Below are 130,270 nucleotides of genomic sequence, written 5' to 3' on the forward strand. Positions count from 1 at the left end.
ACCCTGGCCCATTTGCAGGGTAAAAAAAAATGGGTTGCAAACACACCCTGGCATGCTGAAAATCAGACATGACCCTTTTTGTGGAAATTACTGTGCATTGCAGATGTGTTGTCTTAGTGCATTTGGATGCCATTCAAAATGAATGGTACAGCATTATATGTAACATGCATTGCCACTCAGTGCAGTAACATTTGGTACCACAAAACAGAAGTGTAATTGGGCTATTAGGCAAAGCACACACTCTTGCCACACCCTCTGCAGGCCATGCAGATTCATGCACAAAATATGGTCAGTTAACCACTTGCTTACAGGGCACTTAAACCCCCCTCCTATCCAGACCAATTTTCAGCTTTCAGCGCAGTGCCACCACACATCAGTGCCCATCACTGCCACCCATCAGTGCCCATCACTGCCGCCTATCAGTGCCCATCACTGCCGCCTCATCAGCGTACATCAATGAAGGAGAAAAATTACCCGTTTTTACATTTTTTATAACAAAATATAAAAAAATAAAAGAAAATTTTTTTAAAAATTCAGGTTTTTACATTTTTTTAACAAAAAGTAAAAACTGCAGAGGTGATCAAATACCACCAAAATAAAGCTCTATTTGTGGTGAAAAAAAGATTAAAATTTCATTTGGGTACAGTGTTGTATGACCGCGCAATTGTCATTCAAAGTGCAGGACGCGCAGGGAGCGTGCACAGGGGAGGCCGTCATATGACGGCCTCCTGGGAATTCAGGTCCGCGCTGTGGCAGTCATTCGGCCATAGCGCGGATGTGTAGTGGTTAAAGAGAAAGCAGTTTTGCCTATTTTTTCCTTTTTTTTTTTCTTTTTTTTTGTTAAAGGAGGAGTACAGTCAGATCGTTTTACACTCCTGTGACCTGTTTTCAGCAGACAGTGGGCCGAAGCCCGCTGTTGGCTGATGTCACAGAGCTGGTCCAGGCTCATTTTAAAATGATGAAAGGCTCTGGATGTGGCTGGGTGTCACTGTGTGTGTGTGTGGGGGGGGGATGGGGGTTTTAGGAGGGGTTTGGAGAGCCCTCTAGGAGGTTGGAAGACACTGTGGGACACTATTGGAAGTGGGGCACTATGGAGGGCTGGAAGCTTTGCAGAAAGTGTGGGGGCACTGTGAATGGTCTTCCTTAATGCAAGGCAAATTAATGTGAAAACACATATGCGTTAAAGTACCAGAAAGTAGTAAATGATCCCTTAGGTCCCTTTCATACACCTGTTCCCATCAAGCCCACCTGTCAGTTTTTCACCTGATTGTACCCTCCATTCATCTCCTCTACCCCTGATCCGATTTGGTCTGCTAAAAAACAAACAGAAAGGGATCTGTTCTCCATGTAGGTGGATTGTATCTGAGGGCAGTTTCACCTGCCCCTCTGTTCCAGGAGCTCTTTACCACCGACCGTGTGGTGATAAAGACATTGCCAATGACCGTGTAGAGGCAAAGTTCCTTCACAGTTCTCCCTGGGCCTCCTCCTGTGATCAGTACCCCCCCCCCCCAAGATGGGGGTGTCCTCCTGCTGCTGCCTAGCATTCCATTCCTCACTTCACCCAGCTGACATCTCCCCCCAGTGGCATATCACCTCAGCTTATATAGGAGGTCCGCCCCCTGCCAATGCCAATTGGGGATTGGTCAGGGCTCCCACATGAGCTGCCTGCCACTCCAGTTCCAGGCCCAGCCCCTCTTCCAGAATCTTCTCTCTGGAAGCATTGGAGGCACCCCAGAACTAGAGCACAGGTGGTCACACCCACTGCTACTCTGACCACTCCCAGCCCCCAGATCAAAACAGACAGGCCTAGCTTGCAGCATAGGCAGGCCTGCCTAAATTTGCCTGTGCTGACAATCCCTAGCAAAACCCATTACTAGCACCTACCTATTGGTAGAGGGTGCTACATTCACCTCCCACCAAAAATCACAGCTGTCCTCAGCTGTGGAAAATAATTTCCCAAAAATTCCCCCTGGGCCCAGGAGTACAGTCATCCCATATAAATTTGGTTGGATGGGGGAAAGGGTGAAACTTGGATGGGGTTTTTGTGTAAAAGTACAAAAATATAGTGTATACACTCATATTTACATTGTACATTTTACACACACATCCTAATATACAGGTCCCTGTAGCTACATCCTTACAAGTGGAGGCAGAGCACTACTCCCTGGGGAGGAATACTCTGCCTACCACAGGTCTTCATCTGTTCCCACGGTGGAGATGGACAGCCGTCACATCCCTGTGTTCCTAAGAGAAGACAAAACATACACACAGTCTATCTATACAGCTGTCTACACAGAATTCACCAGGTAGAGGGGGTTATCATCCTCTACTTGGTGAATAAGATTACACTTTTTTTTTTTAAAGTATAAACCTTCTGGTTGCTCCTAGGTGGAGGGGCCCCTCCCGAAAGTCAGGTAGCAGGAAGGTTTAACAGGGACAGTGCACCCTGGTGTCCATGACAACTTGTCCTCCTATCAGGCACCCTGGGTGGCGGGCAAAAGCTGTCCCTGTAAAAATCTGAAAGTGTCATTGAAGATGACCACCCAGGCCCTGCCCTGTCCTTGCAGTCCTGGTGGCTGGCCCCATGTGGGCTGCACATCACAGCAGTCCTTCCTACACATAGAACCGGGAATCCGGCAATCTCCTTCAGCTATCGCCCTCTCCTCTGACCGAGACCGAATGGCTCCTGGTTAGCCGACCCACCTTTACAACCAGGACCCGGTCTTTGTGGACTGCACGACCCAAGCTCCTCTTGTTTGATGTCCTTGAACTGGTCCCAGGCATCACTTTCTGGTACCCGGAGTGGCTGGGGAACATGCAAAAAGTCCCAAACCATGTCATCCTCCTATTGTCCCCGTGAGGCCTCTATGATGTCCATGGTCTGGGCTGGGACATAACGATAATCTAAGCCCCACTCCAAGGCGACCCTCCTTTGCACTTCCCGCTGAAAACGTGAGAGCTGGGGTAGCTCTTTAAGCTTTCCTGTTCCCGGCAGGACGCAGGCACCTGGGGCCTTGATAACCCATTGCCTGTAAGTGGGTGCCCTGGTCTGGGTAGTGGATGGCTGATTAGTGAAGATTCTGCTGGCTTGCACTGGGGTCCATGCTGGGGATTGTGGTTCCTCCACTGTATTAGATGAGGCATCAACAGATGGGGAATCTCCGGTCTCCCTCTCCTCCTCACTGGAGCCCTCCTCAGGGAGAGACCAGGAAAATAGCTTCTCAACTGACCCGAACCTCTCCAGCACTCTGGGTAAACCCCAGTCTATGACCCAGCCCTCGTTCACCTCATCTAGCTCACCCAAAGGTACTCCCTCCTGCAGCATGGGCTGCCTCCGGATGGGCACAGCAAGGGTCTTACTTGGAGCCGGCTCTTCAGGGATATCCACCGGAGGCTGCACACTAACTCCTGCAGCCTCCGGGCCCCTGGCCAGGCCACGGGTCTCCACAGCAGTCTCTTTTCTCCATATGTCCCGGAACTCTGGGGTGGACGCACGTGTTGGTTGCTCTCCTCCATCACTAGCAAGTAATCCTTGGCCCTCTTCGGCCTTCTGACTGTTGGGCTGCAGCGTGCATAGTCCTGTGAGGGAGTGGAGGTTGTAGTACCTTGACTCCTGCTGCACTGGCCCTAAGCGGGTTAGTGGCTCCCCACAGTGACTGCACCGGGCCCAGGCAGTTACTCCGATCGTCGGTAGATGAGACCTGGGACACAGCATGCATAGCCGCTCCACTCCTCCGATAACTCCCAAAGCGAGTCCTCCACAAAGTTCCAATCGGATGCCAGTGTCAATTAGCACCCGGTCCTGCAGTTCAGGCAGTCGCTGAACAGCGGCCATCCTCCAATCACCCTCCGCCATCTTCCTCCACTTCGTGTTTGGCGACAGACACGAGGTGGAGGTTCTTTTTACTGGTGGAGGTGGAGGTTCTTTTTACTGTCCTCCTGCTGCTGCCTAGCATTCCATTCCTCACTTCACCCAGCTGACATCTCCCCCCAATGACATATCACTTCAGCTTATATAGGAGGCCTGCCCCCTGCCAATACCAATTGGGGATTGGTCAGGGCTCCCACATGAGCTGTCTGCCACTCCAGTTCCAGGCCCAGCCCCTCTTCCAGAATCTTCTCTCTGGAAGCAGGGGAGGAGCCCCAGAACTAGAGCACAGGTGGACACACCCACTGCTACTCTGACCACTCCCAGCCCCCAGATCAAAACAAACAGGCCTAGCTTGCAGCATAGGCCTGCCTAAATTTGCCTGTGCTGACAATCCCTAGCAAAACCCATTACTAGCACCTACCTATTGGTAGAGGGTGCTACATATATGTGTATGTCTGACATGTCTTCTATACCTATAGTGTCATGGAATGTCCAGGGGGTGAATGACCCATTGAAGGGAAGCATGATTTCTTACAGGAGACCCACCTGGGTGGGGAAAGCTTATCACTCCACTCACTCCGCCTTTTCACGTGGGGGGGAGTGTACTGATACATAAGGCACTGGCCTATCAAGAGCTGGATTCTCTCATTGATGCCTCAGGCAGATTTGTTTTTTCTGTATTGTAAGCTGTATACAATTACCTTAATTCTAGCTTTCGTATATATATATATATATATATATATATATATATATATATATATATATATATATATATATATATATATACACACACACACACACACACACACACACCCCCCCCCCGTTTTCCCGAGAGGTGCTGCAGTTGCTCTTGTCATACCTGCCGAACAAACCTGACACTCCAGTATTGATCATGGGGGATTTTAACTGCTATTTAGATCCCAGATTGTATAGACACCCCCCATGTCACCCCCTAAGGGAGTCCGGGGTACTGCTCTTAGTCGCTTGCTGGCGGAGGTGGGATGGACTAACCTATGGAGAATTTGCAACCCAGACAACAAACAATTCTCACGTTTCTCCAAAACCCATGGTTCTTTGTCATGTATCGACTTATGCGTTGGCACCACAAACATGGTCAATTATACCTCCAAGGTAGATATTTCCCACGGGACTATCTGATCATTCCCCCTTAGCTTTATGGCTGATCACCCAGCCTCCCAATTCTTTACTCCGGACCCCCTGGAAGCTTAACGCCTTTTGGCCCAAACTATTTACTTCACAGGAACGGATAACCTCCCAGATTGAAGACTTCTTCCTGTCACACCCTCAGTACACCAACACCTTGCAGAAATGGAAGACCTTCAAAGCATACCCTAGGGGTGTATTTATCACAGAAGTACAAATTGTTAAACAGAACTCCTCTGCTCTGCTGGAGCAGGTAGGGGACAAGGTGAGACAGCTGGAATTGACCTATGTGACTGACCCAACTGATTCCGCAAGGGAGGCATGGATGTCAGCCCAAGATTCATTGGACCGCCTGAGATCCTCCGCTGCAGAGCGTAAACAATTTTTTACAAAGCTTGCAGGGGGAGAAGACGGGCTGTCTACTTGCCAAAATTGCTCGATCCCAACAACAGTCCCAAGCCATAGGTGCTATCCCTGCCTCCAGTGGTAGGGTGGTTAATTCTCCCGAGGACATTATATACGAGCTGGCCTCCTTCACTGTAGACCTATACGGGTCAAGGGAGGCCTACTCAGATGGGGACCTAGCTAATTATATGGCCACTATTGACTTACCCTTTTTATCTGCTAAGGCTAAACAACAACTAGATGCCCCGTTAACACTAGAAGAATTACAGGTGGCGGCCTGTTCTTTCCCTACCTGCAAAGCGCCCAGGGAGGACAGCCTCCCTATGAATGTGTACACTCAATTTGGCGAACAACTGCTGCCAAAGTTGTTGGAGGTATTCAATGCATCTCTCGAGGAAGGTCGACTCCTGCCTCTATGACCAGAACCAATGTGATTTTGCTGCTTAAGCCCGGGAAGGATACAGTTGACCCCGGCTCCTACAGACCTATTTCACTGCTTCAGAGAGATGTAAAAATCCTTGCTAAGGTCCTGGCGCTTCGGGTCAATGGGATAGTGGGCTCCATTGTCCATTCTGATCAGGCTGGCTTTATGTCCACGGCTACCAATCTTAGGAGACTCTTCCTTAACATGCAACTGCGGACAGATAATAGGGGTCACAGGGCTCTTCTCTCTCTCAACGCCAACAGGGCGTTTGACAGTGTCAGCTGGCGGTATCTGTGGACAGTGCTATCCAAGTTTGGCTTCGGGGACCAGTTTATTGCATGGGTCAAGTTGCTATATGCTTCCCCACAGGCGACTATTAGGGTGGTGGACAGGATGTCACCTGCTTTTGCTCTGGGCAGGGGAACATGGCAGGGCTGCCCGCTGTCTCCCCTGCTCTTTGCAATTGCTATAGAACCATTAGCAGCCTTGGTGAGGGCCAGCACCCAAGTTTATCAGTTTCAGTATGGTGCTGGCAAAAATCATGTTGTATAACATGATGCTCTTCTTGGGAGACACCAACCACTCATTAACGGGTATCATGTCCATACATACATGTCCTGATTCTTGTCCTATCCCTGTAGTTACCAACTTCAAGTACCTAGGAATACAGATTTCGCCCTGACTCACGGAATATTGCTCTTTAACCGCTTTCCGACCAGCCGCCGTCATTATACTGCGGCAGGTCGGCACGATCCTGCGAACCGTCGTAACTATACGTCGGCTAGCAGGATCGGAATAGCAGGCACGCGCACGCGCCCACTGCACAGCGGGGGTGCCAATGCTCGTGGCCGACAGTCGCGATGACCGTCGGCCACGAGTGATCGTGAGCACGAGGGACAGAACACGGAGGTGTGTGTGTAAACACACAAATCTGTGTTTTGTTCTGAGAGGAATGACAGATCGTATGTTCCTATTAGCTAGGAACCACGATCTGTCACTTCCTCTAGTCAGTCTACTCCCCCTTCAGTTAGAATCACCTCCCAGGGAACACAATTAATCCCTTGATCGCCCCCTAGTGTCAACCCCTTCACTACCAGTGACATTTTTACAGTAATCAATTCATTTTTATAGCACTGATCGGTGTATAAATGACAATTGTCCCAAAAATGTGTCAAAATTGTTCGATGTGTCCGCCATAATGTTGCAGTCATAATAAAAATTGCAGATTGCCGCCATTACTAGTAAAAAAAAAAAAAAAAAATTATAAAAATGCTATAAATCTTTCCCCTATTTTGTAGACGTTATAACTTTTGCGCAAACCAATCAATATACGCTTATTGCGTTTTTTTTAATCAAAAATATGTAGAAGAATACATATCGGCCTAAACTGAGAAAAAATTAGCTTTTAAAAAAAAAAAAAAACGGGGATGTTTGTTAAAGGAAAAAGTACAAAATATTGGGGTTTTTTTTCAAAATTGTCGCACTTTTTTTGTTTATAGCGCAAAAACTAAAAAACGCAGAGGCGATCAAATACCACCAAAAGAAAGCTCTATTTGTGGGAAAAAAAGGATGTCAATTTTGTTTGGGTGCAACGTCGCATGACCGCGCAATTGTCAGTTGAAGCAACGCAGTGCCGAATCGCAAAAAATGGCCCGGTCATTCTGCAGCCAAATCTTCCGGGGCTGAAGTGATTAAATGTGCATCCCCTACTGTCCCAGTAGTAGCAGTTGCAGCACTTTAAGGACAGTGGAGGCTTGGCGGTACCCAACCCTTGGTTGTACTATATAGCTGTCCAGATGCAACATCTGGTTGGCTCTATGTCCCAGGATCCGGTGGGCTCATCGACTCAGCTGATGCTTTTCGCCTCAGGAGCTGAGACCATCCTGATGGGTCTTGAGGCGCAATTGTTCCTTAAATCCAATAAACAGACACCAATACTCACACTACTCCAAAAAATTTGGAACAAGGGCAGACAACTGCAGGGGGTGCTGGGATTCACGGATTTTAGTCCAATATGAGGTAATCTCTCATATGTGGAATTAGCTAAGTTGCAGCAGGGGCCCAGGTGGCACACCTTTGGTGTGACTCTGCTATCTTACATATTTAGCAGTGGTAAACTGCTGTCCTTCCTTGAACTACAAGCCTGATTTAAACTTCCCACCGCTATGTTCTACTCTTACCTCCAGCTCTGACATGCTGTTGATGCACAGGGGGCTGCAGGAGGGTGGGCACTGTCACCCACTCCTATTTTTGACGTGCTGCAGTGTAGCACTGAAACTAAGGGGATCATATCTCAGTGTTACCAAATGCTACTCACACATCACTTAGGGACATACCCCAATAGGGCAGTGTCTTTATGGGAGAAAGACCTGGGGCAACTTACGGGAGATTAGTGGGAGGAGGCCCTGCAGTCCATATCTATCTGTTCTCTGAATGTGGCACAAAAAGTTTCCCAAATCTATATTAAACTGAAAGTACACTACACCCCACCAAAAATCCATAAAATGGACAGATTGGTGGATCCTCTGTGTTGTCGGTGCCGACAACACAATGGGGATCTCATGCATCTCCTATGTCGCTTCCCAAAGCCCCACCACTATTGGAGCGAGGTGGTTGGGACACTCAATCGGGTGTTCCAAACAAAGGTACCTTTAGACCCAATATGCTGTATATTAGGGGTTCTGGAGGACGTGATCCCTGAGGAACTGCTAAGGATTGCATTCTCTAGTCTAGGGCACTATTTCAGGCCAGGAAACTTATTCTAATGGGCTGGAAATCAAACTCGCCACCCACTATCACCTCCAGGATAACAACCTTATCATGGAACGGTATATCTACCAACACAGGGGATGCCCGGGCAGGTTTAAAGGCTATGGTCACGTTGGCTAGACACACACTGGACTAAGTCCCAGGGAATTGGCGCTGTCTCGACTTCTACAGTGTCCATCAGGGTGATTAGGCTATATATTTGATGCATGTATGAAGGGACCTATGTTCATGAGGGGGCAATGTGGAAGTGTGGAAGTGTATGCTATGTCTTGATCGATAGCTACTGCAACGTTAATCTGAATATCTAACTGTCATTATTCAAAAGTTATGCCTTGTGCATTGGAAGTTATTTAATATGTTCAATAAAAACCTTTTTGATTAAAAAAAGTCCCCAGCCAACCTGCTTCATGGATTTATTGTTGGTGGATGAATTAGTGAAGACCTGCCTATGTTTTGATTGAACTTTGATTTCGAGGAAGACCGTTTTGTAAAATTATAGCGCGGATGCAGAAATGGTGATCGGTACATTATATGGTTTTAGTAAGACTTTTTAATTAAATAAGAAATGCATTTCAGAACTGAAGATGAGGGGATGAGGAGATCACCAGATACAAATCTCACATCATGGCTGAACATGAAGAGGTTAAACAGTCTCATCAAGCGCCTCCTGCGAAGTTAATCTGATCTGAGGGTTTTTTTTCTGTGAAGCTGGTGTTAAACATGCTGTCTCTCTGTAGATAATACTCATAGTGGATAAATAGGCTTAGATTGGTCTCCATGGTAGCGGGCAATGATAAACTGGAGTGCCGGGTCTCATAGGTTATACTTTAGGGAGATGCTAAAACCATCATCCCAGTCCCTCCACCCCTCCCAGTGCAGAGAGTGTACTGGAAGCTCCCGCAGCATTGAGCCCAGGCATTAGTGGAGTCCTGCCAAAGCTGGATCATTTACTGATAATCAATCTATAGGCTTTTAGGGGTTTTTCAATCAGTTAAGATGTGTATGTGATCTAGTTTGCTGTAATTATGACCAGCTCAGTATACATATTCTGATTAAGAGTTGTTATTAGATGAAAATGTGTTTTTCAAGCAGAATAGCCAAAAATAACAAGATAAACATTATTAGCCCATGTGGGGCGGTTTTAAAAAGAGTCCTGTGCAATTTTGGGTCCTGTTCAGGTGCGATTTCAGATAAAAATTTGCACCTGATCCGTTGAACAGAACAGCACCGTATTCCCGCACTGAAACCACTGCCGCATATGTGGGAACCCAGCCTCAAAGATGAAATAAAAAAAAATCAGCATTTGCTGCAATTCACTTTCATTCATGAGCTCTCTCTGCAACACTTAATTTCCCCACTAGATGTCCTCGGTTTGATGGCCAGCACCATTCAACTCACTTCTTTGGAGCCCAGGTGGTCCTGGACCCACCCCAGCCTGTGACTAGATAGTGGAAGTAGATCAATGAGCTCATCTCTCTGTCACACTGCCCTCTCCTGCTATCAGCATGCTTCTTGTCAGCACATGAACTGATTTGCTCCTTGTATGGCTTTTTTTTCTCACACGCCAGACCTGTTGTACAGGGACTGTGAGAGGCTGATACCAGGTCACATTCACTGCTTGATGAATTAATGATTGAATATATATATATATATATATATATATATATATATATATATACACACACACATACACACATACATACATACATACATACACACACAGTATCTCACAAAAGTGAGTACACCCCTAACATTTTTGTAAATATTTTATTATATCTTTTCATGTGACAACACTGAAGAAATGACACTTTGCTACAATGTAATAATGGTGGTCACACAAAATATTGACACTTTGGGTCCACTTTGGACATTATCACTTAGGGGTGTACTCACTTTTGTTGCCAGCGGTTTAGACATTAATGGCTGTGTGTTGCGTTATTTTGAGGGGACAGCAAATTTACACTGTTATACAAGCTGTACACTCACTACTTTACATTGTAGCAATGTGTCATTTCTTCAGTGTTGTCACATGAAAAGATATAATAAAATATTTACAAAAATGTGAGGGGTGTACTCACTTTTGTGAGATACTGTATATACAGTACATTGAAAAAATAGAATTTCCTCTAGGTGGGATATTTGGAAAGGGATATGAGGTATGAGAGTAGTGTAAAAAGTATATAATTTTTTATTAAGAAACATAGGTTTAAAATAATGAGCACATATATACACTATACATATCACAAAATATCATGAATGAATACTGGACAGGACTAATCATATAATAACATTACAAAAAAAGACAGCTAGTAAATCGCAAAGATCTGTTATGTTGGAGGTGAGCACAACAGAAAAGACCCAACGCGTTTCGAAAATGCTATTTCTTCATCAGGGGTGTATGCGATTTTATCGCAGAACCTACAACCGTCTGCAATTTAAACAAAATATACACATATTAGATACATAATATTGATTAAACACAAGCTAATTGGTACGTCTGTGATCACATCGTACTTTGTGTTTTAGTGTGTTTAGACACTGACTGTATGAACTGTGTAGTACTAGAGTGGATTTTCTGTCCAGATTTTGACGTTTAAAAGCAGTTTAAATGTTGCAGCTGTCAGCCTGTCGGGCCCAAAGCCCGACGGGGTGAGTAAATGCACCAACGCAAATAGATGGGTCCAATGGTGGCACGAGGGGAAACATGGGCAGAGTCCCACACAAAGGACAAACCAGGCTGGCTCTCTAAAATGTATCCCTTACTGAAAGAAAAAAAAAAGGGGGAGAGGGACAGAAAAAGGACAGGTATTAAATGGATTGCTAGAGTTGTAAACTCCCCCCACACACTCACATGAGACCACCCACTGTAAAAAGTTTGCATATACATGAAGGAAGGTGCGCGTACATCCAAATAGGTGCATTCACACAAACATGCATACGTGCATGTCTAACAGATGCACATGCGTGCATCTACACAGTTGAAAAACAGCTTAGTGGAGTGGTCTACCCACCATAGAAACATCCCCTCTGTAATACATATCAGGGGAAGATGAGCGTGCGTGCATCCATGCGCATACAGGCACGCACACATGCATATGTGCATGCATGTGCATCCAAACAGTTTGAATAATACGTTTAATGCCAATGTGAATGTAAAGGAATATAATTTGCCTAGGGGCGGTTGGAGTGGAGAGGGAGGAAAGGATACCAGAGCCAAGGCAAAGGAGGATCCATACCTCCACAGATCCCTGAATCAGGAGACCAAAGGTAGCGCCCAAGAGGTTGATCTGTAACAGTGAACAGAAGGTAGGACATCAAAGGGCAGCAATCAATAGGGCTAGTCCTGGGGGCGCATCAGGCATCATAACTGAGCGCTATCAAAGTAAGGACATGGAGATTGTAAAAAGTATCCAGGGTGCAGGAGCAAGGAAGTATTACCTGATACTTGTACGGGCTCTATGGCAATGGATCCTCACCAGTGTCCACCCTCACAGCGAGCAGACATCAGCTGGAGGGTGGAGGGATTTGAAATAGTCTGAGTGATTGGAAATAGACCAATCACTGCATGCCTATGTTCGAAGGGGCGGGGCTAGCCGGGAACGTCCCCCGGGATGGTGGGGCGCAGACGGCGCCTCCAGACAGCACCAGGGGGCGTGTGGTAGATGACGCACTGCTACCAGAGGCAGCAGTGACGTCAAGCCCTGGAATACCCTGTGTGACAGGGAAAGCCTAGTGAGTCAAGCTGCATCGCCACACGTCGTCCTCCCGCGGCGCACTAGACACAGAACGTACAGTCCTCGGAGGGGACGGCTGTATCCTGTCCACAAAGGGAGGCCGCCAATGCCAAACGGCATTGGGCGGCCCCCGTGCGCCGAGTGTGGGACCCCAACCACCAAGGACCTAATGCGCAGCTGCATAAACATCCCGCCAAGCATGGGGCCACACACAAACTGATCAAATGGTGCACTGATCTGAGGGACATCACTGTTGAGAGGGGGAACAGCATTTCTAATGAATCTTAACCATGTATCCATGTTTACCATGTACCATAATACACTCATAGTTGCCAATAGTCCCGATTTTCCCAGGACAATCACGATTTTGGGACCCTCGTCCCGATTGGAGGCTGTCCCGAATCGGGATTTTCCATAAGGAAAATCGGGAATTTTGTTTTTTTGTTTTTGGAGAAGCGGGCTCCAGCAAAATGGCGGCCGGCGCCGCCGCTCTATCTTCCCCTAGTTCTGAGTGGAGAGAGGAAGGGGGCTCGATCCGTGCAGCCAATGAAGCGGCTTCTTTAGCTGCACGGCCCCTCCCCTCTCCACTGCAGCAAGCAGAAGACATGGTGCCGTCGCCGTGTCTTGCTGAAAGTTCCCCAGCCCCGTACTGCGCAAGCGCTGCGCCTGCGCAGTATAGGGGGTCCTCCATTGCCGAGGGGAACTTTCTCGGCAGAACACCGGCCGCTCCTGCACTGAGCGGGGGTGGGGCTGCATTGAGGGGGGGCCTGCACTAACTGAAGGGGGGGCTGCACTAACTGAGGGGGGCTGCACTGAGGGGGGTCTGCACTAATAGAGGGGGGCTGCACTGAGGGGGGGCTGCACTAATTGAGGGGGGGTCTGCACTAATAGAGGGGGGGCTGCACTGAGGGGGGGTCTGCACTAATAGAGGGGGGCTGCACTGAGGGGGGGCTGCACTAATAGAGGGGGCCTGCACTGAGGGGGGGCTGCACTAATAGAGGGGGGCTGCACTGAGGGGGGTCTGCACTAATAGAGGGGGGGCTGCACTGAGGGGGGCTGCACTAATAGAGGGGGGGCTGCACTGAGGGGGGGTCTGCACTAATAGAGGGGGGGCTGCACTGAGGGGGGGTCTGCACTAATAGAGGGGGGTCTGCACTGATGGAGGGGATCTGTACTGATGGAGGGGATCTGCACTGATAAAGGGGGTCTGCACTGAGCGGGTCTATACAGACTCTGGCGGGGGCACCCTGATGCAAGGACAGACTCTGCCGGGGGCACCTGATGCGAGGACAGACTCTGCTGGTGGCAGGCGACGTGGCTAGTGACACGCTCAGGGATCCCACTGATTCGGCATTATGGTGAGTTGAATGATTTCATTTTATATTACAATGTAATAATAGAAATAATGCGCTTCAATCATCCTGACACCATAACAACCATGGTACCGGGATGATTGAAGCGTTAACACCAGGCGTTTGGAGTATCTTTATCTGCTGATTGCTAAACTTTCTAGAATACACATATTTCTATTGTTGTGTAGGATCTGGGGCTGCTGTCCCGTCATTCCCCTCTCCCCCTTTCCTTCTCCCCCTTTCCCTCTCCATCCCTCATTCATCTCAGACTCTAACCACACCCTCTTGAGCCATGCCCATTTAAGCCACGCCCACTTCCACGTAAGCGTGCCGCACTTATAAAATTTTTGCTAAGCCACGCCTACAAATGAATGCCCCGCCCCCTAATTATTGTACGGCTCCGCCTACAGCCAAAAAAGTTTCCCATATATTTTTTTTTCAATGTTGGCAACTATGTACACTGACAACTGAAACAGTGACAATAATAATAATATACATCATAATCATGCAGTTAACATTAGTTTTTAGTGCATATCTACGCCCGAAGGAACAGTATGTATATCTATTCTAAACGATACATTAGGTTAGAATAGGATTGGTATCATAATGGACATAATTTGCATTGTTAACAGTACATTGAGTTGAAGTAAAATATATCTCATAATCAAGAGATTACCAATAGTAAGGCTATTTTTACAAAACCCAAACAAGCATATGTATATACAGTATGACAACCATGTTTTCTTAAAACATTCTTAGCAGCGCTGCAGAGTCTAATGCCGCGTACACACGAGCGGACTTTACGGCAGGCTTAGTCCGGTGGACCAGACTCCGTCGGATAATTCGATCGTGTGTGGGCTCCAGCTGACTTTTTTTCCCCAAAAGTTCGGTGGACCTAGAAATGAAAAATGTTTCAAATCTTTCCGACGGACTCGAGTCCAGTAGAAAATTCCGCTTGGCTGTATGCTAGTCCGACAGACTAAAACCGACGCTAGGGCAGCTATTGGCTACTGGCTATGAACTTCCTTATTTTAATCTGGTCGTACGTCATCACGTACGAATCTGTCAGACTTTGGTGTGATCGTGTGTGTCCAAGTCCGTCCGTTTGTAAGTCCGGCGCACCTACGCTACAAAGTCCGTCGGAAAGATCGTCAGCCGTAAAGTCCGCTCGTGTGTACGAGGCATAAGACTCGGTTCACACCTATGCGTTTTTTGGTGCTTTTTGCAGAAACGCACTATAGTTCGATTAACATAGTTTCTTATGGGACATATTCACCGCTCTGGTTTTTTCAGCCGCTGCTTTTTTTGGAAAGGGTCAGGGACTTTTTTTAAAGCAAAATGGTGTGTTTTTTGGTTCAATAGAGTTCAATGGAGGAGCTGCAGAAAAGCATGTAGTGTGGTTTTTGCCGTGATTTGCATTTTTTAAATCTGCTCAACAACAAATTGGCCCAAAAAAAAAAAAAAAGCATTAAAATGCAAAACACAAAATGCATCAAAAAACGCATGTGCAAAAGCGCAAAATGCGCTGCCAAAAGCACTGCAGAAACGTATTGAAAGCAAACTGCATAGATGTGAACCGAGCCTTAGGGCTCTTTTACATGGGCGACCAGGGCGTAAAAACAGGAGGCTAAAGCCTCGTACACACGGTACGATTGTTGGCCAGCTGAGCGTCTGATTTTTGTCAAAAGGGCGTGTGCCAGGATCTTGTCTTGCATACTATAACGGTACACAATTGTCGTGCCACAAACACAAACGTAGTGACGTACTACGAGGACTTTCAGCTTTTGAGCGCCACCCTTTGGGCCCCTTCTGCTAATTTCGTGTTTGGTGAGCATTGATTCCGATCATGCGTGTTTGTACTTTCGACTTTTGTGTTACAGATTTGTGTTCAGACCGTGGGAAAATCTGACGTCAAACCGTTGTCTGCTGAAAATTTACTAGCCTGCCATCCAACATTTGTTGGCCGAAAATTGGACAACAGTTGTCAAAAGGAGCGTATTAACGGTAAGATTTTAGGACAACAGTCTGTCAACAGACAATCCCCTGCCAACAATCGTACCATGTGTATGAGGCTTTAGGCAGTGTTTTTACCACCCCCAGATGCCAACTCAAATGCAGTTACAGGATAACAGGGCACACATGCCGCGGCTGTGATGCTTTGCTTTGTGGGCGTTGAATTTTTAATTTAAGCCGAACAGTTTGAGAGGTGGCACCGCCTGCCAAAGTTGCTAATTGTGTTCAATGGGAGTGAACGGCGAACACAAGCCAGATGCTCGGCTTGCGGTTGCACTACGATTGTTTTACTTTGGGATTGAAAAAAAAACCCAGAGATTCAGGAGGCGGCAGGTTCATCTCCTGAATGAATCTGTTGTTATACCGCCCTCTGAAAGCTGCAGATCACTTTTCAGAGGTCAGTAAGCATTGCCACTTGGGCTCATTCACACTAGTGCGGTGACTGGCGTTTTTCTGTGCTGCTGTGCTGTGACATGAAGTGCCCACTGAACAAGTCAGCTGGTCTAATTTCTTCTGGAGCTGCAAAGCATTGTTGCCGTAGCATATGTACACCCCCTTCTCTTTCAACTAAAGGGGAGCACTTGAGAGGCTACAAAAATGCAGCTTATCCGTGTGGTTTTACTGCCCCCCCAACTGCTAGTATAAACAAATCCTCAGAAATTCGTTTGTTCAAGAACAATTTTCCATCCTATTACGTAGAATTTTCTCATCACTGTGGTCAAAAACAAATGTCAATTCTAATGATTACAAAAATCTAATAAATGTTCGAAGAAAATGCTACTAGTGTATGGAGAGCCTAATGCTGGCCATACACCATACGAAAAATCGGCCGAACACATTTTTGAAAAACGAACGTTCGACCATGACCGCAAACGATCGTGCCATCATATAATGACCGATAAATCGCTCAGTGGACATAAATAAATAATTTTTTGTTCGTTTTTTTACATATACCTAGAGCAGACAGTTCGGACGGGAAACACATTAACCTTGCAATTTATCGTACGTTCGGCAGAAATTTTCCAAACTTGCCGTTCGTTTTTTTTCCACAAAAACGTCACAAACGATTATCGATTTGTGCCCATTAACTTGCCGAAAAACGAGCTAAGTGTCTATATGAATGATTTTTCGGCCGATTTTTCGTATAGTGTATGGCCAGCATTACACAGGGGAGATTTTCAATGACTGAAGACACACAGAAATATTGTAACTAGGAAACATTTATATATTTTTCTCACGTTTACCAAATTTTCGGCATTTACTGCAAATTCGATATTTTTCTTTGTTGACTTGACTCTTTTATTATTGCATGCAACATTAAAAGTTTCAACAACACAAATAATAGATTTATATATTATAGGGATGCACCGATTTCTGTTTTGTATCGGCGAGTACCGATACTTTCGGTCAAGTACTCACCGATACCAATTACCAATACCTGCGATTTGAGCCCATACAAAATTAATGGGCTTAAATAACACTTGCAAATAATCGCATGTGATTTGAACAGGAATGTGGTGTGATTCCTGTCTGAATCTCATGCGACTTCCCCGCCGCTCCTGTGTGAACCCAAGCTGAAGTTATTATGACAAGCCTGGATTCACACAGCAGCGGTGTGGGAAGCTGCATGTGATTTGGACAGGAATCGCACCACATTCTTGTTCGAATCACATGCAAATCTTTGCAGTGCGATTTGAGCCCATTCATTTTGTATGGGCTCAAATCGCACTGCAAAGGTATTGGTACTGGGAATCGGTGAGTACTTGACTGATAGTAACTGTACTCATACTCGCCGGTAAAAGAACGTTATCGGTGCAACTCTATATTATGCCATTAGTGCTGAGATCCCAAAGGCCAGTGGCGGCCGCTCCATTAAGGGCGCCGCCCCCTTAATCCTAATCTACATGCAGGGCGCCGGACGCAAGAATTTCAATGGGGTTTTTTTTTTAAGCAAGTGACTAGAGCCTGGGGCTTTAATTGGCTTTAAGAACAGGTGGTGCTCGGGGCGCAGAACACTGCGTGAGCAAAATGTGGGGGGGTGGGTTTGAGGGCTTGAGCGACCGACTGACAGATCGACCAACCAACCGACAGGGACGAGGGGTTTGGTGGTTTGTTTGCCGCCCCCCCCCCCCCCCCCAAAAAAAATAGAGTACCAGCCACCAGCAAAAAAATAACATGAACAGGGTTTTAACCACTTCTTATCTACAATTAAAAAAATAAAAAAAGGTTTTCTTTTCAGATACACTGCACATCCAACCTCCAGGAATAAGAACCCCATGAACTGCAAGGGGTAAATGCTCGCTATGTGTAGGTGTCCAGGAACAGGCACTACTACTTACTCTAGGGCTACTCAAGCTTATGACGAGCGAGGGCCATTTAAAGTGCGAGTAAACTCTCCCATGCATGACTTTTACCTATGGGTAAGCCTATAGTAAAGCTTACCTATATCCTAAACATTAGGAGGTATTTCGTTTTGATACAGCTGGTGAGGTCACCCACGCATGCGCTCTGAAAGAACGGCATACCGTGAGCTTGCAGTGGAGGCCACCCCCCCCCGGACTACGTTATGTTTAGAGATGCTGAAATAAGAAGAAATACCTTATTCTGCGCTACAGCAGGTCCCTCCAGCAATGCAATCAGTCTTCCGGGAGCCTCGTTCCCAAGCTGGAAGGTTCCCCCACTGCAAGGTTGTATTTTATTTTCTAATTTATGGAGTTGAGCTTGAAAGAGTAACTCCACTTTTGTTGAGGAAAAAGCAATCCCCTCTGGGTGATCTGTGTACATTGCAGGGATTTTAACTAACTTTGTTGCAAAACATTTTTTATATGGGTATAATCGCTTTCCAACTAGCCTATAGCACATTTACTGCTACGCCAGTGGCTCGCTCCACTGTGATTCTACACAGCGGGAGCTTATCAGCGGGTCCCGCGTACCTGATGTCCTCCGGCACCGGCTGATCGTTCTGTACACTGAGAGAATGGCAATCTGTCTATGTAAACAAGGCAGATGGTCATACTGAGGAAGTCCCGCCCATAGGGACGATAAGCGTGCAGACGAGAAGGCTCTGATGTCATTACAGCCACCTTTCAGACTTTTACTATGGGACACTGTGTTGTGAGACAGGCTTCATTTCCTAGCACTGGGGGTTCAGTGCTTCACTTGTAAGCAGGGGCGTTGCTAGGTCTACAAAAGATCTGGGGCTAGAGCCCATAGCAGCGTAGTAAAGAAAGTAAAGAAAGTCATAAGCTTGGGCGAGCATACACATGTATATACAGTAATATACGTGTGTGTGTATATATCCCCAGAGAGCCCCCCACTTACATCAGGGTCCCCAGAGAGCCCCCTTACATCAGGGTCCCCAGAGAGCCCCCCTTATATCAGGTTCCCCAGAGAGCCTCCTCCTTACATCAGAGTCCTCAGAGAGCCCCCCCGTATCCTTTTATCAGGGTACCCAGAAGGCCCCCCACTTACATCAGGGTTCCCAGAGAGCCCGCCCTTACTTTAGGGTCCCCAGAGAGCCTCTCCCTTGCATCAGGGTCCCCAGAGAGCCCCCCACTTACATAAGGGTCCCCAGAGAGCCTCCCCTCCCCTTGGGGACCCCTGCAGAGACTCAGGGCTATTGGCCACAGATTCGGGGCTATAGCCCCAAAAGCCACCCCCTAGCGACGCCCCTGCTTGTAAGTAACATTTTATTTGAATAAACGGTTTTTAAGCACAAGCGGAGAGTAGTATGTACTGTATGTCCTATTGATTTTACATGACCAACAATGATATATACTATATATGAGAGGGCGTTGTTGTTGCCATTTATCTGAGGCTGGATTACGATCGTTGGAACATCTTAGAGACAGTACCTCATCCTCTGATTGCTCCTGTGGGGAATGCTCGGATGACCTTTCTGTTAATTCAGAGGTCCACAGAGTAAGGTGAGCGGCCTGTACTAATGGTGGTGGAAGCACAGATAAGGACGCACATGTACTATGATTTCATTCGAGCACCCTGACCATTATTGAGGACTTTTCATCTTGTTTGTTGGTGCCTTTTTCTATGTTTACAGTAGGTCCCCGAGTTACGAACCTCCGACTTGCGAACGACTCCCACTTACGAACGGGAGGCGGCATCGGCAGCGTCGGTGGGCACATCTCGGAAAACATCAGAAAACGACGTCAAAAAACATCGGAAAACGACGTCTCTGCCGTTCTGCGCATGCACTTCCGACTTAAAAAACAAATCCGACTTAAGAACAAACAGGCAGTCCCTAACCCATTCGTAACTCGGGGACTGCCTGCTTGGCTTTTAAACCGTACTCACTGGGACTGTCCATACATCACAGAACTGTCAGATATTATCTATATGAAGTTTTTAGAAATACTGTTTTATTATTTTTTAGCACTGCACTATTTTTTTATTCTATGTCTGTTCAAGGAGTGCAATATATTGACCTTGAGAGTTCAGCTGCTTAAGATAGGGGTAATTGAATTGTATTTGCCCTGACTGAACTCTCTTGCCTAGATGTTAACCCCTTCCCAGCCTTTTTTTATAATTCTCCTTTTAAGGAGGCGTGGCAGGGGGCGTGTCCTATGCCTACATACTTTTGATAATAGGTGTCCCTTGTTCCCATCTCAAGAAGTTGGGAGGTATGGAACTGTGATCTTCCTATGTAAACAAGGCAGATTGCTGTTCTGACAGGGGGGAAGGGATGGAGTTTGTGTCCCTGCAAAGCAGGAAATTAATTCCATCTCTTCCCCTAGTAAAAGCACCACACACAGTATAGTTAAACACTGGTTAGACACACATTTAACCCTGTGATCGCATAAAGAATAAAAAAAACACCAAAAGCGCTGAAGTCCAGAAAATCAATGAAGGCAATAAGCTGATGGCAAGATGGATATAAAAGCCAAAACAGTTCCACAAGAATCTGTCAATAGAGTATATGTATGGAAAGGAACCATTGAGATCCTAATAGTAAGGGTTAAATCCGTAGGGTGTAACATAGGCCATTTAGCCGTGCTGCTCCATCAACCAGCGGGAATACTGACACTTTGATCGCCCCTGATGTTAACCCCTTCCCAGTCAGTGTCATTAGTACAGTGACAGTGCATATAATGCCCTGTACACACGATCGGACATTCCGACAACAAAGTCTACGGATTTTTTCAGACGGATGTTGCCTCAAACTTGTCTTGCATACACACGGTCACACAAATCTTGTCGGAACTTCCGAACGTCAAGAACGCAGTGACGTACAACACGTACAACGGCACTAAGTTCAATAGCCAGTGCGCCAAACTTTGGGCTCCTTCTGCTAATCTTGTGTTTATCTCGTGTTAGTAGAAGTTTGGTGAGAGACGATTCGCGATTTTCAGCCTTGTGCTTTTCCGATCGTTACTGCTCAAAAATCTTGTCGGAAATTCCGAACGTCAAGAATGCGATGACATACAACATGTACGACGAGCCGAGAAAAATGAAGTTCAATAGCCAGTGCGGCTCTTCTGCTTGATTCCGAGCATGCGTGGAATGTTGTGCGTCGGAATTGTGTACACACGATCGGAATTTACGACAACGGATTTTGTTGTCGGAAAATTTGAGATCCAGATCTCAAATTTTGTGTGACGGAAATTCTGATGGAAAATGTCTGATGGAGCCTACATACGGTCGGAATTTCCGACAACAAGCTCCCATCGAACATTTTCCGTCGGAAAATCTGACCGTGTGTGTATGTGGCATTAGTGTTACTGGTCCCCAAAAAAGTGTCAAAAGTATCAGTTGTGTCCGAATGTCTGCCACAATATCGCAGTCTGGAAGCCGTAGGTGCTGGCAATTGCTAGTAGCAAAAAACAGGAGCCAATTCTGGACAGCCGCACTCTTGAAAAATAGCCTTATTTATTGGGAAAATTCACATCAAAATCAAAGATGAAAATCACAGCAGACAGAAGAGCAATATCGCAGTCCGCTATAAGTCGCTAATCACTGGCATTACTAGTAAAAAAAAAAAGAAAATATCCCATAGTTTGTAGACGCTATAACTTTTGCGCAAAGCAATAAATATACGCCTATTGTTTTTTGGTTTTTTTTCACCAAAAAATGTAGCAGAATACATATTGGCCGAAATCTATGAAGAAATTAGATTTTTTACATTTTTTTTATTGGATGTGTTTTATAGCAGAAAGTAAAAAATATTGTTTTTATTTTTCAAAATTGTCGTTTTTTTTTTTTTTTTTATAGCGCAAAAAAACCCCAAAAAACACAGAGGTGATCAAATACCACCGAAAGAAAGCTCTATTTGTGGGGAAAAAAAGGACATCAATCTAATTTGGGTACAATGTTGCATGACCGCGCAATTGTCAGTTAAAGTAACGCAGTGCCGTATCGCAAAATATGGCCTGGTCATGAAGAGGGGTAAATCTTCCAGGGCTGAAGTGGATAATAATAACTTAAAATACAGTGCTGCTGTAAAATACACCGCACTCTCTTTGTACTTCCACTATAAGAACTGCGGATGTAGTGTTACATCACTGATAGTCGGTGATTAGTGTGACGGCTCAGTGTCTGTCCCTGTATCTGACCTGCCCCAGACAGCCTGCTCCCTGCCTACCGCTAATCTGCATTAGACACAAGTGCTCCTCCAACTCACTCACTCCCCATTATCTGCTTGTCACCACTGAAAGCTCTCCCTACGCTCCTCTGACAGCTCAGCCCTTCGGAGACTGTCTGCTTCCACCAGGGGTCCCCTGCTCTCAGCCTGCTGAGTGTGACTTTAACTCCACAACACCTTATTACAGTCCAGAGATGCTGCTTTCTTCTTTTTTCTTCTTGGATCTCACTTCATCTCTTGCAACATCATGAGCCTCAGGAACTGAGAGCGCTGCCAGCGCTGAACCGGGGGAGGTCGTGCCGGGCCAGCCAACGGTGCCAACTCTGAAATCCAATATAGATTTTGGAAGGAGCAGACGAAACCACAGCACTACATCATCTTTTTTTTTTTTATTTCCTCCCCATCATCACTCATCTGATTGTTGTGTCACAGGTAAGTAGCATATTCTTAATATTCACTATTGAGCCGATTGGTGAAGAATTGTTGAAAATGTTTACTTTAAAATGTAGTTCGTGTGTCGTAAAAATCTGCCATAAGAGAAGCATGGCTGGCGGAGGTGCTGACCCGCTTGCCGCCCCAGACCAAGGATGCCGAGATGGCCATCTGACTTTTATCTGACTTTCCTGCATACTTGCTTCTGATCAGTGGCTTAAAGAGTATGAAAACCAAAAAGGTCAATTTAACAGCCAGGAAACTAGCATATTCAGAAGAAGGACAACAAAGGGGTGTATCTACTAATCATGGGGCCCCATATAAAAATGTTGATGGGCTTCCCCTGGCTAACCTCGGTTGAACTAGATGAACTTGTGTCTTTTTTCAAACAGACTATGTAACTAGATAACCTGCATGCTTGCTCCTGATCAGTGACTTAGAAAGTATGAAAACCAAAACGTCAACTTACCAGCCAGAAAACTAGCATTCTTTTAGAAGGAAGACAACCAGGGGCATAACTACTAATCCTGGGGCCCCATAGAAAAATGTTGATGGGCTTCCCCTGGCTAACCTATTGGTTGAACTAGATGGACTTGTGTCTTTTTCCAAACAGACTACATAACTAGGTAACCTGCATGCTTGCTCCTGATCAGTGACTTAAAGAGTATGAAAACCAAAAAGGTCAACTTAACAGCCAGGAAACTAGCATTTTCAGAAGGAAGACAACCAGGAGCATAACTACTAATCATTGAGCCCCATAGAAAATTTTTGATGGGCTAACCAACCCCAACCTGGCTAACTTGCTTACTGGTTCCTGATCAGTAACTCAGAGTATTCAAGCCAAAAGGTCAAATTACCAGCCAGGAAACTAGCATATTCAGAAGAAGGACTACAAAGGGTGTAATTACTAATCATGGGGCCCCATATAAAAATTTTGATGGGCTTCCCCTGGCTAACCTCGGTTGAACTAGATGGACTTGTGTCTTTTTTCAAACAGACAATATAACTAGATAACCTGCATGCTTGCTCCTGATCAGTGACTTAGAGAGTATGAAAATCAAAACGTCAAATTACCAGCCAGGAAACTAGCATTCTTTTAGAAGAAAGACAACCAGGGGCATAACTACTAATCATGGGGCCCCATAGGAAATATTTGATTGTCGAAACCTCCCCACCCCCACCCAGATAACTTGCTTGCTGGTTCCTGATCAATGGCTCAGAGTATTCAAGCCAAAAGGTCAACTTACCAGCCAGGAAACTAGCGTATTCAGAAGAAGGACAACCAGGGGTGTAATTATTAGTCATGGGGACCCATAGAAACATTTTGATAGGCTTCACCTGACTAACTAGCATGCTTGCTCCTGATCAATGACTCAAAGAGTATTAACAATAAAAGGTCTATTTAATAGCCAGGAAATTAGCATTTTTGGAAGGAAGACAACAAGTGGCATAACTACTAATCATGGGGCCGCAGAGAAAAAAATTGTTAGGCTACCCCTCCCCCCTGGGCTAACTTGCATGCTTGCGCCTGATCAGTGACCCAGAGAGTATTAAAGTCAAAAGGCCAACTTAATAGCCAGGAAATCAGCATTTTCATAAGAAAGACAAACAGGGGTGTAACTATTAATCATAGGACCCATAGAAAAAAAAATTGATAGGCTTTCCCTGGATATCTTGTATGCTTGCTTCTGTTCAGTGACTCAGGGAGCATTAAAATCTAAAGGTCAACTTAACAGCCAGGAAACTAGCATTTTCAGAAGGAGGACAACCAGGGGCATAACTACTAATCATGGGGCCCTATAGTTGGTCCTATCCATATTCAAAAACACCTCCTTTACTGATTTGACTCTCACTTGGTATTCCTGCACTTTAGATTTTATATACATTTTCTGTGTCTTTCCCTGACATGTTATGTGACGTTGTCGAGATTTTCTCATGCACTGCTTTGTTGGATACTTGTTTGTACCAATAAAGAATTTGAAAAAAAAAAAAGGAAAAATTTTGACAGCGCCCCATCTCCTGGCTACATCTCTCTGTAGCAGTATGAAGTGTTATCTGTGACAATCTGGCCCATTGATGTTGATTCATGGCTAACGGCCCATAGACACGATCCGAAAATCGGACGAAAAATACCGCATTCGACGCGATCGTACGATAATCGGATCGTTAGTACAGAGCTTTTCGAGAGCCAATCACAATTTATCCGATATTATTCGATCTGACAAGCAGGAAAATTTTCCTTGTACGCTACCAGATCGTACGATTTTCATTTAGTCAGTACAGTTGTCGTCCGAAAATACAATACAAACACATTACAACACATGACATCACTTCCGATTTTTTTTTTTTCTGTCGTACGAGAATTTTCGTGACTTTAGTAACCTATTCAATTTCTGCTTGTGACTATTAAGCGAAAAAAGTCGTACGATCTGTCGTCCGATATTCGGATCGTGTGTACGGGCCATAAATCACAGACAGGCAGCAGGAGAACTGTCAGCATAGTCAGTACACTATGGACAGCAGTGCTGGGGGTAAGAGTTATAGTTGTAGTAGCAATAATAATTGTATATTACTCTATAACCCTACAAGCTTTTGTAAAAATCTGGAGATTCTAGATCTACAAACCTCAGCTGTCCTATACTGACAGAATGAGGAAAAAAAGAAGAAAGCAGTTAACCAGCTTCTCTCTCATCGGTCCCCTCAGTGCCCACCAGTGCTGCTAATCAGTGCCCATCAGTACCATCTCTCAGTGCCCATCAGTACTGCTAATCAGTGACCACCAGTGCCACCTATCAGTGCCCATCAGTGCTGCCAATCAGTGGCCATCAGTGCCTCATCATCAGTGTCACTTATTAGTGCTGCCTATCAGTGCCGCCTACCAGTGCCTATCAGTGCCCATCAGTGCCGACTATCAGTGCCTATCAGTGCCCATCAGTGCCGACTATCAGTGCCCCCTCTCAGTGCCCACCAGTGCCATCTTTTTTTTTGGGGGGGGGGGTTAAACACCCCACCTACGCCAGGCTCGATCAACGAATCAGGCACTCAGCAGAGGCTATTTCTAGCGCTAAAGTGCCTGGAAACCGCCCCAGTGTGAAAGGGGTCTTAGTGTTATTTCTGTCTGCTGCTTCGTTCCTCTGCTATCAGTATTAATCACTTGTGACAAATTTTCCTGACACCAAGCGAAAAAAAGGTGACAGGGGAGGGATCTCCAGCACACAGCCTATGTTTGACAGCCTTAGCTCTGTTCCTGTGTGCTGTTTGAAGGGGGTTGTCCCTTCCCCTCCAATCAGCTATCACGGAGCGTTGCAGTGTGTAAGTTCAACTCCCCACCCCCTGTTTTTTACTATATAAAGGTAAAATGACACAATTAAAAAAAAAAAAATTTACTTTCCCTTATTTTCTGTTATAAAACATGATAATTATATAGAAGATACTGCGCTATAAACAAAATAAGTGAACAAAAATTAATTATGAATATTCTTAAGTGAAAAAATATACAGGAAAGTAAAAACTAAATATAAAAAGCAGCTGCTAAAAGTGGGATACACACAAAACTATTCCTGTTATAAAACATATCAACAGTATTAAAATACCACAGATGACCCCTTTTTTGAAAGTAGACACCCCAAGATGATCTAATTTTTTGCCACAATTTCTTTGGGAATGAAGAAATATGCTGGTATTAAGGGGGTTAAAACATAGAATTTGGTAATTGTGCACTAGATACATTGATTTTATAGGTCATATACATTTAGTGTATCTACAGAGGATAGTCAGAGACTGTATATATGCTACGGGATATAGTCAGAGACTGAAGACATATTACCAGAGATGGTCAGAGATTGCAGACATGTTACAGGATATGGTCAGACTCTACATGACCAAACATACAATATGAGTTGTTGGAGCCTAGGGACATGCTTCAGGAGGCAGCCACAGCCTTGATACACATTACATGGGACTGCTAGAGGTCACTGGCTGCTGTTACTGGCCCCTTACAAATCAATGCTTCCACATTTGTGCTTCCTACAACCCCCTTTGTGCCGCTTTTGATATTTACCTCAGCAAGATTATGTAAAACCAAACGAGCCGTACTCACACTGATTCCCTGTACACACGGTCGGATTTTCCGCCAACAAATGTTCGATGGGAGCTCGTTGTCGGAAATTCTGACCGTGTGTAGGCTCCATCGGACATTTTCCGTCGGAATTTCCGACAAACAAAATTTGAGATCTGGATCTTAAATTTTCCGACAACAAAATCCGATGTCAGAAATTGCGATCGTGTGTACACAATTCCGACACTCAAAATTCCACGCATGCTCGGAATCAAGCAGAAGAGCCGCACTGGCTATTGAACTTCATTTTTCTCGGATCGTGGTACGTGTTGTACGTCACCGCGTTCTTGACGTTCGGAATTTCTGACAACATTTGTGTGACCGTGTGTATGCAAGACAAGTTTGAGCCAACATCCGTCAGAAAAAATCCACGGTTTTGTTGTCGGAAAATCCTATCGTGTGTACAGCCGTGTACAACCGCCATGTATTTCAGCCAGTCATTGATTTTGACAGGCTGCTAGCAGCTGGCTGTATGCTGCACTTGTACCTCTCTTGTGCCCCAAAACAGCGGATTTTTATGCTGTATGGGCCAAACTGCCTGTGTGAATGAGCTCTACGGAGAGAATAGTGACACCTCTGACTATGTTGTGTGGCAGAGGTGTATGAATTACAAATGTGGCTGGGCAGAATTATAAATCTTTGGCAGATGCTTCCCTTACAATGGGCATAGAAAAGAATCATACCCTTTAAAATAATCACATTTTGCTGCTTTGCATCCAGAAATGAAGACAGACACCGTTTTTGTTTTATCCAGCTGTATATACTCAGTGCAACTTATAACATCCAAGTGAACGATATAACACCAACATGTCAGAAAAAAAAAAATCTAAAACAGAATCAAATTTGGAAAAATGATCACCCCTCCTAAAAATGACTTGTAAACATCAATCAGGTGTAGCTAATCGCCTTCTCAATGGCACACAAAGCCATTTGACTTTCAACTGTGATCATTTTGATAAAAAATGGATGGGACAAAATACCGTCAAATTCTTGAGGGAAATCTGCTGCCCTCTGCCAGAAAGTTGTCCATGGGAAGGTTTACCTTCCAACATGACAATGACTCAAAGCACACAGCAAAAATTACCACTCATTGGTTGAAGGAGAAAAAGGTGAATGTCCTTGCATGGCTTAGTCAGAGCCCAGAATTAGAGCAGAGTTCCACCCAAAAGTGGAACTTCCGCTTATCTGATTCCCCCCTCCGATGCCACATTTGGCACCTTTTGCGGGGGGGGGGGGGGAGTGAATACCTGTGCTTTTTACAGGTACCTTTGCCGAGTCAGTAAAAAAGGTGTAGGGACCCGGTCGTGAAGCCAAAAGGCTACACTGCCAGGTTCCCTTACCCGCAATGGTGGCGACAGCACCTGACCAGCCGATGGAAACATCAGCTGCGGTGCCGACATCACTGGACTCCAGGACAAGTGTACTGTTATTAAAAGTCAGCAGCTACAGTATGTGTAGCTGCTGACTTTTAATTTTTAAAGGGGCGGGCGGAACTCTGCTTTAAACCCCATTGAAAATCTGTGGAATGACTTGAAGACTGCAGTCCACAAACGGTCACCATCAAATTGAACTAAACTTGAGCAGTTCTGCAAAGAAGATTGGGCAAAGTCTAGATGTGCAAAGTTAGTAGAGACATACCCCAACAGACTAAAGACTGCAATAAAAGCAAAGGGGGGTCCAACAAAATACCGACACAAGGAGGGGGGGGGTTATCCTTTTTCCAACTCAGTGATTCTGTTTTTTTTTTTTTTTTCTGACATGTTGGTGTTATATCTTTCACTTAGATGTTAGAAGCTGCATTGACTACATACAGCTGGATAAAAAAAAATGAATCTGTCTTCATTTCAGGCTGCAAAGCAACAAAATGCGATTATTTTAAAGGGTGGTGATTCTTTTCTAGACCCACTGTATGTGCATTTCAAAAAGGGATTTAGCTGTTTGCTTAGAGATCCCAATTACCACTTCCTTAAAACTCCCTTAAATGGGACATTTTTTGGAAGTATCTCATGCCAAATCATTATAGATCCCAATATCTGGGTGTCAATACAAAATTATTTGCAAAAACCTTTTGCTAAAATCAGATTCTGTATGATAACAACCCAGAACCAACCAAAGTCCACTGAGGTCCTTGAAGACATCTTCTATCGTATTGAGAAACTTTTTTTGCCCCAGCACACATTTTTGTTCTCGGAAAAGGCCTGGTGTACAGGCTGTTCAGTGTTTTCCACTACTGAGCGAATATCTGCCAAAGTGTACCTATAGCTGGTAAATTTCCATCTAAAAAAAGTCAGAAGTGTAATTTTATGAGATCTACTAGAACTTTGTGTACTTTGACAGCAAGAGCAGAAGATAATCAGCGTTTAGTTTGTATTTCGCTTGGAAATAGGTCAATCTGTGACAGATATAGATGGTTTAATCTGCTTGTTGTATTGTGTTCAACACATTGTTTTTCATAAAGAGGACTCAGAGGAAAGAAGGGTTGGTTTCAGGATAGGGACTCATTGTCAAAGACAAAGACAACCACTCTTGTTCACATTCATTTATTAGAAGTAAATAAAATTCCCCAACACCCACTCCGCTAGCTGGCAAGAGGACATAATTAAAAGCTGCTTCTAATAGATCAATAAAAGAGAGAACATCTTGACATCTAGGACTTCATTCACACGGGTGCTCTGGCCTATACAACGGGAATGAGCCATTTGTTTACATGTTTGGAGCCCACTACATTAGTAAATGGACAGGGAGCAGCTGTATGGACACAAATGGACAGGCCTGCAGAGGTGGGTATGTGGCCCTGAAACCCCACATTGTCTTCATTTGGGACTGCGCACCCATCCCTGTACACCTGTCAGACTTCGCTGGGCTGCTGTGTCTATATAGCCGCTGCATGTCAATTCACTAACATAGGCTGCCAGCACACAGCTCCGGGTGCGTCCAAACATGTAAACAAATGGCGCATGCATGCTGTACAGGCCACAGCGCATGTGTGAATGAAGCCTTTTAGCCTTCCTGTTTTAATCTTTGAATGAACCAACATTGGGACATAGCAAACAATAAAGCAGAGCTCCACCTAAAGGATAAGCTCCGCTTATTTGCTTCCTCCCCCCCTCCGCTGAAACATTTGGCACCTTTCAGGGGGGGCGGGTACCTGGTTTCGACAGGTACCCGCTCCCACTTTCGGCTGATTTCACAGTGGCAGAGTCATCCTGTAGTTTGCCCCCCCTCCTCCTTTCCCTGCCATCGGGCCATTCACAAAGTGCAGCGCGCTACACACATTCGCAGTTGGGAACCTGGCTCTGAATCTGCAAGGCTTCACTGCCGATTTTCTGACAAAATGTCGAATCTGGCAGAATGAGCAACCCACCTGCAGTCTTGACCCAAAGCAAAATAGGACCAGGTGTTATTAGGCCTTACCCCTTTAACCCCACCACCACTGTTAGCACAATGAGGCCACACCCAGCATTTGGTTTGGTGCACTTCCAATGCTAAAAAAAAAAAAGAAACAAAAAAGTGTGACTTCCAATGCTGCTATACTCCCCACCCCCAACTACCCCCTCTGCTCCACCCTCTGCTTCATCCCTGAGCTCAGTGAAGCTGGCCACCCTACATCCAGCACAAATAAAAATCCCAGTGTGTTTCTTTAGTGCCATGTTTGTACTGTTTTGTGCCATAAAAATTTTAATTTGTGTTGCTTTTATTTTTAAGATATTACCCAGCTGCCCCACAACAGCCAAAAGACATGAAACTGAGCTGGTTGGTTAGTGCCATCTTTGACCTGGTTTGTGCCATTTAAATCTCAGTTCTATCTCCTTTTATTTTTGAGTTATTAACAATTTAATAAAAGTCACCAAAGGTCACCCAGCCCCCTAAAACAGCCAAAAGGCACAAAACCGGGCTGGACAGTTAAGCCTCGTACACACGGTCGGATTTTCCACAGACAAAACCTCTGACTTTTGCCTGAAGGCGTGTGCCTGGATTTTGTACAAACAAACACGAACATAGTGAGGTACTACATGTTTTTTCAGCTCTTTAGCGCCACCCTTTGGGCTCCTTTTGCTAATTTCATGTTAGTAGAACTTTGGTGTGTGTTGATTCGTGCTTTTCATTTTGCGCTTTTCATTTAGTGCTTTTCATTTAGCGCTTTTCTGAATGGCCGTTTGTCAACCAGACATGTTGCGGAATCGGAGGAGATAACGTGTTATTTATTATTGGTCTTGGAGTTATTGCTTTGACCCAAGTCCAGTCCAGGAACAGGAGGAGGAGGATTTCTTGGACCAAAAATTGGTTGCTTTAAAATCCGACAACAATTGTCTGATGGAGCGTACAAACAGCCTGTCATCACACAATTCCTGTTGGAAAATCCGATCGTGTGTACAACGCTTTAGTGCGTGGCTTGTGCTGGTTTGTGCTGCTAAAATGTTTATTTATGCTGTTTTGGTTTTATAGTTATAACAGCTTGTTTTTTATTTGATCAAACCCCGCCCACTTTGCACCCAATGTTATTAAATCTTAAAAACAAATATACCATTTGTTAGTGTTATGTTTGCTCTTTTTTGTGCCTTAAAAATGTAAATTTGTGCTGCTTTTATTTTTAAGATAATAGCAATGTTTTTTTTCCAGACAATGACATCATCCAGCCCCCTACAACATCAAAGAGATTAAACCCAGCTGGTTGGTTAGAGCCACATTTGTACTGGTTTGTGTAATTTTCTCTCTGTTCTATCACCTTTTGTTTTCAGTTATTATTGATTTAACCACTTCAGCTCCGGAAGGTTTACGCCCCTTCATGACCATCATTTTTTGTGATAACGGCACTGCTGTACCCAAACAAAATTGATATCCTTTTTTTTCCCACAATAGAGCTTTCTTTTGGCGGTATTTGATCACCCCTGCGGGTTTTTTTTGTGCTATAAACAAAAAAAGAGCGACAATTTTGAAAAAAAAAAAAAAAACAACATTTTTTACTTTCTGCTATAAAACATATCCAATAAAAAAATCGTAAAAAAATCTAATTTCTTCATCAGTTTAGGACAATATGTATTCTGCTACATATTTTTGGTAAAAAAAATCCCAATAGACGTATAATAATTGGTTTGCACAAAAGTTATCGCATCTACAAATTACAAATTATTATAATATATATAATATATATTATATTATAGATTTATAGAATTTTTTTTTCTTTTTACTAGTTATGGCGCCAATCAGCGATTTTTAGCGGGACTGTGACATTGCGGAGGACAAATCCGACACCTAACTGACAGTTTTTGGGGACCAGTGACACTAATACAGTGATCAGTGCTAAAAATATGCACAGTCACTATATTAATGACACTGGCGGCGGTTCATATGCGGTAATAAAGGGGACCAAACCTCACTCAGGCCCCCTACAAGAGACAAAAGGCATAAAACCAGTCTAATTGGTTAGCGGCATGTTTGTGCTGTTTAAATCTAAGTTCTACCACTTTTTGTTTTTCATGTATTTACTATTTATTAAAGGTCACCAAAGGTCACTCAGCCCCCCTTTAACAACCAAAAAACATGAAACCGGGCTGGTTGGTTAGTGCATCCGTTTGTGCTGTTAAAATGATTATTTGTGCTGCTTTTTTGACCAGACCGGTTTCATGTTTTTTGGATGCTGTAGGGGGGCTGAGTGACCTTTAATAAATAGTAAATAACTAAAAAACGAAAACGATAGAACTGAGATTTAAACAGCACAAAGGCGGCACCAACCAACCAGCCAGGTTTCTTGTCTTTTGTCTCTTGTAGGGGGGCTAGGTGAGCTTTGGTGGCATGTATTAAATCAATAATAACTGAAAAACAAAAGGAAATAGAATGGAGAGTAAAATGGCACAAACTAGTACAAACATGGCACTAACCAACCAGCTGGGTTTCATTTATTTTGTCTCTTGTAGGGGGCTGGATGATGTCATCGCTTGGAAAAAAAACAATTGCTATTATCTTAAAATTAAAAGCAGCATAAATTTACATTTTTATGGTAAAAAAAAACACAAATATAACACTAACAAATGGTATATATGTTTTTAGGATTCAATAACATGGGGTGCAAAGTGGGTGGGGTTTGGTCAAATAAAAACAAGCTGTTATAACAAAATAAATCATAACAGCACAAATAAAATTTTATTTGCGGGGGGGGGGGGGGGGGGCAGTACAACTAAGGCTCAGCCGCCTGTTTTTATTGGCCACCTGTGTGAAAGAGGTCTAAGGCCCTTTCAACATGGGATGGACTCCGTTTTGATCAGCAGAGGATCTGTCCACTGATCCCTTGCTGAGCAGAGCATAGTGGGCGGATGACGGGTCCATGTCAGCTCAGTTTATGCAGAGCAGACATGGAGAGAGCCCGTTCTGCTCTATGGACTGTCCGTTTACACCCAACTGCCCTTTAATCCGATCTGCCTAGACAGAGAAGGACGGATCCCCTTCTGGATCAGATCAGAGGTAGGCGGGGGTAAACAGACACAAGTTCATTTACTCCCGCCAGTCCATAGGGGTGAATAGACCATCCGATCAGGTCCGCCTGAAAAACTGACAGGCAAACTTGATCTGACCCTTTGTGTGAAAGGGGCCTAACACAGCAGTTTCATGCAGGTCTGGAGCACAGAGCTTTTTACCCCAGAGCCGCTGCATTTTTTAACATGCGTTGTCGTGCCTTTTCATCACAGTGTATGAAAATGCCAGAAAATTAGACATGCCAGATTTTTACCAACGCAGTATAACGCAGAGCACAGATGTAAACAGGCACATTGGATTCAGTGTATTTTTATATATAAAAAGCCTTTTTGTGTGTAGCATTTCAGAGAGGTACGAAATACCGTATTTATCGGCGTATAACACGCACATTAATTTTAAGAGGGAAATTTCAGGAAAAAAAACTTACATTTGAAATAAGGAACTTTGAAGCAAAAAAAGGGTCAGTGCCCATCTGCAGCCTCACAAGTGCCATTAATGCAGCCTCATCAGTCCACACCAATGCAGCAGCCTCACTATTGCCTTCAATGCAGCAGCCTCACCATTGCCATCAGTGCAGCCTGATTGATGCCTATCTGCAGCCTAGAGGGAACAGGGAGGGACGAGCGTTGACAGATTACATACAGTGAGAATCTCCTATGATAGACAGAACAGTGGTCCAATGGTGTCCCAGGAGACAGGACTCCCTATTACAGAGGCCGTCAAGTAAAAAGGAGATTCTCACTGTATGTAATGTGATGGAGCTCATCCTGCTCCCCTCCCTGTCCCCTCCGAGGCAGCTAAAATTGAAGTATTGGCGTATAACACGCACATGGTATTTGCACCTGATTTTCATGGTGAAAAAGTGAGTGTTATACGCCAATAAATACAGTAAGTATATATATATATATATATATATATATATATATATATATATATATATATAATTTTTTTCTTCTTTTTTGCCCTGACATCTGCTTTAAAGCGGTTGTATACCCACACAGAATTTTTAAAACCTATATGGCAAAAGGCATAATGAGCTAGTATGCAGCGCATACTACAGTAGCTCATTATGAAATACTTACCTTAGAACAAGGCATCGGCAGCTGATCCCGGTCCTCGCCGTGGGAGATGACATTTCCCCTCAGCGTGTCTTCCGGGTTCGCAGCTCTGGCACTCTGAGTTGCCAGAGCCACAATGTCGTCGCTCCTGCGCATGCGCGCGGGAGTCTTCTTTCCGGCATGGTCCGGCAGCGCATGCCGGACCTTCACAGCTCATGCGTCACTGATGTCAGTGGCTGCATGCAAGGTGAATATCTCCTAAACCATACAGGTTTAGGAGATATTATTTTCACCTACAGGTAAGCTTTATTATAGGCTTACCTGTAGGTAAAAATACAAAAAAAAGGTATACAACCACTTTAAAAAGTAACTCCACTTTTGTTGAGGAAAAAAACATTCCCCTCTGGGTGATCAGTGTACATTGCAAGAATTTTAACAAACTTTGTTGCAGATTCCTATTCTGAAGAAGTAGCTGTTTGTTTGTCTGTGTCCATGGGTGTGGTTTTAGAATTATCAATCAGCTGCTGCACCTGTAGAGATCTAATGAGGAAATTGCAGGGTCTCATCCCTTTAGTCGTGATTTCCCTTTGGGGTATCTCACCAAAAATGACATTTTTGTTGCAGGAGATGCCCAAAATCTGACTTGTATCTTAGTGCAGACTTCTGGGATAATCAGTAAGCCAATCACACAAGCAGGAAATTACATTTTCAGGGGGCGTTCTGTACACCATGCAGAATGCCTCCAAGTTACCATATTGCATTGTACGTTACAGAAAATTACAGAACTACAGATTGAAAAAAAAAAGGTGATTTTTTAATAATATTCAATTACAACATGACGTGAGTTGCAACTCTATATGCAATATTTTTTTTTTTACTAGTTTTTTTTTCCCCACAAAAATTGAGTCACCTTTTAAGTCAAACACGTTAAAACTTTAGGGCTTTCGTCCTTATTTTTGCTTTATTACTTAGTCGCTGACACCCAAGGTGCTCATGCTTGTTCAAGATCATTAGTTTAAAATTATTGAAGCCAAGAGGCGAATGCCTCATCTTAAAAACATATCCGCTATGGAAACTCCTATTTTTTTTCTGTCTAGATTTCTAAATGTGATGTACAAATACAAATCGACCTAACTCAGTTAACATCCCGCTGCTGGCAGGTACTTATAGCTATGTACTTGTGTGCAGTGGGGCCCCCCGATGAGTTCTGCACTCCAGTATGTTGATGTGACACCCCAAGAATCAGCACAAATTTTGGGATCTGTCCTCCAACACCACATTGTTTAGCAGATACACTATATTGTCACAAACATTGGGACACCTACATTTACACGCACATGAACTTTAATGGCATCCCAGTCTTAGTCCGTAGGGTTCAATTTTGAGTTGGCCCACCCTTTATAGCTAAAACAGCTTCTACTCTTCTGGGAAGGCTGTCCACAAGGTTTAGGAGTGTGTCTATGGGAAAGTTAACCATTCTTCCAGAAGCGCATTTGTGAGGTCAGGCATGAGAAGGCCTAGCTCGCAGTCTCCGCTTGAATTCATTCGTAAGGTGTTCTATCAGGTTGAGGTCAGGACTCTGTGCAGGCCAGTCAAGTTCCTCCACCCCAAACGTGCTCATCCATGTCTTTATGGACCTTGCTTTGTGCACCGGTCCATATCATTTGGTGGAGAGGGAATTATGGTGTGGGGTTGTTTTTTAGGGGTTGGACTTGACCCCTTAGTTCCAGTGAGTGAAGGAACTCTTAAGAGGTCAACATACCAAGACATTTTGGACAATTTCATTAAATATCCCCAACTTTGTGGGAACAGTTTGGGGATGGCCCCTTCCCTGTTCCAACACGACTGCGCACCAGTACACAAAGCAAGGTCCATCTGTCAGTGCCTGACCTCACAAATACGCTTATGGAAGAATGGTCAAACATTCCCATAGGCACACTCCTAAACCTTGTGGACAGCCTTCCCAGAAGAATTGAAGCTGTTATAGCTGCAAAGGGTGGGCCAACTCAATATTGAACCCTACGGATAGTGTAGCTGCCATGTGGGCACAGAAGAAAAAGAAGGAGGAAACTCCTTATAGGATCATAATGACTTTGCAGAGAATATATGGACAATGATGTAGAACTGCAAATCCTTACTGAATCCCAGGTTCGGTATAATTCCTGTAAGGACGCCTACTAGCTGAGTGCCTACTGGCAGCTGAGGCTGTCATTAGCGGCGGCACAATGACCTCCAAATCTTTCTGTTGTATGAGAAGACCCACTAACCCCAACGGGCACACTCTATGTCTAGTCAAGGTTGTAAAATACATTGGAAGCCAGCAGACAGGTATAGTGAACAGTTCTGAGAAACAGGCTTAACCAGATCCCAGGACAATGGGCCCCTAATGTGGCAGCAGAATGCCCTGACTGTATAAAGGGACAATTACTAAATGTTTGGAAAGACAGACACAGGTGCGTTTGGCAAAACCCCTAGAAATTCTTTAAGTTGGAGACAAATGTCTAGCTGTTCGCATGCCATGGACGAAAGCACCAGCTCTTTCTGGTGAACATTACTACCATGCATGTGTGAACTAATAGGAGATTAGGAATGTTGTACAGTGATCTGCCCCAAACAATTAGGAGCTTAATATAAAGAGCACAAAAGAACTTGTTGTGGATCTTAGGAAGAATAGATGACACCCAACTGAGTCACTTTTAAATAACAGAGAGTCTATGGAGAGGGTTTCTTACTTTAAATATCTTGGCATCCATGTTTCAGATGATGCCTCTTGGAAGATGAACACCGCATTAGTAATTAAAAAACACAACCTACTGTACTTTTTGCGAATCTTGGAAAAGACACAAATAACAAAGGAGTTTATAGTGTCTTCCTTCCGTTGTGCAATAGAGAGAAATCTAATTTATGACATCGTGGTTTGGTACCGCTGTGGTACAGTTGAAGACAAAGTCACTTCAAAGGGTTATTTTGGTGCTTTAGAGAAGCTTTGGTAGTCAGATTTCTATTTTGCAAGACAATTGATCATTTTCAATGTATGAATAGAGTATTAAATATAGTCAAGGATCCTTCTCATCCCTGTCATTGTCTATCTACCCTCCTGCCATCTGGGATGCATTGTAGGACAATGAAAGCCCACACAGTTAAGCCTGGTACACACTAGTATTTTTCCTGACAGCTCCAGTCGGAGCCGCTATTCTAATGATCCAACGTCAGTAGAATGATCTCCCCTGCTGAACTGTTGCGTTCTGACAGGGGGACACCCCCACCCCACCAGAACACTTCGAGCAGCGCTCATAGCCAATCGGGAGCCAGCCAAGCGGTCGGCTTCTGTCAGACTGGCTGCCTTACACACGGGCCGAATGTCGGCTGGTTTGTATTGAACAGGCCAATGTCTCCCAACATTTGGCCTGTGTGCGCTAGGCTAGCCTGCTACCCCCCCCCCCCTTCTAAATTCTATTCCAAATACCCTGTGAAAGGAAGATGCTAATACTTACCTATCCTCCGGCCCAATCACATGATCAGCTCCCAGCAGCGGCTTCAGGGGAGAGGAGGGACAGGGGACAACTGGTGCCTCTTAGTAAGCCTATGGGTGATATCAACGCTCAGGCATTAGATCCATTGTCGGTGATCTTTCCTCTCCGCTGAAGCTGGCTACTGGGGACATCATGTGACCAGACCAGAGCACCCTGAGTATAGGTAAGTATATGCATCTTCTTTTTACAGGGTAAATAGAATAGGGTTTAGAAGAGGGGTGAGTGAAGGTTTAAGCATAGTTAGGAATAGCCTAGAACTCCACTTTAACCGCTTGCCGACCAGCCGCCGTCATTATACTGCGGCAGGTTGGTACGGCTGCACGAAGCAGGTGTAGGTGTACGTCAGCCGCTTTAAGAGTGACAGGGGGCAACAGAGCCGAAGCGCATGCCCGGCGGCCGCGATGTCCGCCAGCGACCCACGATTACTCCTCAGAGAGTCAGAACGGGGATCTGTCAATGTACAGACAGATCCCCGTTGTGACAGGGGAGTAGAGAGAGATCTGCTGTTCCTAGTAATCAGGAACTGCAATCTCTCTCCTCCTTTAGTCAGTACACTGCCCCCACAGTTAGAAACACCTCCCTAGGGAACACTTAACCCCTTGATCGCCCCCTATTGTTAACCCCTTCCCTGCCAGTGACATTTATACAGTAATCAGTGGCTATTTTTAGCTCTGATCACTGTATAAATGTCACTGGTCCCAAAAAAGTGTCAAAGGTGTCCGATCTGTCCGCCTCAATGTCGCAGCTAAAAATAGCAGATCGCCGCCATTACTAGTAAAAAATAAATAAATAATAAAAATGCCATAAATCTATTCCCTATTTTGTAGACGCTATAACTTATGGGCAGACCAATCAATATACACTTATTGCGATTTTTCTTTACCAAAAATATGTAGAAGAATACATATCGGCCTAAACTGATGAAGACAATTTTTTTTTGGGGGGGGGGAATATTTTTTATAGCAAAAAGTAAAAAAAAATGTTTTTTTTCAAAATTGTCGCTCTTTTTTTGTTTATAGTACAAAACATAAAAACCACAGAGGTTATCAAATACCACCAAAAGAAAGCTCTGTTTGTGGGAAAAAAACGAAATCAATTTTGTTTGAGTACAGCGTCACACGACCGCACAATTGTCAGTTAAAAAGACGCAGTGCCGTACTGCAAAAATGACCTGGTCATTAAGGGGGCAAATCCTTCTGGTCCTTAAGTGGTTAAGGTCCCTTTCACATGGGTCATGTCCAGTCTGATCAGCAGGGGATCCATGAACAGATTCTATGCTATATCGGAGGAGAATGGATGTTGCTTTCTTTATATCCGTGTCCATTACATTTTTTGCTAATTTAAAAAATTTGAGCTTTCTTGCCCATATTAGATCAATGGGTGGCTGAATGCACCAATGCGCCATTCAATGCAAATGGGAATTTAACTGTATGTTTTCATACAATGACAATAACGTCTTATTACATTATTATAAACTATTAAGCATCTGTAATGCCCCGTACACACGGTCGGACTTTGTTCGGACATTCCGACAACAAAATCCTAGGATTTTTTCTGAAGGATGTTGGCTCAAACTTGTCTTCCATACACACGGTCACACAAAGTTGTCAGAAAATCCGATCGTTCTAAACGCGGTGACGTAAAACACGTACGTCGGGACTATAAACGGGGCAGTGGCCAATAGCTTTCATCTCTTTATTTATTCTGAGCATGCGTGGCACTTTGTCCGTCGGATTTGTGTACACACGATCGGAATTTGCGACAACGGATTTTGTTGTCGGAAAATTTTATAGCCTGCTCTCAAACTTTGTGTGTCGGAAAATCCGATGGAAAATGTGTGATAGAGCCTACACACGGTCGGAATTTCCGACAACAAGGTCCTATCACACATTTTCCGTCGGAAAATCCGACCGTGTGTACGGGGCATAAGTGTTCTATGTTTGGAAACCTGTTATCATTCCTTACATTAAAGTTTATCTAAAAATTGTTGTTTTTGTTTTTTTGTCAGGTTTTTTTTGCCACCTGTGTCCTAATTGGGAGATTTTCCTTAAAGGAGAAGTACAGCCAAAGATCGTTTGGCTGTACTTCTCCTGTGTATCACAGGCGTGCAGTCCATTCTGCACTTCTGTGACCCGTTTTCAGCGGCTGATGTCACAGAGCCATTCCAGGCACGGGAAAGATAGCGACCATGTGGTCAGCAGGATCTGCCCACATGCCTGGACCGGCACCCGGCTCAGGTTCTCAGCGAGCTATTGAGAGCCTGAGCTGGCTGCTCCTGCCCCCTCCACAGCCCAGCGCTCCAGTGAGCATGGGGGGCAGAACAGAGAGCTGGTGACTGACAGTAATCAGCTCTCTGCTCACGGAGCTGTGAGAACCGAGAGATCGGCAGTGTTTGATCGCTCGATTCTCAGTATTAGAGCTGGCGGGAGAACAAATGTAGCATCGGACAAATGCTGAATCCAGCTAGGTAAGCAGGATTCTAAGAAAAAAACAAATCCCATACTTCTCTTTTAACTTCTCGTCGTAGAAATGAGAGGCAAAACCTCCAAGACAGTTATCAGAACAAGTGCCCACAGATGTTGGCTCTATATCTCATCTAGTGACGTTTGTAAACATTTGGATTTCCGATCACTTTCTGATGATGATCAAAATCCAAAATTTTAGTTCTCACAGAAACACGAGGTGTGGGGAAATCTCCCAATGGAAGCATCTGTTCCAGTGTCATTTCCTCTAGCAATGGACAGAATACCACTAATGTCCTGTTGTGTTTCTAGTACAGGAAGTGAAAGGGGATCTTCCCCGACTCAATCCTGACACCAAAAAACATTCTCCACTCTCTCCAAAACTAAAAAAAAGATTTGGCATTATGTAGGACAACTCCTCTCAGGGTCATTGCAAACTGACCCCTCCAAGTAGCTTAACAGGCATGTATCTCAGAATGCCCCAGTCTATTACTCTTCTCTAGCTCCTGGGCACAGGATCCTTGGGGTATAGTGCGTGAACAAGTTGGAATGCCAGTCCCTTTAAAGGGTTTTTGTATTTTTTTTTAATGCTGGGAGAAAGGGTTAGGGAAGTAAGATACCCTGGATATACAGTAGGAGCAGTATTAATCAATAGAGGGGCAACACTGGAGGCCAAGCGAAAATCATGGCTATCAAGATAAATTGACATATTTACATTAGATGCATGTATTATTTCTAAGGAATACATAACTTTATTGATCTTTATATTTAATATGTGCTTGATGTTTAAATGTAATTTGCTTCTTGACAAAATTATGAGAGACGTGGTTGAGAATGGGGTCACAACTACGGTATATATGATGGAGCACTGTAGCAAAATCATAATGTGCCTTATAGTGACACAAAACACTAATTTCTTTCATAGCTTGTAGAGCAGCTTTTCTTAATCAGGGTTCTGTGGAACCCCAAGGTTTGTCCATGGATTTGCTAGAGGTTCTTTGAGGAATCAGCAATTTTCAACCCTTAGATTAGTAATCACTAACACCAAAAATATTTTTTGATGACTGCACTTTCCCTGGCCACTTCTACAAGGAGCAATTTTTCCCACTGAGTGTAATGCCCCTTCTCTCACTGACCACCACCAAAGGGGGCTCTTCTTCTAGTGACCACCAATGTAAATGGGTCCTTTTCTCACAAACCACCACTCATAAGCCGCATTCCGACGGGAAATGTGTGATGACAGGCTGTTGGCGGAAAATCCCACCGTTTGTACGCTCCATCGGACAATTGTTGCCGGACAAATGATGGATGGCAGGTTTTCAAATTTTCCACGGACAAATGTCTGTTGTCGGATTTTCCGATCGTGTGTACACAAGTCCGTCAGACAAAAGTCCAAATGACAAACACGAGTGCTTGGAAGCAAGGACGAGCCGGAAGCGGTCGGTCTTGTAAACTAGCGATCGTAATGGAGAATTAACATTCGTGACGTGGCAAATTATGAAATCTCGAAATGCAGCGCACAATTCTCTTCTTCTTTAATGGGATAATTAATTAAGCTGCTTTGTTGGTGATACTGATGGAGTTGTTATTGCAAACACATTTTCAAATGCTTTTTGTTTTTAGTGATATCAAGAATAATATTATTATGCTTTTTTTTTTTTTTTTTTTTTTGGGCAAGTTACCACAACACCATTATCCCGTAGTTTTTAAGATCAAAGATACAACTATGTTGGGGTCCCTTGTCAATTTTACATTGTATTTTTTTTTTAATGTAACTGCCTACTCCCAGATAGCCAATAGAACTTAACCAAAAAGTGCATTCTATGCATCCAAAAATATAGAAAATATACCAAATCAAATAATTATTATTCAACCAAAAAATAAAATAAAAGCCTCATGCATGTGTCCTGCTTTTTAATATAGGGGGTCAACAATGCCAAGAGTTGGTGAAAGCAGGGGTCTGTCATCCGGAGATAATTCCGAAAATCATCCTCCTCCTCCTGTTCCTGGAATGGACTTGGGTCAATAACTCCAAGGCCAATAATAAATAACACATTATCTCCTCGGATTCCACAACATGTCTGGTTGACGAACAGCCGTTCAGAAACGAACTGAAAAGCACGAAATGAAAAGCGCAAACTGAAAAGCGCTAAATGAAAAGCGCGAGATGAAAAGCACGAATCAACACTCACCAAACTTCTACTAACATGAAATTAGCAGAAGGAGCCCAAAGGGTGGCGCTAAAGAGCTGAAAAACCACGTAGTACGTCACTACATTCGTGTTTGTTGGCCGACAATTCCTTGCCGTTTGTATGCAAGACAAAATCCAGGCATATGCCTTCGGACAAAAGTCGGAGGTTTTGTCTGCGGAAAATCTGATCATGTGTACAAGGCTTAAGAATGTTCTTCTCCACTGACTGCCAATGTAAGAAACATAGGTGTGCGCAGCCTACTGCATTAGGGTGTGCACCCCAAAGCTCCAATACATATGCGTTTGACATATTTACCGGCCTCTTCCCCGCTCTCCATCCTGAAACAATGGGAGGAGGGGGGAGCAAGGGCGCACATGGGAGACCCGGGCAACAGAAGGAAGAGGATCAGGGAAATGAGGGGTGGCGGGGGTGGAATATATTAGTACCAATCCCCTATATTTTCCTCCTGTGGCAGCTGAATGTTGACAAAAGGGAGAGGAGAAGCCTACTTTCAGCTGCTGCAGGAGGAAAATACAGATCGGTTCCACTAAATTCCACCTGTCACCTGCCCACCATTGACAGGTTGCCAACCCCAGGATTAGGGTGTGCCCAGGCACACCAGGCACACCCCATGCGCACGCCTATGGTAAGAAAGCATTTCAATGACCACCAATGTAAGGAGCAGTTTCTCAATTAAGCACCAATGGGAGGGAACAGGACAATTTAAGCTGTTTGCCTTTTTTTTCTGGACATTTGTTTCATTTATTGTATTACAGAAATTATTTTGTTATATGGAGAAGCCCTACGTGTCAGATACTCTAAGTATGCCACATTTATTTTTCCTTTTTTTATTTTTATTTCTCAACTTACTGTTCTTGCTAATGTATGGTGAGCTATAGAGTCAATAATTATTAGCAAGAATTCTCTGAGACCTAAATGCTGTTTGAAGGTTTCCTCCATAAAAAAAAAGGTTGAGAAAGGCTGCTTTAAAGGTACCCACAATAAAAGTACTATATATGCAGATTTTATCCACATATTTAACCCAATGCTAATGCCAACTGCAAAATCCACTTTGAAACTTGTCACCTATGGGCCTCTTAACAGTTGCAATGTCTCCTCTAGCTATAGTTCTGTCCTTGCTTAAAGCAAAACTTTACTAAGTCACCATTGACTATCTTTAATCCTTATGCTGCTAGCATTAGTAAAAAGATAGGAAAGCAGTAGCGGCTGGTGTTCGAAATTTTGGGAGGGGGGGCAGCAAACAAACCTGCTCCCCCCACTCGCACTAACGAGCAACCGGGAAGGTGGCGATCCATGGCCTGACCTTATGCAGGGAGGTGCAGGGAGGAGGTTGCGGAGGGAAGAGCCGAGCCGGGGACATTGCGTTTCCTCCTGTCTGAACAGGAAGTGAGTCTTGAGACCCGATTGGCTGAGAGTCCTAAGACAAAGCAGGAAGACATTAGCAAATATTCATTTGCTAATGTCACACAAGTGGGTGGGCTCATTGCACCCCGAGCCCACAGTTTTTGAAGCCAATTAGAGACTCTAGGTCTAATCACGTGCTTAAAAAACAAACAAACATTGAAATCTATGCGTCCGGCGCCCTGCATGGAGATTAGGGGCCGGGCGCATGGATTAGGGGGGTGGCCCCTGCGCCCCTAATGAGCGGGACGCCGCTGTCGGAAAGTATATGATATTTACTTGTTTTAAACTTTCTTTTACATTTCTTCAGTTACCGTATTTTTCGCACCATAAGACACACCTGACCATAAGACGCACCTAGGTTTTAGAGGAGGAAAACAAGAAAAAAAATATTCTGAACCAAATGGTGTCCTAAAATATTTAATATTTTACTACAACTATAGGTGGGTGGTGGAGACACAGTAATACCACTCCCCTATCAAATCAGCTCAGCTACACTATACCTGGGTGGTGGTGGTGGACACAGCAACCTCCCCCCTTCCCAGATCAGACACAAATACCCTTTCAGCCTCTTCTATCACACCAGCTCAGGTGACTGGGCAGTGGATACCATGCCAGCCCACACCTCCCACCACCTTATCACCAGCTCACCTCAGGCAGTGGAGGACACTGCCATTACAATCCACAACCCCCTCTGGCTGGCTGGCTGGCTCGCTCACTCGCTGGCTGGCTCTCAGCCTCAGATACACCCGGGCAGCAGCTAGGAAGGAGGACTGGGGACATAGTTTGCAGCAGCAGCTGCTGGTGGAAGGAGCAGGAAGTAAGACTGGACCAGACCACTGCGCGGGGGGGGGGGTGTTCCGGCTGAAAAAAAAAACAGCCAGGTCTCTTGCCGCCGCGGGATGGTGTCGCATCTGGCGGGTGTCAACTGACCTGGGTGCGGCGCGCACCCCCATAGCAACGCCACTGACACCCTCTCCATGTTTCGTCACCTGGAGCAGACCGCGTCCCCCCGCTCCTAATTGGTATGCCCCTGGAAGGCTCCACCTCACATCCTGTCTTTTCTACCCCACAGAGAAGTTGAGTGCCGATATTCTGATGCGGCGGCGACGGGGGGGGGGGGCCGTGCCTGGTCAGTATTCGCTCCATAAGGCGCAGGGACATTTTCCCCCATTTTTTTAGGGGGAAAAAGTGCGTCTTATGATGCGAAAAATATGGTACTTCCTGGTTTCCAGGCCTAGGCAAATTAAGTTATACATCCCAGGAGTCTTCAGAAGGGGAGGAGGAGGTTTTTTTTTAGCTAAGCACACCCTCCTACCTGCGTGCCTGAGCTAAGGGCAAATGGATTCCAGGAAGTAAATGCTACATGAATCTCCTGCCCTTACTCAAGATGGCCAGAAATGCTAGGGGGTGTTTTTAAACATGATTTCTCAACAAAATAAAGCATGGAAACATGGATGGGCGAGTTTGCTTTGAATATTAAAAATGAATTAAACAGCGTTTTTGGTTTGTGGTGCTCAGAAGCAGTGTAGTTCCTCTTTAAAGATAAACATTCCATAGTACTTCTCAGGAAAGGCTGCGAAAAAGAAGTACATGAATAGAATATATAGTAGGCTTCAAAGAAGAATGCGTGAAAACACTCTCAGGAATAATGTAACAATGATGACGATTTTGAGGCCATTAAGAATTTAGCATATCTTGGAATAAGTCTTAGAGAATGACAATGATGGAAATAGAGAGGGTTGAAAGAGAATTTGCTTCAGCACCTAATTCTCACTCCTATTTATTTTTAAATTGAGATGCGTTCATAGGGAAACTAAAATTAGACTCTATGCAATCCGTATCCGCATGGTTATTTTTTTTATAATAAAGTATAGATTATAGCAGGTAAAGCTCGTGTGCTGCTGAGCTTTTAGAAGCGTCTTTCTATTTCAATCATTTTATTACATTTATTAAAGAGAGTTTTACAGGCATAAAAGTTTTTTTTTTCTTTTTTTTTTTTTTTTTTTAAAACACTCTATCAGTGTTTTATCATGGTCATGTGATAGTTTATGCTTTTGTTTTTTTTTTCCGAGACTTGCAAAGAGAGGTCACATGAAAACTTGCAGGTAAAATTCAACTGTTTAAAACATTTAATTAAGAAATGACAAATAAAGATAAGAAATGTAATAATATTGAAAAAGTGTAACAAGATACTTAGCTATGGATGCCTTTTGGCAAGGAGTCCCCCCCATTTTTACGGTTTGGCAAGATGATGATCAAACCAGACACATGCTTGTTTCAGGTCTGGTGTTTGACGACCTTATTCCAATTTTGGCTGTGGTATATACAGGACTAATGGATAGGAGTGACCAATTGTAACCCTTGGAAAAGTAATAGTACATTTTAAAGTGGGAGTAAACTCCCATGGATGATTTTTATCTATAGGTAAGCCCATAGTAAGACTTACCTATAGGTACAGTAAACATCTAAACGTGCACAGTTTAGGAGATATTTACTTGTGAAGCCGCTGGTGACATCACTGGCGCGTGCGCTCTGAAGGAACGGTATGCCCGTGCTGTTCCCTCAGAGCCCTGTGCCGTAAACAGTGGCTCCTGCTTGCATGCTCGGGACTGACGTCATCATGGCTCATCCAATTGAAGGACCGGAGCCTGCCAACCTGGAAGGAAGACCAGGTGAAGATGCAAGCCCATGTGTGCGGTGACAGCACGCCATTGGAGGCCTTCGTTTTAAAGTAAGTTTTACATAAGATGCTAGTATGTGATGCATACTAGCACATTAGAACTTTGCCTTGTGGGTTTAAACAAAAAAAAAAGTTGGTGGTTTACTACCGCTTTAAGGAATATAGCATCCATTCCTGAAGGGGCTTGGTCATTTGGTCATTTTATAATGACATTCCTATAGTATGAAGTCATCTAAGGGTAACCAGTCTGCATTCTTATATATTTGCGAGCCATAATAATATTAAATCTCCCCATCAATTAGGCATATAACAGAGCTCCAAGAGTATATGAAACAAAGCCATAAAAGGCTAATAGGTCAGGTCAAATGTAGAAGGACAGACCTTGTGGAGAATAGCACCAAATTAATGCTTAATGGACAGGCAAAAAAGCTAGAGGCATACAGAATACTGCTTGAACACTGAAGAAGGGGGTACACTCTGAAAGCTTGTCCTAAAAATTTGGATTTCAGTGCAAATAAAAACAGTATCACGGACAGGACACAATGGTTTTTGGAGGCATAGAGAAATTCGAAAACACCACAAAGCAGGTCTGGAGGCCCACTCCAACCACAACCTTTGTCAATGTCACAAAAGTGTCAATCCTAATTATTAATATGCAGGCAGGAAAAACTTCTCAAAAGAAAGAAGACCTTTTAGAGCAGTAACTGACAATAGCAATTTGGCAAAATGAGTCTCGCTGGTCAGTACATATCCAAAGAATGTCACAGGCATGAATACAAAAAATATTTGCTTTGACAACAAAGAACTAGAGGGCATTTGGGATGGTTGAAGACACAGAAATAAGGAGAAAAAAACATTTCTCGGGTTGTAGTGTCACTAAAGAAGTAGAGGGGTGATTTAAGCCCACCCAAAGCCTGGGTTTTGAGCTGGACACGAATGGATAAGAAATTTGGCTGGCCGTTCCTGCTCGACAGAAGTCGATTGGGAATGTTTAACCATCTTCATTCAATCAGCGGCTGCAGCCAATCTCATTGATTCTGGTTTATTATTCCCAGGGAGGATGGGGAAATGGATGTTCTCAAGTCACCTCCTCCTCTCAAACTTACTGCCTTTTTTTGCAGCCCCAAACTCCCTGGAGGAATGGGAGAGCCCAGAAACCACCCTGGGCATCGCCAACGAGGAGGGAGGAGAACTCCTTTAGAGCCCTGGAAGAAAGTGATCCCTTTGCAGATTCTAAAAATCATTAACAAGTATACTGCTTTAACCCCTTCATTACCACAGCGTTTATAAACGGACCTTGGTAGACAAGGAGTTAAAGACACTAGGCATAGCAGGCTCTGGAAAACATGTTGTATTGAATGAAGATAGTCTTTGTGGAAGTTTCTCTATTTATTTTTAGTGAACTGTTGTTTGTTAATCTCTCATGTTTCTCTCTATTTTACTGTTCCCAGTAGACAAAGCTAATAATCACCTATGTGATGCTGTACGCTTACCATTGGGGACTCCTACTTACCCAGCAGCTGAGGCCTCTGATAAAACAGGCTTAAAGCTTCTTCCATAAGCTGTCTCACCACCTCCCATGTGCCCAAGAGATTTGTCAAAACTAATGTTACTTTGTGCACAGTTTTACTGCATAGGTATATGTTTTGTTTTATTATAATTAAATGCTTATCTCATATATAGACACAATTCAATTGTCTTGATGATAAGAAGTCTACAAATTGCACTGCTCTTTGCAATCTTTGGAGGTTGTGTGTAGAATGGATGCAGCCCTACACAAACAGGCCCCACCCCCTTTTCCACCAAAGACGGGCTGTCATTATCGTAAAAAGGGAAGCCTTAACAATCTACTGATGACAACAGGCTTTCTGCTTGAAGTCCAACTCCATCTTGGGAAAACAGTTAACCACTTCAATACTGGTCACTTTTATCCCCTTCCTGCCCAGGCCAATTTTCAGCTTTCAGCGCTATCACATTTTTAATGACAATTGCGTGGCCATGCAACACTGTACCCAAACTTTTTATCATGTTGTTTACACAAATAGAGCTTTTCTTTTGGTGGTATTTAATCACCGCTTAATTTTTAATTTTTTGCTTTAAAAAAATGTGTTTTCTTCCTTTTTGTGATAGAATTTTGCAAATAAATAACTGTTCTTCATAAATTTAGCCCAAAATGTATTCTGCTACATTATTTTGGTGAAAATAACCCAAATCAGTGTATACTATTTAGTCTGTATGGACGTTATAGAGTCCCCAAACTATGGTATATATCTGAAAATTGATCCAGTCCTGATGTACTGACGGACTATCCCATTTCTTGAAGCCTAAAAATGCCAGGACAGTACAAATATCCCCCAAATGACACCTTTTTGGAAAGTAGACAGTCCAAGGTATTTAGTAAGGGGCATGGCGAGTTTTTTGAAGTTGTTATTTTTTGTCATAATTTTTTTGAAAATGAAGAAATCAAAACATTTTTTTTCACAAATTTTTTTAGGTACTGTCACCAGTGCAGTACAGTGTCATCATATAACTGGTGTTGCAGTGATCAGGGACACTGACTGGTGACAGTAAAAAAAAAAAAAAAAAAATTATTATTTTATTTATTTTTTTACGATTTTTTAACGCACTGTGACCAGAGCAATATAATGTTACCATAGTAACTTTGTACCACTCTGGGGAAGTGATCAGGTTTTTTTTTTACACATTATGTTTGCTTATAGCAGTGAATTACGTTGCTATAAGCAAGCACTTTACTAAATGAAACTGAATCATTTAGTCTGTTTTTGTTGTGATTAGCTGTGATTGGTCAAAGCTAATCACATGGCACAGATGGGCTGTGATTGGCCTTGTCTGTACCATGTGATCAAATTGACAAATCACAGCTACCGTTGCAACACAATTGTATACAATGTATGGCATGAAAGGAAGCCATCCATTGTGTACAACTGTCATGTGACCTGCTGTGATTCGTCATGGTGGTCACATGGTATCAGCAGCGAGTCTTTGATCAGTCATCAGCTGTGTCCCATGGACACAGCCAGTGACCGATCATGCTGCTGCGCAGCCCCGCGGCTGCGTATTGGTGCTTCCGGACAGGACATCATATGATGTCCAGTTAGGATGGGAAATGCAACCTCCCAGACGTCATTTGTCTATAGACCGGGCGTGAAGTGGTTAAAGGCTAAATTCACCATGTTACATTAGCTTTGCAGGCTCCTGTGGGAAAAAATAATAAATGCACATTTCTTTTCCTGTAAAAATATGTGCAACAATTATGTTTTTCCTAAAGGGGAATTTAGCATTTAAAGTGTATCTGTGGTCAAAATCTAAAATTGTATATTAATTTCCACACTGTGTTCTGATTATTTGTAGTCTACTCCTATTAATCGAAGCGATATTGAAGTTTGTAAACTTACTTTGTGACGATCCCCAGGCGTAGCTTGAATGTTGTGGGCCCCGGTGCAAAAGTTGACCTGGGGGCCCCCAGCACTCACCACTTCCACCGCGCTCCAAGATACTCCAACTGGCTAAAGAGTTATTTCAGATCTTTATTTTCATATTGAGAGGGTAATTCAAAAGATTTTGAAGAAACTGTCCACATTTTGACATACCTCTCCAATTTTTTTGAATACCTGTACACAGAGTTTGCAGAGGTCTGGAGAGACCATCGCTCTAAGGAAAGAGAGACCATTTTTTTTCTTGAATACTACATACCAGGAGGTCTGGTACTTATACAAGAATGCTTTGTGACTTCTGTTGGCTGTGAATGTATGCATTCACCTGCTTTACCTGCGATTTTATGTTTTTTTTTAAGCTCATATCACATTTAGCTGCTTTTTCCTATGCCATCATTTCCTTTTCACAAAAAACACAATAAAATCATTATTAGCAGACACAAACACAACATAACTTACAAAAATTCCTGTTAAATATAAGAGATAAAAGTATAATGAGGTAATGAAATAAAGCTCTGTATGCGAATGCGGTCTTGGGGTTCATTCTCATGGGTGCTGTGGCCTGTACAGTGCAAAAGATTTTTTTTTTTTATGTGGTGGAAAGGCAGTCTATGTTACGCTATGGAGACTGCAACTGTATGAACACAGCCGCAGGTCCTAATTTGAAAGGCATGCGAATGCAAGCTTATGGCCCCAAACACAGACAGTATGTATTTGGGGTCACTCACCCCCACCTGCACACCTGTCAAATTAGGACATGCGGCTGTATCTGTACACCGCTGTGTCCTCATAGAGTAACGGGCAGCTCCAGCCGCACAAAAAACCCTTTTATTCACACTGTGTGGGCCAGAGATCCCATGTGAATGAGCCCTTATTTTCTTTTTGTAATTCCTTTTTTTTTTCATAAGTTGCATCACGCAGACACATGTAAGTTCAACAAATAATACAATAACAGTGAAAGTCTCAGTTAAATTGATTACAATAAAATCAAAGCAAAGATGATCATATAAAGCATTGCAGACTTCAAGTTGATCATCAGTCATCCAACGGAACTTATAAGGCAGCCCTCAAAAGTTAAACTCGCCTGCTCGCATTTTCCGAACGCATTTTAAAGGCTGGCGAGCTATGGCTGCTTGGGAGTGGGAAGGGCGAGCACCGCCAGCAGCCTGTGTGGAATGAGAGTCTCCCAGTGATTGCGGAGGGGAAGAGAGAGAGAGAGATGCCCGGATGATCAGAGCGCTGCGCAGGGAACACAACGATAACAGATTTCATTTTACATTGCCGTGTTCCCCGCCGCTCACTGTCAGATACAGCCCCTCTTCCTGGTCCCGGGATTTTGATAGACAAATCACACGTCTAATACTGGGACGGGTGATCTGTCAATCAAAGGCGGGGCTGTATATGACGTTGAGCGGCGGGAACACAGCAATTGAAATGAAAGCTGTTATCGCTGTGTTCCCTGCGCAGCGCTATGATCATCTGGGCCGCTCTCCTGTTCCTCTTCTCCCCTGCACAGGTAGGCTGCATAGTGGACACAGGCTGCATGGTGGATGGTGGACGTTGAGCGGCGGGAACACAGCAATTGAAATGAAAGTTGTTATCGCTGTGTTCCCTGCGCAGCGCTCTGATCATCCGGGCGGCTCTCCTGTTCCTCTTCTCCCCTGCACAGGTAGGCTGCATAGTGGACACAGTCTGCATGGTGGATGGTGGACACAGGATGCATGGTGGATGGTGGACACAGGCTGCATGGTGGATGGTGGCCACAGGATGCATGGTGGATGGTGGACACAGGCTGCATGGTGGATGGTGGACACAGGATGCATGGTGGATGGTGGACACAGGATGCATGGTGGATGGTGGACACAGGCTGCATGGTGGATGGTGGACACAGGCTGCATGGTGGATGGTGGACACAGGCTGCATGGTGGATGGTGGACACAGGCTGCATGGTGGATGGTGGACACAGGATGCATGGTGGATGGTGGACACAGGCAGCATGGAGGACGGCGGACACAGGCTGCATGGTGGGCACAGGCTGCATGGTGGGCACAGGCTGGATGGTGGATGGTGGACACAGGCTGCATGGTAGGCACAGGCTGGATGGTGGATGGTGGACACAGTCTGCATAGTGGATGGTGGACACAGGCTGCATGGTGGGCACAGGCTGGATGGTGGACACAGGCTGGATGGTGGATGGTGGTCACAGGCTGCATGGTGAATGTTGGACACAGGCTGCATGGTGGACACAGGCTGAATGGTGGATACAGGCTGCATGGTGGGCACAGGCTGGATGGTGGATACAGGCTGCATGGTGGATGGTGGACACAGGCTGCATTGTGGGCACAGGCTGCATTGGTGGGCACAGGCTGTATTGGTGGGCACAGGCAGCTTGCATTGGTGGGCATGGGCTGCATTGGTGGGCACAGGCAGGCTGCATTAGTGGGCACAGGCTGCATTGGTGGGCACAAGCAGGCTGCATTGGTGGGCACAGGCAGGCTGCATTGGTGGGCACAAGCTGCGTTGGTGGGCACAGGCTGCATTGGTGGGCACAGGCAGCTTGCATTGGTGGGCACAGGCAGGCTGTATTGCTGGGCACAGGCAGGCTGCATTGGTGGGCACAGGCTGCATTGGTGGGCGCAGGCAGACTGCATTGGTGGGCACAGGCAGGCTGCATTGGTGGACACAGGCTGCATGGTGGGCACAGTCTGCATTGGTGGGCACAGGCTGCATTGGTGGGCACAGGCAGCTTGGATTGGTGGGCACAGCCAGCTTGCATTGGCGGGCACAGGCTGCATTGGTGGGCACAGGCAGGCTGCATTGGTGGGCACAGGCAGGCTGAATTGGTGGGCACAGGCTGCATTGGTAGGCACAGGCAGCTTGCATTGGTGGGCACAGGCAGGCTGCATTGGTGTGCACGGATAAAGTTGTTGTTGTTGTTAATATTTATTTTTTTAACTTAATTCTTCATAAAACATTTAAGTGTCATTTAATGAGATAATTTATGAGGGTGTGTTTAGGTGCGGGGCGTGTTTATGGGCGAGGCGGGGTTGGGTGGGGCAACTGGTGGCGAGTAACCCTTGAGGCCTGGCTAGTAGCTCAGAACTTGAAATTTTGAGTCCTGTTATAAGGCACATAGGATAGCATCAGGAGGAACCTCTGACACACACTCATGAGTTCTGGAGGTGAAACCAAATATAGTAAAGAGTACTGGGGTGCACATGACACCCCAATGGCCAGTATGACCCATAGAGGGAATATAAAAGGTAGACGACGCATAAGTTCAAATGGAGCAAGTTTGGCAGGTAAGATAATGAGTCCCTTAGGAAAAAGATCTATCACGTGGATTGATTTGGACGCTGTTTGTGAACCTTTTTACCCCTTTCTTTTTCTACTTAAATGTTCACAAGTTATTTACATATGATTGGGATATAGATCACAAGCACTGTCTGACTTTACATAGGAGGACCTAGTTTATTTTTGGTTAACACATGGCTCTGGCTCTATTCTATTCTCTATTCTTGTCAATGTCTGATTCTTCAAACACGCTCAGCTAGGCTGAACATGTGGCGTTGAAGGTTGACCTGTCTGGATTTTGAATCTCCTTAAGGTGGTAGGTATTATATGGTAGTATGCCTGGGTCAGGGCATTAGGATATGATGTCTTATTTGGTCTAAATAAGTGTTCTAAAAAACAGATTTTCTGTATCATGAAACAGGGTTAGTGTCCAGTAAATGGAGCAAATCCTCAACTGAACTGTCTAAAGCATCTGGGTTTTCCTTAATTACAGATGATGACAGTTGGAATTAAATCTACTTTGGAGTTGATTGCATGTTTCATAAGATATTTTGTAGGTCAGAGGGCAGTGTAAGGAATGGGGAGATAAGATAAAGATGGTTAGCTGTTTTGTTAATTCCTAGAAGTAGGAATAGGATCAATTCACCAAGATGGTTAATTTTTTACACCAGTACCTATTTTATGCCATGATAATTTTCTCCTAAAAATTCACTTCACAAACATAAATGTCATCAAATGTCATCTTTATTTCTTCATCTTAAAGTGGATGTAAACCTACTCTCATCCTTTCTAAACTGCCATAATGGTTATCTATAACGATATACATGCCTCCTGCATGTATCCTTACCTGGCAAATGTCTCCCCTCTGTCTGTTATGAGACCCCAAAAACTGCAGATTCTGTGGGTGGGTCTGTTGTCCGGAGCTCGGTGGGTGGAGTCATGATGTCAGTAGACTCCCATCCCACCTTTACACTCCCCTTGTTAACATGCATTTTCTCCTGTGTATTTCTTACATTGAACTTCGGCTATGATCTCTAACATCCATTCAAAACCCAGAAAGGTCACCACATGACTTCAAAATGCCCAATCATGCTGAGGTGTGGAGCAGCCAATCCTGGGAGAGCTGGAGAAAAAAGAAATGGGGATGGGAAGTACACAAAATGTCTCTCTCGGGCTTGTGCATGAGATATGTAAATCACCTGTCACTCACAGCAAGGGGGAAGAACTGACTCCTATTTCTCTGCGTGTCAGCTTTTATCTTACTGAAAAAAGATAAGAGGACTGCTCAGAGCTGGATTAATTCTTTGTGGCAAGACTGGGCACAGATGACATGAAATCCTATACTGTACAAGGTGCAAGCCTTAATTTAAAAAAAAATTCGGGTTTACATCCACTTTAAGTAAACTTTAATCTGTATTTTTTATTAAACCGTTATTTTATCTCCTGAAGTGTTATTTTATCTCCATCTCAAAAGGCTCCTTTTAATTTTTTCCTCCATAGACAGCTAATGATGCTCTCCCTTATCACCACCCTGAACCTGTGTGTAGCGGGCTGTAGGTCCCTTTTAGGGAAGGCTCCCTGAGCATGTTGCTAGGGAGCCTGATATGCCCATCATTCTGTTTTTTTTTTTTCTGGGAAGTGTTTAAGGCAGAGGTCTCCAAACTTTCTAAACACAGGACCAGTGTTCTGTCCTTCAAACTTTAGGGGGGCTGAACTGTGGCCAGTGGGAGAAGAAAATGTCCTGGTGTCAGTGGAATTAAACAATGCACCTTAAATGGTATTAGGGGGAGTAATAATGCCCCATTGTTGGTATCACTGAGTCTGAGAGGAATAGTGTCCCATTGTTGGTGTCAGTGTGTTAAAATCATTCTTTCTGTATAATTAGCGATATTCAATAACTCACATTGGTGAGAAAACTTCCAAGAAAGTCTGTTCAGTTCTTGTGTAAACACTCAAAAATTGATTTAATAATAAAATAGCAAAATATTACAAGAACAATATCAAAATGTAGAATGTAAAAATAACATCAATAATGTAGTTGTATTCTAGAAATGAAGATTGTATATATAATCAAATGTGTGTCTTTGTATGTGTGTAGCTATGACAGCTTCCTTGAGTGTGTCTGAAGCAAATCTGCCCCACTGTGCTTCTGTTCCTAGGTTTAGCTCCTAAAATCTGACCCCCACTTTATCTTTAAAAGGGCTGGTTTAAAGTTCCTCTGAGCCTAATTGTCCTATAGACACTTCTAATGAGAGCTAGCTTCTCACCTCTCACGCAAGGGTGGGGGTTGTTCAGTCTCTATGCATTCCTGAGGAATGGGCAAGAACAATGTGTGAAAGCATTTAACTTGTACATAATATAACATCTAAATCAAATTTTATATATATATATATATATATATATATAATATTCATTGAAAACCCAATGTTCTTATTAATGTCCTAATCAAGAAATATTGTAGTATAAAGAACTTAGCTAAAACATAAACTTTTACATCTTAAGAAATGTGAATCCTTCCTTCTCCATCTGTGATGGGGGGAGGTAAGAACTAATTATTACCATATGTGAGGTCTCCAAAGACATGCTTATGAAGCTTATAACAACATACATATACTTTCACATAAATATAAAAGTCTATATATTTCACTTTTTCCATATCCAGAAGATATAAATATATACAAGTTAATCATTCTAAAAAGACCCAATCCATTCATTCATTTGTAAGTATTTGTTAATTGATAAATATTAGATATTGGATCAAAGAAACTTTCTAACACAGTGGGAGGAATAGCATCCCATAGGTGTCTGTGGGAGGAATAGTGCCCCATCATTCCATCATTGGTATTAGTGGGAGGAATAGTGCCCCATCATTGGTGTCAGAATGACGAATAGTGCCCCATTGTTGGTATCAGTGGAAGGAATTATGCATTACTGTTTGTGTTAGTGGGAGGAATAATGCCCCTATCATTGGTGTCAGTGGGAGGAATAATGCCCTATTGTTGGTATCAAAGGGAGAAATAGTGCTCCATCATTGGTATCAATGGGAGGAATAGTGTGCTATAGTTGGGGTCAGTAAGAGGACTAGTGCCCCATTGACGTTGTCAGTGGCAGGAACTATGTTGCACTGTTGCTGACAGTGGGGAAATAATGCCCCAAGGGCAGGATAAAGGGAAGCAAAGGGTAGCAGTTGAGACCACTGCCCAAGAGGGAGAGTTTGGGTGGTATGTGGAGTAGAAAAGATCCTGTGTTAGGAAGAAGGTTTCTGGTTGAGTGAGGAACATTTGGGCCACTATGAGGCAACTTGTTGGTGAGTGCTTTCCCCTTTGGGGGTAAGCAATGGACTCCTCCCTGGGAGAAAGGATATAAAAGTGGACACATATTTTTGATGCCAGAGACTATGGAATTTATTTTTGCTAAGACAAGTGTGAGTGCTAAAGCTCTCCTCCTGTTGACTGTAAATAAAAGCACCATGAAGTGTTTCCTTTTGTTTCTACTGTGACTAAAGAATAAGCAGCAAGGTGTTGACCTAGTTAAGGAATATGACCCCGTGTTGGATTTATATCAGACTTGCTCTCGGTAAACAGAACCATGTTCAACTCTTCTAGTCCAGACATTCCTAATGCAGAGCTGGAGAGCAGGATTGTTAGTTAGAGAGGTTGAAGTGGTGGTGTAGACTAGTCTGACTGGAAGTTCTTAAAGTGGTGTTCCGGCCGAAATTATACTTTTTAAATAAAAATACCCCTATAATACACAAGCTTAATGTATTCTAGTAAGGTTAGTCTGTAAACTAAGGTCTGTTTTGTTAATTTATAGCAGTAGTTTGTTATTTTATAAACTTACAGCAGGCTGTGGATATCTTAAGTGTGGGCATCTGAAGCCAGACTGTATTTCTTCTGGACCTCATCCTTGCAGATCTCACACATGCTCAGTGTAGCACAAGCAGTGTAATAGGTTTCAGGTCAGGTTTCCATAGCAATGGCAGTGTCAGAGGAAGTTGCTGCCCCTTCCCAGAAGGCATTGCAAACAGGAAATGATGCGATGGGCCACGGCCAGGGAGGAGGAAGTGAAAAATGAATACAGCAGATATACAGTAGGTGCTGAGAAAAAAAATTTAAAAATATCCAATTCGTTTACAGTGCAGAGTTTAGTGAGGGATGCTGAAGAGTTGTAAAAGTGGGTGGAACTCCACTTTAATGTCTAGGGTGCAGGTGTGGAACACTATATTAGTGCCCAATGTGATGACTTTCAGTGTGTGGGATATTTCATCCCTGGTTTAGGAGGTAAAGACCTCCAGCTAGGATGGTCGAGAAGCCACTGTCTGGTCCTGGGGTTGGAATTTTTCCCCATGGACCTGAAAGACCTAAAGTCCTGAGTTCAGGGGAAATAATTGCAGATAGCTCTGGACCTTTGAGAGTGAACAGGTTTGGATAGCCATGGACTGAACCATGGAGGTGCACCAAGCTATGTCTGCTCTGCAGAAGTTGTTTCACGTGAAGCCTGGTTGATAGGCAGTGTAGTAATCTTTGTGAATTGACTTTTACTTTCATTAAATAAATGAGATGGTAAAATAACACAGTGATATCATAGCAATAGCAGTAGTAAAATACTACTACTCACCTGTGGCGGCTGTTTGTTATTTTTGGGGGGGAGGGTGGCAAAAAAACCCCACCCTCTGTTGGCTGGTTGGGGGCACCTCCCTACCCCCCGACATTTACCCCATCTAGGTGGCAGCCAGGTTGTGGGCTCCTACGGACAGCGGGTGGGTTGTGGGTTGCGGACAGCGGCTCCTGTGCCCTCACCTCCTCAGCTTCGGCGGTGGGCAGCGTGGCTCCTGTGTCCTCTCCTCCTCGGCGGCGGGCAGCGGGCAGGTTGCGGGCGGCTTTGGTGGCTTCTGTCGATACACTCAGGTGTGAATGGAGCCTTAAAAATGCTTGTAAAAAGCTGCAAAAACGCTTTTTTAAAAATGCCAGAAAAACACCGGTGAATCGCTATGCTCAGGTGTGAATGGAGTCTTAAGGTAAACATAATAATTACTCAGAATAGATATTTGCTGAAAATTTACAATACTTTTCCTTTCATGACTTTCTACTACACATTAATCAAATTTGTCGATGTCTAAAAATCACCAGCACCTTTTGATATTCTTGATGCTGTTATAGGCAAGCCATAGATGATGTTTTTTTTTTTTTTTTTTTACATTTAACCAGCGGGTTGAAAAAAAAAAAAAAAAAAAAAAAAAAAACTTGATAACCTCTTCAACGCACTCTGTGTTGATGGAGGAATCCATCCCACTGAGCTATTAGGGTTGATTTACTAAAGACAAATAGACTGTGCACTTTGCAAAGTGGAAATGAGGAAAGCTTCACTTTGAAAAGAATACCCAATCACATGCAAGGAAAATAAAAAAAAAAAAAACTGCAGTTTTGCTTGCACATGATTGGATGATGGAATTCAGCAGAGCTTCTGCTCATTTACTAAGCTTTGGAGCAACTGCTCTTGCAGAGTGCACAGTCTATTTGCCTTTAGTAAAACCCCATTGTATTCTGACGAAAGGGAGAGTTCCAGCTGTCAAAATACAATGCCAGCAACACTGAACGAGCAAAAAACCCTGACAGGCTGTTTATACAGAAGATGACGATCAAGATGTATATAGATGTATAGACAGATGTATTGAAATTTCGGGCAATCCCTGCCAGTGGTGGCTGGTGCTAAAATTTTTTGGGGGGGTGCAAACAAACTGAAAAGTACTGAACCCCCCCATCAATTGCAGCCTCGCTGTGCCCATCAAATGTAGTCATTGTGCCCATCAAATGCAGCCATTGTGCCCATCAAATGCAGCCACTGTGCCCATCATATGCAGCCACTTGTGCCCATCATATGTAGCCACTTGTGCCCATCAAATGCAGTCACTGTGCCCCATCATATGCAGCCACTTGTGCCCCATCATATGCAGCCACTTGTGCCAATCAAATGCAGCCACTTGTGCCCATCATATGCAGCCACTTGTGCCCATCATATGCAGCCACTGTGCCCCATCATATGCAGTCACTTGTGCCCATCATATGCAGCCACTAGTGCCCATCAAATGCAGCCACTTGTGCCCATCATATGCAGCCACTTGTACCAATCCAATGCAGCCATTTGTGCCCATCAAATTGCAGCCACTTGTGCCAGTCAAATGCAGCCACTTGTGCCCATCATATGCAGCCACTTGTTCCCAGTATATGCAGCCACTTGTGCCAATCAAATGCAAAAACTTGTGCCCATCAAATACAGCCACTTGTGCCCATCATATGCAGTCACTTGTGCCAATCAAATGCAGCCACTTGTGCTCATCATATGCAGCCACTTATGCCCAGTATATGCAGCCACTTGTGCCCATCATATGCAGCCAATTGTGCCCATCATATGCAGCCACTTGTGCCCATCATATGCAGCCAATTGTGTCCGTCAATTGCAGCCACTTGTGCCCATCATATGCAGCCACTTGTGCCCAGTATATGCAGCCACTTGTGCCCATCAAATGCAGCCAGGTGCACCCCCCGGCTCGGCTGTCACTTCACCAACCCCCCCCCCCCCCCGCGGCCGGTCCGGCAGCACTTACTGCTCGTGTGGTGGAGCTCTGCTCCTCTCCTGGAGTGACGGGGCTCTCCTCCTCGGCGGCTTTCCTCCTCGGCGGGAAGCGGCGACTGCGGCTCCTGTGTTCATTCGGCTTCTCAGGCTTCCTCCGCCGTGTCTCCTCTTCCGCCAAAATGATAGGCATCCAATAGGATCGCCTAATGCTTTGGCCAATCGGGAGACAGGTCTCTCAGGGAGGAACGTTAGTGTGAAAATAGCGAAAATTCATTTGCTATGCCACACAACAGGGTGGGATCGGGACGCAGTGCTCTGCGCCCTGAGCCCACAATATTTTGAAGCCTATTAGAGCCTCTGGCTCTAACCACGTGCTTCAAAATACACCCCCCCCCGCCTATCCCCGCCATAGTATTTCATGTGTCCGGCATCCTGAAAGGGGCCGGGCACATGAATAGGGTGGGCGATGGAGGTGTCAAGAGGGGCAGCGCCTGTGCACCCACAATGCACGGGCCGCTAATGATCCCTGCTGAACTGGTTGAATTTCGATCCATCTATGGCCAGCTTTAGATTTCAAAACCTGCAACATTTCCAACAGTATCAAGAACGCGTTGATATATATATACACTCTTTTGTTAGTTCAATAAAATCCAGTCTGTTATTCGTTCATCACCCCAGTCATTAACACCCAGCTTCTCAGTTCTGTGTCATGTGTAGGTGGTGCCACACGTGGATGGATGATAGTCTTTGACTGTGAACAAAATGGTTTATCAAAGCAGAGCTATAGCACTTGTGAGGAGCTCAGATATATATAGAAATCCAGGATTAACTGTAATTGGCAGGAGCGGAGAGACTCTCCAGACGGGGTCTGCTAACCCACAAAGAAGCTTAAAGAATCTCTCTGTATTAGATTGTTTAGTGGTTCACAGCTTCAGGTTCACAGAGTTTAATAGACCTCTAATACGTCTGTATACCATACCAGCCAAACACACGACATTCAGACATTTACAAACGGGAGTGCGCTATGTCGTAGGCAAAAGATTATGATTAACCCCTTTGCGCCATAACAGTAAAACAAATCTTAATGCCTAAGCACAATTTTGAAACTTTGACATGTGTTAGGAAAATTGTACACATCATCACTAATTTGTGCATCCAGGTGGACTATACCTTGGTTTTTTTCAGGACAAATTGGGCTTTCTTTTGGTGACAAAAGGTAATGGATAAACATGTGCAATCCGTTTCGTAACGAATCGAAATTCAGCCGAATTTTGCATCTTTCGGACATTCGGATGCATCCGAATTTCCGAATAATAAAATTAACGAATTTCAACTAATACGAAAGAAGTTATAGCGAATATAACGAATGAATTCGACATGATACGCTAATTCTTTAAAGATCTAATGAAACAAAAGGTCAGCTCAAAGTAAATCTTACGGTCCAATCAGCTGATTAATTTTGTGCTGGAGGTTGGATTACTGGCAAAGTGCATTCCTGAGAACTGAGTGAGAAGGGTGTTGTATTGTATTTGAGCAGAGGAGAAGAGATATTGTCATTGTGTGTGTTAAACGATTCAATAAACAAACGACTTTCCAAACTACGAATCATTATCACAATTATATATACATACATAAATATCGAATTTCAACTAATATGAAAGAAATTATAGTGGATATAACGAATGTATTCGACATGATTCGAGATTCAGTATAACGAATATCGACACTCTAATGTCCTGTACACACGGTCGGATTTTCCGATGGAAAATGTGTGATAGAACCTTGCTGTCGGAAATTCCGACCGTGTGTGGGCTCCATCACACATTTTCCATAGGAATTTCCGACACACAAAGTTTGAGAGCTTGCTATAAAATTCTCTGACAACAAAATCCATTGTTGGAAATTCGGATCGTGTGTACACAAATCCGACACACAAAGTGCCACGCATGCTCAGAATAAATTAAAAGACGAAAGCTATTGGCTACTGCCCCGTTTATAGTCCCGACGTACGTGTTTTACGTCACCACGTTCAGAATGATCGGATTTTCCGACAACTTTGTGTGACCTTGTGTATGCAAGACAAGTTTGAGCCAACATCCGTCGGAAAAAATCCATGGATTTGTCCGATCAATGTCCGATCCTGTGTACGGGGCATTAGAATAATAATGAATTATCCGAAAATGAATTAACATAACATAACGAATATAACAGAACGAAATTATGTATTTTACGAATGACAACGAACCTAAACTAAACAAAATTTCCTGTTGTGCACAAGTCTAGTAATGGATATCTCCTGATTTTTTATTTATTTATTTATTTATTATTATTATTATTTTTATCAAAGGAAAACTGAACCAAAATAGTAAAAAAATATTTATTTTTAAATTTAGCTGTATATTTCTCGATACTACCATAACCTATTACCAAACAACAACGCTCCTGCTCCTGATGATTGCAGCGATACCACATATGTGTATTTTAGTTTGTAGCCGTAGAACAGCCAAAAAACAATAGTTCCCATTAATACAAAAAAAACAACAAAAAACAAAAAAAATACTGACCCTGACCTTTGACCTTTGACCCTGATCTTGACCCAAACACTAACCCTGGCACTGACCTAGATCAAACCTTGATCAAACCTTTATCTAGGTATTTTTTTATTTATTTATTTTTTTTTTTTACCCATTTTTTTTTTTCTGCAAAGAGGGAGAAAGATACAATGCATCTCTCTCCTCCATTCATAGAGAAAAAAAAACTGGGGGGGGCGGGCTTCACAGTTACTGATCAGGTGACCCGGAATTGGGAGATCTGGTTTCCGATCGTTAGCACGGGGCCCGGGGCTCTCCGCGAGATCCTGTTCTCTGTGTTGGGAAAGCGCAGAGCGGTGTGCTCCCAGCACAGAGGGAGATACACAAATATGCGGCCCCATGGAAAAAAGCCCAGTCCAGTGGGGCCGCATATTTGTGTATGGTTGGCGTGAAGGGGTTAAGAGGATATATTATGAAATAATACAAGGCTTTCTCTGATTGGCTCATGTGGATAGGCCCAAACGAGTTCAGCTTGGTTCAAACAAACTATTTTAATCAGCATAAAACTTGGACTTTAACCACTTCAGCTCCAGAAGATTTTACCCCCTTCATGACCAGGCCATTTTTTGCTGTTTAGCACTTCACTACTTTAACTGCAACGCTGTACCCAAACCAAATTTATATAATTTATTTCACACAAATTGAGTTTTCTTTTGGTGGTATTTGATCGCCACTGGGTTTTTTTTTCTGCAATATATATATATAAACGAAAAAAGAACAAATATTTTGAAAACAATATTTTTTACCTTCTGCTATAAAACCTATCCAATAAAAAAAATTAAAAATATATTTTCTTCATAAATTTTGGCCAAAATTTATTCTGCTACGTTTTTGAAAAAAAAATCCCAATAAGTGTATATTGATTGGTTTGCGTGAAAGTTATAGTGTCTGCAAAACTATAATGTACAGTCATGGCCAAAAATATTGGCACCCCTGCATTTCTGTCAGATAATGCACCACTTCGCCCATAAAATTGTTGCAATTACAAATGTTTAGGCATTCTGCTGTTTATTTCTTTTGTTTGTATTTGTATGACACAAAAAAGTGGAGAAACAAAAAGCCAATTCTGACACATTCCACGCAAAACTCCAAAAATGGACTGGACACAATTATTGGCACCTTCACATAATTGTAAGAAATAATTGCATTCCAAGTTTGTGATGCTCCTGTAATTTGTAATTAAACTCACCTGTATCAATTAGCAGGTGCTGACAATATAGAAATCACACCGGCAACCAGTTAAAATGGTGAAAAATTGACTCAACCTTTCTGTTGTGTGTCTCTGTGTGCCACAAGGAGCATGGAGAAGAGAAAGAGCAGCAAAGAATTGTCTGAAGGAGTTTTTAAACTGACTGATTTTGCTGATCTTTCAAGGATGACAGATGACATCACTCATAAAATAGTTTTTTTTTACATTATGGTGCTTTTGTTTGATTTAGGCAATGGCACTGACGTCTTGGTTCAGGTGGAATGAGTCCAATTTAAGACTATCTCAGAGGAACCCCTCCGACATGGTGGTGGATACACTTATGATGGAACTCAGCTGGCAGATGAAGCAGGCCGAGAAACAGCATCGTGAGAAGGAGAATGAGTATCGGAAGATCAAGACTGGGGTGGACTACAGTTGGCTGGTTAGTTACCCAAAGCATAATTTTGACATTAGCCCCGGAGAGAGGCTCCAGTTGGAGGATTCCTGCAGCAAGATCCACCCATCCTATTGCGGACCAGTTATCCTAAGGTAAAAAAGTCTTCTTTTTATGCTTGTGATTTCTAAAGTTTGCCCAACAGGTGGCAAATCAACAATCTAAAGAAAGTGGTCTCTCAACCCCTCCTGATTTTTTTTTATTGCTAAACCTAGCCCACCTATGGTGCCAATATCCAGTGAGGGCACCCTGATTTTGCCACTGAGGGCTTGTCATTGGAAAGTTGGATGGCAGATGGTTTGGCCTTGACACTGGGCCCCAGAGTCAAGGAAGTCAAGCCTTTCATTTTAAAGTATGCCTAAAATAAAGGGGACACACAGAGGAGGTTTTTCCAGCTAATAGTAATTTTCAACACTTTTTGGAGCATGCTCTTAGGAAGAACTTATAGTTATTAAAAGGCTGACAGGGTTACTTTAAAAATAAGTCACATTGTGATTTAGACTTTAAACGACACTAAACTCTGGTTTACAAAGAAAAAATAAATCTATTCAAGTATGTATTCTTATGCCACGTACACACGACCGGACTCTCCGTCAGAATAGACTCCGACAGTCTTTCCGACGGAGTTCCGACGGAGGTCCGCTGAAATGGACTTGCCTACACACAATCACACCAAAGTCCGATTGTTTAGAACGCGATGACGTACGACGGGACTAGAAAAAGGAAGTTCAATAGCCAGTAGCCAATAGCTGCCCTTGCGTCATTTTTGGTCCGTCGGAATAGCATACAGAGGAGCGGATTTCCCAATAGGAACTGATTCCGTCGGAAAGATTTGAAACATGTTCCATTTCAAGGTCCTTCAGAATTTTAGAAAGAAAAACAGGCATTAAATTAAAAATGTCCCTTCTGTTACTCGCATCCCCTCCAAATCTCCAAATGCATTTTTTTTAGCTTCAGTGATCCAAGTTCCTGTTAGAGGGTGGCTACATTTGTTCTCTATGGTATGATCCCATACCATTCTCACCTGCTTGCTCCCGAGATAGACAAGGGACCATTGTCCACATTTCTCAGTCTGTCATGTTATAAGTCCTGTTTTGACAAGTTGTTAGCTAGAGAAGTTCTCTGATTACATGACATTGTGTAACATGGTCATAATGGTTATTGTGACATTTTTGGTGTTGTTTGGTTTGATAAAGTATATCCAAAGCTGTTCCTTTTTCATTTTGGACAAGGTAGTGAAGGGTGGCCAGTGGCGGCTGTTGGTAAATTTTTTTGGGGGGTGGCAACTCTTCTCTTTTCGGCCATTCAGAAAATGGAGACCCCCTTCCGATTGACCGGATTGAGGATAAGTGTTTCAATAGCGAATATACATTCGCTGTTGTAACACCTGGGTGGGCTCGTAGCGCAATGCTCTGCGCCCAGAGCCCACCATATTTTGAAGCCTATTAGAGCCTCTGGCTCTAATCAGGTGCTTAAAAAAAACGGCTGCTGTAATTTATGTGCCCCGCGTCTTGAAAATGGACGGACAAGATAAGATATTTGGGGGGCACACCCTAAAAGATGCATTAACCACTTCAGCCCCGGAAGAATTTACCCCCTTCCTGACCAGAGCACTTTTTGCGATTCGGCACTGCGTCGCTTTAACTGACAATTGAGCGGTTGTGCGTCGTGGCTCCCAAACAAAATTGACGTCATTTTTTTCCCACAAATAGAGCTTTCTTTTCGTGGTATTTGATCGCCTCTGCGTTTTTTATTTTTTGCGCTATAAACAAAAAAAGAGCGACAATTTTGAAAAAAACACATTATTTTTTACTTTTTGCTATAATAAATATCCCCTAAAAATATATAAACAAACAATTTTTTTCCTCAGTTTAGGCCGATATGTATTCTTCTACATATTTTTGGTAAAAAAAAAAAAATCGCAATAAGTGATTATTGATCAGTTTGCGTAAAAGTTATAGCGTTTACAAAATAGGGGATAGTTTTATGGCATTTTTATTAATAATTTTTTTTATTTTTAAATGGCGCGATCAGCGATTTTTATTGTGACTGCGACATTATGGCGGACACATCGGACATTTTTGACACATTTTTGGGACCATTGTCATTTATACAGCAATCAGTGCTATATAAATGCACTGATTCCTGTGTAAATGACACTGGCAGTGAAGGGGTTAATCACTAGGTGGCAGTGTAGGGGTTAAGTGTGTCCTAGGGGCGCATTTCTAACTGTGAGGGGCATGGCTGTGTGCGACACGTCACTGATCTCTGCTCCGATGACAGGGAGCAGAGATCAGTGACACTTTCACTAGGCAGAACGGGGAGATGCTTGTTTACATTAGCATCTCCCCATTCTTCCTCTCCGTGAGACGATCGCGGATATCTCCGCAGCGATCGAATCCGCAGGACCTGCAACCCGACTCACGGAGCTTGCCACGGGCGCGCACGCCCGCTGGCCACCTCTTAAAGGGGAACATACAGGTACGTGATTCTGCCTGTACGAGCCCTTCTGCCGCAGTACATCTGCGTGAGGCGGTCGGCAAGCGGTTAAAGATGGTGCAGCCATAAGACCGTACAACAGAACAAAATATTACAGCGCACACATGCAAAAAAGACATTTACCTCCTGCAAGGCTTATTTAAAACACCTGAACATTTTCAAAAAACATTATCAAAAAATATGGGGATTTGGTCACACCATATTGCTATTTGGTGCTTAAGCCCACTTACTGCGACAAAGTACCACATGATCAGTGTGTCCTACACTATCCATAGACTGGGAGATCCTGCTTCTCTGAACCATGGGAGCAATACACTCCTCTATATTTTGTTCTGAAAATGGACGGGCCGCCACTGGTGCAGTTATTTATTTAATTTACACAGCCGTGTTTCATTAGGGAGATTCTTCTTCACTTTCTGTCCTGTAGACTCAACAGGTTTTGAGAAGATATCTTTCTCATGTGAGCGATATCTCCTCTTAGACAGTTTGCACAGAAACAAGTGCCCCTACCCCCAATTTCCCCTCTATTCCTGTTCTAGTGGCAAAAAAAATGTTGTATTTTACCCTTAAAGGCTAAGTTCACCTTTTTTTTTCTAAATCCCAGATTATCATATGTACCAATATAGCATTAATGTACTTATTTTGCAAAAATAAAACAGCTTTCCATTAATTCTACACTGGATTACCGTACTTCACTCTCTTCATAGCTGTTTAACCACTTAAGGACCGAGCCTCTTTCTGAGATTTGTTGTTTACAAGTTAAAAACATTTTTTTTTGCTAGAATATTACTTAGAACCTGCAAACATTATACATTTTTTTCTAACACCTTAGAGAATAAAATGGCCGTTGTTGCAATACTTTCTGTCACACCGTATTTGCACAGCGGTCTTACAAGCGCACTTTTTTGGGAAAAAATACACTTTCTGTATTAAAAAATAAGACAACAGTAAAGTTAGCCCAATTTTTTTTATTTTGTGAAAGATAATGTTACACTGAGTAAATTGATACCCAGCATGTTACACTTCAAAATTGCGCCCACTCGTGGAATGGCGACAAACTTTTACCTTTAAAAATCTCCATAGGCGACATTAAAAAAATTCTACAGGTTGCATGTTTTGAGTTACAGAGGAGGTCTAGGGCTACAATTATTGCTCTCGCTCTACCGATCGCGGTGATACTTCACATGTGCTGTTTGAACACCGTTTTCATATGCGGGCACTACTCACGTATGCGTTCGCTTCTGCACGCGAACCCAATGGAACGGGGCGCGTTTAAAATGTTTTTTTTCTTATTTATTTTACCTTTAGTTTTTTTTTTTTACGCTGTTCTTTTTAAAAAAAAAGTGTCACTTTTCTCCTATTACAAGGAATGTAAACATCCCTTGTAATAGAAAAAAAGCATGACAGGACCTCTTAAATATGAGATCTGGGATCAAAAAGACCTCACATCTCATATTTACACTAAAATGCAATAAAAAAAAAGTAATGGTATGGAGACAGGTGGGGGCCATCTTCCCCTCACTCGTCTCTATACCCGGCCAGCAGAAGGACCCGATCCCGACGCCGATTAAAAGTGATCACGCGGCGAATCCGCCTCAGAGACCACTATTATCGGAAACCGGACCGCCGGCCGAAGAAGAGGATACCAGGGTTATGGCAGCTAGCTGCTGCCATTACAAAAATATCCCTCTTCAAAGTTAGGACGTATATCAGCGTGGTCCAGGAGTGGTTAAACACACTGCTCGATTACTTCTGCCTTACTTCCTGGTCAAACTTCAGGTCATGACACAGGAAGGAGTTGACCAGCTCCTTCAGCTGGTCAACTCCTTTCTGTGTCATGACCTAAAGTCTGACCAGGAAGTAAGGCAGAAGTAATCGAGCAGTGTGTTTAAACAAGCTATGAAGAGAGTTAGATAAACCTGTGTAGAATTAATGGAAAGCTGTTTTATTTTTGCAAAATAAGTACATTAATGCTATGTTGGTACATAGAGGGGCTGGAATTTAGAAGAAAAAAAAAGGTGAACTTAGTCTTTAAGCCTGGTACACAGGGCAAAATATCAGTCGGTTCAACAGAAAGCCTGTGTGTATGACAGCGTGTTCGACAGAAGCCGGCCAAACATCCTACTTCTGTCGTAGGGGCATGCCAGAAAAACATCTGCCAATTGGCATCAGATCAGCGCTCTCAGCCAGCTTCAGAGGGAGTAAACAATGTCTCAGTCTTGGGTGGTCAGTGGGGATAAAAAAAAAATTTACATAGAGCCTGTGGTCAGTAGGAGGAAGAATAGAGCTCTATTGTTGGTGTCAGTGGAAAAAAATGTGCCCAATGATTGGTGTCAGTGGAAGGAATAGTGTCCCATCGTTGGTATTAGTGGAAGGAATAGTGTTCCATCATTTATATCCATAGGAGGAATTATGCCACATTGTTGGTGTCAGTGGGAGGAATAGTGCCCTAATGTTTATGTAAGTGGTAGAAATAGTGCCCCATTATTGATTGGTGTCAGTGGAAGGAACAGTGCCCCATTATTGGTGTCAGTGGGAGGAATAGTACCCCATAGTTGGTATCAATGAAATGAATAGTTTTACATAGTTGATGTCAGTGGGAGGAACAGTGCTCCATCACTGGTATCAGTGGGAGGAATCATGTGCCATCTTTATATCAGAGGAAGGAATTTTGCCCCACTGTTGATGTCAGTGGAAGAAATAGTGCCCCATGGTTGGTGTGGGTAGGAGGAATAGTACCTCCTATCAGTGGGAGGAATAGTGCTCCAAGGACGGGATAATGCAAGCAAAGGGCTGCAGTTTGGAGACCACTGCTCTAAGTTATGAAATGTCCACTTCCTCCAGCCGCATAAGAAAGACTTATGTCCCGTACACGCGATCGGATTTTCCGACAACAAATGTTGGATGTGAGCCTGTTGGCGGAAAGTCTGACTGTATGTATGCTCCATCGAACATTTGTTGTCAGACTTTCCGCCAACAAATGTTTGTTGTCCGATTTTCCGATCGTGTGTACACAAGTCCGTCGGACAAAAGTCCAAAGTACAAACACGCATGCTTGGAATCACGCAACACTATTGCACTTCCTTTTTATCGGCTCGCCGTACGTCTTGTACGTCACTACGTTTGTAATTGTTGGCCAACATTTCTGTGACCGTGTGTATGCAAGACAAGTTTGAGCCAACAACCTTCGAACAAAATTCCATGGTTTTGTTGTCGGAAAGTCCGATCGCGTGTACAAGGCATTAGAGTTCGATCATTGTGGTCATGTGATTTCATAGAAGCAAAGTTAGAATAAGGTAACATATTTACAATTTATTAGAATGGGGAGCACTGCCTCTGCAGTGCTCCCCATTGGGCAATGGGGAGCACTGCAGAGGCAACATTTATGAGTTGGTTTACAAATAAAGTTGGTTTACAAATAAAGGAAATTTAAACAAAACACTAAAAAGAGGTATAATAAGGAATCAGGTGCCCCAGGGTTCAAATTACTGTCAGCCTTTGCAACCTCTCTTTCGGCTTACGCACACGTGGACCACCTTTTGTAAATGTCTCCTTTCAGTCTAACTTTTTCAAATGGTGGGCCTTGTGGGCCAGTTATAAGCGATCATCCTATCAAATCAATTCTCAGTGCTACAGAGCTATATTTAGGACAAGAAAACAATCTTCCATTAAGAATCTTTTTTTGCAACTCATCAGGCTATAACTGTGGTTTGTAAATTGCTAACATCGTCATGGCAACCGAGAACTGGTCAAACTCATCATGAACACATAATTTAATCTGCCATCGTCCTCAGAACAAATACTTTAATTTTTCAGTGTAATGAACACCAGTCTAGGGCATGATGTCTTAAAGAGGAGTGATAAAGTGAGATGCAACCATGAATTTCCTGTTGATATACATAGTTAAAAATAGACATTTCTGTGAATAATGGAAACTTTGATGGTTTTGGGTCACTTTTTTTTTCCTTCTAAATTTAACCACTTGCTGACCACCCCCATAGCATTTTTTTTTTAAACAGAAGTCCATAGCAGATTTACTGCCACAGGGTGGCCGTGCTGTGCAGAATCACATATACATATATATATATATATATATATATATATATATATATATATATATATATATATATATATATATATATATATGTATATATCTAATGTTTGACTGCGCTCCCTCCAACGCTTTAAACCAAATACACCAATCTATTCAAATAAATCATGTTTGTGATATAGACAAAAAACAAACGAAAATCAAAAAAACAAAAATAAAAAATAAATCCACTATTCAATAACTATAATGCATGAATAATATTACATATAGTCCATTAGATATATTCTGCAAATAACGGGCTTAAATCCCAGTGTGGGCTTCCCACTTTGCCTGTGCTGTTTTTCCATGCTCCTATTCTTAAATCGGTGCAAAAAATGTGACTTCTTCACCACTCCAGTGACAACACCACCACATGGATTGGCCACTCACCAGATACTGGCATATATGTGCCTTTGGTTCATTTATGGATAACCATTCCACTTTGCTGCTTGTTATATGTTGACCCCAATGCAGTAATAAACAAACACATCCGCCCTCATAAAAGACAACAGACAGTTGGTGGTCATAGCGCAATATGCTAACACTGTTTATTAAAAATCATGTAAAAAAAGGCTATAAACTCACATGCTTTAGGTGCCCTCGGGCCGGCACCAAGCTAATCCAGCAGTTTGAATGGGTAAAGATGCGGAGATACCGGTGCGGTGTTCCCTCCGCCTGTGTGCCATGCAAGCCTCGCTCCAGCTTGGCGCACTGTTTGCGGTTCAGGCCTCGATTTAGCTCGGTGGGCAGTGACGTAATGATGTAGTGTGTATTTCCCAGCAGCCTCTACGCGTTTCGCAATAACGATTGCGTCACCAGGAAGCTTCCTGACTGCAGCAACCACTTTTTATTTGAATTTTTTTGATATATACCAAATTTTTTTGATCCGATCACTAATTTGTTTGCGCAGGTGTCACATACATATGTGTGTATATATATATATATATATATATATATATATATATATATATATATATATATATATATATATATTATAATGTGTGATTCTGCACTTCCTGGTTTTGGGCACGAGTGCGTGCCGCTGCCTACAGCTCTGTGAGGCTTTTCAGAGAGGCAGCAATGACAGCCACAAGTGTAAATGAGCCCTAAGAGAAGTATAATATTCCTCCGCCAAAAAGATACATGCTCTATAATGTAGAACAGTTAACTAATCAGCTTAAAAATGAGCATAAATGTAATAGCATATACACTTTTAATGGTATGAGATCTCTAAAAAAAAAAAAGTTTGTATTTAAGAATATCTGAAGCTTTTTTTTAATATAGTGGTGCTGAAGAATATACTATACTCTGCAAAAGTTTATTTACAGTTTAAAGTGATGCTAAACTCTGGTTAAAAAAACAAAACATATTAAAGTATGTTTTCTTAAGCACTTGCCGACCACCCTATAGCAGTTTCACTGGTACAGGGCGACTGCTGTGCGCAGGATCACGTATATATGTGATCCCGCACTTCTGGGTTTTGGGCACACCGGTGGCTCACTCCCGCTGTGTTTATAGATAGTGGGAGCCGATTAGCGGGTACGGTGGACTCAATGTCCACCAGCACCCGCCGATCATCCTGCAGAGGCAGAATGGCAGTCTGCCTATGTGAACAAGGCAAATTGCCATTCTGTCCATAGGGAAGTCATGGATCCTGTGTCTCTGTAAAGCAGGAACATGGATCAATGCCTTCCCCTAGTAAAAGCGCCTCCCCCCACTGTAATAAAATACTGGCTAGGCACACGGTTAACCGTTTGATCGCAGCTGATGTTATCCCCTTCCCAGCCAGTGTCATTAGTACAGTGACAGTGCATATTTTTAGCACCGATCACTGTATTTGTGTCACTGGTTCCCAAAAAAGTGTCAGTTTGTGTCTGATTTTCCACCACAATATCGCAGTCCCCCTATAAGTCGCTGATCGCCGCCATTACTAGTAAATAAATAAATAAAAATTCCATAAAACTATCCCGTAGTTTGTAAATGCTATAACTTTTGCGCAAACCAATCAATATACGCTTATTAGGATTTTTTTACCAAAAATATGTATCAGAATACATATTGGCCTAAATTGATGAAGAAATTAGATTTTTTATATTTTTTTATTGGACATGTTTTAATAGCAAAAAAAGACCGAAAAGTTTGAAATAAAAAATAATTTTTTACTTTTTGTTTATAGTACAAAAAAATAAAAACAGCAGAGGTGATCAAATACCACCAAAAGAAAGCGCTATTTGTGGGGAAAAAGGACATCGTTTTTTTTTGGGAGCGGTGTCGCATGACCGCGCAATTGTCAGTTAAAGTAACGCAGTACCGTATCACACAAAATGGCCTGGTCATGAAGGGGGGTAAATATTCCGGGACTGAAGTGGTTAAAGTGGTTATAAATCCAAAAGGTTTTTTTCCCTTAATGCAATGCATTAAGGGAAAAAAAACCTTCCAATACCTGTCCCCCCCAACCCTTACCTGAGTCCTCTCTCGATCCAGGACTGTGCCCAGCTGCAGGTCTTCTCTCCCCTCTCCCTGCTCTAACAGGTGGCTCTGAGGACAGAGGGAGCCATTGGCTCCTGTTTCTGTCAATCAATTTCTGTGAGAAGAGAGCGGGGGGCAGGGCCGAGACATGCTGTGTGTGTCTTTGGATGTACACAGCCTGGCTCGGGAGTGCACCAGCACGAGTGCCCCCTTAGCAAGCAACTTGCTAAGGGGGCACTCGGAGAGGAGGCGGAGCGGAGGGGGACCCCAGAAAAGGAGATAACATAGCATAACTTTTTTTTTAATTAAAGAGAAATTATCCTTTAAAACTGCTTTAACTCAAGAGGTCCCTTCTATTGCTCTCAGCCTCTACCAAATCTCCAAATTCCCTTTTTTTTCATTGCTGTGATTTGACTTCCTGTTAGAGGCTACGTTCATTCTCCATGATCCCACCAGTGGCGGCTGGTGCTCCATTTTTTTGGGGGGGGGGGGCAAACAAGGCCGCCCTGCCGCAGTATATATATGCGGTGGGTGGTCCAGAACTGGTTAAGCACCCCTGCTAGTGTTAAATGGTTTATCTCATCCATATAAACTCATACATTCTGCTGGAGGGCTTGAGCTTTTTAAAAGCTGGCTTGATCACCAGATGAAAATAGAAGAAAGAAAGCCTAAAAAAGAAAATGAATGCAGCCATCACATCTAAGAATTGGTAAGCTGCAGTGCTTTCGGGTTTAACCAATTTAGGACCGCCCCATAGCAGTTTTACTGCTACAGGGTGGATCTCCTGTACAGAATCACGTATATATATACGTGATTCTGCTCTTCTGCCTGCAGGGGGCACACACACACCACTTCTGCTGTGACTATTCCCAGCAGAAGCTGATCTGCAGGTGGCAGGGGACTTCCAGTGCTCGATCCTCGACAATACACACAAAACTGAGATCTGCCTATGTAAACAAGGCCGATCTCAGTTCTGCCAGGGGGTAAGGAAGCAGGGAACAAAATCGATCTCTTCCCTCCCACACAGTACACAAAAACACTGGCTAGGCACACAGTTAACCCTTTGATCGTTCTAGATGTTTAACCCCTTCCCAGCCAGTGTCATTAGTATAGTGGCGGTGTATATTCTTAGCACTGATCACTGTATTAGTGTCACTGGTTCCCGCACAGTGTCAAAAGTGTCCGATTGCCCAATGCATAAATTCCATAAATATACCTCATAGTTTGTAGACCCTGTAACGTTTGTGTAAACCAATCAATATACGCTTATTGGGATTTTTTTAACCAAAAATATGTAGCAGAATACATATTGGCCTAAATTTATGATGAAATTTGATTTCTTTTATTTATTTTTTTATTGGATATGTTTTGTAGCAGAATTAAAAAGGGGGGAGCAAATTTTGGGCCCACCTGCGTGAGATTGTGGCCAGCACACCTTATGGCTTTAACAGGCTATTTAAATGTATTTGTCAGGGGCAGGCAGGTTAGAGGTTACTGTCTCTTTAAATATGTTAATTGCAGGTCCAAGAAGATCCAATAGGATTATTGGGCATATGCTGGAAGCCTGAGGTTGTCTATAAAAGGGCAGTTGGTGTGGGGCTTATTTCTTTTCCCCTGGACCGGAGCAGCAGCGGAACTCCCTCCCTTCCTCCCTAGTCGCGTCCACAATTTATGTGATTGGGTCACCCTGAATTTCCAGGGGGGGCGTGTTTTGTATATGTAGAATGTTGGTGACTTGCTGCTTGAGTTCTGATAACTGGGCAGATTAATAATGTTGTGTTCATTAAAGCTATGCTAAAGTTATTATTTAACAATAAAAGGAAATACAATTGTTATGTTTTATGTAAACCAATAAAGGTGCCGCGGCCAAAATTTTGTCAAAAAATGGAATGGTGTCTATTAATTTTTGGTTGCAGCTTGGAAATGTTTTTTTTATTTTGGGGGGGGCCTACAATCTCAAGTAAAAAATTGTATCTTTTTTTTTTTTTGCTTTTTTTGTTTATAGCCCAAAAAATAAAAACGCAGAGGTGATCAAATACCACCAAAAGAAAGCTCTATTTGTGGGAAAAAGGACATTAATTTTATTTGGATACAGCTTTGGACGATGGTCAGTTAAAGTAACGCAGTGCCGTATCACACAAAATGGCCTTCCGGAGGTCAAGTGGTTAATACCGCTTTAAAAAATGTTAGCAGATAAAACATTTATTCAGTGTGTGTATGGAGCCATCTGGCTGGAGTTCCAGTGTCTAAGAGGGACCATTGTGTAGGTGAGATACAGAAGGGACCGGCTCTGATGAAGGACAGTTGGAGACAATGTGACCGCTCTCCTGTTTTGCAGCCTGTCCAGGTGCTTATTAAAAAACAGACATAACGTACTTTGATTAAATTTGTGATTTGTGTGACAAAGAATCAAAAGTCCACACTTCACCTTCACTGTTTATTTTGACTTCAATTAGATCGCCGGCGGCATCATTATTAATGAGGCTTAGACAGAGATGAATAGATTCATTAAAATCCAGTGTGAGATGAATCACTCCTTTTCTTTGAGAGACACAATAAAGTAGCAGTCTAATAGAAGCATGAAATGTTGGGCTGTACCTTCATCAGTCTAAGGGCCTATTCACACCAGGTGCACTGGGCTGAGATGGGCGTCATTGCCTAGCACAGTCCCAACACATGGACAAGCAAAAGTGCCTTACATCCTATTTTTTCAGTTTGCACCACTGTGCTGCAGTAGTGTGCCCTGATAAAAAGTAGAACATACACCAATTTTTTTTATGACAGCACATCACAATGCACTACAAGAATGGAATGTTATTTTATGACATTCCAATAAAGTTGAAAAAAAAAACAAAGAAAATATAAAGAGCGCAACTTGCTTTGATCCATGCATCAGCACTGTGTACTCCACAACAGCAGCTGCGCTTGTAGGTATGGGCCTGGTGTACGGTACTTTCACAGGGGCGGGGGGAGTGCACACAATGGGATTGGTTTACTAAAGGCAAATAGACTGTGCACTCTGCAAGTGCAGTTGCTCCAGATCTTAGTAAACGAGCTAAAGCTTTACTTTACTCGTGGCTGCAGTTGATTTTAGAGTTTTCAGGTTAAGAAATTTCAGAAGAACGAAGAAGTGTTTTTTCAGCCAGAAATAAGGAATGAGATGGTTATTTTTCGAGGACACTATATTACAATGGTATAAAGGATTTTATGCACTGAATCTCTACTGTATAATATGATGCTGGGAAGTGAAGGAGAAATTACCAACCATACAGATTGATCCATCCAGGTTTATATGCGGTGTGACCTGTTTCAGGTCGAACATCTGAGGTGAGGGGCCATCCAAGCCCGGTGGAGGGATACTAGTCACTATCCAGATATCGATCTCAGCCTGTATATTGTCACTGGTGGTTCCTGTCTTCATATCCTGTCACCACATTTTCTCATATGTTGATTTAAGGACTTTTATTTGCGCAGCACTCCTTTTGTATTATTAAAGCTTTACTTTGCAAAGAATACCCAAACGCATGCAAGGAAAATTAAAAAAAAAACAGCATTTTTTTCTTGCACATGATTGGATGATGGATGTCAGCAGAGCTTCTGCTCATTTACTAAGCTCGGGAGAAACTGCTCTTGCAGAGTGCCACTGCACTTTGCAAAGTGTAGTTTATTTGCCTTTAGTAAATCAACCCAAATAGACTGTACACTTTGCAAAGTGCAGGTGCAATCAGTCTATTTGCCTTTAGTATATCAACCCCTATGTGTTAATACATTGAACTGCATTCTCAGGAGCGCACCACAAAGCACAATGGGGTTGATTTACTAAAGGTAAATAGACTGTGCAGTTTGCAAAGTGCAGTTGCTCCAGAGCTTAGTAAATGAGCAGAAGCTCTGCTGACTTCCATCATCCAATCAAGTGCAACTGCACTTTGCAAAGTGCACACTATATTTGCCTTTACTAAATCAAGCACAAAGTTTCAACAAGTTGACCAATAAGCTTCAACAATGAGGCTGAACCCATTATAGTGGAGCCTTACTGCAAAGGAATATACAATAGTCTCTCTCTCTACTGTAGAAGACACACTGGGTGGCTTTCTGTCCCCTGCAGCATCTGATGAAGGAGGAAGCTGTAGAGCAGGGTGGCGGTAATAGCACCTGAAGCAGCAGAAGTCCCAACCAATGGACCAGGCTTGATGTCCATACACTGTCCCTCCTTCACTGGAACCTCTCCCTACACTAAGCACACTGTCCCTCACAAGCAAGGTTCTGTCCCTTAACCTAACCACAATGAGCACCAAATGCAATGAGCCGATGCTTGTTATAAGCACTGCCCTCACTAAAGATGGCTGCCAGGGTCATCTAGGGTTGCAGTGTCCAATCAGATAGCTGCCACCCTGATGACACGTACAGAGGCTTCAGACAAACAAAGTTCCTCTTTTCCTCCATTCTCCTCCTGTAGCAGCGCTGCGAAACAACACCTACAGCGAGGAGGCTGCACTGCACCTGCTTATACACTTAGGCTTGCCATACACGGTGCAAATTTCACCATTCCCCCATCAGCACAGGCAGTGTTGACAGGGGAACCGGCCAAGATTCGAACCATGCATCCATCCTTAGACCCCATACACGCTATTAGATTTTCTGCAGATTTTTGTCTTCAGATTTACCAAAACCATATAATATGAAGTCAATCCTTAAGAGTTTCAATTTGTATGCAATCAGGCAGGCCCTTGCACTACATGATTTTAGTAAATCTGAAGACAAAAATCTGCAGAAAATCTAATAATGTGTATGGGGCTTTAGGGCCATGTCACACTGGTAGTCCTGTTGCTGGTTGTGAACTCAGGAGCAGTGAGGCTGTGCTCTCCTTTCGCAGCAAGGCAGCACTCAAATAGTGCCCGCGCAGGAAGGAGCCACACTCCAGCTGATTTCCCGGTCAGCTGGAGTGACGGGACCATGGCGCATGCGCACATCACAGGAGGCAGTTTTCGACGGGAGAGAATATTTCACGGACACAATTGAAAGCCATTCACAGAGCGGAGGGGGACACTAGTTGTTATATTATGCCTCACTGTTGCGGGGCAGCTTGTGGCTGTGTTGAAGGCCGGGTTTTGTCTGTTTTGCAACTCGCCCTTAGATACAGGCAACAGGCGCTCATCAAGACGCTAAAGCGTGCAACAGTGACAAAAGGCAACCCTGAGCAGACTGAAACCCCACCCTGCAACAGCGAGGCACAATATGAGAACTACGGTGTCCCTCCTCTCTGTGAATAGCTTTTAATAGTGTCTGTGACATTCTCTCTCCCATCGAAAACTGCCTCCTCGGATGTGCGCATGCACCATGGTCATGTCACTTCAGCTGATTGCCAAATCAGCTGGAGTGCGACTCCGTCCTGCGCATGCATGGGCACTATTCGATGGAGGGCACATATCAATAGAACACCGGCAGGTGAGTGACATTTATTACTGATCCTGTCCCACTAGCGACAGAGTTGCTAGTGTGACATGGGACTTACACAACTGAATCCTGATCACCTCCCTAGATTACTATGGTAACACTTTATTGTTCTGGTCACTGTATGTAAAAAAAAAAAGAAAAAATTTTAAAAATTTGAAAAAAATTCCCTTTTTATTTTTTACATACTGTCATTGGTGCGCCTGATCCTCGCCACACCAGTTATATAATAACGCTGAACTGCGCTGGTGACAGTATGTAAAAAAAAAATTTTTAATTTCTTTATTTTCCAAACATTTGTGACAAAAAATTACAACTTCAAAAAACTCACCATGCCTCTTACCTTGGACTGTCTACTTTTCAAAAAGGGGTGATTTGGGGGATATTTGTACTGTCCTGGCATTTTATGGCCTCAAGAAATTAAATAGTTTGTCAGCACATCAGGATTGATCAATTTTCAGATATATACCATAGTTTGTGGACGCTATAACTTTCCTACAGTCTAAATAATATATAGTGATTTGGATTATTTTTCACCAAAAAAAATGTAGCAGCCCACATTTATGAAGAAAGATTATTTATTTGCAAAATATTATTTTTAGTTTATTCAGCAAGTAATAAAAAAACTCAGTGGTGATTAAATACCGCAAAAAGAAAGCCTTATTTGTGTGAAACAAAATGATAAAAATGTCATATGGGTACAATGTTGTATATTGTCATTCAAAGTGTAACAACGCTGAAAGCTGAAAATTGGCCTGGGCAGGAAGAGGGTAAAAGTGTCTGGTATAGAAGTGGTTAACCACTTGCAGCCCATGCTATAGCCGAGTGACAGCTACAGCGCGGCCGGCCAGTTCTGGGAGGGCGTCATATGGCGTCCTCCCGTGATAGAGCCCTCTGGACACTGCTGATCACAGATTGAGGCAAAGAGCCAATCAGTGACTCTTTACCACGTGATCAGCTGTGTGTAATCACAGCTGATCACTATGTAAACAGAAGCTGGTTATTGCCATTCCTTTTCTCATGCTGACAGGCGAAGAGAGCCGATAACCAGCTTGTGTAAAAGGGACAAGTACACTGATCATTAGGGCACTGATTATCAGTGTCCTGATTATCAGTGCAGTCCCAACAGTGCCCACTGGTGCTGCCAATCAGTGCCCATCAATACTCATCAGTGCCCATCAATCCTCATCAGTGCCACCTCATCAATGCTCATCAGTGCCACCTCATCATTGCCCATCAGTGCAGCCTCATCAGCGCACATCAGTGAAGGAGAAAAACTACCCGTTTGCAAAATTCTATAACAAACTATGAATAAGTTTTTTTTTTAAATGTATTGTCTTTTTTCACTTGTAGAGCAAAAAATAAAAAACCCAGCGGTGATTAAATACCACCAAAAGAAATCTCTATTTGTGTGAACAAAATGCTAAAAATTTGATGAGGCGGCACTGATGAGCATTGCATGACCGCGCAATTGTCATTCAAAGTGTGACAGTGCTAAAAGCTGAAAATTGGCCTGGGCAGCTAGGGGGTAAAAGTGTCCAGTAGGCAAGTGATTAAACTAGAATTATAGGCAAATCCAAAAAAAAAAAAAAAAAACCTTATATGGCTCTTTAAAACATATTTCTGTAATGGTTTAAATACATAGCGATCCTGCTGGTGATCAGTGTTGTTACCTTGTTCAGTGTAGCCTCACCACACTACTGAGTGAGGAGTAGGAGGGTTGTCAGTGTGGATCTAAAGGAAGATATAAAAAGCTAGTAGGAAATCAACTTGTGAGCACCCATGTAGGGCCTCCTGCACATGGACATCTAGAGGCTGCAAAGGCCTTTAGTTGAAAATCCCCAACACTTTCCTGGACCTGGAGAGCCACAGGTGTCACATACAGCTGTTCATAGAGGTCAATGGCTGTACATACGCTGCACTGATGTCTAGCACATCAGGGTTTACCTACCCATGCACTTACGGCAAATTGACCCAAACGTGAAAGTGCCTTATAAGCATGTCAACAACGATTCACAAGCCATCGCATAGAGCCATTCACATGTAAGGGTGGCTGTACAAGCTACCTGTGGCTCCCATTGGTGCTGGAAAATGCAGGAATTTTACACTTAGGGTTGCCATCTTTTCTTCAAGCCAAGCCTCTACCGGCCTGGGACACCTTTGGATGCCCCAAGTAGAGTAACAGTGGGTGTGGCCAAATTGCTCTTGCTGACATCATCGCTCTGCTCCCCAGTTATGCCGAACCTGCCCCCAGACAGCCACCCGCAGTGTGACTATTTTGGTTACTTGGGGAGCCACAGCCCAGTCTGATTATTGTGTCCGGGTTTCAGGCAGACTGAAACCCGGAAACATGATTCAAAACCCGGACTGTCCGGGTTAATTTCCAAACAGGTGGCAACCCTATTTACACTAGATGATTTTGTGCCCATGTGCATGAGGCATGAGACTTTAATCAAATATCAGCTTTGGGTGGAATTTTAGAACCCATCAGGTTATTCATACCTATATAATACAAATTCATGAAATATTACTTTTGAGTGGGCTGAACCATTAATGATCTTCCTTTTTTTTTTTTCAGGTTTCGTCAATTGATAGCAGAGTATGAGCCTGACGTCCAGGAAGTTCCTCGTCTTTTCCGATCGGTCTTACAAGAAGCGAATGAGAAATTGAGAGAGGAGGAAGATGCAAAGAAACTGGCCAGGCAATGGAACACCAAGCGAGCTATGAGCTTGTCCCTCACCACCTTCAAGTCTCGAGCCAGAATCTATCCTTTTGCCAGTGACATTAAGACCATTTCTGAGGATGTTGAACGGGAGATAGAGCCAACCAGACGCGTGTGGAGCATGCCTGAGTTCCGCACTACTAAAGAGGACTAAACCTCCTTCAGAACATCGGGGTGCAGAGAATGTGAAAACCAATATGAACAATTTTGGCCTTTTTAGCACTTACTGAGATGTAGGAGTTACAAGAGGACAATAGAAATAATGTGTGAAGAAGACAATAGAAATAATATTCTTATGAACTAAAGTGTTATTTTTAAAACTATTAGTAATTTTCATTTGTTCTGTCATAGTGTAGCTTCTTAGCGTTGGAAGTGGAGCTAAATAAGGTGTTCTATTCTTTTTCTGGGTGGAATGGACAAAGTGTGACGTGTGGCCAAGTCTTCACAACTCTCTTAATGCCAGAGATGACTTGCGCTTGGATGATAGCTGTGCTTCCTGTGTCATACACCTGTACATAGGGGCATTGTCGATATACTCATTCCTATTATCCACCGATGGGTGTGTAACACTTACTTAGGGCAAGCATCATTCAAAGAAACCTGTACAGAGAGAAATACATGGACTGACCTCTCTTTTGGAAGATGTTCATTGCATGGCTGCCATGCTCATCAAATTACTTCAGTTCTTTCTGATAGACCCAGCTCACCAGCGGTTATAGTTGTCCCTGGCCATTGACTCTAAGTATTAAATGTTAAGGATGACTCTAGTAGCTTGTAGATAGAGTGGAGAGGCCCCCTGAGTTTTGATAATTGCTGTCCTGTCAACTGGCTATGATCAGGATGATGGTAGAGGCTTTCTTCTCGTACACATAAATATCAATTACAGAGCCCTGTAGTTGTTTACATTGTTTTTACCTACAGGGCTCTATTATGTGACACTGCTATGCACATTAGGAGAGAACGTATGTTATTTGTATGAGGTCTGATTGTTGGCAGAACAGCAACCATGAGGCTTCAGGTGACCTCTCACCTCTAACGCGCAGAGCCTAGTCTTCCTCAGTAAATGAAGATAAATAAGGGCCAAATATCTGTTGTCTTGACAGTTACATTGAATCGGAACTAAACCTCCCAATCCTTTACAGCCAAGGAAGCTGCCATCTTAGTCTCTGTTTGATCTGCAGTTGCCATGCGTTATCAGTTATGACACCAGCTATTCTTGATTTCTTGACAGTTCTTTTAAGAGAGTAAAGCCACTGTGACAGTTATCATTCATGGCATGGCTTGAGTGTAACTGTTTTGAGAAACTGTTAAATTGATGGGTTTACTTCCACTTTAAGGTTTAAATATTTATTTTTCTGCATAACCCGTATGTGATCCTATAAAGATGTCTACTCACAAACATAAAAGTAAAACTCGCTCAGCAAGCCACATGAATGGCTGATCTCCCATACAATGCTTGGACTACCCAGCCAAGGGAGGGGTCCCAACTAGGACACAGCTGGCTGACGCGTTTTGAAGGACCGACCTTCTTGTTCAGAGCCTCTTTATGGTCTTATCTTGATCTTTTAATAAATCTGTTGGATAATGCACTAGGCCAGTGCGCCCTCTTTTTTCTTTTATTCTTTCAGCATGGGCAGGACGACCCCAGTCCTAGAGGGCAGCAAGGCATCTCAGGAATTATCCACTGTTTTATCAGATACTATGGACCCTATAGAGTCAGCCCACTCATGTGCAGGAGTTTGTTGTTGTATGTGATCCTATTTAAAGTGGTGTTCCGGCCGAAATTATACTTTTTAAATAAAAATACCCCTATAATACACAAGCTTAATGTATTCTAGTAAAGTTAGTCTGTAAACTAAGGTCTGTTTTGTTAGTTTATAGCAGTAGTTTGTTATTTTATAAACTTACAGCAGGCTGTGGCCATCTTAAGTGTGGACACCTAAAGCCAGACTGTATTTCTTCCTGGATCTCATCCTTGCAGATCTCGCACATGCTCAGTGCAGCACAAGCAGTGTAATAGGTTTCAGGTCAGGTTTCCATAGCAACGGCAGTTTCAGAGGAAGTTGCCGCCCCTTCCCAGAGGGCATTGCAAACAGGAAATGATGCGATGGGCCGCGGCCAGGGAGGAGGAAGTGAAAAATGAATACAGCAGATATACAGTAGGTACTGAGAAAAAAAAAATATCCAATTCGTTTACAGTGCACAGTTTAGTGAGGGATGCTAAAGAGTTGTAATAGTGAGTGGAACTCCACTTTAACCCCTTCCTGCCAGCTGTCAAAAAATCTTAAATTGGAACCAAACCCATCGATTTAACAGTTTTAAAAAGGATTACATTTTCGCCATGTGCTGGGAATGTAACTGTCATATTGGTTGTGCTCTCAACCCAACTGTCAAATCATCAAATGGCTGGTGTCATAACTGATCACATTCGCAGCACCATGGCAGTTAAAGATCAAACAGTGGCCAAGAGGGCAGCTTCCTTGGCTGAAAATGATAAGGAAGGTTTAGTTCTGCTTTAACAACTGAACCCAGGAGAGGCATTTCATGGGCTTCCTGATCACATGATCATTGTGAGTGCCTGTCACCATCACCACAAGATCAGTATCCTGTCCTACCGGCTCCCGATCGTCACTCTGTGACTGGGAGCTATTGGTGAAAGCGAGGTTACAATGTTGGCAATGCATGATTGAGCACAAAATGGTAACACTTATATGTGGCAGCACAGAGTAAGACCCACCTTTGTGTTGATATATATCTATGAAGTTGTAAAGAACAGCAGGTACAGTTTCTGGCCAACATATAGAAGAAGATCTCCAAGATCGCCAAGAGTAACAAGGACACAGCATAAGATCAAACTGTCCAATCCACGACAAAATGAGAAGGGTTTTACATGGCATTATTCTCTGAAGTATGTTAACCATACATATATACAGTACATAGACATTTTGTCTTCACACTGCCTATTGTACTCCTATCATCTGATTTCCAATTGTTTTATACTTTGCTGGATGTTCTATAGGACATCTCCAGTTATGTTTTTATATATTAATGTCAATTTTGTTTGTCAAATTGAACAAAATAAATCTGTGAACGTATTGTATAGAAAAGTATTGCTGTGATCTTGAAATGAAAGCCTAACTTTAAGGCCTCCACCTTACAAAAGCCCCCCACTCTGCTGGACTGCTCCCCATCCATTCAAAAAGGGTTCCTTCTAGCAGTGGAGGTGGGCGCTCCTCATTTCTTGAATGAATGGCGCTCAATTAGTGATGTGGGTGTAGTTATTTGCAGCATTCTGAAAGAAGAAGAAGACATTGTGGGGCTTTATATGAAGCACACAGCTAGGAATAAACCAACCAATGATTATATGGTAATGCATGTTTAATATTGCATAGGAGTACACATAACACATAGGACAGTAAAAATGATATATAACATTATATTATATTTTTTACTATATTGAAATGTTTCCATCAATTATTAAGTTATATATGCTACCATGCCTATTGACATAGGTACACATGCCCTAGGCTAATTTCCATGTTATTATGTTGGAATACTTGTGCAAAATATATGAATTGTATAGATAGTTCTTACTGAGATTTATTATATATCATTTTTACTGTCCTATGTGTTATGTGTACTCCTATGCAATATTAGTCCCACAATGTCGACCCCTTTTTTCATATGTACTAGGGATGGAGGTATATGAACTTACTAGTCATTTCCTCATCCAAATCTCCCCTCCCCCTTTTTCAATTTCATTTGCAGCATTTTGCTGGGGGGATTGAGGTGTCCATGACACCGCTCACAGGAAGTAGTTTGAACAATGTTGGCTGTCATCCAACTGAGAAGGAGGCTGGTTGCTGGCAATAGCAGACAAAGAAGAGAGCGTTAGACCCCTTTCACACGGGAGGCATTTTTCTGGCGCTTTAGCGCTAAAAATAGTGCCTGTAAAGCACCTGAAAAAAGGCGTCACAAAAAGTCCTGCAAGCAGCTTCTTTGCAGTGCTATAGGAGCGGTGTATTCACCACTCCTATAGTGCCCTTGCCCATCGAAATCAATGGGCAGCGCCGCCGTACCACCGCTGCAGCGGCGTTTGGTGGGCAATTTTAACTCTTTTTCGGCTGATAGCGGAAGTTAAAACTGCCCCACTATCAGCCGAATAACACCACTAAAACTACGGTATAGTAGCGCTAAAAATAGCACCACTATACCGCCGACGCCCAGGAGCTTTCAGTGTGAAAGAGCTCTTAGAGTGGCAGTTCACTGCAAACTTTTTATTTATTTAACAGGGAGGCGGGGGGATTTTTTTTTTTTGTATAACTGGAGCTCTGCTTGGAGTTTTAAAGTTTAACCAAAGCCCCACACACACTAAGAGATTCTCTGCTGATTTTTGTCTTCAGATTTACCAAAACCATGTAGTGCAAGGGCCTGCCTGATTGCATACAAATTGAAACTCCTAAGGTTTGACCTCATATTATATGGTTTTGTTAAATCTGAAGGAAAAAATCAGCAGAAAATCTGATAGCGTGTATGGGGCTTTAAGGTTATATTTTGATGCACGCCTTTTCATTTGACCATTTCCTATTTGCAGATTCCGTTCCTGTATGAGACGCCTAAATGGTCCAATTATGGCTAACAATGCTTCCGATTCTAAGCACTGCTTGTGACAATCAGGGTGACTCTGTTCCTCAAGGAAGATAATGGGTCATGGGAGGTGCAATTTGCTCATTATAGCACATGCAGACTTTCCTGCTTGTTATAAAGCCCCCCCGAGAGGATTTCAATCCTTCACATGTGGCTATGTACCACTTTTACTCCAGGGCAACTATCACAGCAGCTTTAGTGTCGGTACAAAACGGACCTGTAGCTCAGTGCAGACTTTTAGGAAAAGCAAGGAGCCAAGGGAGTGTGTGTACGCACTGTGTGTTCTGACACCTTTCTATGGGAACCAACATTAACTTCAGCAATTTGAGCTCCAGTAGCTCTTCTATTGGATCAGACTAAAGAGGCCAACCTTCGCTCCCTCTGTGCATCAATGAGCTTTGGCTATGACCCTGTCGCCAGTTCACATTTGTTCTCTTCCTTGGTCCACTTTTGGTAGGTCCTGACCACTGCAGACCGGGAACATCCCACAAGAGCTGCAGTTTTGGAGATGCTCTGACCCAGTAGCAGTGGTGGCCCGTCAATAGAGGCCGCTCCTCATCATAAATAATAATGGCCCTTTATGTGTGTGCGGGACACTGGACACACAGGTCATATGGAAAGCATGACGTGTTTGCAATCACGTGATTGCAAACAGGAAGCTCTATTGGCTAGAATGTCATCGGGGTGCAGAGCTCTGCGCCCTGAACACTCCCAGTTTTAGTGATTGGCAGGTCCCATGCTGTCAGTTTCTGGCTGGTCCGAAGGTGGATGCTGTGAGAGCTGCAAGCAAGAGGGGGGGAGAGGGGTGACACCTGATGTGAAGGGGGACTCTGATGGGGATGCCAGATGTAAAGGGGGACTCTGATGGGGATGCCAGATGTAAAGGGGGACTCTGATGGGGATGCCAGATGTAAAGGGGGACTCTGATGGGGATGCCAGATGTAAAGGGGGACTCTCATGGGGATGCCAGATGTAAAGGGGGACTCTGATGGGGAATGTGTGATGTGAAGGGGAACTCTGATGGGGAATTTTGTGATGTGAAGGGGGACTCTGATGCGGGCGCCTGATGGGGACACCCGATGTAAAGGAGAACTCTGATGGGGACACCTGATGTAAAGGGGGACTCTCCATGAATCTGGCCTTTATGGAATGGTAAATAAAAATGGAAATCGCACTAATTGATCACACTAAAAATGACATATGAAAGCCAAATGTTCATTAATCAGTCCACCAAAGATTGTAATAGTGAATCTTGAATTATTGATGTTAGTCTCCACCATCCACCACCTTGTGCAACAGTGCTGCCACCAACAGCTGAATAACCTTCTTACCAGCTCCAGTAGATCCCTCATTACAAGGGATCACTCTGCGCCTATGGCTTATAACCCAGCCTGGGCCTCTCTCCTGGTTGCAGGCTTCCCTGTGCCCACGGTGTCACTTAGGAGGATGGATATGCAGTTCACCAAAAGGATAAAAGGCTCCACATAGTGTAAAATCCTTTAAGCGTTTAATAAGATAAAAAACAAAATTGCACTTACAACAGCGATTATGGACTGATTAACGGACATTTGGCTTTCATATGTTATTTTAGCGTGAATAATTAGCGCTAGGGCTGCAACTAACGATTATTTTCATAATCGATTAGTTGGTCGATAATTGCTTCGATTAATCGATTATTCGGTTAATAACCTTAAGAAAAAAAAAAAGTGTGGTGTATAATTTAGTTAATTTGTATAGTTTTTTAAAAAAAGGGTAATTTATTCTTAAAAATCTCTATGCAGTGGTAAATATAAATAACCAACTATATGGTTAGGGAGCAAAATATCGAATCCACTCTGAGCATAACAGACAGAAGAGATATATTGTATATACTATTAGAGGAGGAGATATATACTATTAGAGGAGATATACTGTATATACTATTAGAGGAGATATACTGTATATACTATTAAAGGGTTAATCTGGTAAATATCATCAGACTCAGTGATCACATTTTTTTAATTAAAAACAAAAACCATGTCTTCCTTCAAAAAAAAAAATGTAATTTTAAGAACGTTCGTTCTTTCATTCAGCGAATGTACAAAGATTTTTCTTCTGAATATTCTCGCCTGAAAATTGATCGGTGTGGCCAGCATAAGGCTCAGTACACACCTATACAGTTTGCTTTTCATCTGTTTCTGCAGTGCTTTTTGCTGTGCGTTTTGATTCTTGTGCGTGCGATTTGCATTTTTGCATTTTTTTAGCCAATTTGTTGTTGGGCAGATTAAAAAACACATATTGCTGCAAAAACGCATTACATGCTTTTCTGCAGCTTCTCTATTGAAGTATATTGAACCAAAAAAGCACCGTTTTGCGTGAACGTGTCCCATAGGAAACCATGTGAATGAACTGTAGTGCGTTTCTGCAAAAAGCACCAAAAAACACATAGATGTGAACCAGGTCTAAGACGTTTAGTAACATAATGGGGTGAAAAAAACAAAATTAGCCCTTTATAGAGGGGAAAAAAAAAAAAAAAGCAGATAATCACTACTGTAAGGGTTTAATTTTTTTTAGTGTAGAACCGTGAAAGTAATATTTGCAGTAGCGATTATTTGCTCTTTTTGTACTATAAAGGGCTAATTTTAGGTTTTGTTTAACCCCATTATGTTACTGGCCGATTAATCGATTATGAAAATAGTAATCGATTAATTTCATAATCGATTAGTTGTCGATTAATCGATTAGTTGTTTCAGCCCTAATTAGCGCAATTCCATTTTTAAATACCATTGTTGAACTGTGATTATGTCATACATGAGAATTGCTGCTTGATCTATTTTATTTGTAATCTCCCAATAGCGCAGTCTTTTAATTTCTTCTTTATGGAAGAGTGGCAATTAGAAAGCCATTGTTGAAAGAAAGTCATAAGAAGTCCTGTTTGCGAGAAGCCATGTGGAGGACACAGCAAACATGTGGAAGAAGGTGCTCTGGTCAGATGAGACCAAAATGTAACTTTTTTGGCCTAAAAGCAAAACGCTATGTGTGGCGGAAAACGAACACTGCACATCACCCTGAACACATCCCCACCGTGAAACATGGTGGTGGCAGCATCATGGTGTGGAGATGCTTTTTCTTCAGCAGGGACAGGGAAGCTGGTCAGAGTTGATGGGAAGATGGATGAAACCAAATACAGGGCAATCTTAGAAGAAAACCTGTTAGAGTCTGCAAAAGACTTAAGACTGGAGTGGAGGTTCAACTTCCAGCAGGACAACACTAAACATACAGGCAGAGCTACAAGGGAATGGTTTTGATGAAAACATATTCATGTGTTAAAATGGCCCAGTCAAAGACCAGACCTGAGGCTTGATTCACATCTATGCATGTTACTTTTGAGCGTTTTTACAGCGTTATTTTTAGACTGTATACAGTAAAAAAAAAAAAAAAAAGCCAAAAACACGAAGCGCTGTAAAAACGCTGTACTTGTGTTTTTGATGCTGGTCCATTGAATTCTATTACATGCAAAACGCTGCATTTTGCATGAAAAAAGTCCCTGACCCTTTCCAAAAACGCAGAGGTACAAAAATGCATTGATGTGAACATGTTCCATAGGAACCCATGTTAAAAAATTCCCATGCATTTCTGCAAAATGCATCAAAAAATGCATTAGTGTGAATAGAGCCTAAATCCAATTGAGAATCTGTGGCAAGACTTGAAAAATGGTGTTCACAGACGCTCTCCATCCAATCTGACAGAACTTAAGCTATTTTGCAAAGAAGAATGGACAAAAATGTCCCTCTCTAGCTGTGCAAAGTTGGTAGAGACATCCCCAAAAAGACTTGCAGCTGTAATTGCAGAGAAAGGTGGTTCTACAAAGTATTGTGTGGGGTGCATTTGTATTCAGCCCCCCTCTTTTCACATATTTGTAAAAAAAATTGGAAAACCATTTATCATTTTCCTTCCACCACACACACACTTTTTTCTGTTCATTTTAAAAACCATTGGTCTGGACGAACCTGATATTTGTCTGGTTCTTATTGCCAGTAGTATTTTAATGCTTTTAGTTATTATAGGGTAAAACCCATACACAGAGGGACCAAAACTAGTTTTATTTCAACACCGATTTTCTTGAAACCATAAAGTGCAAGAATGAAAATTTATTAGAATTCAGAAAAAGTAATTTTTTTTTAATGAAAAGTATAAAATATTTACACATGGTGTCACAATCACCAACTCACAGAAAGAGACACACAAAGAACAGCAGAAGGAGTAAAGGATCAAATAACTGAATTATCAGATATGTTAAGCATTTTGGTGATCTGGAACAATTACAACATACAGATATATCCAGTACAGTGCTAGATTTTCCCATTGTTATCATCAATGTACTTTGTGAGCTATTTTGGGCACAGTTAAAAGTAGAACTCCCGGCTAAATTTATCTAATCTTAAAGGATACGTTCACCTTTGGGACACATTACCTGCTCCAGCCATTTTTAGGGTGGACCATGTAACCAGTTTTCAATGCTGCAGCCTCCCCCCCCGACCCACCGCCTTGAATGACAGCGAGCCGGGGACCTTTACAATTAAAAAAAAAAAAAAAAAAAAAAAAGAAAAAAAACTGCAGCCGTTCAAGGCTCCGTGCACCTGGCCATGTCCTTCATTCACAGAGTTCGGTGAATTGAAGAACTACAAGCACTGACATCCTTGGGCCTTGCAGCTGTCGGATTGTAGTTCTCAATGAACAACCAGGGTGTTGTTGAGCACTCTGGTAGTTTGTTCTTTTCTGTTATTGTGCAACTGTCTGCCCATGAGGTACAAGCAGACAGCTTACACTGACAGTCTGCAGAAGTCCCGCACTGCACCCGAGATCTGCTGATTGTGGGTGCAATGTTTTGCAGCATCCTAGTTAAAAAAAAGAAAAAAAAAAATTAGATGCCTATTGTACCTGAAAAAAAGATGTGCATTTGTTTGTTTTTTTTCTAACAGACGTGAACTTATCCTTTAAAACCAACCCCGCACCCCCCTTCTAACATCTATACTAACCTGTAGAAAAAAAGACGCAAATACTTACCTATTCTCAGGGCGCACCACGATCCCCCCTATCATCCAGCTCTGGCAACAGCAGAGGAGAGAGAGAGAGAATTCCGACGATGGCTGGAATGCCTGAGCGGTGACATCACCCATAAGCTTACAATGGGCCATCTGTTGCTGGTGCTCCCTCCTCTCCCCTGAAGCTGCTGCTAGCTAAGAGAGAAGAGCTGAGTGCATGAACAGAGTGAAGCGCCCTAAGAATAGGTAGGTATATGGACCTTTCCCCTACAGGGTAGTTCGTATAGGTGTTGGAAGGGAGTAGTTTTAGGATAGTTTAAGCCTTGGCATTCTACTTAAAAGAAAAAAAATAATAATAATAGTTCCAAAAATTTTGTATAATTAGATCTCCACCAAGAGCGGACATTCCAGTTTAAAGTGCAGACCTGTGGTATGGATCTTATTTGCTCCACTTTAGCTTTTGATACGTTGGGGTCGATTCACTAAAGATTAAGGTGTGGCTTTCTTTCACTACTATTCGCTATCTGCTCATTTTTGCAATCAGAAATATGTTTCCATGTCACTAGACAATTTTATTGCATGGATTTGTCAAATTTATGTCATGCATAAACCTTTCACGATTTAGTTTTTGTGGTACTTACAATGGAAGTAAAAATTTACTGCACAGGTTTTGGTCCTTTAACCACTTCAGCCCCAGAAGGTTCCACCCCCTTCATGACCAGGCCATTTTTTGCGATACGGCACGGTTTTGCTTTAACTGACAATTGCGCGTTCATGCGACGTTCCACAAATAGAGCTTTCTTTTGGTATTTGACCACCTCTGCGGTTTTAATTTTTTGCGCCATCAATAAAAACAAAAAGACCGACAATTTTGAGAAAAACAATATTTTTCTCTGTTAGAATACATATCCAATGCAAAAAAAAAAAAAATATTTCGAATTTCATCATCAATTTAGGCCACTATGTATTCTGCTACATATTTTTGGTAAAAAAATCCCAATAAGCGTATATCGATTGGTTTGCGCAAAAGTCATTGCGTCTACAAACTGGGATATTTTTATGCCATTTGTAGCAGTACTGCAATGGACAAATTGGACACCAAGTGACACTTTTTGGGGACCAGTGACACCAATACAGTGATCAATGCTAAAAAAAAAAAAAAAAAAAAAAAAAAAGCACCATCACTGCATAAATGACACTGGCAGAGTAGGGGTTAACATCAGGGGCAATCAAAGAGTTAAGTGTGCTCCTAGGGAGGGATTTCTAACTGTGTGGGGGATGGTTTAACTGGGAGGAAGAGAGATCTGAGTTCCAGATTAGCAGGAACACAAGATCTCTCTTCCTCTCTGACAGACCGCCGTTCTGTCTCTCCAGTGAACGATCAGGGGGTCCCGGCCGATTGGCTCCTGCTGTGTCCAATCACATCGGGAGTAGGTTGCCGACCCTCAGGAGGAAACAACACACAGATAAGTTGTTTCATGCAGTCGGCCTGCCTGGCCGCAGTATATGTGCAGTGGGCTGACCAGAAGCGGTTAAACCAAGCCAGTTTCTGATTGCAATAATTGAACATTTTTTTGTTTTGTCTAGCAGAAAAAAAGGGAGTGTAAAATAAGATCTCAAAGAAAATGGCAAACAAATCCTTGAGAACTCCACTCGGAGACAAAGGAGAGCAGAGAAAAGCGGCTGCAGATGTGCACAACACTGAATCGAGACCAGGCTCAGGTGAGTATTTGGGTGGAGCTGCACCTAAAAGCTTTTTTTTTTTTTGAAGGGGCATGGCCAAAAAAGGTCAAGTCTCCCCCTGTCCGAACACAATAGCAAAGTAGGAGAGATCTCTGTACTAACTTCGGATAGTTAGTACAGCGGCTCTGACCTGAGCTGTCAGTTTTTTTTTCATTGAACAAAACATTTTTTAGTAGTGTGTATTAGGCTTTAGAATCACAATTTAGCTGCATTTATCCACAAAACAAAACTGTCCAATGGATGAGAGGGTGCGTTTGGTAAGCACTAAAATAACCATTCATGTTTTTCCTTATGCAGGCCATACATGGGTCGAAATTCTAACTGATTTGTTGAGCGAAAATTTGTGCATTTCGTAATCCAATGGGTGCCACCACTGGCTTTGAAATTCGACCAACCAAGCCTTCAATCTCACCTGATGTTACAGAAAATATTTTTTTTTTCTTTTTTTTCTTTCCAGGTCCCAGCTCCTGCACAGTTCTTTGATTCTCCCATCACTGATTACAAATGTGTTTGCTGTTCAAAAAATTAGCAAAATGCCCAATCACTTAAATTTGACGGCCCGCGAAAATCGTCCATTGCTGCAGCCTCACTAATGGTTGAAAATAGAACGATTATTCAAAAGGTAAGATTTTCTAACTAAAAATCGTTCGGAATTCGATACGTGTATAGCCGGCTTAACCTGTACTTGGCCAATACTTTCACCTGAGCTGTAAACACTCACCTTTCCTTTTCTCTGACACTGATACGAAGGAACTGGAGAGAAGAAGCCCAGCTCCAAGTTGCACCCTGGCACCGGACACCCAAGTGTCTAAAGCTAAAGGCAGATAGCTATGGCCGTAACAGGGGCGGATCGGAAAATCCTTGTGGGAAGATCTCCCCGAAATAGTTTCCAAGGAACAGAAAAAGGCAGATGACTTTCTGATGGCCTTCAAAACTGGAATATTAGTTCCGAGTGGAGTTCCCACAAAAGACAAGTAGATGTTTATACACATGGATTAAATCCACTGAACTGAGCATTTACCAACCAATTGTGAGGACACAGGAACTGATATTTAAAAACTGTCAAATAGGAATGTATCTGTAATCCAACACTTATTTTATTTCAGTACAATGTTCTAAAACGGAAAGAGCTCCACTAAGATTTCCACCTAAACTGACCACATACGTCAAATAAGAACCCTTTGTGAAAAATATAAAAAAAAAAAAATTATGTTTTCTTTTGTCCCCTTGGCATCAACAGTCAGCCTTACATTGATAAATTAAAACAGAACCAGTTTGGTAAATTTTTCGCCTCCATTTTTAAAGCAGTATTAAAAAATGTAATATACTGCATCTCACTAATCATTGGATGTGGTGACTGCATCAGTTTTCTTTTCTTTGGCTTTTTCCCTCTGTTTTCACCTGATGATCTGGCCAGTAACATACCTCCTGAATTAGAGTGCCTTCACGCTAGATGGAGGAGCAACCAAGACACCTTTGGACAGCAGCATTGTTAACATGGAAGGAGGGGAGTGTTAAGCCTAGTAAACATGGGCCAAATGTCGGGCAACATCAGCCGGTTCAATCGGAACTGGCCAACACTCGGCCCACGCGTACTGGAGTCGGCTCGTCCAGCTTCTGTTGAAGGGGCATGACCAAAAATGGTCAGCTGACCAGCTCTATCAGCGCTCTCAGCCAATGGCTAAGAGTGCTGACGGAAGTATTCTGGTGGGGGCCGTCCCCCTGTCAGAACACAACCTCACAGCAGGGGAGATCGCTGTACGAACGTTGGATTGTTAGTACAGCAGCTCCCCCTGAGTTGTCAGTGTGTACATGCTTTAGATGTACTAAAAGATTTAGATGCACTAACAAATGGAAGCCAAACACCAGCTCACATTGCAGTTACAGTAACAGTTTTGGGATAATGGCTTTACATGAATAAAAAGCTGATCACTGTAAGCGCCCCTGTCCCAAATGTTGTGTCCCGACTCTCTGATACATTTTCAGGAGAGCTTGTTCTTTTGAAAAAACAGACTTAATGGTTAGAAAACAGAAGGAGGAAAGCCTAAAAAAAGAAAACGAAAAGAAAACTGCAATATAATAAATGTTTGCTTTTGGGTTTAATGGCACTTTAATATCTTTTTTAGACCGGGGTTCTTTAAACATGTTACTTTATAATATCCATCTAAGTGCATAAAAATACATAGGAAGGGAGGACCCTCATCATGCCAACATCCAATATATATAAGTAAGGATTGAAAACTCAAAAAATAGGTGGACTTTGTGGGCACACAATGAGAGGAAAACTGATTAAAAAATGATAAAAGTGTGAGGACAGCTCTATCCATCTAAGCGGGACTAAAGGACCTCTACCTCTTACTTAGGCTTAAACTGTTGGGCCCTACTGATAGGCCTCCCCAATCGGGTACACCTGCCACACCTTAATGATTAGATGTTGCCCTGTCCTCCATGATTTGGAGAACCCTTTGTATCCATCTGATACTCTGTTGTAACATCTCAGGGCCGGAAGTTTACCTTTTATGTACCTCGCTCCGACGGTCTACGCCTGACTCTATGATAATCTATCCCTATTGTTGACCTGGATTTCTACCTTGCTACATTGTTGGCCGAGTACTTACTATATACCAAGCACACGCATGATAGAGTTCTGCCTCCCAGCGGTTTATAATTATCCATCTACTCAGCGTGTATGCTATAGAAACACTGGTCACCTTTGTATACGCATCAATCTGACATACATATACATCAAATTTGGAGTCCCCGCTCTTGATTGTCTGTCTAGTCTCGTGGGGTGTCCTTATACCCCTGAATACAAGTCCACAAGCACCTGCCCAGTATTGTCCTGAGGAAGCTAATATCTAGTGAAACACATCGAAGAGCAAGTGCTGAGGCTATATTGGTTCAAATTCTTTCTATTAGACATTTACCTATAAGTTAACTTTTATACCAACCTCTATAACTGCATTATTGGGTAACTGGTAACCATGTCCATATAGGGTGTTGTTTGTATGTTTCTATGTTTTTTTTTTTTAACTACTTTGTAATAAAATTTATAATTTTTAAATCAGTTTTCCTCTCATTATGTGCCCACAAAGTCCACCTATTTTTTGAGTTTTCAATCCTTATGTGCATAAAAATACAAAATAGGATATCTTCACTTTGAAAAAACAAAACTGGTATTCAGACTATAATGCAAATTAAAAAAAAAAAAAAAAAAAAGGAAGCAGTTAAAGTGGAAGTTCAGCCCGAAACTAACGCTAAAGCTACTGGCAGCCACATTATAAAATGAATCTATGGAACCCTGTAAAATAAAAATTGCTATACAGTAGTACCTTAAATTGCAAGCCTAATTCGTTCCAGAAGAATGCTTGTAATACAAAGCACTCGTATATCAAAGAGAGTTTCCCCATAGGAATCAATGGAAACTCAGATAATGCATTTCAGTGCGCCACTGCTGGTGTATGCAGTACCGCATGTGGACAGAGGTACAGGGGCACCAGAGTCTCCGGCGCCCCCGCATTTAAAAAAAACAAACAAAAAAAAATAGCTCGTATTGCGAAACGCTCGTAAACCACGATACTCGCAATCCGAGGTATTACTGTACATACCTTTTCTGCATCCGCTCCAGTCCGGTCTCCACACTGAGCTGTCAGCTGAGGCTTCTCTGTGGAGGTGGGTGCAGAGGACACACGCGACAACGGAAGCCCCAAAGTAATTCTATGGGTGAGGTCACTTTACAGCTGTTGTTGGCTGTCTCCTCCACACAGCACGAGACCGGACCGGATCGGCTGCAGAAAAGGTATGTATAGCGATTTTTGCTTTACAAGGTTCGATAGATTAGTCTTAGAATGTGGCTGCCAGCAGATTCAGAGTTAGCTTTAGGCTGAACGTCTACTTTAAAAGTGTATGTATAGCCAGAATATATTTTTGTAGTTTTGGATATAGCAGGGACGGGTTAAAACCCCTGCCAGGTTATTATGTAGGTTTTTTGCTGTCTGTATACCACTGGAGAAATTTCCTTTGACTTCCTGTCCTAGAGATGCAACAAGACATTAGAGGAAATCTCCCAAAGTAGGAGGAACCCCCCCTCCCCTTAGTGGGTTGTCCCATTCTTTTGTTCTGGGGACAACTGTAACATTCTGGATTTTCCCTTTATTTCTCAGTGACAATGGTCGCAGTACAAATAGAGGGGTAAATCTCCCGACTGAGAACACAAGCAACAACAAAAACGTAACACTTCCTTACTTTGAAAAAAAAAAAGAGATACAAGTAGAATACAAAGTCTTCTCTTATCAAAGAACCTTCCACTGGAACAGTCTGTATTTGCATACAGTAATATAGCCATCAAAAAGTTGGATATGATTGGTTCTTTGACGAATGCATCCCTCTGTTTATTCAATTTACTCCCCCCCCCCCCAAAATTTTTTTTTTCTCAAAGTCTACCTACTGGGACTGAGTTGTGAAAACCACAGGAGAAAAGAGGAGGTGTGCCTAAAGCAACCAACCACTACCACGTTTGCCTTTAGGGGAAACATACATGGGCATGGTCATAGTCAGCTGAGTCTGCAGCTACCCCTGGCACTGATCTGTTCTCCGCAGAGAGACTATGAATGCTGCAAAAATACTGTGTGGAAATGCAAGTTTACTCTGTACTGACTGTCAGTACAGTTTAAACTTTTTTTCAGCCTCTGGATATGCAAATAGTTAGCCTTTGAAATTTTCATGGGGTCTTCATTTCCCAGGGGTTCCATTTGGGGCATCTTTTCAGGGTCACTAACAACTGGAATCTAATAGCTGGGGATCCCATAAAATTTAACACGTACAATTGGGGCTGTTCAATTTCTGAATTTCCCTTGGGTTGTATAATTTCCAACCCTGCAGTTCTTACAGCTCTGCTAGGGCTGGACAAACCATATATACGGCTTGCAGCATGGAAGGTTCATCTAGTGCTAAGCAGGAAGAACAGTAGGCTTCTTTATCAGACAACCCCCTTGCTGTCAGAATATACTGATGGGCACTTGTTGGAGGATCGAAGGTGCAAAGTCCTAATGAACCTTAAATTCCATTGCCAAGTGTTTTCAGCATTGTGCACTCTGTGAAATGAAAGGCAATATGAGATTCTGCATGTTGTCAGAAGATTGCACCATGAGGTTCACCATCCCAGATACACCTTTGGGTCATTCGGTCACATGGAAGAATTGAGGAATTCCAACAGTTCTGCTCGATTTCTGTCTCTCTGGGGAAATAGAAAAAAAGGGCCCAGTGTTACCGTAGTTCTTCTAGATGTCAAACACATGCCAAAAGACATTTTTCTTCTAGTATTAGTACAATTTTATGAGGACTCGTATCATAACACACAGAACTTTTAAATTATTTGTAGCAAGTAAACTGCCCTGGGGGTCACAGGAAGTCACCAAGCTAATGGTGCCAGTTACACTTATTGAAAATGATAGCTTGCTACATTTACTCCTGTCCGCTGTAGAAATACTAAAAATGCGTGCAGATTCTGGTCACCAGGTACTTAAGTTGGACACATCTGAGTTAAGCCAATCTCGGACAATCCATCTATAACAGTGTTTCTCAAATTTTTTTTGTTTTCTGTGTCCAGGATCCCCCAACCCCACCTATATTTACCTGAGCCTGATCCAGTGCTGTGCTTGAGAGAAGCTGAGAAAATGCTTTCTTCGCTCTCTTCTCTTCCTTCTCACAGGGCAGATAGAGTAGTGGGAGCCATTGGCCAAGCCCCGCTATCTGTCTATAGAAACAGGAAGCGGGGCTCAGGATCGAGCCTACAGGAGTGCCCACAATGGGAGCAGCTTCCTATGGGGGCACTCACTGAAGAGGAGGAGCCAGGACCTCACTTCAGGTTGCCGTGCAGTGCTCCCTTGACATGTTTCGTCTACCAATCAAAAGACACTTTTGATTTGTTTATATGCACTTTGTTGATGCATATTTAATGGATGTGAACATGGGTTATGTAATTTGTATGCATTTAATTTATGTAGCAGCAGTGATTTGGTGTAGATTCACCATTTATGAATAATATTTTGTTTGGGTTTTTGAATGATTTTGGCATTTTTGCATCACTGTACTTCATTTTGGTGTTCGATTACAAAATCCGCCAGGTTATTGTTAGTGAAAGAAAAAATACAAGTTTCTTTCAACATTTATGGAAGGCCAAATCCAAAAGCAGTCCTAAGATGAGGGGTGAAAAAAGGACACCCAACAGGTAAAAAAAAAAAAAAAAAAATGGCCAACTACCCTTTCAGAGTAAGGAAAGGGATTGTTGGCACTCAGGATGACATCCAAAATAGTATCTCTTTATTAGAGAAACATGTACAAAGCTGTAAAACAGCCTACGTGTTTCGAACCTTAGTTCTTCATCATGGCACACCTGTTTTCCTTTAACTACCCTTTCAATCTCTACTCTAGATCTAGCAGAGATGTCCTGCCTCCTCAGGTACATCCATTGAAAACGTGATTCACCCTTTTATTTACATAGTGTCCAAACCTCCTGCAGAATATCCACAGACAATGACGAATATTGGTCCCGTATTCTCCAATAAACCTTCTCCAGAGTGCTCAGGACCTCAGACTGGGCCGAAGGTTTACCTTCCAACAAGACAATGACCCTAAGCACACAGCTAAAATAACAAAGGAGTGGCTTCACAACAACTCTGACTTTTCTTGAATGGCCCAGCCAGAGCCCTGACTTAAACCCAATTGAGCATCTCTGGAGAGACCTAAAAATGGCTGTCCACCAATGTTTACCATCCAACCTGACAGAACTGCAGAGGATCTGCAAGGAGGAAAAACTTGTTGCATCTTCCCCAAAAAGAATCATGGCTGTATTAGATCAAAAGGGTGCTTCTACTAAATACTGAGCAAAGGGTCTGAATACTTAGGACCATGTGATATTTCAGTTTTTCTTTTTTAATAAATCCGCAAAAATGACAACAGTTCTGTGTTTTTCTGTCAATATGGGGTGCTGTGTGTACATTAATGAGGAAAAAAAATGAACTTAAATGATTTTAGCAAATGGTTGCAATATAACAAAGAGTGAAAAATTTAAGGGGGTCTGAATACTTTTCATCCCCACTGTATAGAACACATTTGCCACAGACACAGTGCTCCAAACTCCCCAAATGGCACTATTATCCATGTTCCCAGAATCTATTTCTAGGGTCAAGAAAGGGATTTTAAAATTTCTTTTTAGTGGCTGCCAGGGCAGTAAGATATTGGAAGTCCCAGCGTGTACCCTCTATAACGGAAGGGATAATTGAATAACCTTATGAGAATGGAAGAACTATCAGCACAGTTACATAATGGACATTTTCTCATTTTCAGGAAATATGGCTCCCTTGGACAGCTTACGAACAACCCCAACTTTGTAACCCTACTATCCCAGAATTTTTCTACCTGGCCTCTGAACCTCTCTAAATCACATTTCACTACATAGTACTGGATACCTTGCTGGAGAGTCCATTCCCCTCTCTTTTTCCCCCCCTTCTTTTGCTTGAGTCCTCATTTTTAAATATTTAACTTTGGATTTTGGTATTTAATATCTAAATACATAAGTTCTTTATTCTACTTTGTCTTAAAATGTCTCAATTTGAGCACTTGTTTCAAATTTACAATGCTGTTTTAATTTTCTTAAAGCAATGTATACCAAAAGTCAAATTTATGTTAAAGTGGATTTAAACCCTCTCCTATATCCAGTGAGATGATACACAGAGATGAAACAAATCTCCCTACATAAGTTTTATTTGTATATCTGCTGTCTTCAGCTTGCTATATTTTTTAGAAAGTGTACATCGCGTTCAAATTTTTTCTTCCTCTTTCAGCAGTGGGAAGGGAATCTCTGCATACACTGTGACAGCCGATTGGAAGAAAGGCACCCACCTCCCCTTCCAGAGAGGAAGAAAGAAACATGCTGTGCTGTGAATAGACAAGCTCTCTGCTAATCTATTTATAGCAACCTCCCAGACACAAATTTTCAGCTGCTTTTATCTCCCGAGTTGGAGAACTTGTCAGAAGTTATCATGCTGATAACAGAAGAACAAAGCAGCAGAAAGACACCGGACACCACCCAGGTCAGATTCCACGAATTGGGTTTACATCCACTTTAAGTGTATTTTTTGTACTTATGGGCTCTACTATATACCCAAGTTCTGTCCCCTTTTCATTTCTGTAAATTCTTATGATGAAAATCTTAGTAAAAAAAAAAAAAAAAAAACACTGGAAGGAAAAAAAAAAAAAAAACCGAACAAGAAAACGTGGGTCATTTACCTCTTTGTCCTTTTTACTTTTCTTCACTTTCATTTTGATTTTTTTCCCTGTAATCATACTGTAGTTTTCATTCTTCTTTTTCTCTTTAAGATACTGCAAGACACCAATAACATGCAGATCACCTAAAAACAGCAGATAGTTTCTTTCTGGTTTTCCAGGACATAAGACTGCGGTATCGGAAGCAAAAGTAAAACATGACGAGGTGCTTAATGTTAAGAGGCTCACAATAGAATTGCCTTGAGTCTTTATTAGCCTACATGGAATTGTCCTGGTAACATAACCAATAACCCGTTGTGACCTATTTAATAGGAGTTACATAAGCAGTTCAGAGCTCATATCATGTCACTGGAAATCTTGACATACTGCCAGCAGCTAAAACTCACAGCTACCCGATTAGTCTGTTATACGTTTTCAAAAAGACCATTAACTTCCTAGCAGTCAATCTACAGCTAAAGAGTTGTCAGGGGGGTCAACGGGGTATATATATATATATATATATATATATATATATATATATATATATATATATACACACACACACACACACACACACACACACACACATATATATAATTCTGTTACCAAGCAACAGAACAGGTGTACCTAATTTTTTTTACCGACTGACTGTACAGACAACCAAATGAGAGATAGGAGAGTGGATTTGGGGTTTCCTACATTATAAAGAATCTTCTGACTCCTCTCTGCACTTCTTTCCCTGACAGATCATTTTCCAGTTCTTATTTCTATAGCAGTCCTATTATCTTCCTAGTGCAGTATCGTCCTCATCCCAACAATGAAAATGTTTAATTACATATCCAACAATTTGCCATTCCCAGACACTGGTCTAAACTGACACCTCTATAGGGAGGATGGATGGAGGCTGCACCTTCGATATCTGCACAGGTCTGGATCCCTCTGGTTTCTTCTTCTTCTTTTTCTTTACTTTGTTGTCTTTTTCTCTTTTCTGCAGACAAAACACATTGTTACTTGTCTCACTTTAGTCTCACTTTACAAAAGAAAGGCTAAGTTTAGGTGTGTGAGGAGGAAGAGGCGCCAAGCCGCCAATAGTGTAGCTCAGTTTATTAAGTGATTAGCATTAAAAACATCTGTACTGCACTCACAAAACATCCAAAATGACATTTATGTGGCCGGATCTGCCATGAGAGGAGATGCAGGGAGCCTGGTGGACGCCGAAGAACAACTGCAGTGACAGAGCTGGAGTGGAATGGCCAATCAGAACATGTTTCGGAGGCAGGGCCGTCCGTGCCTCCATCAGTGGCTCCCTGCATCTCCTCTTGTGGCGGATCCGGCCTCACAGCAGCTACAGCACGGACCAGAAGATCCCCCCCAGGGGACTCACTTGAGGGATCACATGCTTGTCCTTTTGGAGGTCTGGTGAGTGCAATACTGATGTTTTTAATGCTAATCACTTAATAAACTGTAACACTATCCCCCATCCCTTCTTGTTATTTCAGTGGTCAGGTTCCCAGCTCTCTCCAGAGACAGCCTCACCTCCACCATACAGTGTCAGCTAAAGATGCTTGATTTTACCCATCTACATATTTGGTTCTCCTCCGGGACGCCTTACATAGTTTTTGACTTTTAATAACCTTTAGATTTGAGTTCACACCGTCTGGTCTTACTGTACATACGGACAATTTTGACCAGATTGTTGCTATAAACGGTTCAATTGTAAATATATTTAAAGCTGTCATTTGTTGGCAACATGTTCAGCGCTGAGTGAATGACTAATGCCTCGTACACACGATCGGATTGTTGGCCAACAAAACCATGGATTTTTGTCCGAAGGGCGTTGGCCCAATCTTGCCTTGCATACACATGGCACACGATTGTTGGCCAACAATCATGAATGTAGTGACGTACTACATGGTTTTTCAGCTCTTTAGCGCCACCCTTTGGGCTCCTGCTAATTTCGTGTTAGTAGAAGTTTGGTGAGTGTTGATTCACGGTTTTTTAAATTTTGCGCTTTTCAGTTCGTTTCTACATGGCCGTTCGTCAACCAGACATGTTGTGGAATCGGAGGAGATAACGTGTTATTTATTATTGGCCTTAGAGTTATTGCTTTGACATTTTTTTGGTTGAATAATGATTTGATATATTATCTATATTTTTGGATGCATAGAATGCACTTTTTGGTTAAGTTCTATTGGCAGATAGCATGTCTAATTTTATTTGTTTTCTTTTTTTAATGCACAATAAAAAAATTGCTATGTGTTTTACTTCAATTGACAGTTTGGGAGTAGGCAGGTACATTTAAAAAAAAATACAATGTAAAATTGACAAGGGACACCAACATAGTTGTATCTTTCATCTTAAAAACTATGGGATAATGGTGCTGTGGTAACTTACCCAAATTTAAAAAAAAAAAAAAAAAAAAAAAAGATTTATTATTCTTGATATCACTAGAACCGGAACCGGAAGCCGCGTCGCGCCGCTGGAGGTCCCGCCCCCAGCCGTAGTGACGCGCTCGCCACCGGAACCCGGAAGGCTGAGGCTTTGGGGATAAAAAAGGAGATGCCGCTCCTCCACAGCCTAGCCGCCGGTCTATAGGAGCGGGGACCACTGAGCAGCCTGACCCTCGCCGGGTATGAAGAGGGGAGGACGCCGGAGCAACCCCCACACGTAAGGGAGGAAGCTGGCCTGGCCTTCAGATGAAAAAAAACAGCATACCAGTATGCCCCCTACTCTCTCCACCTGGAGAAAGCGCAGCACACCCCTGGATCCCTGCAGCGCTTCCACCATGGCGGAGGAAACACTACAACTGAGGCCATGGTGGAAGTGTCTGGCCTTTTAGTCCTCATGCACACGGACGTTTTTACAGCTGCTTTTTTGAGCTTTTTTTGCAGCTTAAAAAGGCCTGTCTATGTTAGTCTATGGCTTCATGCCCACCTAGGCGTTTTTGAGCTGCAAGTGGCATAGGCGTTTTTAAGCCGTAAAAAAAAACCCAGGACCAGTGGGTTCTGAGAGACGTTTTTCAGCTGTAAAAACGCTCTAACGCTCAAAAACGCTCAAAAACGTCATTCACCAACGTTTTTTAACGTTTTTCAACCATTGAAAAAAAAAATTTGAAAAAAAAAAAAAAAACAAACACGCTAAAAAACGCTAACGCGGAAAAACGCTCAAAAACGCTGAAAAAAGTTTAAAAAAATCACTGCAAAGATACTGGCGTTTTCATAACGTTATTTTAACAGCCTGTGTGCATGAGGGCTAAAGAAAAAACTGACTGCAGTGTTTCCTGGGAAAAGTGGGTGGAGCTGCGCTCTCTCCAGGTGCTGTCCTGAAAGACGAGGAGAGAAAAGGCCGTTGAAAATTTGCTTGCAATAACTCCATCAGTATCACCAGCAAAGCAGCTTCATTATTATCCCATTAAAGAAGAAGAGAATTGTGCGCTGCATTTGGAGATTTCATAATTTGCCGCGTCACGAATGTTAATTCTCCATTACAAACGCTAGTTTACAAGACCGACCGCTTCTGCTTTCGAGCATGCGTGTGTGTACTTTGGACTTTTGTCTGACGGACTTGTGTACACACGCTAGGAAAATCTGACAACACACATTTGTCCGCGGAAAATTTTAAAACCTGATAGCCAACATTTTTTCCGCGGAAAATCCGACAATTGTCCGATGGAGCATACAAACGGTCGGATTTACCGCCAACAGCCTGTCATCGAACATTTCCTGTTGGAAAGTCTGATCGTGTGTACGCGGCTTTAGTTATGCTGTTTAAGTTTAGGTGTGTGGCAGACCTCAATGCCCCTCTGAAAAGCCGTCCACAGTGGATTTCCAGTTGTTCCCAATAAAAGATCAAATCTTTCAAATACAACCCTCTAGACACTAATAGTGCAATAGTAATCAATACTCCCACAGGCAGCAACAAGGGGATATTATTCAAAATATTCCCCACTGTCACCAGGGATAATACCCAAAATATGAGAGCAGTATACACCAAAACACAATTACAAGCGATAGGTTTCCAAATCAACAGTTAAAAAAAAAAAAATGAAAAAAAAAATAAAATAAAAAATATTTATATAAAAATGAAAAACTGAAACAGCTGAAGGATAAAAATAAATAAATGTAAAAACATAGTCCAAAATGGCAGTGTTCATGCAAAAAAATGTGACGCTTGTACTTCATCAAAATCCAGTGACTTGTGTGCTCCCCCTCAAGGGTCCCCACTCACCGACTCCTCCATGCAGGGGTAATAGGCATGTGTAAATATAAATGGATGGCCTCCTATCTCGGATTAGAACGTCCACACGGATCATCTATTCGGCACAACCCCCAACACCATATCTAGGGAACGGTTCACCGGTTTCTTTTAGTCAAGTCCTGCAAAGTTTAACCACTTCAGCCCCGGAAGATTTGGCTACTGAATGACTGGGCCATTTTTTGTGATTCCTAGAAAAAAAAATACCCCAGCCTGCTAGATTCTTCCCCATCCCACTCACCCCCCCTTCCCTTTTTTGTGTTCCTTTCTTGTTTCTCTGCTCGATACCAACTCTGGGCTTACATTTGCCCACATCAACACCTATCCACAGCATGCCCCTAAGTCCTCGGACTTAGGTTGCTTCTGCTACCATGCGGCAAATGCCGCAAGATCACAACCTTTGATGTGACAACATAAATGTATTTACCAATAACTTTTTTATTACCATCTCACCCGGACCACCCTGTGTGGGTATTCAGCTGATTTGCTTGTGTATAGCTTACAGCGGATGATGTACCGTAAACATGGGTTCCCCCTCCAGGTCCTCGGGCTTAGGCGATCTACATGGACCTTCAGCCCAACCCGTTCGGTCGCACAGTTAATATTTTGCACGCTTAAAAAACACCTGGCTGAACGTGTCTTAGCCCATGTCTTTATGCCACATATTGTACAATGTACCCCCTGCGTGGGTGATTGGTTGTCATGCTACCTTGTTCTCTACATTAAAAAAAAATATGTTGTACCAGAAAAACACAAAATTATACATTCACAGAAAAAAAAAACGCAGACTGTCCTTACCTTCTTCTTGTGTTTTTCTTTAATGGTATTCTTGGACTTGTGTTTTTTAACATCTAACAGATTGAAAATAGAAAAATCAAACATTAGTGCACAATCTGCACATCTAACTGGTACATACAAGAAATTAGACAAAAGTGTGAGGAAATGCCAGTAAATCTAGTACTACATGCTTTTAAAAATAAATGCATTTATTTTTACAACTAACATAAGTCAGTGAATCTGTTTTAATAGCAGACACTTTTCATATACTGTGCGATAATCCTGCGCTACCCTTAATTTTTGATCTATATATTAATTGCAGCTGCTTGCACCGATGTGTGTTCCCAAACCACCATAAAATGATTTTAACAAAAGTGCAGGGCTGTTAACTTCATGTGCAAATTATAATCATTGCATGTATTGCATACCCCATAGAGAAACTCTAAGTAAATAACTGAAAATATACACCAAATTTTCCAAAACTATAAACACTATTTAAACAGATTCATAAATATTAAAACACTTTCCCCAAAAAATGCCATGTGAAGAAGTGAAACACAATGCATTTCTACTGTATTATCATAGTCCAAATGATATCTCTTCCAAATCTGTGCTTCGCCTGTGATCGACTGAATATTTGAATAAGTGAATCACTCATGATCTCCCACCATCCATAATATATTCTCACCTCCAACTTTGCCCTATAATATCTCACAAAAGTGAGTACACCCCTCAAATTTTTGTAAAAATTTTATTATATATTTTCACGTGACAGCACTGAAGAAATTACACTTTGCTACAATGTAAAGTAGTGAGTGTACATCTTGTATAACAGTGTAAATTTGCTGTCCCCTCAAAATATCTCAACACACAGCCATTAATGTCTAAACCGCTGGCAACAAGAGTACACCCCTAAGTGAAAATGTCCAAATTGGGCACAATTAGCCATTTTCCCTCCCCGGTGTCATGTGACTCGTTTGTGTTACAAGGTCTCAGGTGTGAATGGGGAGCAGGTGTGTTAAAGTTGGCGTTAATCGCTCTCACTCTCTCATACTGGTCACTGGAAGTTCATGGCACCTCATCGCAAAGAACTCTCTGAGGATCTGAAAAAAATAAGAACTGTTGCTCTACATAAAGATGACCTAGGCTATAAGATTGCCAAGACCCTGAAACTGAGCTGCAGCATGGTGGCAAAGACCATACAGTGGTTTAACAGGACAGGTTCCACTCAGAACAGGCTTCACCATGGTCGATCAAAGAAGTTGAATGCACATGCTCAGCGTCATATCCAGAGGTTTTCTTTGGGAAATAGACATATCAGTGCTGCCAGCATCGCTGCAGAGGGTGAAAGGGTGGGGGGTCAGCCTGTCAGTGCTCAGACCATACGCCGCACACTGCATAAAATTGGTCGGAATGTCTGTCGTCGCAGAAGGAAGCCTCTTTTAAAGATGATGCACAAGAAAGCCCGCAAACAGTTTGCTGAAGACAAGCAGACTAAGGACATGGATTACTGGAACCATGTCGTGTGGTCTGATGAGACCAAGATAAACTTATTTGGTTCAGATGGTGTCAAGCATGTGTGGCAGTGACCAGGTGAGGAGTATAAAGACAAGTGTTTTTTGCCTACAGTCAAGCATGGTGCTGGGAGTGTCGTGGTCTGGGGCTGCATGAGTGCTGCCGACACTGGGGAGCTACAGTTCATTGAGGGAACCATGAATGCCAACGTGTACTGTGATACTGAAGCAGAGCATGATCCCCTCCCTTCAGAGACTGGGCCGCAGGGCAGTATTCCAACATGATAACGACCCCAAACACATCTCCAAGATGACCACTGCCTTGCTAAAGAAGCTGAGGGTAAAGGTGATGGACTGGTCAAGCATGTCTCCAGACCTAAACCCCTACTGAGTATCTGTGAGGCATCCTCAAAAACGGAAGGTGGAGGAGCGCAAGGTCTCTAACATCCACCAGCTCTGTGATGTCATCATGGAGGAGTGGAAGAGGACTCCAGTGGCAACCTGTGAAGCGCTGGTGAACGCCATGCCCAAGAGGGTTAAGACAGTACTTGAAAATAATGGTGGTCACACAAAATATTGACACTTTGGGCCCAGTTTGGACATTTTCACTTAGGGGTGTACTCACTTTTGTTGCCAGCGGTTTAGACATTAATGGCTGTGTGTTGAGTTATTTTGAGGGGACAGCAAATTTACACTGTTATACAAGCTGTACATTCACTACTTTACATTGTAGAAAAGTGTCATTTCTTCAGTGTTGTCACATGAAAAGATATAATAAAATATTTACAAAAATGTGAGGGGTGTAATTACTTTTGTGAGAGACTGTGTGTATCACAATAGGTTAATCAGCCTTCCGCTACTAAGGGGTTAATACGCCTCAAGATCTTTCAAAGTGAAGGTATGGAATTGAATCACCTCCCGATTATTGCAGACCTTTATGGATGAACTCACTGGCATTATCCTCAGGGCAAAAATACGTATGTACTATACTTTAGATCACTAAAAGCCATACAGTTCTATATTTAGCTCCTAATATAACATAGGCAGAGATGTCAACAATATATGTTAAGCTGTATGGTACAAACTGTGGGGTTGGGTAGCACAGTGGTTAGCACATCCGCCTAGCAGGCATTAGGGCTGTTGGTTTGAATTGCAACCACAGCACTAACTGCATGGAGTTTGCATGTTCTCCCTGGGCCTGTGTGGGTTTCCTCCCACACTCTAAAGACATGCTGGTGGGCAATTGGCTCCTGTATAAATTGGCCCTAGTATGTGTATGTATGAATGTGAGTTGGGGACCTTAGATTGTAAGCTCCTTGAGGGCACAGAGTGAGGTCAATGTACGATAAATGTGTAAAGCGTTGTATAGATTGACAGCACTATATAAGTACCTGCAATAAATAAGTAAAATAAATAGCAAGACATAGGGGGCCCTCTTGTGGTGAAAGCATAAACACCACTATACATAAAGGTGAAACTCCAGGCTGTTTGGGAAAAACCCAAGTACTAAAATTCCATAATCGCTAACCTGTTAATGCCCTTCTAAAAGTAAATTTCAGTATATTTAATGTACAGTTTTTATTTCAAAAAATATCTGCCACCCCTGCCTATGTAGTTCCTAGTTAACAAACTCTTGTTATAGGGCGATATTGCTCCGCACCTTGTATAATATTCCCATCACACACATTCTTGGAAATGGCAAAATGTAGTTGGTTGTTGTAGCAACTGCCAGCTGGAAACCAGTAACATAAGTCAAAGTATTTCTCACCAGCACATAAGGATCTTTGAAATACTGTCCAAATGTTTTTTTTTTTCAGATGATCACACCACAGCAGTAAAGTACAATGTTTTGGGGCCACGCAGGACCCGTTGTTAGGGATGTGCTCCTCTGCGTTTCCATCCCAATGCCTAATGGATAAATCCTGCGGGCTGAAAACAGCTGGGTATACACAGCTTTTTGCACATGTTAGTTTGTATAGGTGTTCGGGGAGGTTTGTGGAGGAGCGAAGAAGGAGATTTAAGATTAGTTGGGTATAATCTCAGAATACTACTTTAAGATCAACTACAGTGCATCCGGAAAGTATTCACAGCGCTTCACTTTTTAGACATCTTGTTATTCTAAAATGCATTAAATTCATTATTTTCCTCAAAATGCTACAAACACTACCCCATAATGACAATGTGAAAGAAGTTTGTTTGAAGTCTTTGCAAATTTATTAAAAATAAAAAAAAAAAAAAAACGAAAAAAATCAATCACAATCAATAAGTATTCACAGCCTTTGCCATGACGCTCAAACTTGAGCTCGGGTGCATCCTGTTTCCACTGATCATCCTTGAGATGTTTCTACAACTTGATTGGTGTCCACCTGTGGTAAATTCAGTTGATTGGACATGATTTGGAAAGGCACACACCTGTATATATAAGGCCCCACAGTTAACAGTGCATGTCAGAGCACAAACCAAGCCATGAAGTCCAAGAAAGTGTCTGTAGACCTCCGAGACAGGATTGTATTGAGGAACAGATCTGGGGATGGGTACAGAAAAATTTCTGCAGCATTGAAGGTCCCAAAGAGCACAATGGCCTCCATCATCCATAAATAGAAGAAGTTGGTAACCACCAGGACTCTTCCTATAGAGGGCCGCCTGGCCAAACTGAGTGATCGGGGGAGAAGGGCCTTAGTCAGGGAGGTGACCAAGAACCCAATAGTCACTCTGACAGAGCTCTAACATTTCTCTGTGGAGAGTGAAGAACCTTCAAGAAAAACAACCATCTCTGCAGCACTCCACCAATCAGGCCTGTATGATAGATGGCCAGACAGAAGCCACTCCTCAGTAAAAAGGCACATGACAGCCCGCCTGGAGTTTGCCAAAAGGCACCTGAAGGACTCTCAGACCATGAGAAACAAAATTCTCTGCTCTGATAAAAAACAAATATTGAACTCTTTGGCCTGAATGGCAAGCGTCATGTCTGGAGGAAAGCAGGACTACTCATCACCTGGCCAATACCATCCCTACAGTGAAGCATGGTGGTGACAGCATCATGCTGTGGGGATGTTTTTCAGCAGCAGGAACTGGGAGACTAGTCAGGATGGAGGGAAAGATGAATGCAGCAATGTACAGAGACATCCTTGATGAAAACCTGCTCCAGAGCGCTCTGGACCTCAGACTGGGGCGAAGGTTCATCTTCTAATAGGACAACGACCCTAAGCACACAGCCAAGATAACAAAGGAGTGGCTACGGGACAATTCTGTGAATGTCCTTGAATTGCCCAGCCAGATCCCAGACTTGAACCCGATTAAACATCCCTGGAGAGATCTGAAAATGGCTGTGCACTGACGCTCCCCGTCCAACCTGATGGCGCTTGAGAGGTCCTGCAAAGAAGAATGGAAGAAACTGCCCAAAAATAGGTGTGCCACGCTTGTAGCATTATACTCAAAAAGTCTTGAGATTGTAACTGGTGCCAAAGGTGCTTCAAGAAAGTATTGAGCAAAGGCTGTGAATACTTATGTACATTTTTTTTTTTAATAAATTTGCAATGGTTTCAAACAAACTTCTTTCACATTGTCATTATGGGGTATTGTTTGTAGAATTTTGAGGAAAATATTGAATTTAATCCATTTTGGAATAAGACTGTAACATAAGAAAATGTGGAAAAAGTGAAGTGCTGTGAATACTTCCTGGATGACTGTGTATACATTGCAAACACTGTACTGTATGCAGAGATCACATCTCCAGACCTGTATTCAAGACCTGCAAAAACAAGCTAAATTGCATTAGAAAGTGATAGCTTAACCACTTCAGCTCTGGAAGGTCTTACCCCCCCCCCCATCATGACCAGGCAATTTTTTGCTATGCGGCACTGCGCTACTTTAACTGACAACTGCGCGGCCATGCAAGGCCGTACCCAAACTAAATTTATAGCATTTTTTTCACACAAATAGAGCTTTATTTTGGTGGCATTTGAGCACCTCTGGGTTTTTTTTTTTTTTTATCACATAAATGAAAAAAGACCAACAGTTTTGACAACAGAAAAAAAAAAAAATAATTTTTACTTTCCGCTATAAAACATATCCCCCCCCCCCCAAAAAAAAGGCCAAAAATGTATTCTGATACATGTCTTGGGTAAAAAAAAACCCCAAGTGTATATTGATTGGTTTGTGTGAAAGATATAGCGTCTACAAACTGTGGCATATATACTGGAATTAAACATTTTTTTTTACTACTAGTAATGGTGGCGATCAGCGACTTAGAACAGGACTGCAATATTGCGGCAAAAAATCTGACACAAACTGACGCTGGGGGGAACTAACGGCTACGGACAACACCCTGCTTAGCAGGGTATTAAAAAGATCCCGCCACTGAACACAGCTCTGTGTTTACATTCACAGAGCTGTGTTCTGAGACGCTCAGAGCTGATCACTGGGTGGCGGCAGTCAATCGCCAGCCGGGACTGTGATCGGTATGTACGGTGATGAATCACAGCACAGCTATGACGGTGAAAAAGTGTATCACGTACTAGGTACGTGATCCGGTGCAGGGAGGCCGCGTATAAGTAAGTTATATGGTCAGCAAGCGGTTAATGTAATGTACATCAGGCACATGTTTACTAGCTACAAAGAAGAAATGCCAATTCAGATTTAGTTGCCCTCAGTTCTATAATACACCAGAATAATACAAGAGTTTGTCCCTGCTGATACCTCTACTTCTGGAGCTGCTTCTGCTGCTGGAAGATGAAGAGCCTGAAGAGGACGACGATGATGATGATGATGAACGTGAGGACGATGATGAGGAGGAAGAGGAAGACACAGAGGATGATCTGCTCCGACTGCGTTTTCTTTTCCTCTTTTCCCGTCCTTGAAGAAAAGAGATATATGTTATTTTTTTACAACTGTAATAAACATTACATGCGACAATCATCACCCAAATTATTATATAATTCCATTTGATTTCCCAGCTTTGCCTCCACATAGCTGTCTCTTCTGTGTGCTGCAACCTCCAATAAGAAGGACAAGAAAAATTAAAGAAAAAAATAATACTACAAAGTCTTCTATCCATAAAGTCAGGTGCTATGATTTTATTACTGGAAATTTAGACAGATTCATAAAGCCAGTGGCTGATTCTGCCAAACCAACAGGAACTACCCAAGGTAGAAGTTTCAGGTGGTGCCTCTTCTCTGCTCCTGGCCCCTCCCTCCTGGTGAGTGCCCCCAGAGCAAGCAGCTTGCTATATGGGCACCCGAGCCAAGATGCAGCTCCGTGTGTCCATTCAAAGAGCTGTCGGTCGGCGCCGCCCCCTCTCTCCCCTTATTGGCTAACTGACTTTGACAGCCACAGGAGCCAATGCCGCCGCTAAGGTGTCTCAGCCAATCAGGAGGGAGAGAACCGGATGGCCAAGGGATTCGTGGACATCACTGGACAGAGAGGGGGCTCAGGTAAGTATTATGGGGGCTGCTACACACAGATGGCTTTTTATCTTAATGCATTAAAAGGGTTGTACACCCTCATGGTTTTTTACCTTAATGCATTTAATGCCCCTGAGCCCCCATTTTACTTACCCGACCCTTCTCTAGCCGGGAACGAGCACACCAGCTCTACCTGGTGTCTCGTGTCCTGATTGGATAGATTGATAGCAGCGCAGCCATTGGCTCCCGCAGCTTGCTATGGGGGCACCCAAGCCGAGCCGCAGCTCCCTGTGTCCATTCAGACTCAGACACAGAGCCATGGCCCAGCCCCATCCTCTCTCTCTCTCCTCATTGGCTCAATGACTTTGGTTGACAGCAGCAGGCGCCAATGGCACATCACAGCTGTCTCAGCCAATGAGGAGGGAAGAGTGCAGGAAAGCAGTCTCTCGTGCAACAACGTTGGATCGAGATGGGCTCAGGTAAGCATTAGGGGGGCTGCTGCACACAGAAGGCTGTTTATCCTAATGCCTTTACAACCACCACTGCATGTCTTTTTTGTAATAAAATGCCCCTACCTGCCTTCACGCCGTCTCCTCCGGCACTGTAAACTGAACTGCGCATGCGCAGCTCAGCTAACAGTGCCGGATGAAGGCCCCATGCACAGGAATGACATCATCCCCTGCAGGCCAATGAAGAGGCCCGTAGACCAGCACTTAGAAGAAGATGATGGCACAGGATTGTTGGGCAGGTAAGTATGGAGACTTTAGTTCTGTTCTAAAACACTTTTGCTCTGTAATATACATGAAAATAAAGCAACAATAACCTATCTTTGTTTTTTTCTGCCCTCTAAGCTCTCCACCTCCAGAAAAAGCTTTCGCCATACAATGCAATATGAAAGAAGGCATCCCTTTAAATATACATGCCAAAAAAATTGCAGCCTCTCTCTCCCCTCTGCATATTTTCCAATGTAGATGTCCATTATTCTTGAGCACTTGGACAATGTGAATGCAAACTGCTATGCGTTGCAAAATTAAGCCACAATATCAAAGGGGAAACTGCAGACAGTCTAAAAAAATGATAGCAAGCACTCTTAAGTATTCGCACATAGTGCCAGCTTTCTTCTAGAGCACCACAGGCATGGAGACCCAATTTAGACTTTAGGTAGGAGGCTGACAATTTGGCCTACTTTCTGTCTGGTCTCCCACATCTCACAGGATAAAAGAGCTAAAAAAAAAAAAAAAAAAGTTACTACTGGTCCATCAAAATTATATGTGGCCTCAATGACCAATACAGATAGTAGATTTTTTAAAGCGGTAATAAACCCAAAGGCAAACATTTATTACATTGCAGCTTACCAATTCTTAGATGTGATGGCTGCATTCGTTTGCTTTTTTTAGGCTTTCTTTTTTCTATTTTCATCTGATAATCCAGCAGCAGGTCTATTGATTTTCAGAGCACAAACTCCTCCAGCAGAATGTATCAGTTTACATGGATGAGACAAACCACTTAACACCGTCAGGGGTGATTAAAATGATCAGCTAATTTTATTTATATTAAAACCTATATCCCAAAAGGAAAAAAAAAAAAAAAAAAAAAAAAAACGGTTTGCTGTAACTGATTATACAGTGTGAGCTGTAGTTTGGCTTCAATGTGTTAGTGCATCTAAATCTGCTAAAACATATAACACTCCCCTTCCCCCAGACTGACAATGCTGCTGTCTGTTGTGCCTCCTCTTCTCATCCCTCCAGAATTGTGTCTCATTAATACAGGAGGAGTGCTACTGGCCAGATCACCGGGTGAAAAAAAGAGGGGAAAAGCCAAAGAAAACTGCTGCAGCCACCACAACTAATGATTGGTAAGTTGTAATATATTACATTGTTGGTTTTGAGTTTATTACCACTTTAATAGCCAAATCAAAATCTGTTGAGGTGCCTTTTTGTGTCCTTCTACTCATGTCTTTGTACATCGACTTCTGTAATCTGAACACCTAAACAAGTATTAATTACCTCGGTCTTCACAAGAGGACGAGGACCTCCTCCTGGACCTATCCCCTTGGATGTCTGTCATGCCTATAAAAATACAACACAAAGATCATTCAAAAAACATATGGATGGAGCAGGTTGAAGCATTTCATTTATATTTAATACAACTTTTCTTTCCTTCTTTCCTTTTTTTAAAGTATGATATTTGTTACATTTACTTCGGAGGTAACCGTGAATCTTCAGCTTTGTACATACTATATGATAAAAGCTCATTCTGGTTCCATGCTGTTAAAGTCTTAAGCCTCGTACACACGGTACAATTGTTGGCCAACCGAGCCTCTGATTTTTGTCTTAAGGGCGTGTGCCAGGATCTTGTCTTGCATACTAACGGTACACGATTGTCAACAAACACGAATGTAGTGACGTACTACGAGGAATTTCAGCTCTTGAGCGCCACCCTTTGGGCCCCTTCTGCTAATTTCGTGTTTGGTGAGCACTGATTCCGAGCATGCGTGTTTGTACATTCGACTTTTGTGTGACGGATTTGTGTAAGAAAATCTGACGTCAAACCGTTGTCCGCCAACGGCTGCGATGCATAGTAGCCCATTATCCTTTACCTTTGCAGGGAAACAGAGGAAGTAACACCCACCAGGGTTTACTTCCTCTTTAAGACAAAAATCAGACGCTCGGTTGGCCAACAATTGTACCGTGTGTACGAGGCTTTAGGCTGGGTTCACACATGCTGCGGCCATGGTTCACAGCATGGGGTCCCGTGCGTCCCTGTTCACCGATTTAGGTGCGAATCGGGTCCGCATTTGTGCCTGAATACGCACCTGAATCGGAACCAAAGACGCACAGGACCCTTTTTAAATGTGGACTGCAGTCGCCCTGGAGCTGTGTGAACTGGCTCCTTTGAGAGACGGTCACACTCTCCTATCATGTGACCTGGATGCGGAGAAACCCACATCCAATTCACACAAGTGTGAACCCAGCCTTAATCTAAAGAGGTTACCTGTAAAGGCTTTTAAAGCTTCACCTATGGATAGTAAAATGTACATCATTTGTCGCCGTTGCAGGGGTGTGTGTGCAATTTTAATGCATGACATGCTTGGTATCTATTTACTCAGCGTAACGTCATCTTTAATAAATTTACCAAACAGTGTTATGTATTGTTTTTTTTTTTTTTTTCATTAAAATAAAAAATTGCATTTGAAAAAACACTGAGCAAATACCGTGTGACATAAAAAAATTGCAAAACCCTCCATTTTATTAGGGCAGGGATATGCACTTAGCAGACCTCCAACTGTTGCAAAACTACAAGTCCCATCATGCCTCTGCCTCTGGGTGTCATGCTTGTGGTTGTCAGAGTCTTGCTATGCCTCATGGGACTTGTAGTTTTGCAACAGGTGGAGGTCCGCTAATTGCATATCCCTGCTCTAGGGCCTCTACTTAAAGGGGCTGTAGACCCTCGTGGTTTTTCACCTAAATGCATTAAGATGAAAAATCACCTGTGATGCAGCTGCCCCCCCCAGAGCCCCCCTTTTACTTACCTGAACTTGATCTTTCCAGCGACGGGACGAGCACAGCAGCTCCAGCCGATGTCTCGGGTCCTGATTGGATAGATTGATAGCAGCGCAACCATTGGCTTCCACTGCTGTCAATCAAGACCAATGGGGGGGGGGGGGGCAAATCCTGCTGTCTGTGTCAATAGACACAGACAGCAGGACACGGGAGCGCGCCCGGACAAGTGCCCTACGAGGGCAAATAAAATGATTGTTACATGTAAACAAAGAGTGCCAGGAATTAAAGTGTGCCCCTTTTGTAGACTCCATGATTTTCTCTTTATTAATTCTAATCCATAGAGATGAGAACCCCAGTAAGCCGCCATCTGTGGTGTCACCGTCAGAGTCTATGTACATAACACAGGGCCCCCCTACACAGTAAACAGGATTTAACCCTAAATATTCACATTCCTACATCAGCCCAACCATTACCGGCCCTCTTGACTCAACCCCCATGCTTCGGGTTGTAGTCCCAGCGATATAACCTCCCCCTCTCATCACTGACCTATGATCTCTCAGCTCTGCACCATAACACACCAACACTGCCCCAACATCACCGCTCAGCCCCGCTTCTCTCCGCCGCCATGACACCGCTCTTTTTACATCACTTCCGCCATTTACCTGGCACACGCATGCCGCCATTTTTTCTCCTGGCAGAGCGCTATTAGAAGCGCGATACGACCGGGTGTGAGAAGGCAAAATAAGTGTAGCTACGAATACATTTCTTCATTTCGGTTCTAAACGTTCACTCGTAAGAACGTTTTGGTATAATAAACCCGTTTAGCTTCAGGTTTAGCCCCAAAGAAATATGGCGGCCGAGGCATTTCCGGCGCGGGGCCCATCAGGGTTCGCACGCTGAAGGGCAATAGAGCGCGGCTGGCCCGGTGACCTGCCGGGGAGAGGTAGCTGACAGCATCAGGGGGTACTTTTCGTGTGAGCCGGAGGTCAGAGGTGAGTGGTGTTACTACCCCGATGAATATATAAGAAGGGAGGCCACTGATCACCACCTTCACACAATGCTACTTGTCTGGTTGGTGTGATGATCCCCAGGCTTCACAGTGTTCTCAGTCACTGACCCAGAGAGAAATAAAAAAGATGTGGAGTAGTGCAGCTGATGGACCAGCATGGCAGCCAGGATAATTGGTTACAATGTGTGTGTTTGTAGAGGATGAGACCTTTCCAGAGGGGGACACAGCATGTCCCTTCTCCATCACTTACGTTGCCGGTTGTCTGTCACTGAGGGGTGATGCCTCAACTGTGCCAATACAGACAGTCTGGGTTTGCCCGGAACTTCCAGGACTCTGGGCGTGCTGCTGCCACGAAGTGAGGAGTAAAGTATGGCGCTGTCAGCAGGGGCATTGTGACAGCAAAAAATGGCGCTGTCAGCAGGACTATTGCAATTCTTAAAGCGTGGCGCTGTCAGGGGAGGGGCGTTGTGACATGTAAAGTAGGGCTGAAACGATTATTCAATATTATCGATAATGAAAATCGTTGTCAACGATTTTCATTATCGATTAGCTGGTCCGCATCATTGGTGTTCCCCGGAGGACTAGTGCCCGGTCATTTGTGTTCCCCGGAGGACTAGTGCCCGGTCATTGGTGTTCCCTGGAGGACTAGTGCCCGGTCATTGGTGTTCCCCGGAGGACTAGTGCCCGGTCATTGGTGTTCCCCGGAGGACTAGTGCCCGGTCATTGGTGTTCCCCGGAGGACTAGTGCCCGGTCATTGGTGTTCCCCGGAGGACTAGTGCCCGGTCATTGGTGTTCCCCGGAGGACTAGTGCCCGGTCATTGGTGTTCCCCGGAGAACTAGTGCCCGGTCATTGGTGTTCCCCGGAGAACTAGTGCCCGGTCATTGGTGTTCCTGGGAGGAATAGTGCTGCCCCATCATTGGTGTTCCCGGGAGGAATAGTGCTGCCCCATAATTTTCATTATTACTTTAAATAAACAAAAAAAATGCACATTACGTTTTTTTTTTAATGATTTTATCCAATTAATCGAAACAATAATCGGCCAACTAAACGATTATGAAAATAATCCTTAGTTGCAGCCCTAATGTAAAGTATGGTGTAAGTCAGGGGTGTCAGACTCAATTTAATCTCGGCTGCATCAACAGTATGGTTGCCCTCAAAGCGCTGGTTGTATCTGGGGTGTGCTACATACAGAGTGCAGGGTTCAGGAGTGAGTTATGTACAGAGTGCAGGGTTTAGGAGTGTGCTATGTACAGGTTGCAGGGTTCAGGAGTGTGTTACATATGGAGTGCAGTGTTCAGGCTTACGCAGAGTTCAGGAGTGTACGATGTACAGGTTGCAGGGTTCATGAGTGCATTACCTGCAGAGTTTAGGAGTGAGCTATGTACAGAGTGCAGGCTTCAGGAGTGCGTTACATATAGAGTGCATTGTTCAGGCTTACGCTGCATGCAGAGTTCAGGAGTGAGCTATGTACAGAGTGCAGGGTTTAGGAGTGTGTTATGTGCAGAGTTCAGGCGTGAGCTATGTACAGGTTGCAGGGTTCAGGGGTGTGCTGTGTACAGAGTGCAGGGTTTAGGGGTGCGCTATGCACAGTGCAACCCTACCTAAAGCTTAATCACCTCTCTCTCTCTCTCCTACCTGACCCAGCTCTAGTACCTACCCGTGTAGGCCGCTCTGCAGGGAGAACGTTCTCTCTCTTACATTTTGGAGATCTGTCCCTCCTTGCCCCACCATAAGTACATGCACGGATCTCTTAGATCTGGGAGCCGCTGAAAGCAAAGTTGTCCCTCGTAAACACAGAAGGCTTCTGTGTTTAAAAGTGACAGCGGGGAGCGAAGGGTGAAAGACGGAGGTGGCGGAATGGAGTTCTCCCGTGTTCTGGATGCAAAACTGGGTGTGAGGGCCACATGACAAGACCTGGCGGGCCAGATTTGGCCTGTGGGCCTTGAGTTTAACCACTTTAACAGTGCTGGGACAAGGTTATCTAGAGCGCAGGGCAAACATGTCAAATTGCGCCCCCCTCCCCCATTATGTATGAGTATTATGTGTCAGCAAAAATCCCCTCCCCCCAAAAAAAATTGATCGCTAATCTGCTTGCTCACCCCCTAACCACCCAGCTCAAATCCTCTCTCTCCCCATATGCCCCCAGCACAAATCCCCTTCCCCCAAAAAATAAATATTCCCCCTCCTAGCACAAATCCTCTATGCCTCAACTTTCCCCTCCAAACACAACCCCCCCCCCTTTCCAGCACAAATTCCCCTCCCCAATCCCCTATCCTAGCACAAATCTCCCCCCACAAACTTCCCCTCCTAGCACAAATACCCCCCAATCACTCCTACTAGCACCGCCCCCAAAAAAAAATCCCCTCAAGCATTCCTAGTAAATCTCACCAAATCTGCCCTTCTAGAACAATTCTTAACCCCTTACCACCCCCCTAAATTCCCCCACCCAACACAAATCCCCTCCCCCCAATCTCCTTGTGGTGCCCCCCTACCCCACATAATACCACAGTGCCCAGGGCAGTCGCCCCTCCTGCCCACCCCTTGTCCCGGCCCTGCACTTCAATACCGGGCACTTATACACCTTCCTGCCAAGACCAATTTTCAGCTTTCAGCGCTGTCACAGTTTGAATGACAATTGTGCGGTCATCCATCACTGTACCCAAACTAAATTTTTATCATTTTGTTCCCACAAATAGAGCTTTCTTTTGGTGATATTTGATCACCTCTGCGGTTTTTATTTTTTGCTAAACAAATAAAAAAAGACCGAAAATTTTGAAAAAAATAAGTTTTGCTTTTGTTTCTGTTAAAAAATGTTGTAAATAAGTAAGTTTTCTCTTTCACTGATGGGCACTGATAAGGCGGTACTGATAAGACGGCACAGATGAGGTGGCACCAATGAGCGGGCACTGACGATGGGCACTGGTAGGCGGCACTGATGGGTGGCACTGATGGGCACTCATGGGTGGCACTGATAGGTGACACTGAGCACTGAAAGGCTGCAAAAATGGGTTCTTATGGGTGGCACTGATAGCCGGCACTGCTGGGCACTGATGGGCACTGATACGTGGCACTGATGGGCACTGATACGTGGCACTGATATGAGGCACTGATAGGCATCCCTGGTGGCACTGGCAGTGGTAGGCATTGTGAGTGGGCATTGATTGGCAGCTGCCTGGGCACAGATTAGTATTTCCCTGGGGTCTAGGGGGCATACCTGGTGGTCCAGTGTGGTGGCCATCCTGGTGGTCCTGGGCGGCTTCCCTGGTGGTCCTGAGTGGGATCCGAGGGGGGGGGCTGTGCTGATAAACAATCAGCACAGACCCCCCCTGTCAGGAGAGCAGCCGATCGGCTCTCTTCTACTCACGTCTGTCAGACGCGAGTGAGGAAAAGCCGATCACCGGCTCTTCCTATTTACATCGTGATCAGCCGTGATTGGACACGGCTGATCACGTGGTAAAGAGTCTCTGTCAGACTTACACACCGCAACAACGATCGCCGCGATGCGCGCCCCCGGGGGCGCGCAGCGGCTTAATATCCTGATCACGTCATATGACGTCCGGTCAGGGTATTGAAACTAGAGGTCGACCGATATATCGGCCGATATTTGGCGTTTTTTTACTTAATCGGCATCGGCCGGATTGTGCTGATAAAAAAGGCCGATTGTAACTTCAGCCGTGACTTGCAAATGACTTCTGTAATAGAGTCAATGCAAGTTGCCTGAAAGTTATCTTCTCTCCTCCTCTGGGCAGCCTGCCAAGTCTGATAAGAAGATACATTGTATCTCTTCAAGTTCTTTTTTTATCAATAGACTGAACTCCGTGTAGGAATTCTCAGTTTAACCATTTAAAGACTAAATCTTTTCTGACACTTGTTGCTTACAGGTAAAAATCCTGTATTTTCTGCTAGAAAATCACTTAGAACCCCCAAACATTATATATATATATTTTTTTAGCAGAGACCCTAGGGAATAAAATAGCGGTTGTTGCAATATTTTATGTCACGCGGTATTTGCGCAGCGGTCTTTCAAATGCAATTTAAAAAAAAAAAAATACAGTAATGAATTAAAAAAAAAAAACTAAGCAGTAAAGTTAGCCCATTTTTTTTCCTCCAAAAGTTTTGATTACCTGTTTTTGTGTATTTAATATTTAAGATAGTTTTTTTTTTTTTTTTCTAAATTCTACATACAAGTGAACTGATTGGAGGTTTGTTTTGTTTAATGTTTAAATGTAAAAAATTTTCTGTATCACTTAAGGTTGCTTTCACACTGGAGCGGGCATGCGTTGATGGTAAAACGCTGCTAGTTTTAGTGGCGCTTTACCGTCATTTTAGCGGCGCTATTCGGCTGCTAGCGGGGCGCTTATAACCCAGCTAGCGGCCGAGGAAGGGGTTAAATGCGCCCCTGAAGCGCCGCTGCCAAAACGCTTTGCAGGCGCTTCGGCAGCGGTGCGCATTCATTTCAATGGGCAGGAGTGGTGGTATACACCGCTCCAAAGATGCCGTTTGCAGGACTTTTTTTTACACCCTGCCAGCGCATCGCCTCAGTGTGAAAGCACTCGGGATATCACACTGAGACTGCAGGGGAGCCGTTTTACAGGCACTTTACAGGCGCTCTTTTTAGCCCAAAAGCGCCTGAAAAACGCCCCAGCGTGAAAGGGGTCTAACTGTTAGATTTTATGAGATGAAGGGAAAAAAAAAATCGGCCAAATATATCGGCCCAAAAAAAATCGGCATCACATATTGGAATCGGCCACCGCGATTTCTAAATATCGGCATCGGCATCGGCCAGAGAAAAACCCATATCGGTCGACCTCTAATTGAAACCACTTTGCCGCCGTCATTTTGCTATATGGTGGGCGGCAAGTGGTTAACATACGTGGTGTAAGTGAATACTGCATGTGTAAATGGGGTGTCCAGCCAACATTTTTCTAGAACAATGTCCACCATCTAGAGGATGCGGATCAGAAAAGCATCTCCTCATACGGACCACATCTATGTGTAAATACTGAAAACATCTTCTTACAGAATCCCTTCTCTCCAGGCATGGTGTCAGGCTGGGAAGCAAATACAATAGGCAAAAGTGATCCACATAGGTCTCATGTACACTGCTGCTGGTAAACGGACGTTTAGGAGCAGCTGGGCATTTTTTTTCAACTGCTCCTGAACTCTCCTCTGTTATCTTATCAGTACATGTACACAGGGTCGTTTATAGTCGTTTCTAGGCAGTTGAGTTCAGAGGCCTTTTTTGGAAAGCAAAAAAATGAGTTCAGACGCTGAGTTTAGAGGCATTTCAAGCGCTAAACGCGGTAACTCGCGTTTAGCTGCGTTTCGTTTAGAGGCGTTTTTCATTTTTGGCTATTTTGGGAAAATTTTTTTTTTTAAATATATATATATATATTTTTTTTTTTCAAACGCTTCTAAACGCAAACGTGGCAAAACGCATGTTACTATATCTGTCAACTTAAATTGTTCTGGAGAGGCTGTAAAAACGTCTCGTGTACATCAAGCCTTAGAGGGGTGATGTCCTGCAGAGGGATCCCTGTAACCACAGGTAAGGTGATGGTTCACTCTATGTGGTAAGTTGTCAGCCCTCCCTACCTCATTTCTGATGGAGCACAAAGAACACAAACCTCTCCCCTCATAACCCCTTCCCCTCCTACTCATCATCTCCTCCTCATCTCCATAACCCCCCCTCCTCCTCATCTCCATTACCCCCCTCCTCCTCATCTCCATTACCCCCCTCCTCCTCATCTCCATTACCCCCCTCCTCCTCATCTCCATTACCCCCCTCCTCCTCATCTCCATTACCCCCCCCTCCTCCTCATCTCCATTACCCCCCCACCTCCTCAATCTCCATTACCCCCCTCCTCCTCATCTCCATTACCCCCCCTCCTCCTCATCTCCATTACCCCCCCTCCTCCTCATCTCCATTACCCCCCCTCCTCCTCATCTCCATTACCCCCCCTCCTCCTCATCTCCATTACCCCCCCTCCTCCTCATCTCCATTACCCCCCCTCCTCCTCATCTCCATTACCCCCCCTCCTCCTCATCTCCATTACCCCCCCTCCTCCTCATCTCCATTACCCCCCCTCCTCCTCATCTCCATTACCCCCCCTCCTCCTCATCTCCATTACCCCCCCTCCTCCTCATCTACATAACCCCCCCTCCTCCTCATCTACATAACCCCCCCTCCTCCTCATCTACATAACCCCCCCTCCTCCTCATCTACATAACCCCCCCCTCCTCATCTCCATAACCCCCCCTCCTCCATAACCCTCCCTCCTCCTCATCTCCATAACCCCCCCTCCTCCTCATCTCCATAACCCCCCCTCCTCCATAACCCCCCCTCCTCCTCATCTCCATAACCCCCCCTCCTCCTCATCTCCATAACCCCTCCTCCTCATCATCTCTTCCTTCTTCTCATCTCCATAACCCCTTCTTCTCATCATCTCATTCCCTTCCTCCTCACCATAATGCTTCCTCCTCTCCATAACCCCTCCTCCTCATCTCCTCCACAACCCCTCTTCCTCGTCATCTCCTTCCCTCCTCATCTTCATAAGCTCTCCTATTTACATAGTTAGTCTCGTTGAAAAAAGTCCATCTAGTTCAACCGATAGAAGGAAAGAAAAAAAAAAAAAAAAAAAATATATATATATATAATAATAATTTTTTTTTGCTAGAAAATTACTTAGAAACCCCCCAAACTATATATATATATATATATATATATATATATATATATATATATATATATATATATAATATTATTATTATTATATTTTCTAACTCCCTAGAGAATAAAATAGCGGTAGTTGCAATGCTTTGTGCCGTATTTCCGCAGCGGTCTTACAAGCACACTTTTTTTGTAAAAAATACACTTTTTTGAATTAAAAAAATAAGACGACAGTAAAGTTAGCCCAATTTTTTTTATATTGTGAAAGATAATGTTACGCCGACTAAATTGATACCCAACATGTCATTCTTCAAAATTGCGCCCGCTCGCGGAATGGCGACATACTTTTACCCTTAAAAATCTCCATAGGCGACGTTTAAAAATGTCTACAGGTTACCAGTTTTGAGTTACAGAGGAGGTCTAGTGCTAGAATTATTGCTCTCACTCTAATGATCACGGTGATACCTCACCTGTGTGGTCTGAACACCATTTTCATATGCAGGCGCTACTCGCATATGCGTTCGGTTCTGCACACGAGCTCGGCGGAACGAGGCACTTTGCATTTTTTTATTATTATTTATTTTACTTTTTATTTTGACACTGTCCTTTTTTAAAAAAAAAATGTTTGGGTCACTTTTTTTTCTTATGACAAGGAATGTAAACATCTCTTGTAATAGGAAAAAAAAGCATGACAGGACCTCTTAAATATGAGATCTGGGTTCAAAAAGACCTCAGATCTCATATTTATACTAAGATGCAATAAAAAATGTAATTTAAGAAAAAATAAAATTCTTCTTTTTAAGCACATTGGGCGGAAGTGACGCTTGACGTCGCTTCCGCCAGTCAATGCTATGGAGCCGAGTGGGGGCCATCTTCCCCTCTGTTCGGCGGGGGGCCTCTCCCGCCACTGATAAAAAGTGATCTCACAGCGAATCCGCTGCAGAGACCACTTTCATCTGAAAGCCGACCGCCCGCTGAAGAAGAGGATACTGGAGTTATGGCAACTATCTGCTGCCATAACAACAATATTCCTCTTCAAACAGCCCACATATAACGACGGCAGGCGGTCGGCTAGTGATTAACAGTGAGAGACAAAATAACAACAAAAATATCCAGAAAAACGCATTTCAAGAAAAGTTATAAATTGATTTGCATTTTAATGAGTGAAATAAGGGTGCCTTGGCGACGCTCTGTAGCTTACGCATGCATTCGCAAATACATGCAGACTAAACCCCTGTATTTAACGCATACTGTTAGGTAGAGCTGTGCGATTTTCTAAAAAAAGAAATTCTGTGATTTAAAAAAAAAAAAAAACTCGATTCATGATTCGAATCGAGTTTTCTTTTTCTTTCTTTTTTTTTTTGGACACTGCGCCGGTCCTGAGGAGCTGCGGGCAGGAGTTTTAAGGCGAGGCCGCGGCTTCGGCCTAGTCCGCGGCGTCCGGGCTCTCGCGGACTAGGCCGAAGCCGCGGCCTCACCTAAAAACTCCTGCCCGCAGCAACACAGCCGGTCCTGGTGAAGAATAAAAAAATATAAAAAAAATCGATTTGCTGAAATTTTGAATCGATTTGACCTCTCAACTCGATTCAAGATTTAAATCGATTTTTTTTCCCCAGCCCTACTGTTAGGTTGATTCGGTTGTCTGTGAGTTGGTCGGTAAGCAAGCTTGGTTTTTTCCTTAGATTTATCCTTGGCCTTGTTTGTACCTTTTCTCAAACCAATCTACTGAGCTGACCAGAACCACCTCTTGAGGGATTCCTCCTTTCCATAAAGCCTCATCATCTCCTTCCCTACCTCACCTCCTTAACGATTCCTCATCTCCATAACCTTTCATTATCTCCTTCCCTTCCTCATCTCTATAATGATTCCTCATCTCCATAACCTTTCATCATCTCCTTCCCTTCCTCATCTCTATAATGATTCCTCATCTCCATAACCTTTCATCATCTCCTTCCCTACCTCATCTCCATAACCCCTCCTCATCCCCGCTACCCTTGCTTTTCATCACCTTCTTGCCCTCCTTATCGCCACAACCCCTCCTCCTCATCACCTCCTCCTCTCCTTCTTGTGCCCAGTCAGAAAACACAGGAAGTGTTTAGCTCATGCAACTTCTGGCAGGATAAACAGGTATGCTATGCACTTGTCGAAAAGATATTACAAAAATGTTTGGCATATTTAGAAGACTAAAAGCGAGTAAATAAAAAGTTGATTGTTAGCGTTTATATACTTACACTTTAATTCTTTTGCCACTGACAGCTGTTATGGGGACAAGAAGAGATTGACATCTCCCCAGCAGGGACACAGAGCATTCAGATCTCCTTTCTCACGTTATCGCTTATAAAAAAGTCAGTTGAAGTCTGTTTTTAATAAGTTATAAACTTTTTTTCGTTTTATAGGAATAACTTGACCATGTTCCTGACGAATATCCTCCTGCGGAAAGGCATAGGTGGTCGCCAATGGATTGGCAAGTACAGACGGCCTCGGGAGGTCACATGGACCATGAAGGAGAGTATGATGAGGAGGCTGGAAATAGAAGCGGAGACGGAGTATTGGATCAGCCGACCCTACATGACCAAAGAGCAGGAGCTCCGGCATGCCGCAGAGAGGAGGCACAGACAGTTCGAGGAGGTGAAGGCCCAAAACCGGGCCAAATTCCCTCCTCACAAATACGTGGCTGACCATTTGAATCACCTGAATACTACCAAGAAATGGACTATCCTGTAACTGAATTGTTCTTTGCACTTTGCATTCTTGTGGATATTAATAAATGTATTAATGCAGCTCATTGTGCCCAAGGTATTTTCTTCATACATTCAAAGCCTGCCTCTTGTTCCAAAAGTCTGTGACCAATTGATTCAGGGCATGCTAAAAAAATGGGTGTGTCTACAAATGAGGGTGTGGTTTTGTAGGCATGGTCAATTGGATGTCTCCATATTTAATTTAGAAAATCTGGTAACTTTACAGTAAGGTTACATTTACAGTTCTACTGTGTTATGTGTTGTGGTAATACACACTACTGCAACGCACATTACATGCATTAGTGTTCTGCAGTGGCATTCATTTTCAATTGCACCCCAAATACAAAGACAACGCAGCTCCAATGCACATGCACTGCAGCACAACACATGGTAATGTCTTGATGAACTGCTTTGGGAAAAATGCACAATTGTTTTGTCGATTTCTAGTACGTTGGCAGCCTGTTCAGAATGAATGGGCAGCTATAAAGTGGGGCTAAAGTTAAAAATGAAAAAATTGTGAATAGGCAGGTACTTTATTGCAGAAGAGATATGTAATGATTCTTCTGCAATAAAGTACACTTAGACTTCATGTACACGGGACATTGTTCAACCTCTCCTGAACGATTTAACTTGACAGGTAGAAACCGAAATCTAAAAACATCCGTTTAGCCGCGTTTAAATGCTGCGTTTGCGTCTAGAAGCATTGTTAAAAGGAAAAATGTCTGTAAACGAAACGCAGCGTTTACAGGCATTTGGCGTTTCAAATGCTTCTGAACATCCATCTGAACCCATTTTCAAAAAATTTCTTCTAATTGCAAAAAATGCTTCTAAACGAAACTGCCTAGAAACGACTATAAACGACCCTGTGTACTTGTACTGATAAAATAACATAGAGGAGAGTTCAGGGGCAGCTGAAAAAAATGCCCAACTGCTCCTAAATGTCCGTTTACCAGCAACAGTGTACATGAGGCCTTACCTGCCTATTCGCATTCCCCTGTACAATGTATACTGAGCTGCCTATGCGCAGGTCAGGTTGCATTCTGGCACCCTGTCAGTGTGCCAAGATGACTGTACTCCCGCAAATTTATAAATTTATAAATTATACTTTCATTAAAAAAACAAAACACTAAAATCATTATTAGCGGGCAGCAGGGGGTATTGAATCCTGGATGGAGAAGGGGATCGGTGAGGCGTGGGTGGATGGGCAATTACAGGAACATGACCCCTGATGACGTCAGACTTGCTGACGAAACGCGTTGGTTTACGTAGTGCGTGATACGTCACTTCCGCCATTGTACTGGAGCTCAGGTGGAACGCAACCTGGCGTACCTGCTCCATGCTGCCAATATGCGCTTTTTATTGGAATGAAAACCATAACTTTTTTATGAATAAACTGGCTACAAGTTGCACTATGAGGAGTTTTCTTTTTTTCCCTTGATTTATGATCCCCATCTTCGTTTTGGCTATACTATAGGCGAGGGTCGCTTGAATTGGTGGATACATCTTTGTACACATCTCTGCTTATTTGATATCTGTCATGGGTGTTTGATCGGTCTGGGGAGTAGGATGTTTGCCTAAACCGGTGGAAGACTGCACCTTTTTTCCTTCACTGAATTTGTATACATCACTGTGCACATGATTGAAGATCCGTTGGTGGTGGTTCATGGACTTTATCATTTCTAATTTTACTATTTTTGATCAATGATATTTGTATATTAATTTCCATTTCGCATCATTTGACCGTTGGTTACACTACGGGCTGCTCTTCACCTTTTTTGCCATATAATATGAGGTCAAACCTAAACACTTTCAATTTGTTTGCCATCAGGAAGGCCCTTGTACTGCATGGTTGAAGGTAAATCTAAAGGAAATTGAATAAGATAAATGTATAATGTATGGCCAGCTTTAGTCCTGGCAATAATACACTTCCTGTCCTTGGGTGTCTTTGCTATTCCTTTCATATGAAGGGATTTCCTCTCACTTCCTGTTTGGTTATTGCACTGGAAGTGAAGGGAAATCTCTGCATTGGGACACAGATGGCGAAAAAAAAAATCTTTTGTGGTTTTAACCCTCCCTTACTCTATCCATAATGAAAAAAAAAAAGTTGTGCCTATAGTTCTACTTTAAAGTTCCCTTATCTGATTCCTCCCCCCTCTGGTGCAACATTTGACACCTTTCGGTGTACCTGTTTTTTTTTTTTTTCGGGGTACCTGTTTTTGTCAGGTACCCCATCCCCACTTCCGTCGGACCTTGCCGTGGCGAGGTACGTCAGTAGTTTGGCACCCTTCTCCTTCCCCTGCAGCCAGGCAAGTAAGAGAGTGCAGCGCACTTTGCACATGTGCAAGGCTTCACTGCCGGGTTCCCTAACCAGCAATGGCAGTGGCAGCAGCACCCAACAGCCGAAGGAAATATCCGCTGGAGTGCCGACATCGATGGATTCCAGGACAGGTAAGTGTCCTAATATTAAAAGTCAGCAGCTACAATGTGTGTAGCTGCTGACTTTTAATTTTTGGAGGGGGAGGCCAGAACACCGCTTTAAGTTCACCTTGCAAGGGGTGGCAAGGATTATGCATTTCAAACAAGATCTGCAAGTATTTTCTGCACTTGCTGAAAATATTCTTAGCCTAACAAAAGAAAACAAATGCAGCCACCACATCTAAGGACAGATAAGCTGCAATACATTACATTTCTGTTTTTATGGGTATAGGGACCTTTTAAAGCAAGTGGCAGTACCCCATAGCGGCTGAGTTATTTCTTGGTCCTAACTGGTTTAAATTAAACCCTTTCTGCGAGAGACAGGGAGACTGCCAATGCTGTCCTCACCTTGGCAAATTCTCCTTTCCTGGCTTTCATGCTGAATCTCTGGCTTGAAGACAGAAAACGGATACAACAGCCAAGCAGCCAGCATTTTCAGAAGGAGCTCAGCACTGACAACTCCCTTATTTCTCTCGGGAAAGGGTTACTTCAAACTGAAGAAGAGTGAACCCAGTTGATTGTTATCCATCACTGCACTCTCTTGCGCTCTCAAGTAAGCCTGTGGAGGTAAAAAGGGTCACATAAATGCAGGCACAGTAAGGTGCCAATACATTCCGTGAGTGCTTCAAAAGTCTTGTGAGGCTTTCCAAGTTTAATATAAAAAATGAAAGCTAAATCAGCAGAAACCTGTTTAATATGTAAGTCTAAAATTCCATTCAAATAGCAGGTCTGAATAAAATTTTAAGGCCTGGCTCACACTGGT

General features: G+C 43.2%; 2 protein-coding genes across 2 annotated transcripts; both read left to right on the forward strand.

The window, feature by feature from the left end:
• Positions 1-22,336: 22,336 nt before the first annotated feature.
• Positions 22,337-84,570, forward strand: RD3 (RD3 regulator of GUCY2D). The gene is made up of 3 exons (XM_073628417.1): positions 22,337-22,759; positions 64,050-64,348; positions 81,341-84,570. Exons 2-3 carry the CDS (start codon positions 64,053-64,055, stop codon positions 81,636-81,638), a joined length of 594 nt encoding a protein of 197 aa, XP_073484518.1. The 5' UTR covers positions 22,337-22,759; positions 64,050-64,052; the 3' UTR covers positions 81,639-84,570.
• Positions 84,571-117,448: 32,878 nt separating this feature from the next.
• On the forward strand, positions 117,449-127,074 carry MRPL57 (mitochondrial ribosomal protein L57). Its single transcript, XM_073628418.1, has 2 exons — positions 117,449-117,605; positions 126,691-127,074. Exon 2 carries the CDS (start codon positions 126,704-126,706, stop codon positions 127,016-127,018), a length of 315 nt encoding a protein of 104 aa, XP_073484519.1. The 5' UTR covers positions 117,449-117,605; positions 126,691-126,703; the 3' UTR covers positions 127,019-127,074.
• The last annotated feature ends 3,196 nt before the right edge of the window (positions 127,075-130,270 follow it).

The sequence above is a fragment of the Aquarana catesbeiana genome, linkage group LG04 (genome assembly GCF_042186555.1).
Source record: "Aquarana catesbeiana isolate 2022-GZ linkage group LG04, ASM4218655v1, whole genome shotgun sequence".
Lineage (NCBI taxonomy): Eukaryota > Metazoa > Chordata > Amphibia > Anura > Ranidae > Aquarana > Aquarana catesbeiana.

Coding starts and splice junctions, on each gene's coding strand:
- RD3 (XM_073628417.1), top strand. CDS start 64,053: ATGGCACTGACGTCTTGGTTCAGGTGGAATGAGTCCAATTTAAGACTA. Junction 64,349..81,340: donor TGCGGACCAGTTATCCTAAG/GTAAAAAAGTCT, acceptor TTTTTTTTTCAG/GTTTCGTCAATTGATAGCAG.
- MRPL57 (XM_073628418.1), top strand. CDS start 126,704: ATGTTCCTGACGAATATCCTCCTGCGGAAAGGCATAGGTGGTCGCCAA.